General features: G+C 32.9%; 8 protein-coding genes, 1 long non-coding RNA gene, 1 other non-coding gene and 7 pseudogenes across 12 annotated transcripts; 10 read left to right on the forward strand and 7 right to left on the reverse strand.

The window, feature by feature from the left end:
• Positions 1-6,788: 6,788 nt before the first annotated feature.
• LOC120149558 (LAG1 longevity assurance homolog 2-like) lies at positions 6,789-11,802 on the forward strand. Its single transcript, XM_039162297.1, has 6 exons — positions 6,789-7,132; positions 8,282-8,490; positions 9,538-9,693; positions 10,401-10,586; positions 10,676-10,854; positions 11,474-11,802. Exons 1-6 carry the CDS (start codon positions 7,013-7,015, stop codon positions 11,491-11,493), a joined length of 870 nt encoding a protein of 289 aa, XP_039018228.1. The 5' UTR covers positions 6,789-7,012; the 3' UTR covers positions 11,494-11,802.
• A 2,703-nt stretch (positions 11,803-14,505) lies between these two features.
• On the forward strand, positions 14,506-18,264 carry LOC120149573 (the record flags this gene model as incomplete). The annotated part of the gene is made up of 6 exons (XM_039162308.1): positions 14,506-14,850; positions 14,987-15,192; positions 15,861-16,149; positions 17,084-17,191; positions 17,424-17,668; positions 18,064-18,264. Coding segments are annotated over 6 exons (1,311 nt in total), but the record flags the coding sequence as incomplete, so codon positions are not given.
• A 2,316-nt stretch (positions 18,265-20,580) lies between these two features.
• LOC120149700 lies at positions 20,581-22,054 on the reverse strand (annotated as a pseudogene).
• A 1,513-nt stretch (positions 22,055-23,567) lies between these two features.
• Positions 23,568-25,161, reverse strand: LOC120149561 (annotated as a pseudogene).
• A 4,200-nt stretch (positions 25,162-29,361) lies between these two features.
• LOC120149560 (uncharacterized protein At2g23090-like) lies at positions 29,362-32,145 on the forward strand. Its single transcript, XM_039162298.1, has 3 exons — positions 29,362-29,503; positions 29,642-29,682; positions 31,811-32,145. The coding sequence occupies exons 1-3, from the start codon at positions 29,458-29,460 to the stop codon at positions 32,003-32,005; spliced, it is 282 nt and encodes a 93-aa protein (XP_039018229.1). The 5' UTR covers positions 29,362-29,457; the 3' UTR covers positions 32,006-32,145.
• A 2,084-nt stretch (positions 32,146-34,229) lies between these two features.
• LOC120149701 lies at positions 34,230-35,518 on the forward strand (annotated as a pseudogene).
• A 478-nt stretch (positions 35,519-35,996) lies between these two features.
• LOC120149702 lies at positions 35,997-38,033 on the forward strand (annotated as a pseudogene).
• Positions 38,034-41,971: 3,938 nt separating this feature from the next.
• LOC120149801 lies at positions 41,972-47,279 on the forward strand (annotated as a pseudogene).
• Positions 47,280-47,842: 563 nt separating this feature from the next.
• Positions 47,843-52,325, reverse strand: LOC120149802 (BTB/POZ domain-containing protein NPY2-like). The gene is given in 6 exon segments (XM_039162508.1): positions 47,843-48,570; positions 48,694-49,382; positions 49,385-49,865; positions 50,003-50,072; positions 50,894-51,584; positions 51,944-52,325. Coding segments are annotated over 5 exon segments (1,872 nt in total). The 5' UTR covers positions 50,956-51,584; positions 51,944-52,325; the 3' UTR covers positions 47,843-48,000.
• Positions 52,326-59,053: 6,728 nt separating this feature from the next.
• Positions 59,054-59,818, reverse strand: LOC120149647 (zinc finger protein ZAT10-like). Its single transcript, XM_039162379.1, has one exon. The coding sequence runs from the start codon at positions 59,797-59,799 to the stop codon at positions 59,065-59,067; it is 735 nt and encodes a 244-aa protein (XP_039018310.1). The 5' UTR covers positions 59,800-59,818; the 3' UTR covers positions 59,054-59,064.
• A 3,875-nt stretch (positions 59,819-63,693) lies between these two features.
• On the forward strand, positions 63,694-65,555 carry LOC120149638 (annotated as a pseudogene).
• A 967-nt stretch (positions 65,556-66,522) lies between these two features.
• Positions 66,523-69,279, reverse strand: LOC120149797 (mitotic checkpoint protein BUB3.2-like). Its single transcript, XM_039162503.1, has 9 exons — positions 69,044-69,279; positions 68,833-68,963; positions 68,639-68,721; positions 68,057-68,323; positions 67,866-67,941; positions 67,636-67,716; positions 67,139-67,217; positions 66,951-67,051; positions 66,523-66,849 (listed from the first exon to the last, which is right to left on the reverse strand). Exons 1-9 carry the CDS (start codon positions 69,164-69,166, stop codon positions 66,762-66,764), a joined length of 1,029 nt encoding a protein of 342 aa, XP_039018434.1. The 5' UTR covers positions 69,167-69,279; the 3' UTR covers positions 66,523-66,761.
• Positions 69,280-70,820: 1,541 nt separating this feature from the next.
• LOC120149796 lies at positions 70,821-74,892 on the reverse strand (annotated as a pseudogene).
• A 19,082-nt stretch (positions 74,893-93,974) lies between these two features.
• Positions 93,975-94,520, forward strand: LOC120149594 (stearoyl-[acyl-carrier-protein] 9-desaturase, chloroplastic-like). The gene has a single exon (XM_039162325.1). The coding sequence runs from the start codon at positions 93,990-93,992 to the stop codon at positions 94,491-94,493; it is 504 nt and encodes a 167-aa protein (XP_039018256.1). The 5' UTR covers positions 93,975-93,989; the 3' UTR covers positions 94,494-94,520.
• A 2,614-nt stretch (positions 94,521-97,134) lies between these two features.
• LOC120149597 lies at positions 97,135-122,878 on the forward strand. 2 transcript variants are annotated; one of them, XR_005518481.1, is made up of 5 exons: positions 97,135-97,435; positions 112,415-114,211; positions 114,833-115,002; positions 121,450-121,527; positions 122,273-122,878. It is a non-coding gene; the product is annotated as an uncharacterized LOC120149597 (long non-coding RNA). The 2 variants fall into 2 exon arrangements; XR_005518482.1 differs by having other exon boundaries at positions 114,967-115,002.
• Positions 111,894-111,965, reverse strand: TRNAP-AGG. Its single transcript has one exon. It is a non-coding gene; the product is annotated as a tRNA-Pro (tRNA).
• A 6,875-nt stretch (positions 122,879-129,753) lies between the features above and the next one.
• On the forward strand, positions 129,754-131,624 carry LOC120149692 (cyclin-D4-1-like). 2 transcript variants are annotated; one of them, XM_039162425.1, is made up of 6 exons: positions 129,754-130,211; positions 130,316-130,402; positions 130,487-130,799; positions 130,911-131,029; positions 131,221-131,496; positions 131,535-131,577. In XM_039162425.1, exons 1-5 carry the CDS (start codon positions 129,912-129,914, stop codon positions 131,458-131,460), a joined length of 1,059 nt encoding a protein of 352 aa, XP_039018356.1. In that variant the 5' UTR covers positions 129,754-129,911; the 3' UTR covers positions 131,461-131,496; positions 131,535-131,577. The 2 variants fall into 2 exon arrangements, with proteins under 2 accessions (XP_039018356.1, XP_039018355.1); XM_039162424.1 differs by having other exon boundaries at positions 131,221-131,624.
• Positions 131,625-144,179: the final 12,555 nt, after the last annotated feature.

Here is a 144,179-nt window from a genome sequence, read left to right on the forward strand (position 1 = left end):
TTTGTTTTTAACGTCTGCAGACTGCTAAAATAAATTGAAATATAAATAAACTGATTTTTTTAAACTTAAAAGAGTTTTGCAATACTGAGATTTAAATAATTTTAGTTTTACAATACTGAAATTTAAATAATTCATACAACTATAATAATTAAATTTTAGAAAAATAAACACCACCTTATTAATTCTATTATAAGTCTCACATAATCACATGTATTATTAGTTTTATAAGTTTTATAGAATAAAATTTATAAATTATCATTAAATTATATGATTTTTTTTAAATATGCAATTATGTAACACTTTTAATTTTTTTAAATATATATTCATAATTTATTTTTCTAATTATATGATATTTTATAAAGTATTTTTTAATTTATCAAATTATTTTATGATTATTTTTTATTTAATTGTGATTATATTTTAAAATTTTAAAAACATAATTTATAATTTTTTATATTTTAAAATCTTAATTATCAAACAATGAAATCATTTTTTATTAAGCAATGTGGTTTAAATACTTACATTTTGTATAAAAGTTTAAATATAATTTAAAAATAACAAATCCAAAAAATATTATATTTAAACTTAAATCAAAATAATTAAAATAAATATAAAATTTTAATATATATAAAATAATTTATATGATATAAAATTAAATATCTATAATATAATATTAAAAAATTAATATTTAATTTATTTAAAAAATTAATATTAAAATTAATATCTATAATATAATATTAAAAAATTAAAATTAAAATTAAAATCAAATATAATATAAAATTAAATATAAAACCTCTTTGAAGAGGTTAGAAGAAGTCTGTAGATATAAGGTCACGTCTGCAATGTGCAGACCACCCGCAGACGTTAGAAGAACTTTTGTCTTCTAAAAAACAAACGGTTTGCGAAGCCCAATGTCTGCGCGGCGCAGACATAAGAGCTTTGTAGACCTTACACAGTAAAAACAAACACCACCTTAGTCTTTTAGATAGATTCAATTCAAAGAGGAAATTCGCTTCCTAAAATCAACTTGTTTCATTATCTCAGAAATAAATTGTTATCAAACGAGTCTGCCAATCTGAAGTATAAAACTCGTGATATAATGGCAATCCGCTTAGAAGAAAAATCTCTTTCTATGTTCCATGTCCTACAAGTCTGGTTGGTTCTCTAGATACCTCGAGACGATCGATCAAATAAAAGAAATCAATCTTCATTTTTAGTCATTACCATGAAACGATGACATAAAATATCAGCATAAATTTTCCTGGAATCATATGAAATTAGAAGAAAATTGAAAGTGTAAATACAGTTCATAAAATCGAACTTTCTTCGTTATCTCTTCAGCAAACATGTACCAAACAGATCTGCCATTCTGAAGTTACAAATCACATCAAAATGAAAATCTCACCCAGCATTGTCTATCAGATTTCTCACATCACCAATCATAATTCCTTTTTTCTTTTCCTATCCATGTCTCAAATCCAGTTCAGACGCGTCATGGAAAACACTCATAAGAACCGCATTTTCTTTTTAGTCTTTAACAAATTCATTAAACAATGACAAGCATAAATTTCGACTTCGTATCTAGAGATTCACCTACATTATTTTAGCTGTCGATCTACTAAAAGAAGTAAATAAAAAAATGCTTCAAATAAAGAAATTACAGTGGATCTTTTAAACAACGGAAACGAACACAAACTACCAATAAAGTAGAAGAATCATACCAGAAATTATTCGTAGGAATTACTAAATTAATCCTAGTGGATTTCAAAACAATAATAAAAAGGCAGTATGAAAATATATAAGTATATAAAATTAGAACACTTACAGCATTGAAACTCGTTGGTAGATGCAAATCCATGAAGCCTAATTCTATAAGAGAAGCACAGGAATCATTCGACGTTGTTAACAGTCTGCAGCTTACAACTACTAGTATTTTAGTCAAACGCCAAGTCTCCGATTCCTTTCCTTTTTTCCCCCCGATATTGTTCTAGTTTTTGGACCTTAGAATATTGGGCTTTGTAGCCCAAGAATAAGTATCATTCTTTTTTCTTTTAAACTTTTCTTTTTAAATTGGGTTTTTTCTTTTTTTTTAAAAAAATCCTTAAATATTTATATAGAAATGAGAATGTACACTGGAATTGAAAAAAATATTAAAATATATATGACGAATAAGAAAACCATGGTGGTGGCTAGAAAATGAGTGGATAGGATATTAAAAATTTTAATATTTTTTTTAATTTTAATAATTTTTGTGGTTTTGTAATTTTATTTTAGACAAAATTTATAAATGGTGACTAAATTATTAAAATAATTGAATTTTATTTTAGATAAAATATTACTTTGATTTCTGAATTTTGTGGTTATGTTAATTTTTGTTATTTTATTGACGTGACATGTTACTAAAAAAAATTAAATTTTACTTTGACCCCTAAATTCTAGATAAGATATTAATTTGACCAATGAATTCAGTCAAAGTTCACGTTGTTGGTTATCACTCATAATAGTCGGTCGTTGTCCCTGACGGTCGGTGGACCTCAAAAATTTCAATCTATCACTTTTGACCTCCTGAACACGAATCAATATTCATTTCACCGAAAAATAAGAATAAAAATTTTTTTTTAAAATTAAATTAATATAAAAATCGAAAATCAAATTAATTTCTTTTGTAAACACATTAACTTTATTTATTTTTTAATATGTATGTGATATATATATAATCGAATTTTTTTTTATTAAGAACCATATTACTGTAATATTATAACCAAAAGGCACAGTTTTTGTTGTTGTTGTTGAGAATCTGAGAAAGTGCCATGGACGCAGGAGGAAGATCACAAGTTGTTTGATTATATTAAAAAACATGGGTCTGGAAATTGGAGGACACTGTCAAAGAATGCCGGTAAGTATTACCTACTGTTTTGGTTTCTGTTTTCTTTAATGTAATGGTCTTTGTGCTAATTGGTTTCTGTTTTTCTCATAGTACAATAGATCTTCAAAGATGTGGAAAGAGTTGTCGTCTTCGATGGACCAATTACTTAAGGCATGATATCAAGAGAGGGAAATTTTCTTCATGATACTTTTCCTTACTAAGAACAAGAGGGGAAAGCTGTTCTTTTTAATATGTTTCCTCCTGTAGATAGCTTTGTCCATTCATCCTCGGAATTGCAACAGATAATTGCTTCCAACGGGCAGCCCGAGACTTGTCCTGGTGATCATTTATGTCTTTTACGATGCCTCGGTTATCTGAGGCCTGATAGGACCTCAAAGAAGCTTTGGCGATCTTGGCTACTACTCTACCATAAACTGGTTCTTCTTAGTTAGGGCCATAGATCCTGTCCTTTTTTGGCTTGCATCTAAGGCCTTTCAAAACAAGTCATGGATAAAAGTTATTACTTTTCCTGTGCCGTCAACTACACCAGTTGGGTTCTTATTGCTTTTGCCTGTGGTCTTATTGCTTATAGATATTATCGTAGCGGGTGGAGTCGCCATAACTATGTGCTCTCTGGTGCACTTGATGTTGGATTGGCCTTAGTTGGTGGGGAGGCGGTTCGGATCATTCTCTGTTGGTTTCTTGCCCAACCGCCCAATGGATCATAGTTAAAGGCTGCCCAATGGATCATAATTTAAAATTTATTGAAAATAAAAAACTCAAATTTCAAAATAGGCATAATTAAAATTTTAAATGAGTATAATCAATAAAACAGATGACCAATAAAAAAAGTTCTCATAAATAATTTTTTTAACGTATGGTTGCAAATTAAACAGGAGATGAATCCATGTGGGATTATTAATTATTAGAATTAGCTAATCACAGCAACGTGAACAGAATGACTAACAAACCATCACCATTCACAGCTCATGAATATCAATTCCCATCAAATTTCTCAGACTTAAAGATTACGTGCCGCTGCCGCCGAACTTTGACTATTATGGCTATGATCAACATCATCGAACCCTCATGGATCCTTCATTACCTGATACCTCAAATTTTCAATCCAACAAGTAACTCGAGTTTCAATTTAATTTTTTTATTTATTATATTAATTTTAAATTTTATTTTTCAAAAGGTTTGATATTTTATCTTTATTTTTCAGTGTAACTAACATTGGATTTGTGTTCGAAAAGCCAAAAAGGGGTGAATTGGAAATTTTGGGATCTAACAGTCATATATGATGACCGGTGACAACAATCGACTATGATATACAATGATGATGAGCGGTAGCCAATGACAAGAACTTTGACTGGATTTGAAGTTAAATTGATATTTTATATAAAGTGTAAGTGTTGAACGTAAAGTTTAAGGTCAAATAGTATTATGTCTAAAATTCATGGGTCAAGTTAAAACTTAACCATTTTTACTAACGAACGTGATACGACAGATAAAAAACAAAAGGCTTAAAAAATTAGCAACCCAATTATATATTTTTTATTTAACTGCCTAAACTATTTTTCAGTCAATCTAAATGCCTAACATTACAAACGTTACCATTTTAAATATCCGACTATAATGGATGTTAAAAAATCTCGTCCCCTCCCCTCCTCCCTCCCCTCCTCATCATATGACATCGATATCTTAGTTGCATTTGACGCCATTCGGGTGGCTGTATCAACAGTGGAGATTCAATCGAAGACAACGACGACAAACAATAATGACCGACGTGGGTATAAGAATTTAAATAACATTTTTTAAAGTTTTAGGGTTTTTTTAAGATTTTAAAAAAAATTAATTTTTTTAAAAATAAATTATATTTTTAAGTTTTTTATTTTAAATAAAAAATTTATAAATTATCATAACGTGACACATGTCACTTAAAGAAATTTTTTATAGCCGTTACGGTCGGGACACTTATATTGATAATATTTATAACGTTATGCATCAGAATTTATCGAAAAATAATTTAGACACTTAAATGGAAAAAACAATATAGTTTAAGTATTTATTTTACATTAAGCTAAAATAAAAGTGACTAAAACTAAACTTTTTCAGAATCGATAATTAAAATTGAATGTGCCAAAAAACATAAGAACCATAGGTATTGTTTTCTCAATAGATTAAAACGTAGTATGTATGTCCGGATTCTCTTTCTTACTATTTCAATAAAGTTGGTGAAAAATAGTTATCTTTATGCCTTTTCACTAACTTTTCTTCTACACTAAACAAACTCAAAATCTCATTTCTTCTTACTTTTCCATCTTTCTATATTTATTCTACCTACCAAAAACTCCACATCATTGACAAATAAAAGAATATATTTAAAGATAGAATAGGAAAAAAACAAGATTGTATTTTTATTTCCATTGTTTTTATTGGTAGAAAACAGAACAGAAAAGAAAAAATAAGATTAAAGAAAATGGAAATCATATTTTATTATTACACCTTTTATAAATTAAAATAAATAAAATATAAAAGGCTATACATAGTAAAAACATTTAACTATATAATGTTATCATTTTAATTTAGAATAAATTTCCTATCAAATAATAAAAAATTCACTTTTTTCTAAGAAAGTTTCACCAAACTCTTCCCTAGTTTCATTTTAACGCTCATGGTTAAAAAAATGGTAAATATATATTTTAGTATCTGAATCTAATTTTAAGGTATAACTTGTTATGAATTTATTTTTCAATTAGATGCCTAAATTTAATTTTAAGATTCAATTTGGTATCTATTTTTTTTTCTGATTTGATGTCTAAATTTTTTTTTTAAAATCTAACTGATACATGAACTTAACTTCTTAATCCAAATTATTTATTATAGATACCAATTGGATAAAAGTAAAAAGACATAAAATTAAATCAATAAATTCAGTTCGAATATACTATTAAATTAAAAGCTAATATCTTAAAATTAAATTTAAATACCAAAATATATATTTAACCTTAAAAAAAATTCTCTACATCTAGTCATACAATAATATTTTTCAATTTAATTAAAGAAATAATTTAACTTTAATTAGTGTCCAGTTAAAGCTCAAAAAAACGACTAAACATTGAAAACTAAAACCAAAAATTATTGGCCGGATAAATCTCAACCATACAAAACCTTTCATATGCCACGTGTCACGCCAAGTGAAATGGAGACACTCGTTGTGGGCAAACTGATTGGCAGCTGCTGGGATGCTGCTCTACCAAATATACAAAAGAATTGGAAGAATTGGAAGAAGTGAAAGAAAATGTCAAATTTTGGTTTTGGTCCTTATGATATTTTTAAATAAACTTTAGTTTTTTTTTCTTTAACATAGTAGTATAATTTAGTATTCGATTTAAATAGTATCATTCATCAATTCAAATAATTTACTATTTTAAAATAGTAATGTTATATTCAAAATACATCATCCAACTCATTATAATGCCATTAGTATTAAATAGTTTTAGCCGAAATAAAAAAACAGACTCATGTTATTATCTTTGTCCCACTAAATTTATTTTTATTAATTTTTTTAAAATCAAAATTTTTAACTTTAATTATAATTATTTTAATAAATTAAATTTTATAAAATATACATTTCAAAATTACTTAATTAAAGTTTTTAAAATATATTTTCATTTTTTATCAATAATAAATCAAAGTTAAAAAAATTAGAAAAAATTAATAGGGGATAATTTAAATGACATGATTGTAAAAGTTGAACACTGAATTAAGTAAAATTTAAACATAGTAAAAGGATTAAAATCATAATTTGACATAAAAAGGAAAGAATACGAAATGTATCAAATTCCAGCTAGAGAGTAGCGCCTCACAAGAAAAACATTCTGTTGTTTGTTAAATAAAAAAACACGAGATCTTAGCCAGATCTCTCTCAATCGTATTAGGGCATTTTCCCTTTCCTTCCTCGTACGTCTTTAGCTGGAAAAAGAAGAAGAAGGAAAAAAACAAATTAGGGCTAGAAAACCAGATCTCTCCCAAGCATTCGATGGAAGCTCAATGAAATGCATTGATGCACTGAGAATATGATTTTTGGACGGATTTTGGAGCCTTTTTGATTGATTCTTTTTTCTTCGAAACGGGTGTCCTATGGAGTCATCTATTTGGAGTCGCAATGCCAATCCAGATGTGTTTCACTTCCTTGTGGCTGTTCACTTCGCTCTCGGTTTCGTTGTCGCCAGGTTCTTCCTTGACAAATTCATTTTTCGTGTAAGATTTGTCTTGCCTCTTTCTTTGTGTCTTTTTTTTTCATTTGATGTGGATTCCTGATTTTTTTTTTCTTTAACTCTCCATTGTTTTTTTAATTTTATAATATTTCGTTTTTTTTTGGGCATAAGCTATACGAAATTCTCTAATTCGATTGAGATTCATTGTATCCTAACATAGTGTTTCCAGTTTTGGTTGATTAGCGAGTTTTTTTATTTATTGATATATCAGTAAAGTAAGTTAACTTTAGTGGTTTAGCTTAATTAATGGTGGGGTGACTCTAGTCTGCGTCTAAATTTTTTAAAGAAGTTGATGTCACATCTGAAAGAACAACAATAGATAAGAACGAAAGAATTGTAAGAATAAAGAAGGTAAAGGAAAATAAGAGATGATTAATAGTAACCAATTAGGCTTGGAAATTGAATGTTTTAAGGATAATATGGTCACATCTAAGGTGAACTTCAAGGATCTGTTCATATGGGAGAATTAACTTTTTATTGAATTGTTTGATTAGAGAATTTGTCCTCAACTGTTGAAAGTTTGTGGAAGAAGCATATGCTTGTTAATTGAAGTGGTGATAAGGTTGTTTTTGATGCATTGGATTATGAATAGTATAGGATGTCACAGGATGGGATGGGATATGAGTTATATTTCATTGCATAACTTTTGAATATGCATGGTTGAAATGTTAACAGCTTATGATGCAACATCCTGTTCGTGTTGAATTACTCAAACCTATGGAGAGAAAGGTAGGAGGGAGTGTACAATTCTACATGGATAGGATTATGTTGGATGAGATGAGAAGTGAGAACATTTTGGTCATAAAGAAAATATGGATGAAGATTATTTACTTTTGTCTTATCCTATCGTAGTCTTAATCTGTTGTACCTCAATGCAACCAAAAATATAATTTCTTCTGCTATAGGGCTATTGCAGTTGTTGTGCAGTGTAAATGCTTCTTCTTTTCTCCCTTTTTTTGCTTATCGTGAGAAATGTGTGGGGACGAGTGCGGATGCCATATGTTACTTTTCTAAAGTTTTAAGAAAACCTATTGCCATATTTGTGGCATTGGTGGTAACAAACAGTGGGTACTGGGTACATGAAGCACGTCATTTTTGTTGATACATTTTAATTTTTCTTCATTCCTTTTAGAGGTTGGCCACCTGGATGTTGTGTAATGGATCCGCTCCTTTGAAGATGAATGATGCCACAAGAGCAAAAGTTGCGAAATGCTCAGAATCTTTGTGGAAGTTGGCATACTATGCTACTGTTGAAACATTTGTTCTGAAAATAACCTACAGTGAGCCATGGTTCATAGATACAAAAGAGTATTTCAGGGGCTGGCCAGATCAAGAGTTGAAGTGAGTAACCTTGTTTGTAAACTTATACCCAATTGTTGTATTTTTCAATCTCATATTTGGCTAGTGTGCAGTTACATGTACCTCTTTACGAATTACGAGGTGAATTGTCTTTTTTTTATTAACCGACAGAAAGTTATTGTTCATCTTGGATGTCAAGGATGTATGTTTCTGATCTCTAAAATTACATTGCATAAAGGCTCTTTTCCTGTTTGTGATTATTCCTTGAGAGATGGGACGAATCATCTCTTGTTCTTGTCTTTAGCTGTTGGAAAGACATGTATACTGAAAGGAAAAGGAAAAGGAAAAGGAAAAAAAATTCCCGTCATATTTTCCTTTTGCTTAATTGAGACCATTAATTATTTTAATATACATGTGAACTCTGAATTTTACTTCTCGAAAGCTTACCTTTTTCTTACTTTGAAATTAATTGCAGACATGTTTGTAAAGAAAAGATGATACTCGTTCACGTGTACTGTTTTGTCAAGCTATGGTGAATGCTTAGTAGTTCTTGTATTGATGTAGTTGTAAGAATCTGCATCCAATATCTGATTGTTATTGTTGACTTCTTGTTGTTGTGGCCATTCTTGTCTAGACTTTAGCTCATTTGTCCTCCTCGATGATACTAATCTTAACCTTTTCTCTTCACTATTAGAAGGTAAACTATACTCAACTTGTTCTTATTATATGCAGACAAGTCCATTGTCTTGTTTTATTGTGCTTTTACTTGATCGTTTAGTTCTCATTGGTGTTGGGGCTAAATGTTCCCATTTTTTCTTTCAAGTGCATGTATCAGTCTTGACTATGGAGTATCATGCTGGTCACCATCTTAAGAGAAAACAATATCTCATGGCATGTTATTCTACTTTCAAGGAAAATATCTGCATTATCGGTGTTTTAGTTGAAACGTGTGGCTTTCCTTATACATTCCCCAACACATGTTCTTTCTCTTTAAATTTCCTTCTTTAATTGCTGTCTTGAATCTTGGAAGGATTAAGCTTTGTTATACCTTCTGGCAACCTTTTTGAAAGCTAACATCTTTTTGTTCAGGCTTTCCCTAAGCCTTTTCTACATGTGCCAATGTGGGTTCTACATCTATAGCATTGCTGCACTACTTACTTGGGAGACTCGAAGGAAGGATTTTTCTGTGATGATGTCTCATCATGTAATTACTGTAATGCTGATAGGATACTCATACATTGGAAGGTAATTTGCCCATTTCTGTGGAAGTGCACCAAATTGCAAGTCATTACCACATGGCAGACTGGCAAATATTCATTTGGTAGTCATTGTTGCTTACCTCTTTGGTATTTTCTGGAATCTCATTGGATCTTTTATCTCCAAATTGCATAATACATATACTCTAAAGTATGTTTGCTTTGTTTATGCATATACTGTGCGTACAGTAGCTGATCACATGGTCAAATTGTTACATGCCACTGTTGACTGGTATGGTTTCAAATATTGTGGTGTATTCCCATCTTTTGGATAATTAGTAGTTTTTACAGAAGACATCCTGGAAGCTTTGCTATTTCATATAAGAAGAAAGCTTATGCATCTTTTAAATATTGTGCGACATGTCAACTTTTTCATCAACTCTGGTGAAAATGCAGTTGTTTTTCACTCTGTTCTTCACTGCTTTGATGATGTCATATCCTCTCAGCATTTTTTTACTGTTGCTAGTTAGCGAGATGTCATTATCTTATTGTTGACTGAAGTCAAAGAGAGGTATTTCTATCAAGTTGTTTAGGAATAGATGCTAACACCAAAATATAGGAGTATAATAGAGTTCTTCGAGGGAGAACATAGCCATCGAGTATTTTAAAGCTTTCTTTGTACAAGTTAGTTTCATCAGTTAAATTTACTTGTGGATATCCAAGTTGGAAGATGATGATAGCTTACCTTGTTTACAGCTTTTTCCGCATCGGTTCAATTATCCTTGCCCTACATGATGCAAGTGATGTGTTTTTGGAAGCAGCTAAAGTTTTCAAGTATTCCGAGAAGGAGCTTGGAGCAAGTGTGTGCTTCGGATTATTTGCCATCTCTTGGCTCTTGCTACGTTTGATCCTCTTTCCATTTTGGGTCATTAAAAGCTCAAGGTTTGGTCTTTATAGTTCATAGTTTGATTTTACTACATTACTATACACTGGCTGATCATGTATCTACTCTTGTGGTTTATCTCTCTCAGCTACGAGGTTCGGGAGTTTTTAGATCTTTCAAAGTCATATCCCACATCCCTGTACTATGTTTTCAATACCATGTTACTGATGCTACTTGTGTTCCATGTCTACTGGTGGTTTCTCATTTGCTCAATGATCACGAGACAATTGAAAAATAGAGGAAAAGTTGGGGAAGACATTAGATCTGGTAAGTCCTTTTCTATCCATCACCCCCAAATAACACTAATAAAAGGGGGGGGGGTCAATTTGCCTCTCGTTCTATGATATTTGGAGATTGTCTGAACTTTTATCATTTTATTCTTTGGAAATTGTAGAACTTCTCTTTTCTGTTGTTATTTGTTACAAGGAACTGTTAAAACTTCTCTCTCTTCCTGAAAAATAAGTCGTAGAAGAAAAGAGGTCAGAACATGAAAGCATTGGAATTTTAAAATTTCTTGATAGCAAGATGGTACTAAAGCACCTTAGATAAATACTAATTATTTGTTACAAAATAAAAGAACAGCATTCGAATATTAAATGCATCCAGTGACATCATTTAAGTTCAACTTGAAGGGAAAGTAAAAGGATAAAGTACAATAGTTTGACTTGAATTAATAGGAAGAAGACCTGCAGCTTGACTTTGTATTCCATGTTGCCAGCTTAACTTGAAATGTTTAGACTTGTAAAACAAGTACAATATTAACTGAAATGTTCTCTCTTTTGAGGCATTTGTCCCGAAATAGTGATTAAAACACTTGCTCTCTCATTACCATAGAATTGTTTTTTTATTTATTTCGACTTGTTTGCTTTTCTTTGTTGAAATGCAGACTCCGAGGATGATGATTAGACAGAAGATTTCACAATCCTTTTTTATTTTTACCTGAGGAGATCACCTGTTTTAGGTTCGTCTCTGCACTGTAATGGTCATTACATTGGGTAGAAATTCTCTATTGGTTTCAATTTTTCTAATTGATTCTTCTCTGGGTCGGAGGGTGGACGATGAATCCACTTCTTGATTTCTTTTTGATGTATAAGTAATAGGCAAATCACTGTAAAAGTTTTATCTGGATAAATTAATGTTGTGAGATTCTCAGTCATCATAAGGGGAAATGAATACAGGGGCTAAAGTGAAGCAAATGCCCATATTTTTGTTGAATTGTCAGTTTCTCTTTGCTAGCATTAATACTGGACGCAATACCAACTTGAAGTCAGATTTGAAATAGTATTAACACGAGAAACCTTATAGCATGGAATCAATTCATTTCTTCTCATAATTCCTCAAATCTCTTCTTATTCTGTACATGGTAACAATTGTTATCAACAAAGCATTGATTAACCTAATGATTGTGGACTTTGGTGAAGTACTATGAAGCATTGAGATTGTGCTGATTGAAATCAGTAAGTGTCGAAAGAAGATTTCACCGGAAATATTGTTGTCACTTATGTCCATCTTCGACAGCGACTTGATGTTAAAGATTTTTCTTATAAGTTTCACTAGAAAATTTGTTCAATGTACTGCCTGCTCATGCTAGCGATGTACCTGCAAGTATTTTGAAAAAAATATCAAATTTTAATTTTGGTCCCTCTTATCATACTAAGTTTGACATTAAATATTTTTACTTTAAATTGATAGAGATCAATTCATTTGTTACAATCTTACTAGTTAGTCTAAATTGTTAATACTGTTCATTATTCTTGTTAATATGTCAAATTTAAATTGATATAATTTATTTTAGAATTTCAAATAATAAACTGTTCTATATAGTCATTACTTGTGATCCATGTTTCATGTGTTGAAGAAGTGTTTATAATTTAATTTATGCACCAATTATTGTTTTCTTCTTACTCGAAACAATTTCTATTATGTTTGAAATATTATATATCTTTATGATATTTTTTATTCGTTTAATATCTAACCATCACAAACCCTAAACTTATATATCTTTATATGGTTTTATATAAATTATAATATTAAACTATGTATTCTTATATTTTTACCATAACTAAAAGATAATTATAACCTTAAACTCTAATATATTAATAAATCAAAAAAATATTCAAAATAAAATTAATAAAAATATATAATAACTTAAGGACTTATTTTAATAAAAAAATATTTAAGGAGCAAATTTAAAAAATGGTCATCTTTCGAGACCTTTTTTTTACAGTTAAATCTTAAATTTAATACCTAAACCACTAATTCGATTGTAAAATCATAGTGGTTTTAGGGTTCATAAAACAATTCCTATAGGATCGGGTCCTTCAAAGATTATGTCATCTCAACAAAAAGCATATTTCATAGAAAGTGTATCGTATATACATTAAATGATTTTTATAAAAAGTATTTTCGTCGGAAGGATGCAATCAAGTTTTTTTATCACCTAGAATGGGGTAATATATAGTTATGTTAGAATTTTTTTGATTATTTAACAATAAATACTAATATCTCTTTATATTCTTATATTTAAACTTGAGACTCCAAATTATAATAAGGGTAAAATATAGTAATGGTCACTGAATATTTTTGAAGCTTGCATTTGGTCCCCCAACTTTTAAAACTTGCAATATAGTCCCCCAACATTTATTCCGTTTGCAATATGGTCCCTCAACTTAAACCACTGTTAGAAAATTAGGGTAACGGTCATTGAACTTTTCAGACACTTGAATTTAGGTCTCCCAACTTTTAAAACTTGTAAACAATCCTCAATTTCATTCTAAACCCTAATTTCCAAAGTAATTCAATTTCATTCTAAACCCTAAATTCCAAAATAATTCAATTAAAATTTAAACCCCAAATTCTAAAATACTTCAATTTAAGGTTTAGAATGTAATTGAATTATTTTAGAATTTAGGGTTTAGAATGAAATTAAGGTGTTTTGAAATTTTGAACATGAATTTACTATTTGACAATATTTATTTCAATATAAATTTGAGGTTTGTTTAACTATTTATATCAATTTTGAATAACAATATGCATTGATTAAACATCCCGAATAGCAAAATGGAAGCACTCTATTCGGTATTTCATCTTCCCATAAACTCTGCTCATTTCTTCAACTTTTGACTATATGAAATTCGGAACACTCATTTGGAGCATTATGATTTAAGTACCAATATGTTCTTGCATGCTATTTTTTTATCAGATTTGAGTACCTAACCCTTCAGTGCTTTACAGTGCGATCATTTATGATTCACCTGAATTTGCTCATACAGTGATCATTTATGATTTAGTAGAATCAATGGTTTAGAATGAAATTAAATTACTTTGGAAATTGGGGTTTATAATGAAATTAAGGATTGTTTACAAGTTTTAAAAGTTGGTAGACCTAAATTCAAGTGTCTGAAAAGTTTAATGACCGATTATATAATTTACCCTAATTTTCTAACAGTGGTTTAAGTTGGGGGACCATATTGCAAACGGAATAAATGTTAGGGGACTGTATTGCAAGTTTTAAAAGTTAGGGACCTAAATGAAAACTTTAGAAATGTTTAGTGACCATTTATACTTTACCCTAATAATAATAATAATAATAATAATAGTAATAATAATAATAATCTTTCCATCACTAAAATTATTTGATTCTTCTATTAATAATTAATTTTAAATAAGTATCGTAACTATATTTTTTTAAAATTTGAAGTATATTTGAATAAAAAAATCTCTAATATGACAACGAATTTGATTATTTTAAAAAGAAAAAAGAAACTTGAAAGGATCCCACGAATTGAAAAATGAAAAATACTTTTTAAATATATAAAGAAAAAAAATAAACGAGAGAAATAAGCCACGTCATGTCTAAAATAAGCTATGTTGACACCGTACCTTGAACATTTCCCAGATCTATTTTCCGTCCTCTAAATAACTGGTGGCTGCCGTCGCTGCTCGAGGGAAAGGAAAAAAGATAAGTATCCCAATTTGCGGAGAAAGAACGAAGGAGAGGAAGAGCCGCGGTGGCAGAATTTTGATCTATATGGCCGCCCCTCTTTCCTCTTATTCCCTTTCCCTTACTTTTCTTTCCAAACACGTCCCATTATTCCAAAGCCCAACCTCTTTCTTCCCTCTCCTTTCATCTCTCCTTTCCGCTCTCTCTCCCATACCAACCCTACAAAATCCCGCAAAACTCCTCTCCTCGCTTCCTCTTCCTCTAATTCCGATGCTTCTCCTTTCCACGATGAGCTCGGTTCCAATCCCACTCCTTCTAAGGTAAGCTTTTCCGTAAACAAGTTTCAATTCTGGAGAGTTGCCTTTTTTTTGGATTTCGGGATTTGGATTGAATTTGATCATTTTAGGTTTATGATTTAGAAATTGATTAATTGAGTTTTAGCGATTTTTCTTTCAGAAATCTGCCCTTACCAATCTGATACATGAGATAGAACCATTGGACGTTAGCCTTATCCAAAAAGATGTCTCCCCTACAACCGTGGATGCCATGAAAAGGACTATTTCAGGCATGTTAGGTTTACTTCCTTCTGATAGGTTTCAAGTCCTTATCGAGGCACTATGGGAACCTCTCTCAAAATTGTTGGTTTCTTCTATGATGACTGGGTATGTTCATATTCCATTTGATGTGATGTGCTTCATTATATTAAACGTTTCTATACTCTGGTAGTCTGGTTAGTTGCGAAAAAAGAAGAAACCTTGTTTAGGGGCTTTATATATCTCCCTGCTTGTTGCGATAGTTTCAATTCTTGTTGGCGAGTGTCGGATATGGGTATATGTTGGACACTGATATATTTAACTTTTTAATAAGTTTTTCTCTGTATTTGGAGGGGTCCTTGGGGTCATATGCGGTGTACTTTTTACTATAAAAGTTAAGAATCGGAACAAGATAACTTGGTGGACATGCCTTTGCAGCTCGACTTATTAACTACACCATGACTTCGTTCACCTCACTTTTAGGAAGAAAAAAGTTGATATTCATATTAACGTTTGTTTTGCTGAAAAGTCAAAACTTAAGCTCATCTGTATCATGCCAAACTTGACTCAATGTATATTCGTTTGCCACTAGAATTTAAAAGCTGAATCTTGATGGTGAATTTATCCCCTCCATGCATGTATTTCACATTTACATCTATGTTTTCGTAATGTGGGATCATCACTTTAGCATTTATCTTCTATAGTTGTACTATGAAACACGCAGAGTAGCATTTATCTTCGATAGTGTCTGTTAGATATTGGGGTTATCATGAATAATAGTTCTTCTTGAACTACAGTTATACTTTGAGGAATGCTGAATATAGGCTTTGCCTTGAACGGAACCTTGGTTGTGAAGGAGATTTGGAAAATCAATCCTCAGAAAAGTCTAACTACGATTTACAAGAGATGTTACTAGACAGTACAAAAATAAATGAACTTTTTGAGAAAAATGATTTGTCATCTGAATCAGAAGAAACCAATAAAGAGCAATTTGAAGATATAGACATTCAAGCCCTGGGTGAAATGTCCCTGGAAGCAAGGAAATACATTCTTCACTTGAAGTCCCGTCTAACTGCAGCGAAAAAGGTATGCTTCAGCATATCGAGGAGCCTCACATGGTTTGTTTTTCCAGTTAGATTATGAAGTATGAATTATTTGCTTGATGCATTGTCTGGATAAAGTCACCTTTACTTTTTGTGTGAGTTTGTAATTAGAAACGCATCATAGCTTGCATCAAAAGATGCTAGAAAGGCCTAAAATATGCCATTATCTCTATTTGACTGTGCCCTGAACAAATCTGAACCTTTCTTTGACCCTTTTTAATTCCTCTTTTGGCAGATATGATATGATATCCATATTTTTGAAACTTAGTAGACATTCTCCCTTGATAGACTTTATTTTTCATTTGGGATAGGATATTAGGCCAACTTGTTCTGTCACGCATTCCAAATTGTTGGTAATCTCTCTATGAAAGAATTTAGATGTGCTGGAAAACAGAAGTATTAATTGTACTTATATGTTAGACGTGTCAACCAGATTAACTGAAAAGATCAGTCAATGGAAAAATATGAGGGAACAAAAAGCTAAATTTAAGATGCCACTTGTGTCTTTCTTCATAGTTTTATATTTTGAGAGTTAATCCCCATGAAAGTATTGGTGAGTGGTGAATTTCTGGCTTTGCAAAATCTACATTGCGTGAGATGTATGTTCCATGGTTTATTAGGTTCAAATGTTAACATATTTTGGGAGTTAATCCCCATGAAAGTATTGGTGAGTGGTGAATTTCTAGCTTTGCAAAATCTTAATTGCATGAGATGTATGTTCCATGGTTTATCAGGTTCAAATGTTAACAGTTGCTTCATACATTCATACTATTTTAGAAGATCGAACCTTCTCAAAATCTCATTTTCTTTTTCATCCATCTGTATGTATCATGTGTTTTTTCTTTACAATTTCTTCAAATCCTTATCTGTAGTTTGGTGGGATACATGCTCATATTTCTGTTTTTGCTCTATTGAAGGAACTTCATGAAGTAAAGAGGAAGAATGCTGCTCTGCACATGCAACAGTTTGTCGGGGAAGAAAAGAATGATTTACTGGACTACTTAAGATCACTAGAACCAGAAAAGGTTTCCCATGGTCTCAAAACCTTCTAAAGCAAATTGATTTACTGGTTTTCCATAAACATGATGATATGAAAGTAATATCTCCAAAACGTCCTTTGCTTCTATATCCATTCATATGAAGAGAAGATTGGACTAATTGAAAAGAGCAATGTGACAATATTGTGCCTCACATTGTATAGTGATGAGGATTGGCTTATATGTTGTTATGGCTAATAAAATTGTAACATAATTTCAGGTCACTGAGCTTTCTGAACCAACCTCTCCTGAAGTGAAAGACACAATCCACTTGGTAGTCCACGGTCTCCTTGCCACTCTTTCTCCAAGGATGCATTCCAAGATTCCTCCTTTGTCTGAGAACACTGCAACTGGAACTGTAAATATTGGGAGTGAAGATTGCGCCGGACTTATTGAGAATACTTATCTTCAATTCCAGCCCTTCATTTCATTAACACGGGACTATCTGGCTCGTCTTCTCTTCTGGTTAGTCCATCCCTACTGCTGCATTCCATCTGTCTCTGTCTGTCTCATTTATTTTAACACACTTTCAACTCAACAAGTTTTTCTATAAACTTTTAATTCATATATTTTAAAAGGGAAATCTGTTTTTTTTACCCAAAAGTTTTAACTGGAAATGTGCCTTCCACTGCACTTATTGCTCATTATAGAATGGAATCCTGTTTACATTTCAACTTAATGTGTTTGATCAGTAGACTTTGGGAGAATGAAAGAAGATCTGAGATTTTTTCATGTTTGAACTCTGAATAAGCTTCAGTCAGTTTAACATTCAACAATTCTTTTTGTCCAAGCCCGTATTATTATTATTGTTTAGACATGGTAGTATAGCAAGCTCTGATATTCTCATATCTTTCCTGAAGGTGTATGCTGTTGGGGCACTACCTTAGAGGCCTCGAGTATCGGTTGGAGCTAATGGAAATTTTGATGTTGACAAGCAGTCCCCACAATAATGGCTGTGGTGATGAGCAGGTTGTTTAGAGTTGCTGTGATTCCAGTGCTTCCATCTGTATATATATAGTGTAAATCGGGATGAGACTGAATATTTTTTGGGGGAAGAGGTATGATTTGGACAATGATTAGGAGAATCTTTTTTGTATAAAAAGGGATGCATTGTTTTTGTTTGTATGGCATTAATGTTTTGAGAAAACTATACGGATGATCTCTTTTTCTATCTGATCAATTTTGGTAACCGGTTCAAAAAAAGAGTGGTTTTGATTCTTTACGTTATCGGTTCATTTGATTTTAATCTTTCAGCCGTTAACTCCTTAACAGAAGTCTGAATTGACAATTAGACACTAAAAAATTCACGTGTTTTATTTTGGCAATTAAAAAGTAATCCACGAAACCGAGTATTTTATTAGCTGTCTGGCAACCGAAAGACAGTGTCTGGAGTGTAAGTGCCATGTTCAATGCATCAGCACCGGGCCACCGGCTATCATTGATGAAAATAAGTTAAATGGCTACCCGGATATTAGCTCGGTAGTGATCCCTACGCTGATGATCCCCGTGTCGGTGGGAACCTCAAAGTCAGTTTTGTTGACACGATGAACAAACTTTTCACTCAGTTTATAATTGGGGAGACATGTTTCAGTTCCTTAAAGGGATCGGTACACATCAATACAATGTTGATGCTTACAATCCAACTGTTCCAATTACTGCGTTTGACAGTGCAAATGCAGGAACTGTATCGCTTCTGAAAACCCTTCTTGCAACCAACATTGATGATATTGTATTGGCTAAATCATTCAAAACTGATGTTTCTACGGTTTAAGTGCAAATCCAGTTATGGTTCCTTGTTTTATCCCCCCCCCAGTAAATTGGAAGAAAGAATTATTACAAGGAACTAAGGAGGGGAGGGGGTGTATATTAGGTATTTTCTTTGTATTTTATATGAATTATTTGATTTCGCATTCCTTGAGATTTTATAATCTTACACCCCTAAATTTTTTATATTCGTACCCCTGACATAAATTCTTGCGCCCGTTCTTGGGAAGGGAGAATTAAGAGGTTGAAGAAGAGATGGAGATTTAACACTGATATAGAAATAAATAAGTAATTAAAAATTAAGCATAAATTTAATGATGATTAAGAAAATAATGCTTACATGTTTTAATTTTATTGGTTTGGTTCATATCCTACGTGATGAGGATGATTCATAAAATAATTTCTCCCATTCTATTATTGAAGGTGACATGCTTATGGGGTTTGAGGAAGAAGATAATCCAATTACTCAGTCGGATGGATGGAATATTAACTAAACGTTAGATATACATTTTTGAAAGAAAATAAAGTTTGGATATTAAAATAAAACAAAAGTAATAGTTTAGGGACTACATGTGTAGTTTATTATTTTATTTTATAGGATAAACTACATGTTTAGTACCCAAGTATCACTTTTGTTCCATTTTGGCCATCCAACTATTATTTGTTTTAAAATCATATCTAACATTACGTTTTGATTTTATTTTGGTCACCTAATGTTAAAAAATTAACTGCTGTACTGACTTGTCACCATAAGGTAATTTTCATGCCATCATTGAAGAAATTAAAAAAAAAATGTCATGTAAACAGTTTTGTTAATTTTTTTAAAGATGAATGACTAAAATGAAACCAAAACATAACGTTAGGCATGAATTTGAAAAAAATAATAGTTAGGTGACCAAAACGGAATAAAAGTGATAGTTAAGGTATTATAGGCGTAATTTATCCTATAAAATAAAAGAGTAAACTACATGTTTAGTACCTAAGCTATTACTTTTGTTCCGTTTGGTACCCAAACTTTATTTTTTTCTAAAGCATACCTAACATTTACTTTATGTTTCAATTTGATACTCCACCATTAAAAACTTAACGATGATGTTGACGTGTCACCACAAGATAATATCACGACATCATTAAAAAAAATTAAAAATATCATGTCAACATTTCTATTATTTTTTTAACGATGAGTATCAAATTGAAACTTAAACTAAATGTTAGGTATGGTTCTGAAAAATAAGTTTAAGTACTAAACATGTAGTTTACCCTAAAATAAATAGACGTTCTACATTTTAATGATACTCAATACGTTTTTTTTTATAGATATTTTAAATATATTCCGTATTATACATCCGAACTGGAATTTAATGTTTAAACTGACAAATAGATTTACATAAAACTTTGATGGATACAATTATGATAATTTGATCGATTGAAGAAACAAGAAATATAGACTATGAGCATAGAATTAAAGAGTACAAAAATGTTTTCTGGGATTCATTTACATTTGATATCAACTTCAAAAATGGCAAAAACACAAGAATAAACAGATCAAAAACTCTACATCTTGTCCAACCCCAACTCTCTGTGATTTGGTGTTTACTATACATAAGTTAAGCTTACTTGGAACCCTCATTGTATTGAAGCCGATCCTCATACCCTTCATCTGCATTGAAGGAATAGATTGTCAACAGGTGCCGTCGTGCAACCCGCGGCATTCTGCTTCGTTCTATTATTGCGACAGCCTCGGTGTTTGTCGAGATAAATTACGATCACCGTTATATCGTCATGAAAATGGAGCCATATTCCCTTTTCGATTTTCTTGATGTCGCCGTATCTCATCTCCCTTTTCTTTGCAACTTCTTGAAGTGCAGCTCTTACCAATCTCCTAGCAATGCCCTGAAAGTGTGCAGGCAATCTTATAATCAAATACCGAAGTGCTAAAGAGACGTTGCGTTTCCGTTTTCCACAGGTTTCTTAAGGCCTGTCGATAACGGGACTAGTTTATAACCGATAAGATGAGGGGGGGGGGGGGAAGCACGAATACTCACGGCTTTAGGGGTTTTGAAAACGATGTTTACGGCAGCTTCATCAGTCAACTGCTCCCATAGGCCATCTGATGCAAAGATCAGGAACTGATCCTGTGGCTAAAGCTTTTTGATAAGGATCGAGGGTTCCTCCGTGATAACCGGCCTTTTAACGGGAACGGGGTTCCATACAGATCTCTATAAAACTCGGGTTTCTTCAGGTAAACATCACCAATAGATCTTGACACCTGAAATAGGAACACATAAATGCTTACACAAGCATTATCACTTGCACGCTCAAACATCAAGAATCAATCAACCGTCTCGAACGCTATGGTTCGTTGTAAGATAAACACTAATGTATCATGTTCCCTCGATTCATGAATGGATCGAAGCATCAAGCTAGAGTTGCCTGCTAAAGTTAGGGAAAGACGTTACAGAAAGTCGGACCGGAATTTTCGGGGAAAGACGGGAAGTGTAACCGGTTTTCAGAATGACTTGCATCACAATGCACAATGTATGGGCAGATACCGATCGAATTCATTATCGAGCACCGAAACGGAAAAACAGAAAAATGCACATTGAGTTCATGAACAACTAGTCCTTGAACCAATACATTGATTATTCCTGAAACAGATTGGTTTTAAACTAAACTCTTATGAATCAACTTATCAACAGATTTTTACCTGGATTATGCCCTTAATCCTCCAAGCTCCGCGGGTATACATCACTATAGGAGAATCATCCGGATGAAGTTCCTCGACCTCCTTCTGGACTCCCTCGACTCCGACATTATGATCGGTTGAAAGCCACTCTGCCACAACCATGTTTCCCTTCTCTTCCGAGCTCTCGAGTCACCGAGATTCGCCAGGTATAACACATCATTTGAAATTACACCAACTAGACAGCATGATCCAACTGAAGCTATTTGAGGCCTAAGAGGCAATGATCGCTTCACCAAATGCAGAAACTCTTCTTCAGTGGCATCGAATGCCCTCTTTATCACATCTGCAGATAACCCCCCTTGTTCTGTAGCAAATTCTACAATGAAGAAAAGAACACGAAATTAAGGAAAGAGATTTTCCACCAAATTCTCTTGTTTTCCCCCATCAAAACAGAACAGAAAAAGACTCGGTACTAAAATATCCAATGGATACATATTTGATGATTCAATTGATAGCTTCAGATTTTTCTGCCATGTTCATAAAGGAGTAATATATATATATATTCATTCATGCCATAGCTATACACATACATCATACATGCAAGGACGGATGCCCCATACCCATTGATCCATAAAGCAAAAATAGTGCCATTAAACTTTATATTTTGTCCCAAAAAGGAAGAATTCATCCTTCCATTAATTGAATCAGACGTGCAAACAGATGCAAATTTAGACAAATAGTTCATATTCATTGTATATATACACAAGTGAGAATTTTCAAACATCTAGAACAAAAGTGTATGATAAACACTTGTAAAATTGAGTCAACACACATTCATTGTATATTTTAGGATTTTTCTATTAAATATGCTCATAAACTAATTTCAGTATTTTCTAGTAGGTAGAGGTCTTCAAAAATATTTGATCTGGATGATCTAATCTATCAATTTGTCAATCCGGTTAAAAAATATTAGGTATTTATTATGAAAATATCTGATTTTCCGAATCGGGTATCCGACTCCCTATTTTTCATGGGTTTCTAGGTTAGGCTTGGGTCACAAATGTTGCTTAACCGTATACTCGACCCGATACCCAATTTCTTATATATTTTTTATTTTATTTTATATTAGATTAGATTTTTTATTCATAATTTAGAAATTATTTCACTCTAACATTCTAAGTTTCTAATTTCTTAAATTTTGTCATCATAACATTCTAAATTCTTAATTTCTTAATTATTTCACATTAACATTCTAATTTTTTTAAAATATTTATTTTAACTTCAAAACATTTTAAATTTAGTGTTTCAAAAACATTTTAAATTTAATTATATTTCTTTAGTTGAGTTTTTAATAAATTTTATCTTTCAATTATGTGCTTTGAATTTTTAAACTTGAAGTGTGGATTATGTATTATAAACTTTTAAATTTTAAAAGTTTCCTATATATATATATATATATATATTAATATATATAATTCAAAAGTGTAGCGTGCATTTTGTAATTTTAAAACTTCAATATCTAAAAAATTATTTTAGAATAGTTTAACGAACATTTATAACTTTGGAAAATATCCTTAAAGTGAATTACAATCAAAATTAGAATTTTCTAAAAACATAGTCTAAAATTTAAAACCTACTTAAGTAATATTAACTATTTACCAACTGAATCAATCCTTTAGTAACTATCAACAAAGCTTAACCACCCAACAAAAGTATTTTTTTATAAAAAATAAAATCCAGGTTTTGCTAAAAGCATTTTTAAAAGGAAAAAAAGTGCTATTTCGATAAACAATTAGTTTTACATGTTAATTTCGTTAATAATCTTAAAAAGTTGTTATATTTGAATAAAATGCCGCTTAGATACTAACTTACGTCAACACTACACATTTAAGTGATTCAGTCTCGAAATTATGTTTCTATCAATGACTTCTATAGTACACTTCTTCTACAGTAGGGACAGTCCCCACGTTCGGACCCAAGGATCTAAGCAACCAAAATGAAATCTGTGCCCACACGGCAGCCGTGTCAGCACATCGTCTTCTCTGAAGCTTTCAAGGCATATACCGCAATCCCTTGATGTCTTTCTTTCAACGTCCACCTCTTGGCTGCTGAAAACTTCCGACACCAAACGGTCCACCGCCTCCTGAGTAAGTCCTGGAGGCTTCTTGCTTGTTTCATGTAACAACTGAAACCTTTCTGTTTCAGAGGTTAACCGGGTACTCCTAGCTGTCAACACTGTAGAGATTTCACTTACCGTCCTCAAATCATCATCCGATACATATTCCCAACGGTAAGCATTACGTGGAGTTCTGCTGCTTCGCCTGAAGAAAATAAAGGGAAACCATAACCAAAATGAGAAAAACAAACCATCAATATAGTGTCATCCGACTGAATTGCTGGAACATAGTGCACGGTAAGTTTGGACCAAGCAAAAGTGTCATCCTTAGCCGGCTATAACACCGAGTCATCCCCTAACAGTCCTATCATATGATATGTAATCTCTTTTCTTATTGCTAAACCAAGCCAGACTCCTACTGACCATAATACCAGACCCCATATTTACTTTTTGGGTTCGCTAATAATCATGGAGCACAATCAACAGCAAGGCACTGAATCTTCCTACAGATATTGACACAGTTCATCAAATGATAGTTGCTTCTTTTAATTATTTTACACCCTCAAAAGATCCAAAAAAAAAATCAAAATACAAGAGCAACATAGTATAATTCAGGTATACTTTACACATTTCCACGAGATTCATCTATACAATTCATCAAACTTCACAAACAAACTGTAGGTTTGATGTGTTTTAAAGGAAATTTGCATCAGACCAAGAATAGCCGGGATATGTTTGGTCCAACTAGAGTAGCGAGAACAAATAGAGTGCCAAAGGTAAGTTCACCGTCATGGATAAAAGAGGCTTCCAAATGACGTCAAAGATCATGCAGAATATAAGTATTCAATATAAATTAGAACATAATCCAAAAGCTACTATAATTTACTTGTTCTTGCACTTTGACGAGTAATAATAACTGGCAAAATCCAAGGAAGAGAAATGCGAAATGTATGAGTTTCAAACTTGCAGAGAGCTCTAAGCACCAACCTGTTTGCAGAAACAGACACGCCCCTCAGTCGCTCAAGAAGCCTTGCTCTTGCAAGTAGCACAGCTCCAGGAAGCCTTTCATCTGCACTCAAACTTCGCCCGCTTACATTGCTTACACCATCCACATTTAAACCATTGCTAGATAAAAGCTCGCTGGTACCTTCATCAAACCTTGCTCTTGCAAGCCTCTCATTTGATCTCAAACTTTGTCTTCTTGAACTGCTTACTCTGTCTGCATTTAACCCATTGCTCAATACAAGACTTTGACTTCTTGAACTGCTTACACTGTTTGCATTTAACACATTGCGCGATACAAGACTTTGCCTTCTTGAACTGCTAACACTGTCTACATTTAACCCATTGCTCGACGCAAGCTCACTTATATTCATCAAACTGCAGTGATGATCTCTCCTGAAAAAGTCATATTCAATACAGAATTATCCAGAGACTCAATATTCAATAATGATAGGTAATGATACAATCTCAATACATCCAAATATAAGTGAGTCAGGCGAGGGAAGATAAATTATAAAAAACAGGTAAAAAAACATCAAACTATCACGTCGGTTCTTGTATAGGTTGGTGTCCAAATTTTATTGCAAGTGAGCTAAGGGTTTAGTTAAATTATCAATATTTGTAAAACTATTTTCAGTAATTCCAATGATAAGTTTAACTTAAGACTATTGAATTTCAGAGCAGAGTTCAACATTGAAGCATAAAACATACAACCAATACAACGAAGTAGTTAAATCCAATTTTCAATTTCAAAGTTAAACTTGCAATTTTTTTACATTTCAAAAATACTCAAACTAACATATTTTCTTTTAATATCTCTATTTCTCAGCAACCTATAAATAAATAGTGTCGGGAACAAGGTAAATGGGAAACTGAAAAATAGAGCGTACAGAGAGGGAGCAAGCACGCGAGCTGAAGTGGCGCACGTGGGAAGACCGGCGGAGAGAATCGCCATCGTCCAAATCATGCCTGTTATTATGATGACTGAGATGATTCGGCGATGGTAACTCCGTTCCATCGAGGATCCAATCCCAGAATCCGGATCAGGTCGGCCTACTCTCGACCTTCGAGTGTAGAATACTCCGAAGCGCTTGTCATTCAACTAAAACCCTTTACTTAATCTCAAAAGAAATGAAAACCCAAATTATTTTTGAACTGATTTCCGGATTAAAAATCTCTCTCTTTTTTAACCGAAAAATTAATCAAATATACCTTCCAAATTTCAAATTATATTTTGGATTACGAGAAAGAAAATAGAGAGAAACTACTGAATTCTTCGAGGAAACGCCGGGGAAATTTGCTGCGAAGAAAAATCGATAGCCCTTTGCGTCGAAAGAACGGAATAAAAAAAGAAATAGAATCAGTTTTAATGCTAAATAAACCACCACCTTATAAATAGGGTTAACTCGCAGGACACCCCCATATTATGGTGCATATTTTGAATTAGTCCGAAACTTCAAAATGTTTTAGTCGTGCATTCTCAAAGTATCAATAGTCAATGAGGTTTTTCTATTAATTTAGTCATTAATAGGTGATAAAATGGTAGATTGAAATTAATGTAATCATATTTAAAGCACATCATTCAAGTTTTAAATACATGTAAATATCGTATTTTTTATGCAAATAGTAGGAGTTAATTTTATTTAAAAAAAAGGAAATATCCAAAATTATAATAAAAGTTTACAACCATAAACAAAAATAAATATATAATTAGAATATTTTCTATAATCATTAACACAAGAAACTAGTCACTTGAGATCATACAATGATCATACAAGAAAAAAAGTTAAAACCCCATCTAAAAAACTTGAACAAAAGATAGATACAAATAATGATTGCATTGATAATGAACCATAACATGAGATCAAACTATTAAAAGATCATAGAAAATTGAAAATCAAAGTCAATTATAGTTAGAAAACTATCCCCAAATGCAAATGACATATCCAAATCCAATTTAAGTGTCCAAAGTGTGAAAGATCACCATGATAACAAATAAGCGTCATCTTAATCAGTTGATGTGACGTCAAATCTAATACTGAGAAAAGTAAACGAAAAGAACGACCAAACGATTAATAAAGAAGACTAAAAACTTGTCAGAAGATAAAGAAAGAGTGACATAAAGACAAAAGCATACATAATGTTTAGTTTAGGTTTCAATTTGATATTATGCCATTAAAAATTTAAACGGTGATATTGACGTGTCACCATAAGAAAATGACACATCTTCACTGACAAATAAAAAATGCCACGTTAGCAATTCTGTTAATTTTTTAACGACGAGGTATCAAATTAAAATTTAAACTAACGTTAGGTATGGTTTAAAAAATAAAGTTTAGGTACTAAAAGTGAACAAAAGTAATAGTTTATACTAAATGTGTAGTTTATCCTATTTTATTTGGGCTAAATTTAAATTCAAATGATTCATGTTTAAGTTATTCATGATTAAACTTGAGTATTTTAAGTTGTGTCTTTTAAGTTTGAAATATGTTAAATTCTACTTATTTTGAGATTGAATTATTTCAGTTAGATTTCAATTTTTGTTGCAGCTTTGATAATTTGGGTATATATTCCGGGTTAATATGTTCACGATCTAAATCTATGTTTGATTATTAACATATTAATTAAATTTTATTTAAATATAATACAACTTTAAATATCTTAACATGAGAATAAAATTCATATGTATTATCATTAAAGACCAGCATAGATAATTCAGCTGCTAATGCCAAAATATTTCAATTCATAAACTCTTACTAACTCACTCTTGTTAATGACTAATTTGTTTGGTCATCACATATTTGCATGAAAATAGTGGTCGCCGTGGAATGGTAATTCATCGATCTCCGGTTTATCGACACCGTCTGTTCCTGACCCAAAAACTCCGGCCGAAAGAAGTTGCCTGGTCAGGAACATCGTCCATCACCCATTCATGACCTTTAGGGAAGTATATCCCACTCTTTGGATGTGGAACCCAGCTCGGTGAACCCTTTATACCGTCGTTACTGTTGCACTTGTTAATGATCTCCCGGTCTGCCCCATCATTTTGCTCAAAGGTCGCTTAGTTCGCTTAGCTTCCTGCACCCCAGTTTCATCCATGACTCTCGAATAAAATTATAGGCAAGGAACCGCATGACGTAAAATTTTATGTTAGGGGAAAAACTTATAAAACCCTACAAATGACTTTATAATGATAAAAGAAAACATGACCAACAATAATAATAACTTTGCGTACCTTAGCATTAAAATCTTAGTTTGGTAAAAGCAGCTCTTCCCATGCAAAACAGTTCTTATAAAACCCTACAAAGGACTCAAATTTTAGTGTCTATGGATGATTAAGGAGCTAGGTTATATAATGCTTTGGAAGCGCGGTTTTTGTATTTAAAATTGTATCCCTATCAAGAATAAGTTCGATTTTAAGAAACATAACATTATACTTTATCTGTAAAGAGAAAAGGAAAAGCAAAGAATGTCGACCATAGGTGTTTTCCCATGGGGTGCGTGTGTGCTGTAATATCATTTGCTCATAAAAAAAAATACTACTGATCAATTCAAGTTGTATTTTAGAGATTAAATTTAATAATATTAGAAAAATAATATACATATATACTCATAACTCTGAATTTAAAATCAATTAAATTAAAAAGTATGTATAAGTACTCTCAAATTGACCATCTTTAATTTTGTTTGAACTGATTTATATTTTTTATAAGATAAAATTCTTTAGTTTTATTAAAAATAAAAAATATTCAATTATAATAAAAGTTTATAATTATGACCGTAAATTAAACTCATTATGATATTTTATTATAATAATTAATACAAGAAATTAACCATTTAAGATCACCAATGATCAGCAGGAAAATGTTAAAAATTTAACCAAATAAACTCGAATAAGATGTAGAAACGAAACAATCATAATCGCATCGATAAACAAACCATAAAAGAAATCAAGATATGAAATACTACGATAAATTATAAATCAATAAAACATATTACAAAAAACATCTTAACACTTGGATTTTTTAAGTAGATCGTCAGTCATGAGATTGCATGATCGATTGTCTCAAAATCAATGCTTAAATATTTTTTTATTAATTTGATGCAAGTATAGTAGTATATGTTTAAAGATAACTCTCAACTTCTCAACATTGAAGTTCACACCCCTGACATCAATACTAATAGTTCTTCAAGAAATAATATAATTTCTTTACTACGGAATCACTTGATCCGTGCTTAAATGTAATCTTGATTTAGGTGTATGGTAAGTCGTCACAAGATGTCATGGTAACATAAATATTATGAATTGAAAACAAATTCATGAATTCATTTTGTTAACACCGATGATTTTTTGCAGGTTATGGTGGAAGAAGAACAAGAAAGATTTTTTTTTTAAATTATGAACTCAAACTTTGATTAAGAATTAACGAGAATTAATAGTCGAGGGCTAAGATGCATGTCTTCAAAAATTTAGGTGCCATTTAATGGTTTTGTTTACCCATATTTTTATCTTAACCCTTTTAAACCGCTTCCATTCTCTTTAAGTGTCACTATCCCTCTACTTTCCTCCATTTCCCTTTGCCTTGGAAGAGCTCATCCTTTTCCAAGTTCTTCAAAACCCTCAAAATCCCTTTTGATTCTAATCAAATCAATCCGCCATGGAGGAGGAAATGCCCAAAATCCAAGATGGCTCGTGAGAAGAACTTGGAAAAGCAAAAGGCCGCCGGCAAAGGTTTTGCAAACTTTCTCCTTTTTCCATCTCTTATCTGCCTGTTTATTTCTCTCTCTTTTTTTAAAATAAAATAATTGCCTTTTTGATTAGATATATGTTGATCATAGACCTATCCTTGTTTTACTTTTGTTTTGATAGGAAGCCAGCTCGACTCTAACAAGAAGGCCATGACCATCCAGGTAGTATTTTGGCATACTCTGGTTTCTTTTTTATTTGTTAGATTTAACACTGATTTTTGCTTGATCTTTATTTCCCCCCAATACTTTATGATTTTTTTTTACTTTTTTGCTTCCTTATTCATCTAGACCAGAAATCGGTATTTGGGTTGAATTTCTTTTGGCTATGCTGGCAGGTTTCTTTACTAAATATATTTGAAGCTTGCCTGGGCTAATATCCATGTAGTTGGCTTTTGTATCTGCAGTTGAGTTTTTTTTTTTTGGCTTACAGGTTCTTAGATTAAATTGTTTAGCGTTGGAATTTATTGCCTGGATTCCCTGCTTGAAATTATACTTGCGAATGGACTTTGTTGGCCAAATAATCCAGACATAAAAATTTGGAACTCTTCATATTAACAACGAGTTCCATGAATGATGAATCACTTGACCCGTATAGTTAGTTTTCTCATTGTACCAGACATCTACTCATCCCAATTTATTTTTTGTTTATTTAAATTTATTAAGACTTAATACAAAGATCATTAAGTCACGTTTCAATGTTACTTTTTAACTGCCTAAGTCATAATTTCAATGCTACTCTTTTGGCTATGTTACGTTTATATTTTTTTATTAAAAAATCTAATTTCTAAAATTAACATAATACCAAAAAACCTAAATTCCTCTTGCTACCGTTGTTGTTGGTGCCAATGCACTAAGAGTATAACTCTCTGGTCGTTTCAAGTAGCGTGGGATTAAATGCCAAATGGCCACTCAAATCATTACGGTTTTTATTAATAGTCGTTGCAGTGTAGACACTTAAAAGAGTAAAGTTGTAAGTGTTAGACACTTACTTTGATAAAAAAAAATCTTTAGATACTTAAAATTAATTAGGATAAATTTGGATATTTACTTTTCTATTAAGCCTGTTTGTTTTTGGCTCAGCCGTTGTTGTGTTATATATATATATAACTTTGATTGCATGAAAGTGAGCCAATTTGTAGCGTTCGAATAATCTTTCTTATCTTTGATTTTCCTTCAGTCATCGTATAATTGTTCTATACTATTAAATTGAGTAAGACTCATTTGATTAAGTTCATTGACAAACTGTTACTTGTTTTTTTTTTGTTGTTGGCTTACCCATTGGTTACTCTGATATTGTTTCTGGTCGGTTATGGTGGCCGAATACAGTGCAAGGTTTGCATGCAAACATTCATGTGTACCACAACAGAAGGAAGTGCCGGGAGCATGCCGAGGCAAGGCATCCTAAATCCGATCTATACGCATGTTTTCCTCATCTTAGAAAGTAGCACATCGAACTGGGGAAGTTGATACAGCTTGTAGCATGCGTATATCTTGTACCTTGGTTATGTGTGAATTAGTTCCTTAAAATTTCTTTCACACTGTAAGCTCGATGATTTTAATGTTGCAATTGTCATGATGTTTGGTCACGGTGTCGGTTGAATCGACTCGAACTGCTACTTGTTTATTAAGACTTAATACAAAGATCATTAAGTCACGTTTTCAATGTTACTTTTTAACTGCCTAAGTCATATTTCAATGCTACTCTTTGGCTATGTTACGTTTATATTTTTTTATTAAAAAATCTAATTTCTAAAATTAACATAATACCAAAAACCTAAATTCCTCTTGCTACCGTTGTTGTGTTGGTGCCAATGCACTAAATAGAGTATAACTCTTCTGTCGTTTCAAGTAGCGTTGGGATTAAATGCCAAATGGCCACTCAAATCATTACGGTTTTTATTAATAGTCGTTGCAGTGTAGACACTTAAAAGAGTAAAGTTGGAAGTGTTAGACACTTGATAAAAAAAAAATCTTTAGATACTTAAAATTAATTTAGGATAAAATTTGGATATTTACTTTTCTATTTAAGCCTTTGTTTTTGGCTCAGCCGTTGTTGTGTTATATATATATAACTTTGATGCATGAAAGTGAAGCCAATTTGTAGCGTTCGAATAATCTTTCTTATCTTTGATTTTCTTCAGTCATCGTATAATTAGTTCTATACATTAAATTGAGTTAAGACTCATTCGATTAAGTTCATTGACAGAACGTTACTTGTTTTTTTTGGTTGTTGGCTTACCCATTGGTTACTCTGATATTGTTTTCTGGTCGGTTATGGTGGCCGATACAGTGCAAGGTTTGCATGCAAACATTCATGTGTACCACAACAGAAGTGAAGTGCCGGGAGCATGCGAGGCAAGGCATCCTAAATCCGATCTATACGCATGTTTTCCTCATCTTAGAAAGTAGCACATCGAACTGGGAAGTTGATACAGCTTGTAGCATGCGTATATCTTGTCCTTGGTTATGTGAATTAGTTCCTTAAAATTTCTTTCACAAGCCTGTAAGCTCGATGATTTAATGTTGCAATTGTCATGATGTTTGGTCACGGATGTCGGTTGAATCGACTCGAACTTGCTACTTGATTGGGGTTATAATTAATGTGGTGAGTCTGAGTCTTGCTTTCGTGTGTACCTTTTCTTTCTCTTCTTTTTTACTTGCTTTTACTTGCATCTGTCTTTGCAACTGTGAATGAACGTATGTGGAAATGCTTAAACCTAATGTGATGTGTGGGACTTGCATGAAACTCCCATCGTTTGGTGAAAAGATATATGTTTACTTCCATTGAACTTGACTCAACTTTTAATTGAAAGCATGCAATTGTTATTGGGTTATTGCATTCTGTCCAAAAGAAATGTTCGTTAGTACTTGTAATGTTGGTTTTATACTCTAGGATCTCATTTTCTTATCGGTATGGGATCAATGTCTTCACCTCCCTTTGATGTGTAACACAATGCATCACCTTCAAACATCAATTTTTCTTAAATGCTCTTGTATAGTTAAGTTGAAATTAGAACCCGATGAATTAAATTATTTTATCATCCTTGAATTCGAGATTAAAGTATATGAACACTAAGCTGGAAGGCACAAGCATATATGGACTATGTCGAAACTCAACATATTTTGATTATTTGATCAGCACTCAATCTGGCAAAGGATCCAAACACCAAACCGGAAGAAGCAAAAATCCAAGGGACAGTTACTTCAAATAAACAAAAGTGGAGGCACGTAACTGTAAAGGTCAACTCTGAAGGCCGACTGGTTACGTGTAATTAGAAAAAAAAACGTGGCGTTAAAAGAAAGGGAGAAGCAGTCGTGTCAATAAATAATTAACTAATTAAGAAGCCAAACTCATGGAGAGCATTCGAATATGTTCTAACACGACAACCCCAACTACGCGCTGCACCTTCACTATTTCATTTCACTCGCAAATATATCCATCCATTCATTAAATCAAATCAAAACTAAGGTAAACTTACACATTTATTGCTCCAACTATCATTTTTGTTTTGTTTTAGCCTCTTAACTATTTTAAAAAAACATACCTAATGTTATTTGATTTCATTTTGGTTACCAATTGTTAAAAAATTAATAAAACTATTGATATAATTTTTTTAAAAATTTTCAATGATTATGTGGTATAATCTTACGATGACTAAAATAAAATCAAAATGTAATGTTAGTTATGCTTTTGAAACAAAAAATAATTGAGTGACCAAAATAGAATAAAAATGATATTTGGGATACTAAATGTATTGTTTATCCATAAAACTATGGTGCATTCACTAAATTTTGGATAAATTTCTGTTTTAACCATGGAACATTTAAAATTACACTACGATCACTAATATTATTGATTTTTAATAAAATCGTTACTCAACTGTTAACATTTTATCTGAATAACGACAGCTGGCGTGGAATTTTTTCAATAAATTAATATCATCTTATTGGATTAGTAATTAAAAGGTAAATGAATTAAATTCATGGGAGTATGGAATTAAAAGAGTAGAGGACCTAGAAAAATAATTAAACCTATTTGTCACAGCTACCTGTTCCTTCATAATCATATGTAAAGAAGCGAGTACGACGGAATTGACTACTCGCGGAAACATTCTTGAAAAAAAAAGACCCTCTCAAAGACCAAATACCAGCAGCCAAAATTATAATAAAAAATTAGAGTAAATTATACAAATGGTCCTCTAATTATTAAATATTACAAAATGTTCCTTTAATTATAAGAAGTTATTTTGATGAGTCCATCAATTATTAAAAGTTGTAAAACAGTTACTCAACTATTCATTAAGTTATATACTCGTCTTTTTTCTTTAAAAAAATTAACAGTAATTTAAACTGGACGTTAACATGTTGATTGAGATATGATAATCGTTGGAGATTATGATATCATATTTTATCATATATCAGTCAGTAGGTTAATTTTCAGCTTAAATTGTCGTTAATTTTTTAACAAAAAAGAACGAATTTGGAACATAATGAATAGTCGAGTAATTATTTTGTAACTTTAATAGTTAAGGGATTCAACAAAGCAACTCCATGTAGTCAAAGGATTATTTTATAATTTTTAATAATTAAGAGACTCAATATATAGTATTTATAATTCGGGGACCATTTATGTATTTTATAAAAAAACTAAGACAAAAGCACTTTTTTTTCTTTTACTATTAAAACCACCGCTAAACCCTGTCAAAGATCAAAACTCTAAAAGCTTCAAAGAAAAGAAAACGGTAACCCGACGCCATTGAAAAAGAAAAACAAAAGACGCCCCAGAAGAGAAAGGAAACACATGAGCGGTTCTTTGCGTAGATTTGGTAGCCTCACCCGCTTCTTACGGAAGCAACCCGACTTAGCTGGCTCGGTGAACATCCGTCCGTTTCTTAGGAACCAAACGCAGACCCAAACCAGAGAGTATTTTCGGTTCCCGAACGTGTTACGGAAAGTGAGAGAATATGAGATCCCCCCTTCGCTTTCACTTCTTCTCGTCGTCGTCTTCCACGACGTCGTTTGGTAAGGTTGGGTTTGTTGGATGGTATTTAGGTATGGTGAAGTCGTGGCCCGTTTTAACGAAAAGCGTTACTTCCTCGCTTATTTATACAGCTGCTGATTTGTCTGCTCAGGTAATCCTTTTTTCTTTAAAGGATTTAAACATGGGGTTTGTTTAATTGAAAGGTGAAAACTTTGTATTTGACTTCTGTTTGGCTGATGAGAAAGGGGAGGAAAACAAAAGAAAATCCTCTGGGTTGGCTGGAAACTTCACTTTTTCCCTGGAAAAGGATGCATTTCAAACCATGTTGAGTTTTTGACAAGTAAAATATGACTGTCTTATACTGAAAATAAGCATTTAGAACATAAAGGCATTACAATTTCTTTACTTTATGCTTAAACAATACCATGTAGTAATTCATTACAAAAACGATATATTAATTTATCGGGTATTTTGTTGTCTAATTATCATTCGAACTTTGTTCTCTGGTGTAAAGTATAATTCAGTTTAGTTTCATTGTCGGCATTTCTTACACATTATAATTTCCTTATGTGGTGTATGCATATAAGTATAACACTATGGACTATAGTTTGCCTGCATTTGATTATGAACTATACATTTAGCCTTTGTAATTACTTGCATCAGGAGTCAGGACCTGCATCTTTTTTATGTTTTTAATATGGAATTCTATGGTCAGACAATTTCGAAGTCGTCTGCGGATCCTTATGATTTGGTGAGGACGTCGCGAATGGCTGGATATGGTTGTTGATATTAGGACCGTCACTGCATTTCTGGTTCACTTGTGTCGAAACTCTTTCCAAAGAGGATTTGATCACTACTTTCAAGAAAATGGCCATGGGGCTACTTTTTGGACCATTGACCGTTGTTTTCTTCTCGTTGAATGCTCGTCTACAAGGTATGTTCCTTACATTCCTTGCATGTCATGAGATAAACACGTTTGCTTTCATTAACTACTGCTATTATGCTGCCTTACCTTGAATGTCGTTGCGATCCTCTAGTTACTCTATTATGCTGATTATTTGTCACTACTTATTTGCTCCACCAATTTTATATTTGAAAAACACGAATTGCATCGGTGTATGAAGTTTATTACTCGTGCATAACCTTTTTATAGCCATATTTGTGATTCAACTAGGAGTCATATGCATTTACCATGCACGTTCAAGAAATAATCGATGTAAGTACTTTGTTAAGCTGTTGCGGATTGTTGTGTAGGTGAAAGCGGTGAAGAAATCGTTTCAGGTTAAAGCGACGCTTCCTACAATGTTAAATGGTGTGATGTACTGGCCCTTTTGCGACTTCATCACTTTCAGGTTCATCCCAGTTCATTTGCAGTATGGTTGATCCTTCTTTCCTCTTTCTCCTCTATGTGGCTTAAATTCATGAAATTATTCCTGAGGGCATTCATTTTGACAGCCGCTGGTGAGCAATTCGTTTTCGTATTTATGGACTGTCTATGACATACATGGCAAGTTACCTGCCGATTGATCTCTACTGTTGATTCCCTTGGCTTTCTGAGACGGACTAAAGATCCGATAAGACTATTTTATCACTGGAATCTGGTCTTTATAATCTCAGTGCAAAGATGCTTCGAAGGATGAATCAATTAGGAATCATTTGTTAGTTGTGAAATTTCGCTTCCTGCCTTTTCTTATTCTTACAGGTTAGCTGTTGTAAACTTAAATTTGATGAAAATCTAGTAACCTATAGGAAGTATTTGGGCATTTGTAAGTGCTCCATTTGTTGTTCTAAACTCTTGAGGGTATTATTCTAAAATAATAATCTTTTTCATTCAGTTTGATTGGATCGAATCTGTTAACTTTATTTCTTTTCCCAGTATCCCAAAACCCAACAAGCCAAAGAGCTAGTATGTTACCTCAGTCACCTTTGTTAAAATATTACTATATTATTGGGTAAACATATGTTAGTACCCACTACCATTTTTTGTTCTGTTTTTATTCAATTATTTTTTTAAATTATGCATAACTAGTTTTGTTTCATTTTGTCACCTATTTTTAAAAAATTAACAAAATTGTTATATTATGGGAAATAATGATGATGTGTGGCATTATTTAAAAAAAAAAAATATGATGATATGGCAATACCTTATGTGACACGTTATTACATTACCATTGTTAATTTTTAATGGTGAGTGATCAAAATAATATCAGGTATACTTTGAAACAAAAAAATATTGAGCAATTAAACAAATAAAACAAATAGTTAAACAATTAAATGTGTAGTTTACCTAAATTCTTTTACCTTACTCTTTCCATCTTGTGAATTTGTATGGTTGACTGAAAATTATTAAGTTCAAGGATGTTCGAGAGAGTGCGGAATATAAAATAGTATATTTAAAGATTTTTAATCATTTGTTAATTAATACTCATATTTATATATACAATGCTTAGATCCGGAATGAATAATAAATTTTTTAATCATTAAAATTACTTAATTAGTATAATTTATTTTAAATGCTTATTATATCAACTTTGATTGTTAGTTTACTTACATAAATCGCTAGAAAAATTTTGTAAGTTAATATATACTTATTTTAAAATAATTAAATTTAAATTTTATATCATCAAAGGTGAATTATAGTTATCAAAATGATTATTTTTTGATAGATGTTAAAAGGTATTTATTTATTTTATTAATATTAATTAATCAAATGTAAAAACGTGAATCGTTAAATCCTTTATCTAATGTTAGTAGTTCGAATAATATATTATGAATAAAGTAATTATACTGAAGGATTAATCTACAATAACTTTGTGATATTTAATCTTAATTAGTCGACCAATAATTGATACGAGTTATATACAGAAGAGAATAGTTACTTTTTTACTAATTATCATTTAAAAAACTACCTTGAAATTGAGTAGTAGAAGATGACAATGCAAATTTGACCCCAAAAATTGTCGAAACTAGGTTTTGGAATCCGTCTATAAATATCCTCGTTTCCCCTTTGTCCGAAATCCTCCGATTCTAGGTTTTTCATAAGCTCGCGAGCCTATTTCGCCTTTCAGAGCTTTTGATCATCATGGCCACTCTAATGTCTGGAATTCTCACCCCAAAACTACGGACCTGGCTCTCGCGCCTGGTAACTTAATCTTCTCTCTTTTCTTTCTTAGATTGCTTCGGAATTCAATTAGGTGACTACTATTGTTAACTCTAAATCATGTTTGACTTCATTTTCTCCTAAATTTTATTTTTTAGCATTTATTGCGTTTAAGATTAGCGAGCTGAAATAATGTTTTAGGTTTTTCTCTTATGTTGTTATGTATTGTGCTTTAAGTTGCATAGAGAAATTTTCTGTCCAAGTTTTTGTCAATATGGTTAGTCTTGGTTAATTGATTATTTTTTGGCTTTTAATACTATGTTTTTCCTTTTAGTCGTGTGTGCGGAAACCCCATGCCATCAAGGAAGTATGGACTCATGTTGCAGACAGTGCTTCCGTAGCAATGCAAAGGAATTGGGTTCATTAAGGTAACACAGTGACTCTTCGGATTTTAATCCAATGATATCTTAATCTTGATATTTCTCTTCAGCATTTTTAACCCATGGTTTCTCTGTTTCCTTTGGCAGTACCGCTGAAGGTTATATGGGGCGAAACAGGAAGGAGTTCGTTCAAATATGAGCGATTTGGTATGGTTTTTGAATTAGAAGAAACATTAAGATAGTGTTTTTGTTGAGTTTATTGCGGGGCCTTGAGTATTTTATGAGGAGTACCTTATTGTTTCTTAATGGAAGTTTATTGTTGGTTTACCATTAATTGTCTATTCAATGTGATGATCCTGTTGATTACTGGCATTTCATGTGTTAGTAATGGAACTAAAGGTTTTAAGGTGAAGTTTTTTAGTCTATGTGCATATGATCCTTGTTATTACAGTGTCATGTCTTGATTATGCTACAAGGAATTGTTTATATGGATTCATTGCATCAAAATCTTGAATATGGTTATGGTGTTCGAAACCGGCTTTGTTCATTACATATGTTTGACTGATCCGAAAGTTCACATTTTTGACCTTTGGCTAAACCTGGAAACCTCCTTTGTTTGAAGATCAAAGCCATCAACTTTGCCTGCCAAATTGCAGTTAAATGAGTTTATGTTTCAAAGTTGAAAGTTTTAAGGGAGTTGTTCAACAGCAAAAGTGTGGTGCAATGATCTATTCACCATTTGCTCGGCTAATTTTATTCTTGAAGCTTTTTTCTCTGATGTCCTTCCAGTTCTTGTTACGATTGACTTCAAAATGGAAGTCACCTCATTCTTTAATTAATCTCATAAATTTTACTAAGCCTGGAAATTTAAATAGCTCAAGAATTCTTCCGCTTTTCTTATGAGTGGAAATATCATTCTTTCTAAAAAATTCATGTCAAAATAAATCAAAATGAATTTTAAGTTTCAAGTTAAATCTTGACATCCCATTTGTTGATGGGAGAAATAGATTGTAGTAATATTTAACTGTTCATTTTTTCATGTGAGTGGAGAGGCAAATAATTGTTCTGTAAAAGGAAGAGAATAGGAAAGATTAAGAGAGGATGATGAATAGTCGAGATATTTTTTTCAACTTAAACTAATATACAACCTCTTAATGTTGATGTTAGGTTTAAGTGATGTTGACTATTTGTAAGTTCATAGGATAAATAGAACTGTTAGATAATAAATTTAATCAATCATGCTAGTTTGTCGTTGGTATGTCATAGATTATAGTTGAACGAAAGATGTTTTTTATAGAGATTTTACAATCCGATAGATGAGAAATGACAATATTACAGCTTGCGAAAGAGGTCTGAAGAAAGTAACGCTTATACAACTCTTCCTTATCTCTCAGTAACATTCTATTTACAAAATTTAAAACGAGTCTAAAAGTTAAATCTCAATATCTGTATTTATGTCGTGCCTTGTTTGTAAAAAGAAATCGGTGGAAAGGAGAAGCAGTGATGGAAAGGTATGGGTGCAGACAAAAGCAATCTCTTTTTTGAAGTTTTAATCACTTGGAAAGTGGGTTAACTGATGCCTACACTAACAAAAGCATCACTTAATGGGGTTTCTCCTTTTACACCAATTATTCTATGGAGTATGTTTCAAGTCACATGGGTACAAAGTTCTCATCTAGGCATCATTCCATCATCCATACCTTAACATGAGCTTCCTTCTATTAATTAGGTCATTATAATGTCTGCTATTACTCATCTTTCTACGTGACACACTTATATTGAAAAATCAAATGGAAACAAGTAAAACGAAGCGATGTACAATAGAAAGAAAGGGGCATTGATGTAAGCCTTGCAACCAAATGCAGGGAACAAGGAGAAAAAAAAAAGAATTTATATGATTGGAACTGGTTTGTGGATCACACAAGACAATTATTTATTTTTAAAAAGAACAATTCCATTAGGAGGTTTGGCAAGATTGCACCACGACTATTGGAATCGGTAAGATCACATGGTGATTTTCATACATGCGACTTCCACTTAATAATATAGTAGAGTCCTAATTCAGAAAATGAGTTTACTGCACTTATGTAGCAATTGTTTTTACTCATATTCAAGCATTTTGCCAATAAACATGCTTTTGGTTCATTTCATATGAAACGACCCACCACCTCTATCATCACTGTGTTTTATAGTTAACTATATCATTGTTTTCGCCTTCTTAGCAAGTTTTCACACAAATAATCTACTTAATTTTGGTTTTGAAGACATCTTCATACTTTTTCTTTCCAATTTAAAACTGCAAGCTGTTTAAATATTGTATCCTTCCCATGCGTTGGAAACAAGGAATTGTTATTTTAAGAGAAAAAGAGACATTGCATCTTTATATAACTCTAATAAACAAATGCTTATTCTGTAACTTCGCTTCCAATAATCACTAATGATATTAGTTTGGACTTACTACTGATATTATAAAATAGAATGATCAAATTGTGTCATGTTAAATTAGAGTGATTGAATTAAAATTTTAAACATATAGAAGGACTATAACTAGACCTATATTCTTGTATGTTTAAAATTTGAAGTAAGTGCGGTATAATTCTCATTTGATACCATAATCTAGAGACTAGAACTTAAGAAAGTTATGAAACTCAAATCTAATGTCAATTAGCAATTGGTTAATGTTTTGCTAATCATTGATTTGATTCATGGAAGCTCAATTAAAGTGATGTTAGATCTAAAGATTGTGATTATAACAAAGGGTCTTAATCTTAGTTGTAAACAATTTACTCCTAATTAATTACCTTTTTTTTCCTTTTATTTCACATTAATTGCTGTGATATTGATATACAATCTCATGCTTGTAATTGAAGTTGAAGGAGATTGGTACGTGATTGAAAAGTACTCATTTCAATCCCATGATTTATATGTAATCGTGGATGTACAACGAATACAGTGATTAACTATATGAAAATAAACTCACAAAATATTTCTTTTCTTAATAGTATGAGGTGATTATAGAATAATATGTTTAGAATCTTTTTTAATCATTGATAAATCATACACAAACCTTGCCGAGCAACCGCTCGAATTTAAGGCCTCTACGGAACAACACTCCTTTTACAGTTGAAAGGAATATTATAATATATAGATTTATATTTTGGCGTATTTTTAAAGAAATATATGATAATTTTTTTTGGTTTAATTTAAGGAATTTGAAAGGTTTTAAGTTAGATTGTTGAGTTTGAGATATTTTTGATGAAACATACATTAACATTCAAAAGGTTAAAATTGAGTGAATTAAAAAATTTGGATCTAATAGTTGACGACCAATGTCGACCGATGGTGATCGAGGAAAACTGTTGTGTGTGGACGAGAGATGGTCAATTTAATGGGAATTAAAGGTCAAATTGATTTTTATAGATTAAAGGATGTCATCTAAAGGTTAGAGTTAAAATAGTATTATAAATTAAACTCTTTTTTAACATGTCATGTCACCAAACTAATATACGAGAATGATTTAGTGATGAATATAATAATCGATAACATAAGTGACCAAAATTTAATAAATAGATAACATAAATAACCAAAACGTAATATTTTTAAATTTAGTAGACAAAAGTATAAAAATATGAAGTAAGTGATCAATCTAATAATTTATGAAAATTAAAGTTTTAAGAAAATTTATAAAAGGAAATTATCTAAAATCTGGTAATTTAATTAACTAACCTAACGTCTACAAGATTCATAAAACCAAAGCCAAAAGCCCAGCTGAATATCTGAAAACTCACCTTATCGACTCTTCTCTGTATACCTGAAAACGCAGGAAAAGTGTGTGAATTTCACTGTTGTTGAAGTAAAAATGGAAGATCTTTCAAAACCCTTTATGGGTTCTCCTCCACACTCCTCTAAATCACCTAAAAATCCTTTCTCCCTAGATTGAGCCATGGAAATGAAGACACATCACTAATTAATAGACAGAAGTTTCTTGCAAGCAATGTGGAAAAGAACGTAGATTCCTTTGCAGTCTCAGATGATGGTGGCTGCATTGTCTCGTCCACCAACTCCTTCACAATCCCCCGTTGAAGAACACAACAAGAAACAAACCCATCAAAGAGAAAACCCAACTGTTGCAATAGCTAAAAGGCCTCCTCTTGAAGTTAATGGCTCAACTGTTACGAGGAAACCCAGAGGTAGACAAGTTTCTTCGAGATATTTGTCTCCATCTCCTTCTCTTCTCCTTCGGCAGCTAAAACGCCGGCGAGATTTCCTTCACCGCTTATCTCTCGTTCCACTAATCGATGTCGACGGGTAACAAAACGGCTACGAGATTTCATTCTCCCTTGTTTCTCGTTCAACAAACGCTAGTTCTACTTCAACGCCAACTTCTACGACGTCATCTTCGCTTCCCAAACGGTCTCAATCTATCGACCGGAGGGCCGGTGAGTCAATTTACGCAAGGAAATGTTAATGGCACCACGGAAATGTCAACTGCTAACAAATTGTTGATTACTTCAACGAAAAGTTTGTCGGTTTCTTTTCAAGGTGAGGCATATTCCCTTCCGATCAGTAAGACAAAGGCTCAAGTGGGTTCTACTTTGATAAGGAAAGCAACTCCCGATAGGCGCCGAGCTACTCCGGTGAGATATCACATGGAGAACTCGAAGCCAGCGGATCAGCAACTCTGGCCGGGGAGAACGCGGCCGGGGACTCCGGGTTCGGGTCCGAATCCATTGTATAGGAGTTTTGATTGTAGTGGTGAAAGGAAGGTTTTCGGATCTGGGGCAGTGTTGGCTAAGCCATTGCAACAATCAATGATGCTTGACGATAGTAGGAGGGTTTCCTTCGATGCTGGTTGTAGATTGAGTTTGGATTTGGGAAGTTCTGAGTTATTAAAAGAAGCTAATAAACAAAACCCAGATTCCAATTCTTTAAATGAGGGTCATAGTGAACTTGCTGCATATGATACAGATAGTATATCTTCTGGGAGCACCAATGCTGGAACTGGAAGAAGTAGGGATTTGAAAGGAAAGAACGGACCCCGTAATATTAATGTGTCTGCAAGGTTTTGGCAGGAAACTAATAGTCGGTTAAGGCGGTTGCAGGACCCGGGTTCGCCTTTGCTTCAAGCCCAGGGTCTAGAATTGGTTCTCCAGCTAAGTTTAGTCAATCAAAAAGGATTTCTTGTCATGGTGCAGTGGCTTCTCCTATGGGGGGTACTATAAGACCTGCTTCTCCTGGTAAGCTTTGGACATCTTTGAATTTGTTTCCATCAAGGGGGCTAAGTCCTGGTCGGGTTAGAAATGCAGTCGGTGGTAAAGAGACGATTGGTAATGCTGTTAATACCCTTTCAATTCTTAGCTTTTCTGTTGATATTCGGAGAGGAAAGAAGGGAGAGGATCGAATTGTTGATGCTCACATGTTGAGGCTTTTTTATAATGGTTATTTGCAATGGAGATTTGCAAATACAAGGGCAGATGCTACTTTCATCATGCAGAAACGGAGTGCTGAGGTATGGTTACCCTCCCTGTCCATCTCATAATTCTCAACATGTTCATACCTACTGGATTTTTGTTAGTCTGTTTGATTAATGCTTCAATTTATTTCACCAATGTTGGTTTGGCAAGTAATTGCCTATGATGCAAGTGTCGCCATAGTTCTTGCATTATGATATCCCTTGGAGAGTGTCATGTAGTCTTGTCCAATATGTTATTATATATATTTGGGTGCTAAATTGCTGAATTCATGCATAGTTCCTAAGAAAGTGTTCCTTGCTCAGATGTCCTTTTTATATATGCTAAAAGACTAGATTTAGTGACAGAAGGATCTTAAGGCAGTATATTGCTTTTGAAGAGTAAAAATTCTTTGATGTGGTCAATGATCTGTGAGTTGGCTCCATGTTGAAGATAAGCACTAGAACTCTAGGCAGCTTTGGCATGATACATATCCACTCAAGATGTTGTAAATCATTGAGAAACATATAATTATGAATGTTATTGAGCAGCCTCTTCTTCTCTCTTTCATTCTCTCACTGTTAGAGAGAGGCTGAAGATGTATACATTTTATCACATTGGGAAGATAAGCTTGCTCTTTGGAAAGCCTCTGTTGTTCAATTCAATGACATTGTACAGTTAGTCATTGGGCCAGATTCCGATAAATGTTTTACTCTGGCCTTATTATCATTCTGTTGTCCTTTATTTTTTCTTTCTGAGTTTGAGGCAAAGAAAGGTTAATTATCAAAAAAAGAAAAATCCTATTCTGATGATTTGAGTTGTTATATGGAGTCAATGTGGAGTGACTGTTCATTGTAAAACTGTATGAATTCGATCTGTGAGATTAAAGTATTTCAATTCAGGCTGATTTTCTGTGTCGTTCTAGTCATAATTCTGAACTTATGAAGAGATTTTCAAGCTGTTTCAGTCTCTCTCTCTCTCTCTCTCTCTCTTACGCACTATTTACTGTTGTAGATTTGCTTAATGGAATGTCCAATGGACATACATACTGGGAAAAAATGAGGCAGAAAATAAAGATACACCCGGCGAGGAATTATTTAAATGGTAGATTGGATTCCATTAATATCTGTTGTCAATTGGCCATGATACTCTTATTCTGTTCTTTGCAAGAGATAACTGAATGATGCTGACTGTATATCAGTTAAAAGGGCTTATTCAAGGATTACATTAACCGGTAGAATCAGAAAAATTGCTCTGCTTCTATTCTTTAGGATGTCAGCACTTCTTTGGTAACTGCGATTAATAATAATCGTGAGTTGAGGTTTAACACGATCTATACTAAGTCTGGTATGTTCATCTCCAATGTGTTCTTATTTTGTATCAGAAAAATCTGTGGAATGCATGGGTAACAACATCCGAACTGCGGCATTCTGTCACCCTCAAGAGAATAAAGTTGCTATTGCTGAGGCAAAAGTTGAAATTGACTTCCATCCTTAAAGGACAAGTATGTTTCAAAACTTTAAGTTTCTCAAAGTATTGAACCAAATCCTTGCAGACTTTTTCGTAGACAACTGTTTCAACTATCTGATTATGGATTTACCTTCGTCATATTTGTCATATCACTTCCATTTTTTTAAAAAATACAACATTTTCAGGGATACTATGATGAGAATGAAATCATCAACTTAGGACATGATCTTATAATGAGGATTTTTTTTTTTAGTTTCCTGAAATGGTTAAAGGCAGCTGCCTGGCCTTTAATATTTAATCCACGATGATACCTGCTTAGAAGCAGTAATAATTCACTTTCATCTTAAAATGAGTAAGTACTCAGCATTGATACTTTAACACATAAAACATGGCAAAAAATGGAAAATTAGAGTTTTTGTTCTTGTATGCCGTAGAGAACGGACCAGTGTTTGATTTATATGACTATCGTGCTTCGTGCATCTTCAGATCTTCTAGAGGTAGAGGAAGTAAGAAAGCAAAAAGCAAATAAAAATAAGGAAAGTCAAGAAGAGAAAATTTTGTACTGTTATATTTCTTTCCCAAAAGGAGAAAGGTTGTTGATGGTTCCTTAGATCCTCCATTGCCGTCCCTCACTTCTTAGTGCATGCTAGTTAGAACAGGCTTAATCGTTTCCACTCTCTGTCACGAGATGTTGGCTTTATTGCATGAATCCTCTTCATGACAAACTTCTTATAATTGGTGAATGTAGTAGATAGCTCGTTTAGAAGCATGGGCCCTCCTTGAAAGAGACCACTCTGGCTCTTTGCTAGGAGCAACTGAGGCTTTAAAGGCTAGTACTCTCCGACTTCCAATTGTTGGAAAAGCCACAGTAAGTTTCATCCTTTTTTTTCCTTCAACTTTTCAATGTGTAATGTGTTAATGATTCAGTTCATGACAATCAGTGTGGTTTAAAATGTTGCTCTTGTTCCTCCTTGTCTTCTCTGTTTTCTCTTATAATAGGTCGATATCCAAAATCTGAAGGATTCTGTCAGTTCAGCAGTTGAGATGATGCAGGGAATGGCATCTTCTATATGTTCACTATCATCAAAGGTAAATTCATTAATTCAATTTTATGGAATATTAGTCTTACAAAATAAAAATCATAAAGTTATTTTATGTATTGTGGTAATTGTTTGTAATCATTGAGTTCTTTACAAGCCAGTTGTAATGTTATGGTCTCCACATATGACTTAAGTCACTTGGCAACTAACGAGAACGTCGGAAGCGATCACCTTAACTATATTCTTAGAACAACCTATGATGTTAGATAGATCAGCTCATCGAAGGGAGATTGAAACCTAGGTACTCGTTAAAAGAGACCGAGATCTTTTTTTTGTCATTCTAACTTGTTTTATTCAAGTATCAATTCGCCTCTTAAATACAGATGTTACACAGTTCAATTGAAAGACTTACTAACCAAGTAATCCTACTAAGGAAATACTTCTAAAAAAGTAGGAATACTCATAATTAAAATCTCAATATTTTCCCAGTGATAAAACTGACATCTAAAATAGTAATATTCTTTTTACTAGAAAGAAATAATCTTTCCCTGATAAGTAGCTTAACATGTAACTTGTAAAGTTCTTAATTGACATTAGATAAAAATACTGATTGTGGCCGCGGGAAATGGAAATTGCTCTGAAATGAGAGACTAAAGCACTCAACCATAAATAACTGTGGTGAAACTAGATAGACGGTTGAAGTATACATGTTACCATCCGTAACGGGCTGTAAAAGCAGAGATTCAGTATTCCAATTCAGTTGCTCACTGGAAAGGTAATACTCAAAAGAAACAAAAGTTAATAAAAAGATCGTTTGCAGCTGATTGGAATCTTTACCTTGCTTTTACGATCTGAAAATCAGATCAGAGTTTCTGTCAACAGGAACTACTATTATTCCTTATCAAGAGAGTAAATTCCTGTTTGAAACAGATTATTTGTGGCACTTTGAAAAAGGAAAATCTATTTAATTATCTAAAGTCTCATTTGTCCTTTGCAGGTGGAGGAAATGAATTCTTTGGTGGCCGAACTTGTGAGCTTGGCTTCAAACGAAAAGGCTTTGCTTGAACGATGTAAAGACCTTTTGTCTGCGTTAGCAGCCGTTCAGGTAAATACTGTGTTTTGTTTTATGTTCCAAGCTTTGTTTGTCTTCATCTGCTCATGTGCTTCATTATGAATCTTTTCAACAGGTTAAGGACTGTAGCATGAGGTCACATATAATACAACTAAATCGTGTACCCACATGACCAGCAACCTGACGACACGTGTGTAGAACTGATGTTATTTGACAACTCACCCTAAACTCTAACATTGCACTCCGAGCTCATGTTTTCTTGCAATAGATGTAGGCAGCAACCTCGCAAAGTCACAGCGGACTGTATATCTAGGTTTGTCTTCTCATTTTAGCAGTTTTAGAACCAGTTGTCTTCTTTCATGATCAAGTGGTTTTCCTCTCAACTGATTTATGTATACAAGAACTCCTGATTTTGGGTTATTTTAGGTACAAGAAAGCATTGTATGTATAAATATGTAAGTTCATCCATTATCATGTATTTCTTGGCCTACATAGATCAATCTTAGCATGATTTCGTTGATGCTTGTTAAATCACATTCCATCTTTTTCCTCTCCAAATGCATGAGCTGAGTGCACGAAAATGAATTCTGCTTCCTCTCCGAATCGAATAAGCCTTGTTGATCAAACAGCAATTAACTGTAATGGGAGCTGATAATAGATGGATTTTGTTTTCCATGTAAGATAAATTGAGAAGGAAACTTGAAAACCATGAAGAGAATTCAAGTCATTTTCATTTCATTTTAGTTAAGAACAGCTAACATGAATGGCTGCCTGCTCTGTACGTGTCTTCAATATGAGCACCCCTCAAGTTCATTATACGGTAACCACATTTTTCCTTACAGCATTGTGAAGTGTCAGCAAGGTTTGGTTCATGAATATATATCCTTTCATTTAGCTAAATTAACATTAAACTAATTCTTGAATTTAGTAAAAGCTCCATAAAACCAAACACCAAAAGCCTGCTACCATGTTTTCCTTACACTTACTTTAAGAAACCGAATGTCTTCTATTTCTGGATGGTGTTGATTTGGCTTCTTCAGGATTGACAGAACCGAGACTCTCCGATGAATCCGAACCACTGTTTTCACCTTGCATTCCTTTGCTTGACCATATCTTTGAAAATATCCTCTTGGACTTTAGTAAACCTTTCATTTTACTAATAGCGGCTCTGTCGATGCTATTTCTACTATCTCCACCATTTCTTTCACGCCCTCCTATACAGTTGCCCATCCTCAAGGCAGCTATTTCCCCTTTCAGGGCCTTGAGTTCCTCGGCTGTGGCCACTGCGTCCCAATCTTCCTCCGGGTTGGTTGCTGCTGACCTTGAGCTCCCGTGAGATCTTATATTGAGATCCTTCAGGCCTCTAGGCAAGTCAGGAGTGCTACTCCCCGATGAAGTAGTAGCCCTTACCTGCTCGAAAAACAGAACCTGCACAACTACACGCAACGGGAGCCTCTCGTTTTGCACAGCGTGCATACATGCATCAACCGATAGTTTCTTGCAGTCCATTAACTTGCATATTCTTTTCCTCTCACTCTTACTGATCCCGGGGTGCTCCTGCATTGAAGCCGAGTCGAGTTAAAGAGGTATATAGAAAAAGGTTAACGTTATCTGTTCAAGTTTAATAATATAACTATTTGATGTGAATTGAAAAAAAAAATACTTATGCAAGATTCTCACCTTAAGAAACATGTCAATGGCTCGGTAAAGACCATCGTGAGAAGGTCGAGAGATGCAAGACACCATTTCAGCTAGGTCTACAAACTTTGACAAGGGTAACTTGGGATCCTTGGCGATTTCAGCAAGGTAAGCATCTATCAATTTTGCCACCATCAGCTTGGAAGCATCGGTTAAAATTCCGGGTCTTCGTATCTCCTGGACCTCATTTTCTTCGGATTCGAATTCAGCATTCTGATCTTGCATCAGAAACTCTTTCACCATTTTCTTTACCGTATCAACATCGTACATCACATCTTCTCCTTCACCTGCTCGTATCAAAAGATCGTTTACAGAAGCCTCCTCCAGTTGCTGTCCTATTTGCCTTACCAGTTGTTCCTGAGCCATTTCTCCCGAGTCAACAATGATGGCTGCTTCCAATAACTTCAACAAGAAACTGCAAGATACACTTCCTTTCTCCGCAGGCAACAACCAAACAATTGTATCAACCATTGACCTATACTTAAAGACATCCCAAGAATGGATCACACCCTTACTAAAACCGGGCAACCTTCTGTAAGAATAAACTTTCAAAGCTTCTCCGATCACTTCATGAGACAGTATTCCTTTTGTTTTAATATTCATTATGACACGCTTATACAAATCTATTTCGAGTTCACACAAATCCTTGACCCACCAGTCCTTTGGCACAGTCGGCTTCTGAAACCATTAGAGTTCGGATCGTTCCCGTTTTCCTCTGGGAGCTTCTTCCGGTTATAAGTGTAGGACCAATCAACCTTGGAAACATCACTGCAAGCCTTGGTAGCTATAGCATCGATGCAAAGACCATCCACCTTCAATTCCTCGGATAATGGTAACATAGATTTCGTGGTCTGAAGAACAATGATCGAATCTTTCCAGCTGTGGAAGATGCTGGAGTTGAGGAAGACGTCAATCTTGTAAATTAGGTTCCCTTTTTCAATGGTCTCATGCATTCCTAAGTACTCGGCTGCACATCGCGCAGTGACAACATTGTAACCATTAAGGGTGACAGTCATGCCATAACAAAATTTGGCACATATCTCAAAGGCAGTTGGACCTCCGGGAATGTCGGAAATCTGAACTTCATCATTGTTTTCCTCATTACCACTTGCAACCAACTTTTGCAAGCATGCACTTTTTGACAGAAGAGGAAACTGCATATATGTTCATTAAGTTATAAGTTCAGATTTCATGTATGGTATATTGTAATGCATTCTAGCAAGGACGTGACGCTCAAAGACAATGCTCAACCATAGACGGAAATTTACGTTAACAAGAAGAAAATGCATACCTTGTGCAGATAAAACTTAACATCCCCTACAGTGACAGTGACATCGGTTGCGAGCTCATTTGCCACGTACCTGACATGGAGATATAAGTCAATGCATTACCACATCGAATAATACAGCAAGAAATAGAATTCAGATTTCGTCGTGGCACAATAAGCGTCCTAAGAGGGGCAATCTCATCAAACTTTAACCGGATGTTGTTATGATTCAATTTAATTTTGAACCTCAACCACCATTCCTGAGGTTGCTATTGCTTTAACAAATTCAGGGTCGAACACATCAATGTCCTCAACGAGATCGAATATGATAATAAGGAACCGAAAGTGGAAGATTCTCTGTATCTTCATAAGCAGAAGTTAAACTACCTATTACTAGATCTCAAGGATCATGAATCTGAAATCATAACTATTTGTGTCATGCACAATCAGAGTTGGTATAACCCGATGTGCAGAAGGCCAGAAAGTATAACATAAACAGAAGGAACCATAGGGATTTAAGTGAAGAAAAGAAAGATCAAAAGTCAAAACCAAAGAATATTAGTTAGATTTTCAAGGATGTACACCACTTCAGATAGAAAACACTTGAATGAAGATACGAGAGGAGCATAACAGATCTGTGGCCTACAAAAGCTGCAAATCACATCAAACATTCTAAGGTATACCAATAAATCACAGAGTCCCAAGACGATTCCTAATTTAAGCATAATCGAAAGAGGCATCGCTACCACAATCGTATGATTTCCAAGTACGCACTTGAAAATGAACAAAAATAATCGACTGAGGCAAGAGATTATCACTTAATATTCTTATGCAAGAGTCAAAGGATTGAACGTAGTGGACAATTCTTTTTCTTATTCAATGATAGATAGCAAATAAGGGTCCAAGAGATCTTACCTCACATTGTTCCCATCGCTCTGAAATGTATCCGGCTTCGATCCAAGCTTCATAAACTTCATATTGGCAAACAAAAGAACCCCTTCACTCTCTAAAACCTCAAACGGTTACTAAGATCCTATTACAAATGAATCAAACACCAGGCACTCAGCTAGCTACTTGCATAACGAATGAAACATAACACCAACTCAACGAAAAGTTACCAGAAGTGGTAACCAATGCCCCAGCTGTGGGGACCAAGCTTTCCTAATTCAATCAGCTTTCGGTGATTCTAAAGACCGAAGACTGATCCAGAAGAAGGGAAGGGATATATGCTAGGAAAGCAATCGAGGCAGGGGAGGGTCTGAATAAGAGAGAGAGAGAGAGATAACTGGAGAAATGGGGGATTTTGAGTGATAATTTAGGAAAAGGTTCTCTTGAATGGCAAGAGAGCCATGGAAGAGGTTGTTTCCTTTGTTGACTGCAAAGCCCACCGAGTCCGGGCGCACTCGGTCGGCTTAGGAGACATAAACAACAGACTCTTTTCACTGATTACTCCCGTTCCTTTGCTTCCCCCTCTTAAAAAAGTACATAAAAGATTCACATCACCAAGACCTTTTAAGGCCCTTTAAAGCTTCAAGTTCCAAACTTGACATATACTAATAATATATACATATATAATATGTATATATTACCGTTGAAGTCTGAAATCCTGCAATGGAAAACAGCATCTTGGTATCAGTTGAAGAAACCACCAGAACGGTAGATAACAAGCATATACCTTTATTATTATTATTATATTTTCATTCAGAGTATGGGAATCAATGAAAAAGGATAACAAAAATTATAAAGGTGCTATAGTAATGAAATCTGAGGAAACTACCAGAATATATCACGGAAATCTAAATTAAATAACGAAAGTCCTACACTAAAGATCCGATTTTTTTTTTTGCAGTAAAAAAATCACAAATGCCCCACCACACCACATGAATGGAAAACTGGGAAAGTGGCCACAATCAACTTGGAATGGAAAAAGCGAAGAAGAAAAACAATGGCAAAACCATAAATTACACAGGAATTTTACACCACCATTGCAACAAATTTGTGTCAAATGGAGGAAGTAATGAAATTTACACACGAAAACCCACAAAAAAGAACCAGAAACTATAAAAAGAACAACATTCAAACAAGATTCAGTGTTGGAGAAAAAGCCAAAGATGTTGGCAAATGTTTTTTTTTTAATCAGGGTTTTATTTGTACTGGCAATACTATGACTTTCCTTTGAACACAAACCCAAAAACTTCAACTTTGTTGCTTTGGGTATTTCTGTTTATCAATATTGGTGAAGAAAGTAGTCTAGTTTCATTGGGTTTTTGGGAGAAAGGGGTAAGCATTAACACACTCAACATCAAGCTCAGTAATGCACGCCAAAATGCTGACACTCGGCTTTCTCGTTGCCTTGTCCTGCCCTGCCCTGCCCTCTTTTTTACTAAATGCCTTTCTCTATACTTGCATCCTAATTAACCTATCATTCTCTTCTTTACTCTATTCCAGACCTGCCTGCAGCTGTTCTTACAAAATGATAATAATATGTTTTTGAGTTGTCACATAATAATTTTATAATAATAATTCATATTAATTCAATGAAGCTTATTATGAATGACATTAACAATGTGAATAGAACAAGTGATTTGGATTAAAGGTAGCATAATTTGTATGGAGACTTTAAGCTAAAAGCCAATGATAAATTAGTGTGTTCCAATTCGTAATTATTATTTTTAATAAAATTATTCCATAAAATTATATATGTATATCTCCTAACTTAAAAACCATTGTACGTCCCGTTTAAAAGATGATAAATTTTGTTTTAGGGTTTGATTCAGAAGTTTGTGAATGACAAGTGCATGAGCTTAGCAGCTTATATAAAAAGAGAAGCCTGACTTTCTTTGACAGTTAATTAACCAATCACTGGTTAAGTCAACGACTTGCCAGCCAGCTAAGATGCCAAAGAATATATACTTTGATCATGTGATTGGTAAATTCTTAAATTTATATTAAAATTATCACATATATAATGTTTTGTAAGTTGTTATTATTTTCAATTATCATATTAAAATCATATCATGATTTTCCCGACCAAAATCAACAAAGAAGGTAGCATGGGTCAGTTTAGAACATTTCATATTCCCCATTTGAACAGTTCCCTATAAAAGTGCTATATTTCTTTATTATCACCTCATTCACATCTCACACCACATTTTGATGCTCTCCTTTTCCCCTTTTACTTCCTCATAAAGTATTAATAAACCATCAAACATTTAGATCAATTTAATCAAAGTTTCTAATTTAAATCTTTTAGAATGTAACAACATTAAATATTTGATAAGAAAATTTTGATATCATTGGGTGTAGTAAGTTTTCTCTTGACTTACACTGTCGTCTATCCTTACTATCCTCTTTTCGTCTTTATTGACAGACGAGAGGAGCATCTTTGGCATTGATCATTTATCGATAGTATCTTTTTTTCTTATATTACATCTTTGTTTTTCTTTTTTCTTCGATTTCTACTGTTTTATGACATGTTTTTCTATATCTTTTGGCACGCTTTTGGTCTTCTTATTGCCATTTGCTCGTTCTTCTCGTTTATTTTTCTCATTGTTGGATTTAACGTCGCCTTGACTGGTCAAAATGTTACTTATTTGTTATCATGTTGATATTCCTTGCTTTGGACCCTCGAATTGGATTTAGATACGCAATTTGCGCTCGTAGATAGTTTTCTTACAACACTCTATTTGATCTTCTGTTATGATTTATTTGCTGATGCATTCAGATATACTCATATTTATGTTTTGTTCGAATTTTTTAGATGAGTTTTTAACAATTTCCTTGTATAGTCCTTATAATATAATCTGACTAGTTTCTTACGTCAATGGTCATAGGAAAATGTTATAATTATATGTTTAGTGTATGTTTATAATTATAAACATTTATTGTAATTTTGAATATTTTCTCTTTTAATAAACTAGAGTCTTCTGTTGTAAATATAAAAAAAAACTTTAAAACTCTTATGATTTCACCTAATACGACATGATTAATCTTTATTTAAACTATTAAACGAATAAACGAAAAATGATCCTAATTCATAAAAAATAAAATACTAATAAAGACTTGGAAGAGGTATCTATATGAAAATCCCACACATGTTGCTGACTGTATCGCATATTTTAACACTAGAGATCGATCATCTCAAATATTAAAAAATGGGTTTAAGAGTTTCTTCACAAACACTTGATTCCTTGTCTACCTCTTTTCTTTTTTTTATTTAAACAAAACTTCATAGGCAGAATTGTTACCAAAAGTCATTGTTTGATTGGGGGATTCCGAGGAGATCTGCCTAATTTTAAACATAAAAGGCTTAATTCAACCCACATCTTCAACTTTGATCCAGATTTTAAATTAATGCTTAATTTTTAAATTTGTTTAATTGGATTTTTAAGATAATAAAGATTAGTTGTATCATTTTAAATTATCAATATGATAAATACAAAAGTTTTTAAAAATTGGTTCACACGTTTTAAATATATTATATATTAGATCTAAATTAATATTCAATGTTTAAATTAACTGTTAAAGAAATAGAATGGTCAATTCAATGTTAATATTTTAAATATTTAATTAAAATACTACGATATTTTAAATTAATTTAATATTTAAACCATTATTTTAACTACATATGATTCAATTAATCCAACATAAATTATCTCAGAGTGAATAAAATGGCGTAGCGTATGACCATATGCTAGCCTGCTAGGTGTAGAAACATAGCTCCCCAATCTCTCTTTGACCCACCACATGCTTTTAGAGGTTTGTTTGATTTGCTTGCCCATATTTGCCCAACACCACCTTTACTTCTAGGTTATCCATTGCTCCCTCTTCAATTTATATATTTCTTAAATTTTCAACATTAAATAAAGATGAAATCCCAAAGCACAAATTAATTTTCTCGGTGGTTAAATGGATTGTTGTTATTCTTAGAGATATTAAGTTTGAAGATTAGAGACCATAAAAATGTTTGAATTTTAATTATCAAATAATTAAAAATATTTATAATAAATATTATATTGTAATCGCCCTCATTACTGTACTATACGTGAAGGGGGGGGAAATAATAATAGTAAATAAAGGGATTACTTGGTGGACGACTAACGCAAATGCACGTCACGTGCTCTTCTTAAAAGTTTAAAATCAAATTTGCTTAATTTTCCCATTTCAAGACTGATTTCATCATGCCAACCATTTGATCTCTCTTCTGTGTTTCTTTGACATGCATCATGCCATACGTCACATGCATCATTGGCTTGTTTATATATAGAGACGGAGAGTAAAAAGAAAAAAAAGTTTATGATTATAAATATTAATTATAATTTTGAATATTCTTTTTTTAATAAAATTGATGACTTCCATTTACATAAAAATAGATGATTTTATTTTAAAAAATCGAGGCTTAAATAATTCATTGTCCCCTAAATTATATCGTTTGTACCGAGTTGTCCTTTGAAGTATTTTTCAGGACGTTTTGCCCCTAAAACTTAAATTCTTACCTCATTTGCCCTAAACCGTTAACTCCATTAAAAAATATGTGGGTAAATTACATATTTAGTCATTTAACTATTTATGCAGTTCTGTTTGAGTTACCCAACTATTTGTTTTTCAAAATCATCACTAAACTTAAGTTTTTGTTACATTTTGGTCACCCAATTTAATTCAATTTATTTTTAAAATTTTTAATGCATAAGCATTCATTTATATTATATTTTTACTCGATACATAAATTTAATTTACAATAAGAAGTAATATCATAAGATAAATAATAACAACATATTAATTTGTATGTAATTAAAATTCTACTAAAAGAAATATTGATTATTTAATTTTAATAAAAAAATATCATGTTTCGTATACATGTATGTTTGTTTTAAATGCACCCTTCACTATTGTAAATTTATTTGAAAATCATACATATTATCATGTATATTTCATTTCATGTTTTGCACTCTAGCTGCCACAAGTGCATATTTAGATGCAACATATATTTGTAAAATCGCATAGTTCTTTACGTACCATTTCGTAAATCATATAAGTTACTTTAAAACAATGATCAAATTATATTTATTACGTTGAAAAATCAGTTGGAATACATAAACAACTCTTGTACATGTATATTGGGAATGAAATCAAGGTAAGGAGAAGGAATCACTTACTAGGGAACTTAGAAAAAGGGTTTACCCTAATCCTAATTAAGTTCATAAATAGCACTATAAGTTGTGCAAACATGCAGCAAACTGAAGTACTCATTGAATCAACTTCCGCTCAATGCTAGAAGCTTAACCAGTTTTCTCTTTATCCTTCGACTTGCTTGTAAAAGTCACCACTAGATTCAGTACTTAAAAAATACGAGAGAAATCACATAAAAATATCAACATTTAGTGGAAATCAACTCAAACATTGTTAACTCTTGAAAATGATTAATATTCACACTATTATGGTACATATTGTAAATTTTTATTATATATTATTAACATTTACTAGATTAAGTGCTTAATATATTATTTATTATTCATTGTATAATATTATTTATTATTGTAAAAATTTATATGTGGAGTAAAAAATATATTATAAATGAATTATTGTACATTAAAAATTTTAAAAATAAATTGAATTGAATTGGATGACTATAAACATAACAAAAACTTAAGTTTAGTGATGATTTTGAAAAAAAAATAACTAGGTAACTCAAACAGAACCGCATAAATAGTTAAGTGACTAAATATGTAATTTATCCGCATGTCTTTTAACCGAGTTAACGGTAATAATGATTAATTTAAAACATTGAAAATAATTTACTCAAAAACTGTAGGTCCACACACACATAAATATTCCCCATTCTTACTGAATTGTACTAGTCAAAATAAAGGTGATAAAACATGCTAGAATTTGTCCAAAACTGAACCAATATATATTAGTGTATCCCTACAGATTACAAATGCCACTTGCAAATAAATTAGGCCAATTTGCAGACAACAAGAAGCATCATTCAACTTCATTGCTTACCCTTTGCCACTTATCTATAGCCTGGAAAACTAGAACAACGTCCCTAACAGTCTCCTACTGAGTTTTGGGAAACATTAATATATGTATATTACATGCTTTTTGTCATATGGAGGCTGCTAATTCTTTAATTATTCATTCTTAACGATAAGTATCTATATTTCTTGTATCTATTTCGTAAATTATATTTTCGTAGTCTCATCTTTCGTCTATCGAAAGTTTTAAAATTTTTTAGAAACTTATGAAAATTCATATCTCTTAATCTGATTGATGTCAAGTGTATCACCGATAAAATTTATTATGTGTGTGACGGCCAAATTCACTCACCTTCCAACTTACAAGTAGTCATCGTTACTTTAGGTATGACACTAACCCTCAAGGCCCATGTATAAATCCATTAGTTTTATATAATTTAACGGTTGATGTATATCTTTTGGGCTTTGGCATATATTAGAGCAAAAAAAAAGTGAAATTTATGGGGTTAATTCTGGAAAATTCGGAATCAATCATCAACCATTAAACCCTGGGAATTTATGGGGTGGGAGTGTTGGATAATTCAATTTTTTTCTCTCTTTTTCTCAATAAACAAATTAATGAAATGGGGTAGGGAATAAAAGAAGATATTATTTAATTATAAAGAGTTAAAGTTAAATTATTCAAGAAAAAACCATGTGAAACAAATTAAGCAATCATCTGAAAAAAATTTAAGATAATTAAAATATGATATAATATAAAAATCGAATGATTACACAAATATGATAAAATTTATATACAATAAATTATTAACATGTAAAATTTATAAAAAGATTATGATTTTTTTTTTATAAATCTAAGGTTAATATAAGGTATTATCTACTCAAAGACTTTCAACTATTTGACAATAAACGCTCATACTCCTTATATATACGGTGCTCGAATCCAAGGCCTCAATGGATAGTAATAATAAATCATTTAACCACTAAGATCGTTTAGTTAGTTCAAGATAACGATACTATAAATACATATTTATTAATTAAATTGAATAAAAATTTAAAATAGGAGATAAATCAAGACACAATATAATTCAAACATAAAATTTTAAAATTGATTTCTATGTAATGTACGATATATGACGTTCATTAGAATTAGAATTGAATGTCAGATTGGGCAAAGTTGGTATGAGATTGGAGTAGGAAGTTTTTTGAAGTTACCATGAAAGCATTGTTAAATTATATTACGTAGCTTGAATAGTTGAATGTTTCCGTGTTGGCCATTTCACAGCCGCGTTTTATGGAAAATCAGGAGGAAAGTAGTCGGTAAAAGGGTATGTGATACACTTTCACCTTTTCCTTTTCATTTCTCAAGCCAATGGAAACAAACCATAAATTTTCCATCTTATTATAGTTTTTGCTATTGTTTCAGAAAATAATTTCCGGAAATGATCAACTCTTAAAACTTCTAAAGAATATTACTCCTCCAAGTAGAAAGGCCAAGGCTATGAGCCGGTTACATTGTACGGATCAGACTTTTAGACAAAATCTATAACAAGTACAATATAAATAGATTGACCAACTATTATTTTCTCACGATTATAACTCTCCACTCAAATAAAAAAGAAACAAACCATTATCAATAAAATCTAATTTTTTTATTAACAATTTTAATTAGTCATAGTTAATTAATAAATTATAATGATCCCATCATTATGATCCGGTTATGGTGCCAACATGTGCATTAAATCACATGGGTGGAATCACACCCCCTCTCTCAACCCTCAACCCTCAACCCTCAACCGGTAATCATATGTCCCTCAACTTGGGCTGGTTCTCCTTTTCATAACACCACCGCCTACCTTCTACTATTTGCCTGCTGTCCTTTCCCTGTGTTCACGCGGCTAACCTATATATAATAACACAAAAACATTAACTTTTACTTTGATGGAAAAAAGATTCATTTATATCTACAATCATTAATGTTTGTTTCTCAAATATTTTTCTTTTATAAATCAACCAATGAATCGGCAGCGCCGTCTGACTACAAACATCATAAACAATGAACAAATCCCAGGATAAACTGAATAAATTAAGATTAATGTTTTTGTGAATTCAATTTGATTCTGAATCCAGATTCTCTTTTCTGGAAATGAAAAAACGTGGTTTCTTTGTTGGCAATGGGCTTTCAACCTCTTCTTCTCCGTACATTTGACTGAATCTTCCATCTTTGTTCTCCCCGCAGAACTCCGGCGAAGCGGGTAGGTTGAGGTCAAAGTCAAAGTCGGGGACACGGTGGTTCTGACTCAAAGCGGCGCCGTCTGATGACGTCACACAGCTGACGCTGACGCTGGGGCTACTACCGGACTTGTTGTTGCCGCCTTCGTAGTGGCAACGTTTGTGGCCTCCCAAGGCTTGACCTGTAGGGAAACTCTTGTGGCAGATGGAACACTCATGAAGCCTACCGCTACCGTTAGTGGTGGCGCCGGTTGTTGATGGATTATCGACGTTGGTGGTGGTAGCCGCGGCATCGGTGGAGGGCTTGCGGTGGCTGGTCTTATGCCCGCCCAAAGCTTGATAAGAAGGGAAAGCCTTGTTGCAAACGCTGCACTTGTAGGACAAGTTCAAAGGCAGAGGCGGAGCAGCAGCAGCGGGTGGAGGCGGTGACGAAGAGGGGGAGCGGCCACGAGCGAGCATGATGAGACAGAGAGCGATGTACTCTTCTTCAGTGGTGGGTTGAATAGGAGAGTCATTGCGTTGGCGTTTAGAAAGTTTGCCTTTCTTCCAAGTGTCGATGTCGTCATATTTGTTGGTGAAAGGGGTAGGAGAACTGAGAGCTTCAAGAGCCATGGATGTGTTGCAGAAAGTAGAATTTTGTAATTGCTGGAGAGAGAGTGAAAATGGTGGGGATATATATAGGGGGAAGTGGTAGCTAAGGAGTAAGGAGGAAGCGAGGTGGGTCAACTACGACTCTACGATGAAATGGGTGGCGCCAGAGACTGCTTCCAACTCAATGCAATGCTGCTACTATTTACTCTTATTTAACAAATGATTAAACCAAAGGGATGTGCAAGGAGTGAAAACATATTTTAAAGTTAAAAATGGTAATTTTAAGATGTAACTGAAAATAAAATAAAAATTATAATTTTTCAAATTGAATATAATAGAAAATATTATTTTTATTATATTCTCAGTTATACTTTAAAATTATCATTTTTATTTTTAAATTAGACTGTTGCGAAGAATTACTCGTAAAACCAAGCCACTTAGTTTTTCTTTTTCTTGTCTTAGGCCGTGTCCAGTCCACCACCACTCATTTGGTACAATTTTGGCATATAAGTTAAAAAGAGTTAATTGTATGGGATATCCTTAGATTACGACTTTATTTTAAATTGATCTCTAAATTTCAAAATTATATATCAGTCTCTGAATTATAATTTTATTCTAAATTGAATAATAAACTTAAAAATATTTTATATCAGTCATCAAATTATCAATATCATCCTATTTTGATTATTTCGTTAATGGAACATCAATTCTACTGATTTATTTGAAATTCCTAAGAATTGAACATGTGATCTAATAAAATTTAATGTTTTGAATGTATTGAAGTTGAACACATGATATTCTAAAAAAATTACTTGAAGATTTGAATTTTTTGGAAGATCATGAATTCAATTGTTATAAATTTTAAAAACATACTATATTTAACCAAAAGAGTTAATACAAGTACAAAATGGTATTGATAATTTAAAGTTTAGTATAGATTATTTTAAAGTTTAAGAGCTAATTTAAAATGGGAATTATAATTTGAAAATTAAGATAAAATATTTTAAAACTTAAAAATTAATTTAAAATAATAATCACAATTTAATGATACAATGTACACTTATCTCAAGTGAAAAATCAAACTCTTCTAAATAAACCATTGGTTAATTTCACAATGATTCTCCATCTTGGAGAGTTACTGCAATTACTGCCCAAACAAAAATGCTGTAAAAGGAAAGTAAATAATAAAAAATCGATGACGTGTTGATAAATGATTGGTTGAGAGAATCTGTTGTAACTTTTTTTTGTCGTGAAAATGTGCTAGTTTTTTATACTTCATCGCGGGTTGGCCTCTAGAAGGAAAGAAAGACAGCTTATTCCCGAGAAACATCCATTATTCGCCACATGTGCAACTGATACGATACCAGCTCCTATGATTATCTTCCTTGTTTTCTAGAATAATCTTCTCTTTACTCTTCCAGCCTTTTTACAGTATTACTCCTTTTTAAATTTCAATGATATTCCCCACCCTAAATTGGTTAATGTACTTTTCGATCCCTGACTATGACTTTTATATGCAATCTATTCCCTGATTTTTTTGGTGTAATTTAGCCATGACTCTAGATTTGAGTTACAAGTTGGCCCCTGGCTTTAACATTGAATTGCAATTTGGCTCATGTCTATTTTTTTATATAATTTTAAAATTAAGACTAAATTTTTTATTTATTAATTAAAAACTATAACAAGGTTAATAATTATATTTAAAATCTTAATTTAATCAAAAAATAAAAAAATAGCTAAGGATAAATTTATATTAAAAAGGTCAGTAGCCAAATTACATTATTAAACCCAAAATTAGAGGCTAAATTGTAGATCAAAATAAAAGTCGTAGATATAATTGCATCCAACAAAAATTGAGGGGGAAATTATATTGCAATGTCAACGTTAGGAGTCAAATTACACAAAGGGAGAAAAAAGTATTTAAAAAAAATTCTAAAGCCATTCGTCAGCTTTTTCATTGGACTGAATTACATTATCTAATAAAACCAATTTGATTTTTCTTTAAACTTTAGTTAAGTTTAAAATTTAATTTATTACTTGAAAATAAAAAAATGTTTTACTCGAAATTTGTAGCTCAATCATTAACATTGTTAATATCATAAACCAAAAAATGTCTATTAAATTATTTTTGTAAAAATAACATTTTTAATTCACTAAATGTTATATTTTCCTTTTTAAATAACTACAAAATGGAGGGATTGTTTTGTTAAAGATTAAAGTATTAAGGGGTACTTACGCAAAACCATGGAGGAGTTGAGCTCTACGCAAGAAGAGTGCAGTAGTAAAAGAAAGCTTAAACAGATCCCGAAACCGACAAGCAATACGGCACGCAGCGCGCTCTGATTCGGGGTGTCTTACACGTGGAAAAAATTTCGGGGGCTCTCCTTTTGAACTACCCTCACGTGTTGAATACGATCATATCATCTTTCGTGATGAATAAGATCCCGCATCGAAGCCGTCCATTTATTGGGAGTCGCCGCCATCTCGCCACGTGGAATACGAAATTGAACACGTGGATGCAGCAAAAAGGAGTAGTCGATAATTCTAATGGGTACGAAGTGTGTTGGTACGGTTTTAGGTTAACGTACGAGTTTGGCCGTGATTAGGGTGCGTGACAGAGATAAGACTCGTAACAAAAGTTGGTTTAATACTATAAACGTATCAAGTTTTGAATTTTTGAATTATTATATGATTGGTAAGAGCCTAAGACAACGTATTTGACTTTAATTATGAAAATGGGGTATCAAAGGGGAAAATATAGTAAATTTTGAGTTACTTACAATATTTAATATTATTACGTTCTAAGCTTAATTAATCTGGCAATAAAATACATAAATAATCCATTATATAATATTACTTTATTATATTTTTTAATTATTAAAAATTATAAAATAGTATATCTCGAGAATAAAACAAGACTAAGGGCAACAGAAAATACACGGATTTCATACTTTTAGTGTAATTGACGGAATTAGCCTGAGTCATGAATAGAAAGATGTAGTCAGCATGGGAAATGTGTTAAAAGTAAAAAGGCGATGAGATCATTCCTCACATAATCACTTAAATGTGAAAGCTCACAAGAATGGTTTGCTCAATTTGATTTCCTATGGGGGAGTTTCGTGGCAATGGGATCCCAAGACTAGACTCGTAACTAGTTTTTTTTTAATCTGGTTTTAAGGAGTATTAATTTGACTTATCCCTTCGCATCTTGAATATTTGATGTTCAGGAATTTGTTTGAACAAGGACCGCATGAAGGAAGTTTCATCTTAAATGTCCTTTTTAAATCATATTTTTTTAACCCATCAAGCAATCTTAGACCCGTTTGGTTCAAGGTATAATTTATTCTTGAGAGAAATATTTTTTTCTGGATGAATATACCCACATTTGGATGGGTAAACATTACCAAGTGCCGGTTAAAAGCCAAAACCAACAGTGATTTTTTTTTACTGTTTTCCCATTAGGTATTTCATTATTCCCGTCCGTTATCTAAAAATAGCCTTCTCTCCACTTCGTTTTGGCTGCAATCTTCTTCTTCTTCTACTTGATTACGGGTTTGTGTTCTCAAAATTAGAATTCCCAAAATTGAAATCCCTTTGCAAAGCCACTCGTTCCTTCCTCACGCTTCACCGCTCTAGCCTCCACCTGTTCACTCTCGGTTTACAGTCGTCAACGGTTGCCGGCTCATCACAGCGGAATGAGGACATGAAGAAAAATTTAGCTCTCGCTCCCTTTGCAAAGCCACTCAATGGAAAAAAAACCTATGTAAGAAAACCAAACTCATCCACAAAGATATCTTTTTTTCCAATTTGTTCTTTTAATCAAAATCATTATATGCAAATTTTTTGATATCGAGATTTACAAAAAAAAATTAGAATTTTTTTCGATATCAAGATTTACAAAAAAAAAAATTGCGCAGATTGGGTGAATAATGGCGACGTTTGAGCTTTACTGGAGGTCAACAATCGGGATGTGTTTGACAGAGACATTAGATGAGATGGTTTCAAGCAGTACTCTGAGTCAGGTTCTCGTCCAGTTCGATAAGGTATTGTTACAACATTGTTTTGATTCTCTCTCTTCCCCCTTCCTCCCTGATAATTTTTTCATTTTGTTCTCATATTTGTTAGTCTATGACTGAAGCCCTGGAAAGTCGAGTGAAACGCAAGGTTTCCATTAAGGTACATTCTTTTTACTTGAGTAGAAAATGAAGATCTTTGTGTTCTATGTTTGCGGTGATCTGTTGTTTCTATAATCAACTGCAGTGAAATATTTTGTTTTAGATATGTTAGTTAAGTGCAATGTTAACCTTATCTTTTAATGTGGTACCTTGATCTTCCCATCCTCGAAGAAAGATAATTTTCACCCTCCGTGAATGGTGAAATACCCCTGTATTTATTTTACAAGTATTTGCAGGGATCAAAATCTAGCTTGGGTATTAATTGTAATGGTAGTAGAGTTGCATATATGGTACCTGATTGTGGTAGTAATCGGTTATTGTTTATCTTCAACATGCTTGCTTTGCATTTATGGGAGTACTGGCTTGCAGCACACATGATTGCTTCTTCTTTTGCCCTATCGTATGGCATATATTTCTTCATGTTGGAATCGTGTTCATCTGAGATACATCTTCAACACTTGGACACTCACACTCCCTTGATGGAAATGTCCATGTTTCATGGCTCTCTTATTTCTAAAATGTTTTCGAGGATCAGTGTTGATGATTTGAAGTGCAGGGTGAATACATCTTAATTATATTTTCGAACCTTCAGGCTTCAATCATGCCAAAAAAAATTGGGTTATTTTAGTATATATGCTAGATGAACATTTTCAGGACCTGAAATGATAGACTTGTGTAGTGCTGCTTATTTGTTTGAAAAAGTCCCTTTCTATCATACCTGTTAATGTATCTTTGTTTTGTTCCTTACTTTTCAAGAACAGTCAAAACAGATAGTTGGCAACATGGCTCCTCTGATTGCTCATCAGTATTTTTCTAAATCGTGTTTCTTTTCTTATGTATCTAAACTTTTAGCTTTTTCTACTTGGTTGCTTTGACTTTATTTTCTTTTTAAGTATCGATGTTTGAAGTATATTCGTATATGGATATAAGGATATGTTCCTCAAAGGACTCTAACTACATGGAAACTTGAAAAAATTAAGCATGTTCACCTTGGATATGTACTTATATCTAGGATTCTCACTCGAGTCTGAGTAATATATTTGTTATTACTTATTTTGAACAGTCACCATTCATAAATACATTATTTGTGGGCTTCTATATTCTTTAGTAACGGACCTTTAAATCAACATACGACCAAGCATTGTCAGGCAAAAAGCCTGTGCTGTTATTTGCATTTGAATGTTGATCTTGTCTTGTATGTTATGCTACAGGGACATCTGCACACCTATAGATTCTGCGACAATGTTTGGACCTTCATCTTATAGGATGCTTGTTTAAGAACGAGGATTCTCAGGAAAATGTTGGTCGAGTCAAAATAGTAGCATGCGACTCAAAACTGCTCTCACAATGAAATTTCAATCAGTGTGGCGTCTGATGATGATGTAAGGGGATGGTTGATTGAAGATTGGACGAGATATATATTACATATATATAATTGTTAGCCATCGACCTTTATGGATGAGTTTTGTCTTGTTCATTTTATTTTTCTTTCTGATAACATTATGGAGGTGAAAATTTTCAGAACAAAAAGATGAAACCTATTTATTTATGACAAGAATGATTTATCTATGTTATTCAAACTCAGTGTCATTTTTTATGTGTGTTTGTCGATAATGGTACATTCAATTTTTAAAGTTTTCTCATGTTCAAATATGATGCGAGTCCTTGTGATCTTATATCAAAGTTAGGTCCTTGTGATTTATATCAAAGTTGTGCATGTGTTGGCTTGTGAACTACGTGGTAGGGGAGGGTTGATTGGTGTTATCTCACGTAGGGGTGTTTATAGCGAGTCGTTAGTTAGTTGAATTGTGCTTGAGTCGTTAGTTAGTTGAGTCGTGCTTAACTTGTTCAGTGAATGTAAATTTGGGATGAGTAGTAGAAGAAACAAATATATTACGTGAGATTTATTTCACTTGTTCATTGAATCTAATTTTTATATAAATAATTTTTATTTAAATAATTAGAATCTAACTTTTATATAAAAATTTTTTATTTATTCCATGACTTGTTCATTGAATCTAATTTTTATATAAATATTTTTTTAAATAATTAGAATTTCACTTGTTAAAAAATATAGAAAAATGTCAATTTGGTAAAATATACATTCCAGTAATTTGTAACTTCATCAACTAAACACTGTAATCTTACATTACTGTCAAACAAACCAAACACAGTAATGTAACATTCCCAGTAATGTGTTAGGTAATGTTACATTCCGGTAATCCTATTCCCATTGGTAATCTTATATTCCGTGAACCAAACGCACTCTTAATGATTAAAAGAATTATTGTTCTTCCTTTAAGTCTTATTTTCAAGTAGTTGTGTCTATGGGTGTGTGCATTGTTAATGACTAAAAAAATACTTCAACACAAATCAACAAGTAATATATTTCAGCTTTATTTTGAAAATTTAATATCAATTACTTAGAAAAGAGATTGCACGGATACTGATTTGGAAAAAAAATGTATGGTACAAATCAACAAGTAATATATTTCAACACAAAGTGGCTATCCAAAGAAATCGGGAATAAAATCCTGTGCACTTGGAAGCTATTTCTAATATTGCATGCTTAACTTGTACCACTCATTCACTCTTCTCTTATCACTCCAGTTTGGAACGATTTGTTTTTAAGCATTATGATTTTCTTTCATACGAATAACACTCGAAATGGATTTTCTTTCCATATTACTACTTTTCCTCTCAACCAAACACACCCTAAAGCACTCTAAGTTTAGAACATCCACTGAAGACTTTTTAACATATTACATGTCTCAAATTACCATAAATTATAAAAAGATCCTTACTCGGCTATGCTGGAGGGTTAGGGTACACTTTTGGTTTCGGCTTGACTTCAATTTCATTTACACTTCGTACAAAGATGGCATCCGGTTCATGTCTGCACACAAGAAACGGATCAGAATTATAAGTCGATATGTCTGATATACATGGTTTACTTTGAGGTTTTTGAGTTCACTTGAGACATTGTAGGAGTCTTACGGTTTATCCCCCTCTTCGAATGTGTAACTTGATGCCACAGCCAACAATCGTCCATCTCTACTGAATGAAAGAGCTGCAATGCTTGTTGGGTACTTTGAATACTGCATAAGATAATTTGATAGTAATGGTATATTATCTGCTTTTTTTTGCACTGTAAAATAAAAGTGCAGTTCAATCCAGTAACTAACCTGATACAGCCTCTTCTTATTGTTTCCATCCCACACATTAACGAAACCATCACATCCTCCGGTTGCAAATGTACCATAGCTGCAGGTTGAAATTCAAAGCAGATATTAATTATTTGCAAGCTACCAGAAAGAATCTATTGAGCCTAACTGAAAAGCATTACCAAAAAAATGTGTAACCTCATGTCTTAAATGCTAAAATGTAGGATATTACTAGCAACACAGATTTTGCAATTTATTTATTTCTCGGCGGTATACAAATCAAATAAGAGAGAAAAATACCAATGTATCTTGCAGACTCCCAATTTCCCATCACTACGTGTGCATCTAGTTTTCATTACTAATTGTCATCTCTACATATCAGCTACTCGTACAAACGCCAAAATACTCAAGGCAATATGCCTTCATTATAATTAAGGACAATGCCTACATGCTACATCATAAAGGTAATATGCTATCTTAGCATGTATAAGAAGTTAAAGACTTGTACATAAACTTACACGGGATGGAATGCAATGGCATTTACTGGATATACAATGTCCCGGCCAGCCTCAGATTTCCGATGGCACTTAAAGGCATATCTACAGATTATCCAGAATAGCCATTAATTGATGCAAAAGAAAATGAAAAAACAGGTAGGATCAGCTGAAGAACAGTTCGAAAGTTTAAGTTATACACATAGGCAGCATAACCTCAAGGTATACTGCTAAAGGAAAAGAATGATACATACTTTTTGGCTTGACTGGCCTCTGAAAGATCAAAGAACTCCATTGCCACCCGACCTTCAACTGAACTAAGAGCATATCCTACATAAACTTGTCTAATGAGAATAAATTTTACCAAGTAGAATGAATGGATCAAACCTCTAAAAATCTAACCATTCATCTAAATATTATTACTTTTAGAGGTTATGACTAGTACCTGTTCCGTTTGGATAACATATCACACACCTAGTTTGATATTTCAATGAAGATTCCCTTCGTTGCTCAGGCTGCGACATATTTCGCAAATCATAAACATTTACATGCCTTCCTGCAGTTGCCACAACTAAGCGATTTCCAACTAGAGATAATGAGTAAACTCGCTCAGGCTGTGGGTACGTGCCAACAAGAGTTTTCTCCTGGCCACTTGCTCCTCTTGGGTCCCAACATTTCAAGGTCTTGTCCCAACTGCCTGTGATAACTTGTCCTGTAACAGACAGAATGAAACATTAAGAAACCAGATATCTTCTTAAATAAAACAAAATGCTCCCAATACCATTTTCCAAGATAATCCATAGCACTGGCATGACACTATTCTAACCGTCAAAACGTTTTTATTCATAAACAATGAGATTGATGTTAAATTTGTGGCTAAAAATCATTGAATTATGATTCAGCTAGAGTCAATGCTTCCAGAAACATTCAGGAAACAATGTTGAACTTTGGTAAAAACACTTGAAATCCGCACTAAATGAAACCCAAGGAATTAAATGAGAGAAGAAGATTTGTTATTTCAACCAACCTGCTGCATAAGAGTACTCTATACAACGCACAGGAGCATCATGTCTACCTAAAATATCCTCCTTTCCATGGCTGAACACTATCCTGCAAAGCTAAGAGCTCAATTTTAAGCTTGATTCCAAAATTCATTTTACTAAACATTCTCGAGAACCAAACAGAAAAAACAAAGGCAATTCCAAAGTTTAATTAACTAACCTCCTAACGGTATTATCAGCACTGGCACTAAACCCAGAGGAATCATCATGGAAGCAACAATCGAGCACGGGCCCACCGTGCATGAACTCTCCTCGCAATGAGTCGGCGCTTGCATCATACAATCTCACAGTCTATTATAGAAGAAATATCTGTCAGTTGGAAATTAAAGAAAACTTGAAAGTTTTAAAGGTAATTGATGGTGAGGGAGCACCTTATCCCATGAGGAGACGAGTAGGTGATCGCTGTGGTTGGAGAATCGAAGGTTCGAGATCCCTTCCGTCGGAGGGTTGGAGAGCTCGCGTCCCGGTGCCGGAGGCGGGTGTACAGGTGTCATTGCTTGATTGGGCCGTTGGAGAGATGAAGGGACTGACGAGTGAGAGATTTTAGGGTTTTCAGAGTGTAGAGTGTGAAAGCGAGAGGGAATGAGATTTGAAAATAAACAAGAAATAAAATATTTGTATATTTCTTCTTCTTCTTTTTAAAGATTGAGACAGTGCTTTCTAAACCCAAAAAAGCCCACTTGTTTGCCATGTAATTACACCAATGCCATTTTATTCCCCAAAACTGAAGGACCAATGAAATAATTTCAGTTAAACAAGTATTTGATAAAATAATTAAATAATATTTTTGATTTAAATTGAGCCTAAAAAATAAAATAACAACTTCTTTAAATATAATATAAAATTTTAGGCAAAATACCAAATAATCTCCCAATTATAAGATAATGTTTTGTTTAATCCCCAACTATCATAAGTTACAAAATGATCTTTTCAACTATAGAATGTTATTTTGTTGAGTCCATATTAAAAGTACAAAATGGTTACCCCTATTCATATGTTCTAAATTTGTTATTTTCCGTTAAAAAAGTTACCACAAAAGTTAGACTATTAAAAGTTACAAAATAGTCACACAGTCAAAAGATTAATATCCAATTCAGACTGTTATCAATTTTGTAACAGAAAATGACGAATTTGAAACATATAAATAATCAGATGATCATTTTATAACTTTTAGTAATCCGGTTTTCGTTTTAACCAACCATAGCCCCATGCCAAAGGATTTTTGTATGGAAGATGCAACTATCACAAGCTCGTTTCTCGTCGAAGCTGCTCTCTCCGGTAAGCTTCTGGAAATCAAGAGGGAAACCAACAGATTGTAGATAAAAGAGTAACAGCGTATAAGAGAATTTTGAAGAAGGTCAGGATATGAGTATAAAGAAAAATGCATTGTTCCTTTGGTAGGGATTATCTTTATGCTGAATGCTCTGTTCATAATTCAATGGTACAAAAGAACCAGAGAAATTAGAGGTCAAAGAAGAATCAAAACGTCTCGGTCGCAAAGGCTAAAGCCGGACTAATTGAGACGAGCATGCAAATGCTTCTCAAGAGTTAAAAGGGCAAACCAAGTGCCTCCTCGAGAGCAGTCGTTGATCCCCGAAGCCTTTATGCAAGGATAACTATACATAATATCTTGAAGCTGTATATCAAGAGATTGTGGTGAAGCATGGATTAAAATGAATGTAAATGTAAAACCTATTATTAATCATTCTTTCTTATTCACTTTGCAGAAAAGAAGGGAAAGGATTAATGACTCAATTCTTCAGAATCTTGTCCCCAATGGAACAAAGGTAAACTACTCAACAATATGTTAATAGAAAGCTTGAAACCAAAAACACCAACGGTGTGTGCAAATCTCGAGGTTTCAATAGTCAAAAGAAAACAATGCTCGCCTTTCATGTTTCAACTCTCCTTAAGTTCAAGATAAAATACAATAAAGAAACAAAAAAACTCAGTTAAATGGCATGAATGCAGTACACAACTTGCCACAAATTATGAGACATCCTGGGGATTTAGAATTTGTAAATCAATTTCTTAGACGTCACAGTTGAGTAGTACATTTGTATCCCTTATGGTTTTAAGCTATCAAGGAACAAAGACCAGCTTCTAATCTGAATCTCTTTATTGTCCGACGTATTTTACATACCAATAACATCCATGCTTGAAATCCAAATGAATCAAGGGTATAAAAACAACCGCATCGACCACCCTCCCTTGGAAAATATTCAAGTTTCTTGTTCATGCACGATCTTCACTTACGTGGTTTGGAACTTCGCTTTGACTATCCAGAGGCATGTATTGTGCCATTATAGCTCGGATTTCAGAGTCCATGTATGACTGCAAAAGTAACAAAACAAGTAAAACATTACAAGAAGAAACACAACATATTCAAGCCAAGCCTCCCTACCAAAAGGATTCAATGCAGTCCAAAGGTCAAAACCCTATATAGGTTTATTTTATAATACAATGCACTGACTTACCCTTAGTCTATATTTGTAAACAAGATATGCACCACCACCAGCCATAGCCAAGCCGATTAAAATGATCCAAACAGCAGCCCATGCTGATCTTACTTCAGTACCAGTCTTACCTGTGATAGAAAAAGGACTCGACATCAAAACACTAGATGTATATTATAGACTCGAAAGAAAATAGGTTCTGAGTAAATCCTAGGTCCACCAACTCACTTATGCAGGTATCATGGTCCCTCATATACAAAAGATCACCGCTGCAAGTACACTCGTAACTTCCCCATGTATTTTGCAGCTACATTCAGGGCACTGGCAGGCTTTCTTCTCTTTGCATTCATCAACATCTGCAAGATGACAAATGGAAGAAATATTAATCTCCGTTTGCTTGAATTTGAATGTATAAGTTTGAGTTCCTAATAAGATCTCGAAACATAATATTTAATCGTTCGGGAATTCACCTTCACAACTTTTGACACCATCACCTTTAAACCCTGAAGGACACTGGCATTTAGCATCTCCAATATCCTGTTCAAAGCATCCTTTAGAATTTGAATTATTTTCAAAAGGACAGGAAAGAACATAATAGGAGGAGCTTAGAAATTAACCAAACAAGCAGAGTATGAATGTCCATCCTGCGATTTATGCCAACAACCTCCGTTGTTAATATTGCATCTTCCAGGCCCACTAGCTGAATGGCAAAAAGAAAATAGCATGTTAGATAATATCAAGCAGAGATAAGATTGATTGAAGACAAAAGCAGGTAAAAAGCCCCTTTTCAATGAACTTGTCTTGCCTCTACGAGACATATGCAAACATTCATGAAGGGGCTTCAAACCGAGACACAAGTACAAACAACAAATCCAGTTTGTCACAATATGGAGTTATCAACAATGAATCTCAATCCTCACCTTCACAGTGAGTATAACCATCTCCTTTGAATTGCACAGCATCAACCAAGGGACATTCACAGACCCTACCTCTAAAAGTATCCTGGGCATATCAACATATAGTAAGAGTTAATGCTGTCATAAGCAAGTAGAGAACCTCCATCGACAAAGTTTTAATTCATACCTTGCAAGCTGTGAGATTGGCTGCTTTATCTTGCCAACAACCACCGTTGTTATCCAAGCATTCATTCGTCTCCACATCTGAAAAAGAACCCACCATAACTCTTGTTTCAAATAACCAGATGTAAGTTGAACCACTAGATTTTGTCACATCTTCCCAGAGCAGGCTCTGGAATTCTATGAGACTAGCCCTTGCCCCTCAGTAATTTGTCACTCAATTTTCATTTCGAAGCTGAAGGCTACATTCTATGCCCCCCCCTTTTTAGAGGCAACTGACAAACATATTTCACTTGCAAGAAAATATAGGAAAAACGTACCACCGCCCAAACAAACAGAAGGTTCAGTAGTCTCTTCAAAACCAGAACAGATGGCCTTTAGAACAGCACCTTTGGCCAGCTTCCCTGTACACAGATATGTAAGAAGGAAAGCACCAAAAATGTATCTTTGAAATATGCGTGAATACAAACCTCTATATTGTCGATTGTTGACAACAAGAGTCGGCAATATGGTAACATCACCCCTGGATCCTTTCCCTACCTACAGAAAATGTTTACTTCTATTAAACAGACTTCCCATGGTTAAGAGCTCCAGAAAGGTCAAGGATGACAAGAAATACATAAAAAATAAAGTATAAAAACATGAATATCTAAGCATAAGAGACTTACTTGAGCATCTTGTTCTTCTTTCAGAACAGGATTATCGGCATCAACATTAGGGTCTCCCATACAGTTTTCAATCTTTTTACTATCAAGCCCTGAACAGATTGTATGAGAATGTCATGAATCAGTCATAACTAATTTCAAGTAATACTTTGTTTCTTGAAGGTGCTATTAGAAGAAGTTATAAGTGAAATATAGGATCCTTTCAATCAACTATATACCAAGAGATCTGATAACTTCATCAGCACATTCCTTGTTATATTTTTTCTCCTTCATGGGGCATCTTATTTGAAAATCCGTCACATAGTCCCACCACAACCAAGCCTTATTGGACTCATTTGCCACTCTGAAAACACATAGCTGCCTTAAGTTTTCAATCACAACGTCTTTCCCATCATAACCTGAGCTAAAATCTTGTTCAGGATCAGGTGCACAATATCTTCCATGGTTGATGCATTGAGATTTGCACTGTTTGCTTATGGTGAAAGCCTGAGGGCAGTACCACGTTATATAATGAGGTGTGAATTGAGTATAGCCACCTTTCTCGAGTATCTGAGCGGCACCCTTGAAATCCTTCAAAAATTCCATCAGCATATCACATTTAACTCCACATTCGTCATTGCTGTTGGACCATAACTCATACTCCACACGATCATCAGGGTGCGGAACAGACTCGCGCCAGTCGAGATTAACATTGACCATATCCCCACCACTGGCTGCTTTCTTTAGAGCTTCACCGAAAGTTTTCTGAATAAGGGCAGACGGAATCGTTATATTTTCAATGTATCTGGCAGATGCACTATCCTTTTCAGGAGTGTCCATGGTTATTAAAGGTTCTTCAATATCATCTGCAACAAGCACAGCAGAAGCACCAGCCTTCTGCACATTCCAGACCTTTAAAGAAAAGAAGCAATCTGGGAAAATAATAAGAATATGAGGACATTAAACACTGAAGTGCATCAAAATATCATGAAATAAAGAAAGTTAATTGTTACTTTGAAAGACCATAGCTTAAGTTGTAAAGTTCGGGGACAATAAACAAATTTTACAACATTAATTGATTTGCTTAACACCATACGAGCAACTAATATATGTGCATAGGCAACGGTAAACTGACACATGCTCTTGAACATACACTAAATTATCTCACATCATGGTAGATAATTATCTATTAAAGCCTCCGCCATGATGCGCTTATATCATCGGCCATCGCCATGAACCGGGGTCACTTGAAAGTGAATTCTATATTCATACATCTATTAGAAAATGTATTAGTTCAATATACTCCGGTATCTATTCAAGCCGCTTATTACAAAAGAGCAAATATATGCATGCCATTCCAAATCAAACGAAGGGTAACCTCCATTATTAATCATAATGCCAATCAAAAGTAAACTATATACTCTCGAACACTTATGTGGAAACTTTTAAAGATGATCCCTTTGAAATTAGGGGGGGAAGAGCTAAAAAGTCAACCCCAAATTTCAGAAAACAACTAGCATAGAAAGAGAATATATATATAATTTGAATCCTACAAAATTAAATCACATAGTACTTTTGTTTAAAAAAATGCAAATTTAGGAAAAGGGTACCTCCACGATCGACCAAAACAAAAGTAGGAAGGGCACCAGGCTTGGATTGAAAGGAAATCCCGAACTCATCGAAAGCCTTGCAAGCCTTTTGGTTATCCTTAGGGTAAACCACGGTACCAGCCATGCTTCCCCCATATTGAGGTATCCCGAAGTTCCCAATCGCACTGCCGTAGGTTCCCTTTATCTTCTCCGGTGAAGTCAACCTCAAGCTGTTCTTTTCAACCACAAATCTAGCTCCGCAGCTCCCAATAGCAGATAACAATACAAGACTTAGAACAAAATCATGTAATAATCTTCTTAGCTTCATCTCTTCCTTCCCTTGTGGTTTCTGGACACTTTGAGGGGCTTATGGGTATCTATTTAAGGAGAGAGTCGAAAACTCGAAGATCGTGTAAGAAAAACATGGAAAAAGAAGAGACTTGGGGCAGCTCTGTTTTTTTTTTCTTTTTAATATTAGTAACGGGGAATAGGAAAATATGGTAAAGAAATGGAAACAGACCGTTTTTTTTCATAAATATCGCTATTAAAAAATAATTTTTAAATGATATATATATATATATATATTGATCCATTAAAGTTTGGTTCTCCTAATTCACAACATATTTAGACTCAATTTAAATTTAATCTTACAGCTTGAGATCTGATTTGAATGATTTAACTCTTATCGAGGACATGACCTCTGATAGGAAAGTATGAAGACTTAAGACCAGGGTAGCCGAGTAGTGATGGTCACACCAATAGGGTGTATCATCTCTGTCTTCTTTTAATACCTTTGTAGTAATTTACACGACTTTTACTTTTTATATGTTTCTGTCATTGAATTTTAAGAAGGCTTAGAACTAGGGTAGCGGAGTAATGTTGCCTTAATTTAGGTTTTAACACATTAGACTTTATTTCCTTCTCGTAGCTAACTATCATTGACTTCTGTGTATCATTTCTCTTCAGGTTTCCTCTTTTTAATTTTAGTCGAGTCTTACTTTTCTGTCTATATGCATAGATTTTTACGCAGCGATTTATTTACAGGGATTTCTTCCCACTACAGACGTGCATATGAAGACTGTTCAACTATGTATTTATTTATTTAATTATACATGCATTGTATTTTATCTTTATTTTTATTTTTTGACTACCGGAGGTCTTCCACGAAAGATGCTCTCAACCTGGCGTTGGGGACATCCTACTACACTACCTCCCCCTTACCCCATTGCATATGGGAATATGGATTTTTTGTTGTTGTTGTTGTTGTTGTTAAATTTAGTCTTACAAGTCCAAATTCCTGAATCTCAACCACTTGTGCCAACACTTGTTGGTTTTATATGTGTTTAATTACAATTATAATTATATTTATTTCTAATTAATTTTTGAAATGATATCTGTTTCTAAACTATGTCAAAGCATGCTTCATGCACGAAATATTCTAGATCATTTTTACATCCTCAATAAAGATTACATTTTTTTCACCTTTTGAAAAACTACGAAAAGTGAAACAACAGTTTTTGAAAATGTTTGCTATGTATTTATATCTTATCATTTACGTGGTAAAATGGATAAAAAATTATTATGTGTATTTTGTAAGGTACGACAGTCAGATAAAAGGTTGAGATGTTGTGATTCTACAACTATAAAATGCAAAATGTCTCGCAATGCGGTGTTTGAGGAAGTATCTTCATGGTGGTCCTAAGAAAAATAGTTATTGTTAGACTCAGATATTCTCAGAAGAGATTTATAATCTTCCAAAGTTCAATTAAGTTTAGATGAAACTAAAATTATTGATGATGATGGAGAAGAATGTGTAACTCAAAGTCCATGACAAATCGGTGTTCACTAACAACAGATCGAAGATAGTGAGCCTAATGAAATAAAAGAACCAATACCACTTAAAAGATCAACAATGATAAAAAAAAGTCAAATCTAAAATACGTTAGTGCTACCATAGTAGAGATATATGATGCAAAAGACCAAGATTTTTTAAAGAAGCTTTTCAGAAGAGATAATGGATTGAAATAATGAGAGATGAGATTGATGCATTAGATCGGAACCAGACTTGGTAGCCAAGAGATGTGAAATCTATTTATGGTAAATCGATATACAAGATAAAATGTCGTACATATGGATCGATTGAAAGACATAAAGTTCAATTGGTAGCTCGAGGATTCTCTCAACAATATGGACTAAACTATGATGAAACATTTAGTCCATTGGAAAATCTTACAGCTGTCTGAGTCCTACGAACACTAACAACTAGTAATAATTGAAATTCATGGCAAATGGATGTGAAGAATGCATTTTTGTATGGGGAGCTAGATCATGAGATTTATATGGACCATCCGATGGATTTTTGAGGTCAAGATCATCATGATTATGTTTGCAAGCTTCAAAATGCGTTTTATGGATTGAAGCAAGCACCCAAGGCCTGTTATGAGAAAATAGTTGAATTTCTAACTTACAGTGGTTATTATGTGGCTCTTTAGATTCTAGTTTGATTGTGAAAGTAGATAATGAAAATTTTGTTGTTGTGCTAGTATATGTGGATGATTTAATCATCATTGGATATTATAAAGAATAAATTCTTCAAATTAGGGAGAACTTATCAGTTCGCTTCCAAATAAAATAACTTGGACAAGTTAAACATTTTCTTGGTCTAGAGGTTGATCACACTAAGGAAGGAATTTTTCTCCATCAAAAAAAGTATTCCAATGATTTAGTGAAAAAGTTCAGAATGCTCAATTACAAGATAATTTTTATGTCGATAGAACCAAATTCTAAAAACTGTGCTAATAAAAAGAAAATTTTAGAGAATGTTACAATGTACCGATAATAGTTGGTAGTCTTATCTATTTAACTTTAACAATACCAAATATTTCTTTTACAATTGACATTTTGAGTTGCTACATGCAAAATCCAACGAAACCTCATTTGAAAACAATTCGACAACTTTTGAGATACGAGAAGAGTATGATTGATCAAGGTATTTAGTACAAAAATATGGATATTGCAAGGTAGTTGCCTATTGTGATGCTGACTATGTAAGTGACCAAGATACTCGATGCTCGACTATAGGCTATGTGTTTTTACTTGGATCTGGAGCAATTCCCTGATGGAGCAAATGGCAACCTACACTATCTTTGTCAACTATTGAAGCAGAGTATCGTGCAATGACAATGGCAGCTCAATAGAGCACTTGACTTTTGCAATTGTTGAAGGATTTATATTAGCAAGTGGAGTTTCCAATCACCATGTATTGTGACAACTTGTTAGCCATACATTTAACAGAGAATCCGATTTTTCATGCAATAACTAAATATGTGGAGGTGTACTACCACTTTATTAGAGAAAATTTTTGCAAGAAAACTTCTGTCATCAACTCGATATAAAAGTTGGTGTTAAGGGGGAGTATTGAAATATCAATACCAACGTATACATATTTAATTTAGTTTATGTTTTAGTTCAATTAATATTAAGTAAGTTTAATTTATAAGCTTCAGTTGTTTTGAAAATTTTGTATTTTAAGTATTTATATAAGAAAGCTTTATATTAGCTTTCTAAAACACATTTTAATAAATCAAGTATTATCTTTCATTTATTTATTTCTTTCTCTAATTGTTTTGAGCCTTTATTTGACATGTGGGGTGTTCAACACTATCAATTGCTAACTTTCTCTCTTTTTGTTTTATTGTTCTAACATATTGGCTCACATTAAAGAAATATAATAATCATAGGTTTAATTTTAGGTTTGTGTGTTGTGGTCTATACGAAGATATCAATATTATCTCTCAATGCTCTTATCAAAGCTCTCCACTTGACTCTTAGAAGGTTCATTGTCAGTATATTATTTTCTTTATCTCTCTAAAATAGAGAGAAATTAATAGTTAGTTCTATAGATTCAATTTTCCTCATATTGAAATATTGTCTCACATCAAGACGTTCTAGATTCATAATTGTTGTTGATTATATATATAATATTGTAAATAAATATAATTAATTTTATTTGAATTTTAAATTAATTCAAATTCAATGGTTGAGGTTATGGGAGGAGTTAAGATTTTTTGCTGATTTTCTCTTTATATTTTACTTAAATACCCTTAATTTTTAACTATAAAAGGAGGCAATCTCCTTCATTTTCAACTCACTCATCTCTTCATTCTCCTCTCTTCTTTTATATTTCTCTCTTTATGAGCATAATGAAGTTTTTCCTTTTCGGTGACCTTTGATATTTTTTATTCTGGTAGTATTTACTCCAGATAAAATATTTTCCTTTCCTCCAAAAAGAGCAACACTATTCAGAGTTCCACTTCCTTATTTCGGGTGTACGAAATTCGGAAGATTGTGTTAACCTTGGGGGCAACGTCTATTTTAGGGATTACATCAGTCCATACAAAATTGCTTCTAAGGTAGTGACTACACAACATAGTAAAATTACTTGGTCTTTATTTATTTTTTCAGTCAGTACTAATCTTTCATTTTGTAGTAAGTTATATTTCCAACAATTTAGAAGCAAATTTCACTTACTGCAAAGCATGACTTTCACAAACTTGATTGAGAATCCAAATGAGGTGATTGTTGCTATTGTAACACCCCCAACCCGTATCCGACCCGGATCCGAGTCCGAAGTGTCACATCGACTTTTCAAACTCTGACTCTTGACAAAATTCAAAGAAAATTTAAAACTTCTATTAAAATAAAAGCGGTTTATTTTCATAAATATACCAAAATAACCAAAATCGATCAGAGCATATTCAACTCAATCACTTAGTACATGCCAACTGTATTCCAATTAACCAACACATTTAAATCATCTATTTTCTGATCTAAAATTTTGGTAAGAGATATACTAACCTGTCTCGCTCTTCATCGCTTCTCTTCTCGCTTCTGTAACCTACGTGTGAAACCATCACACGCTAAGTCTATGACTTAGTGAGGCACTAAACTTATAAAGGAAATGCTAAATGCTTAAACATGTATGAACATATCGTCTTATCATGCCACATCAAAACAATATAACATTATATATAACATACTATACATATACATATTATGCATTATTTTAAATCTCCAATCTTATTTCACTATCAATATTCTTATAATTTATATCTTATAATTTTATCCTCTTATATCTATTCTTTTACTCAACATATTATTCAATTAACCAAGCAATACAAACATCATATAAATCATATACTCTACCAATACCTCCTCATGTCCTTGCTATAGAATTTATTATATCACAATATATATATTTGTTATTATCTCTTGATTAGCCCATGTACATATGTGAGAACTACTGATATGTGAGTCTCTAGAGGTTGTGCACTAATGCTGTCACCACAGCTCGTATAAATGCACCGAAGTGCTACGTAGAATTGCACCGAAGTGCCGCGTAGAATTGCACCGAATTGCCATATAAAATGTCCCTAAGGACCACATAGAAAATTCCTTAAGAATCATATACCTATACAAAGGATCAAGTATGTGTCTCAAAAGACATCACAAATGTTCTAAAGAATACGTATATGTCCCGAAGGACCGCGTAGACCCTCGACTCTTGGCATGCCAACTATACCCATAGCTCTCAAGACACATAACATGGGCATTTTCTTTTATACTTATCATTTCACACATTCATAACACTTATCTCTTATCGCATGTCTGATCTCTTATAATCATGTAATCACATAGCTCATGTCATTTCTTGTGAAATCATACATATCATGTAAGTTCACACAAATCACTTCCATGTAATTCACATGATTTATTATCTCGTAGCTCATATCACATTTTCATACAATTCCACAAATCATTGTCATATATGGATATCACATTTGTACTTAATCACATAGATAATGTTATATAGCACTAAAATCTCACAATTCTGATTTTGTAGCTTATATATTATTCTTATATCTTTTTATAGACATATAAACACCTAGATCATAATTCCCTAATTTATTGTACATAATCATATCACCATTTATATTCATAATACCTAGCTCATATTTTGTTCTCTTATGCTTACATAGATCCTATAACATGTATTGTAGCATACTAACATATATCACTTAAATAAATTCATTTACATATAAATTTATTATATTCTCTTAATTCTAGTTTACATTACTCTTATAACCTTTTCCTATGACTTTATAGATCTTTACCATGAAATTTCTATATCATAGCTCATCTAAGCACATTAATCTTTCTCATACAGCTTATCTCTCATATGATTATCTTTATTTATGTACAGATCTTCTAATTGATATCCTATTTTCATATTGTCCTATAAATCAATGCTAGTTAGTTTATCTCACTTTTTATTGAATACTATAAATAAATTATCATAGTTTCCATAAACTTGACTCGTATAATTTATATTTTGCTATTATACCTTCATCTAAACATATATTTACATGTTCATAATCACTTAACTTAATTTCTTTCTACGGTTATCACATACATCATTTACTATTATACATGATTCGTGCCCTTATAAGTTATTTCACATATTCACACAGCTCATAAGGTTCACATATAATTACCTATTTTGTTCCCATATAACCCATATCATATAAATTTACACCTCATAACATATAATATGAACAAAGCATATACACATAATACAAACTTAATCATGCTTCTATTCATGCAAACATAAATATTGGAAACATACTTATCACAAGTCTAATTTCCATATAATAATATGCACAATCTAATGATATGTACTCACCTTGGCCTCACTAAGTTCCAATCCACTTTTATGATTCCTCTCTTTCGATCGAATCTTAAATTGATAATCGTTCTGGAACTTATTCATGTTCGATATCTACATAATTATACATTTTCAAGACAATTATTAGATACCTATATCTTGTAATTAGATACTAACAACTTAAACGAACTTAATAAACCAATATTCATTTCTTCCTTTAGGGGGGAATCGGTTCCCTCCTGTGGGGGTATTGGTTCCCCCTTGACATTCTGTAAATTCTGGTTCGTTTGAGGGGGTATCGGTTCCCCTTGAATGGGTACCGATTCCCCTTGCCCAGAAATCACATTTTGAGCTCGAAAATCACTTCATTTTCAGCTCAACACTTCATACTTCACTCCCTTTAATATTCCTAACTTTCATACACATACTTAAACCAATAAATTTTCATTCAATATCTCTTCAACTTAAAAATTCACTCTTCCACATAGCATTCAAGAATCATACCAATTTTTCCATGTTATCCAAAATTAATTATAACACTTATAACTTCTTACTCTTCCATATGACAAGTCAAATTCAACTTCAAAATCTATTAACTCCTTCTATTTCACTAATTCACTTAAAAACTCTTCATATTTAATCCTTCATAACTCATCCATTTTGAAGTTCAACCTACTTTAATCTTTAAATAATCTTTCTTAGCACCCCAAGAATCAAAACTAAGCTTAAAACTCAAGAATTAACCAACTGAAATTAAACTTACCTTTGCCATGGAGCTTACGGGAAGAGAGGAGGAATGAGATAACCCAAGCTCCAGATCTTTCTTTTCTTCTCACCCTTTCCACATTTTTATAACCTTAAAAGAAAGATAAAAATCTTTCTGGTCAAATGACTATTTTACCCTTTATTTCCTTTAATAATTACTAAATAACCTTCATCATATATTTTCAATAATCATTGAATTATTTCATTCTTATACTTTAGTCACCAAATTCTGAAACTTTTCAATTTAGTCACTAACCTGATATTGCGGATGTTACAAATCTCCCCTCTTTTTTAAGAAAATTCGTCCTCGAATTTTCACTGAACATCTTGATAAAACATATCTTCTAATGTTCTCATGTTGCTTCATTTACTTACTCTTTCTTGTCATCATCAGGAAACTTACTTTTCAATCCTTTAACTTTTCAATTACCTTTTTCCTTTATACATTCATATCATGTCACTTATCACTTAAACACCAATCAGTAACTTCAATCCATTTTCATCAATCAACATCATAAATCCATCTCTAACTACCTTATAATAATAACCAAATTCGTTTTCCATCATCATTTAACCAAGAACACGACCTTAAATCTTCTTTAAATATGATTCAACATACACTTTATAAAATCTTTTCACCTCACCAATCACTCTTTTCTCACTTGTATATCCAAAATTATCACATACACTTCCATATAACCTTTATTGTGTCTGATCCTTTAACTCAATCCCATTTCATTTCTTTATTCCATTCTTCCTTTATTTATTCCTTATACACAAATCATATATTTCCTTTCATGTTCACATACTCTTATCTTATCACCTATATTCATCGCTATATACCAATCTTCATTGCATCCTCATAACTTTGATAACCCATTTCTTATACAGAACTTTGTTCTTTATCATTTCTTATACTTGTATTTTCATTTCTTAAAATTCCATTCAAATACTTATCTCATTTTCTACATCATAGCTATCTGATCAGAATACCCAACTATATTCAGATTCACATCATAATTGATTAACTCAACTTTACCTTTTCTTCCAATCTTATAACTCTATCACTTTTACTCTGACAGTTAATCAATAACATCTGTCCAATCTAGAACACAAACCATAATTAACCAATCACATACATCCTTTCCAATTGAAATTATCTCAAAATTCGTTTACTTAACTTGTCAATTTCACCTCCATTCTCATACATCCTATAATTTCCGTTGTTCAACTAAATATTCTGACTTACTTTGTCTTATAAACTGATCATCGATATACCCATTCCTAAACTCTTCTTATCAATCCTCAGCTTTACTCAAATCTACAAATCCTTATTCCCTTTACTATACCATAGTACTATGATCCAAATATACAATTGTATCCAGATCCATTTCATATTTGGTTGTCTTATCCTGATAACATCTCAAAATATTAAATTTTATACCTTTTCCATCACATAATCTGGTTAGCCAACGCTAACTCTTTCCATCCAAAATGCAAACCCTTATTCTATCCACATTCTTGCTAATACACATTACTATTTCTTTATTTCAAACTCATCAACTCTGACTGTATATATCTTATACGCTTGTCACTGATGCACTTATTCTCGAACTCTCCACAAATTCTAACCACATCCTTAGATCTTTTAACGTCCTTATAGTGACACTTGCTCGCCATATTCTATCTTATTCACTTTATAACAAAACTTCTCTGTATCACTTTTTCGATTCGAAACATTGAGAACCTTTTATCATTATTCGAATATGATTTCAATTTCTGAAATCAACCTTTAATCTTATAAGACACTTTCTAAGGTTTCTGCTCTTCATCTTGCCTGGCCATGGTAGGTGAATTGCTATCACCATCAGATTTGTCAGCTATCGATTCACTTTGTCATTTCTTATAATCACATTTCTATTGTATTCTATTAAACTTATTCTATCAGCAAGACAACATATTCCTTAAAATTTCAGATCAATTTTTTTTTCTATTTTGTTGGCATGTATACATTATACGACACTCTAGACTCCGGTTTATGCCGAGAATCGACTAAACCGTAGCTCTGATGCCATTAAATGTAACACCCCTAACCCGTATCCGACCCAAATTCGAGTCCGAAGTGTCACATCGACTTTTCAAACACTGACTCTTGACAAAATTCAAAGAAAATTTAAAACTTCTATTAAAATAAAAGCGGTTTATTTTCATAAATAGAACAAAATAACCAAAATCGACCAGATCATATTCAACTCAATCACTTAGTACATGCCAACTATATTCCAATTAACCAAACACATTTAAATCATCTATTTTCTGATCTGAAATTTTGGTAAGAGATATGTTAACCTATTTCGCTCTTCATCGCTTATCTTCTCGCTTCTGTAACCTACGTGTGAAACCATCACACGCTAAGTCTATGACTTAGTGAGGCACTAAACTTATAAAGGAAATGCTTAAACATGTATGAACATATCGTCTTATCATGCCACATCAAAACAATATAACATTATATATAACATACTATACACATATACATATTATGCATTATTTTAAATCTCCAATCTTATTTCACTATCAATATGCTTATCATTTATATCTTATAATTTTATCCTCTTATATATATTCTTTTACTCAACATATTATTCAATTAACCAAGCAATACAAACATCATATAAATCATATACTCTACCAATACCTCCTCATGTCATTGCTATAGAATTTATCATATCACAATATATATATTTGTTATTATCTCTTGATTAGCCCATGTACATATGTGAGAACTACTGATATGTGAGTCTCTAGAGGCTGTGCACTAATCCTGTCACCACAGCTCATATAAATGCATCGAAGTGCCACGTAGAATTGCACCGAAGTGCTATATAAAATGTCCCTAAGGACCACGTAGAAAATTCCTTAAGAATCATATACCTATACAAAGGATCAAGTATGTGTCTCAAAAGACATCACAAATGTTCCAAAGAATACGTATATGTCCCGAAGGACCGCGAGACCCTCGACTCTTGGCATGCCAACTATACCCCTAGCTCTCAAGACACATAACATGGGCATTTTCTTTTATACTTATCATTTCACACATTCATAAAACTTATCTCTTATCGCATGTCTGATCTCTTATAATCATGTAATCACATAGCTCATGTCATTTCTTGTGAAATCACATACATCATTTATTATTATACATGATTCTTGCCCTTATAACTTATTTCACATATTCACACAGCTCATAAGGTTCACATATAATTACCTATTTTGTTCCCATATAACCCATACCATATAAATTTGCACCTCATAACACATAATATGAACAAAGCATATACACATAATACAAACTTAATCATGCTTCTATTCATGCAAACATAAAATATTGGAAACAGACTTATCACAAGTCTAATTTCCATATAATAATATGCACAATATAATGATATGTACTCACCTTGGCCTCACTAAGTTCCAATTCACTTTTATGATTCCTCTCTTTCGATCGAATCTTAAATTGATAATCATTCTGAAACTTGTTCATGTTTGATATCTACATAATTATACATTTTCAAGACAGTTATTAGATACCTACATCTTGTAATTCGATACTAACAACTTAAATGAACTTAATAAACCAATATTCATTTCTTCCTTTAGGGGGGGAATCGGTTCCCTCCTGTGGGGGTATTGGTTCCCCCTTGACATTCTGTAAATTCTGGTTCGTTTGAGGGGATATCTGTTCCCCTTGAATGGGTACCGATTCCCCTTGCCCAGAAATCACATTTTGAGCTCGAAAATCACTTCATTTTCAGCTCAACACTTCATACTTCACTCCCTTTAATATTCCTAACTTTCATACACATACTTAAACCAATAAATTTTCATTCAATATCTCTTCAACTTAAAAATTCACTCTTCCACATAGCATTCAAGAATCATACCAACTTTTCCATGTTATCCAAAATTAATTCTAACACTTATAACTTCTTACTCTTCCATATGACAAGTCAAATTCAACTTCAAAATCTATTAACTCCTTCTATTTCACTAATTCACTTAAAAACTCTTCATATTTAATCCTTCATAACTCATCCATTTTGAAGTTTCAACCTACTTTAATCTCTAAATAATCTTTCTTAGCACCCCAAGAATCAAAACTAAGCTTAAAACTCAAGAATTAACCAACTGAAATTAAACTTACCTTTGCCATGGAGCTTACGGGAAGAGAGGAGGAATGAGATAACCCAAGCTTCAGATCTTTATTTTCTTCTCACCCTTTCCATGTTTTTATAACCTTAAAAGAAAGATAAAAATCTTTCTGGTCAAATGACCATTTTACCCTTTATTTCCTTTAATAATTACTAAATAACCTTCATCATATATTTCCAATAATCATTGAATTATTTCATTCTTCTACTTTAGTCACCAAATTCTGAAACTTTTCAATTTAGTCACTAACCCGGTATTGTGGATGTTACAGCTATGGTCTTTGAGGTCAATTTGGTGGAGAATCACACTCAGTGGGTAGTAGACATTGGAGCTTCCAAACACTTTTGTGCTTAGAGAAATGTTCACCGAGTTTGAAGATGTAGATAAAGGTGAACAAGTCTACATGGGAAACTTCAACAGTTTAGAAATACTCGGTAAAGGAAAGATCTTACTTAAACTTACTTCTGGAAAAACTCTAGCTCTGCATAATGTTTTGTATGTTCATACACTACGTAGAAATCTTATTAGTAGTCTAGCATGTTTTGCTTCAATACATATTTATGTGGGGGGCTATTTGTTATTGAAACTGTGACTAATATTATGAATAAGACATCTACTTCTGCTTATACCGTTGAAATTTATGACATGTGGTATGCTATATTAGGTCATGTGAACCTTCAGTCTTTAAAAGGTTAAAATAAATGAACATGTTTCCTAATCTATATGAAACCAACTTTAATAAGTGTGAAATATGTGTCGAAGCAAAACATGCTAGACCTCTCTTCAAATTTGTTACTTCTAGACAAATTAAACTTTTAGAGTTGGTTCATACATATTTATCAGACTTTAAAAATATAGAAAGTAAAGGTGGAAAATCATTTTTATTGATGATTACTCTAGATTTTCTAAATTTTATTCTTTATGTCCAAAGATAAATCAGAAAAATTCTTTTTAGTGTATAAAACAGAAGTAAAAACCCAACTTGGTAAAAGAATTAGATATGATAAGGGAGGATAATATATGGTTAATCTTTTTAAAGAAATTTGTGAGAAATATGACATTATTCATGAGCTTTCTGCCCCTTACACTCCACAACAAAATGACATAGCTGAAAGAAAGAATAGAACTTTAAAAGATATGATGAACGTTCTTTTGCTTGGTTTTGGTTTATCTGATAATATGTGGGGGGAAGTCGTACTTTCTGCTAATCATATCCTTAATAGAGTGCCTCATAAAATATTAGATTGTACCCCATATGAATTGTAGAAAGGTTATGCTTCTAATTTGAATTATCTAAAAGATTTGGGTTGCCTAGCAAAAGTAGGGTTGCCTTCTTTTAAAAAGAACACTATTGGATCTAAAACGTTTGATGTTGTGTTTATTGGTTATGCTTTAAATAACGTTGCTTATATATTTATGCTTTTTCATGATTATTCGATATGTGAATCTAGAGATGCAATATTCTTTGGAAAAAAATTCCTCTTAAAAAGTACAATAATCATAACATGAAATTAGATTAGAATGTTTCTTCTTATAGGAAAACTTCTGGGTATGTTCAAAATGACGATGAACCTAGGAGAAGTAAAAGACAAAATGTAGCAACTAGTTTCAGACCTGACTTTTTTTTATCTCTTTCATAATTGATATTTAATATTTAGACTCAATTAGTGATTCTATAACTAATTCATTTTTAATAGATGAAGATCCAAAAACATATGATGAAGTTATTAGTTCTATTGATACTAATTTTTAGAGAGATGCTATTAAAGATGAATTAGAATCCATTTTATCTCATCATACTTGGGAGTTAGTAGACTTACCTAAAGGTTGTAAACCTATCAGTATTAAATGGGTCTTTATAAAGAAGTTTAGACCGGATGGATCTATACAAAGGTATAAGGCAAGACTAGTTGTAAAAGGTTTTTCCTAAAAGTTTGGGATTGACTTATTTTATACATATTCACATGTTACTAAAATCTCCACTATTCATGTTTTATTTGCTTTACCTTCAATTCACAACTTGTTGATACATCAAATAGATGTGAAACAAACTTTTTTTAATGTTGATTTGGATGAGGAGATTTACATGGAATAATCTCCAAGATTCATGGCACCTAGAAAGGAAAATAAAGTTTGCAGACTCAAAAAATCTTTATATAGTCTCAAACAAACTCCAAAACAATGGTATGAGAAATTTCATAAAACCATTCTCAGTTATGATTTTATAGTTAATGGTGTTGATGCATGTGTGTATTCTAAAATGTTTGGATTTGATTTTGTTATCATAAGTCTGTATGTAAACGACTTATTGATTTTCAATACACACATAAAAGTCATTAAAGAGACTAAAGATTTTTTACCCACTAAATTTGAAATGACTGATTTGGGAGAAGTTGATGTAATTTTAGGGATAAACGTGACTAAATTAAATAAAGGATACTCGTTAAACCAATCTCATTATATAGATAAAGTTTTGAAAAAGTTTAACAATTTTGATGTAATCCCTGTGAGTACCCCCTATGATCTTAGTATTCAACTAAAAAAGAATAAAGGGAATAATGTCTCACAATCCGAATATGTAAAGATTATTGAAAGCCTAATGTTCTTAATGAACTATACCTGACCTGATATTGTCTATGTTGTTAGTAGGTTAAATATATATACTTATAATCTTAGTAGTGAGCATTGGAATGCTCTTAATCATTTACTTAAATACCTTAAAGGTACAATAAATTGGAAACTTAAATTCGTTTGATACACTGCAGTCTTTGAAGGATATTGTGATGCAGATTGGGTAATTGAAAATGACAATGATGAAGTAAGTTCTACTAGTAGGTGTATTTTTACTTTAGGTATATCATCTATTTCTTGGAAGTCTGCAAAACAGATGTGTATTGCCTTTTCCACCATGGAATCAAAATTCATTGCTCTTGATTTAGCCGAACAAAAGGCTGAGTGGCTTAGGAATCTACTTGCAGATATTACTTTATAGGGGAGACCTACACCTCCAGTGTCATTATTATGTGACTCACAAACTACAATTTGCGTTGCTAATAATCAAGCATACAATGTTAAGAAGAGACACATCAGGATAAGACACGAATTTGTGAGACATCTTATAAAGAATGTAGTACTCGCATTGGAGTACGTGAAATCATAAAGGAACCTTGTTGATCCCTTAACTAAAGGGTTACATAGGAAAATGGTTCTTGATTCATCGAGGGGGTGAGACTTAAGTCCATAGGATGAGTTTTATACTCTTAAGAGGTTGAGTTTTATACTCTTAATGAATCCATAGCCCAAGATTTGGGTGCTCTTAGTAATACAAACTTGATGGATACACCAGTTTTTAAGGTTGAGTTTTATACTCTTAATGAATTCATAACCCTAGTTTGTGGGTGACCTTAATGAGATAGGCTCGATGAATTCATCGAATTTATAAATGAGAGGTTGAGCTTAGTAAAAGCTCTTAATGATTTTATAGCCCTAATTCGGGTGGTCTATATTGAGATAGACTTGATGAAATTACCTTCGTAAGTGTGAATGATTAGCCACCTTCTATGAAAAACTTTGGGTCGTCTTTCTAGAGCACTTACGAGCATCTCGAGGTATTATTTGGCAAAATTTTGAACTATCGCATAACTCATATAGATTTGAGATTAGTCGTGTGTTATGAGTTAACCCTAATCTTAACAAGTTCAAGATTCATTCACTTGTTAAAGAGAATAATTACCTATTTCTCTATGTACTAGTTCAAATCTAACAAATACTAGTATTTAAACGACTAATTTCGTCATTACTCTTTTGTTTTAATTCTTTTGTGGGTCTCTATTTTTTTGCATTAGTAAGGATTGTTGGTTATATATATAATAATGCAAAGAAATATAATTAATTTTATTTAAATTTTAAATTTTAAATTAATTGAAATTCAATGGTTGAGATTATGAGAGGAGTTAAGATTTTTTTGTTGATTTTTCTATTTATATTTTTACCTAAATACCCTTAATTGTTTAGCTATAAAAGGAGGTCATCTCATTCATTTTCAATTCACTATCTCTTCATTCTTCTCTCTTCTTCTATATTTATCTCTTCACAAGCATAGTAAAGTTTTTCTTTTTCGGTGGCCTTCGATATTTTTTATTCCGGTAGTATTTACTCCGGATAAAATATTTTCCTTTCATCCAAAGAGAGCAATACTATTTAGAGTTTCACTTCCTTATTTCGGGTGTACGAAATTCGGAAGACTGTGTTAACTTTGGGGGCAACTTCTATTTTAGAGATTACACTAGTCCGAACTAAATTGCTTATAAGGCAGTGACTACACGACACAATAAGATTACTTGCTTTTTATTTATTTTATTTATTTTTCCAGTCAGTGCTAATATTTCATTTTGCAATAAGCTATATTTCCAACAACTGTAACACCTTAAATTTCAAATTCAATTCTGATCAATCGAATATGATTTCTCGAGTAATTATTATTTTAAATTTATATTAAATAATTCTCAAGTTTTAAAATATTCAATTGACTTTCTAAAAATTCTGACTTCATGAGCTCAGTATCGAATATTTTTTGTGAATTATTTATATAATTTTTACTTATAATCTTTGATTAATTTTTTAATTCATATTCAGATAATAATATTAAAATATATATAATAATAAGTATATTAAAATTTATAAGGGATTTTACCCGATTAAATTTAAAATATATATATCGATAGTTTTTTTATAATCATCGATACTCGATTTATTAATTGATTAATCCAAATCGAGTACTGTAAAGGCAAGAATGACATTTCTAATTTGTTTCATTCGCAAACGTTAGGATTTAAACTTTTGACATTGCTTAAAGGATATAGTGCTTGTGATAAAAAAAATATAGATAGATATTTGAGCAGTTGTGATCCATGAATGGCTGGACTTTCCAATTGCATTGACCTTAGTGGAGCCATCCATGGTTTTCAGAACCGGACCGGTTAGCGAACCGGTCATGCTACCGGTTCACTGGTTTAACTGGTCGAACCGGTTCGACCGGTCGGAAAAACCAGACGATGTCATAATTATTTAAAAAATTAAATAAAAATATAAAAATATTTAATAAAAAATAATTTTTTATATCACAAGTCATATTCAAAGCAAGTCATAACATATATAAGTTAAAAACCATAAAATCAAGTGAAACAAAATGATTCAAATTAACTACAATATAATATTTAAGGTAAAACATATTAAATAATAAATATAATTATATAACTATAATTAAAAAAATAAATTTGGGGTTAAAAAATCATAACAAAATGATATTGTTTGGTTTAATTTTTTTTTAAAAAATAATCCCACATGGCTAAGAAACATAGAAGAGCATCCCAAAAGTCTAAAGAGTAAAAATATGATAACAAAACAATCTCACATTGATAAGAAACATATAAGCGCATCACAACTAACTTCTATAAATAATAGAGGTAATTTGGCATTCAAAATCATGGAGCCTTTTGGTGAGCTTTGAGTAAACTATTCTTTCACTTCAATCAAGCTCGAATTTTAGGCTTCAATCGAGCTTCTAATTTTTTTTTGAGTTCAAGTTTCAATATTATATTTCGAGTTTGAGTTGAACTTGATAATTTTTAGCCTGTGAGTTTGAGTTGAGTTGAGCTTACTTTTAAAGTTTTCAAGTTCGAGTCGAGCTCAGCAATACTCGAGTTCGACTTGGCTCGTTTAACAAACGACGTTGTTTGGTTTAATTTTTTTTAAAAAAAACAAAAATCTCGGTTTTTCCCGGTTTTTTTCAGTTTTCAGCCGGTCCGGTTCGAATGGTTCAGCGGTTCTGACCGGTTCACTAATAGCAGTTTAACCGGTTTAGATTGAACCGGACTAAACAATGATTTCCGGTTGAACCGGCCGGTCCGATTTTCAAAACAGAGGAGCCATCACCGGAGGATCCCTCCACTTTACTACTATTGCTGACATGCAAACAAATACAAAATTCTTCTCATTCATATCATAGCAATATCCACCCACTACTGTTACCTCCAAGGCCTTAAAGCTTAGATTTAACTTCTCCCTTGGAAAGTGCAGTTGGTACATCTTTATCAACACAAATAGTAATCATTTATAACAATCCTACGAGAAGAATATGTATCAAAACTAAATTTCAAAGTTAGAACAAATAATTGCACTCTAGTCAAGGATGAACCAACCGATAATATGTGCTGCTTACTTCATCTCCTTGGGAGAACAGTCAAGATAGTCCGTAAACTCGGACCTTGAATGTTGTAGTCTGAGTTCGACTTATATTTTAAATACATTTTGATTCTTTATTCAAATTCATTTTTGGGATCGAATATTTTTATTTAAATTCTTTCAAAATTCGGACGAACCTTCAAGCATAAACGAGATTAATCCGATGCTTGAGCATGTCTACTTTGAAACAATAGGAACGAGCTGGTGTTTAATGCAGAGAATCATAATTCAGAAGACATTGTTGCCTCGAGTATAGCTTGAACAGATAGCAGCTATGCAAGAGGCCATGAACGGTGACATTCAACCATGTATTTACAGAAGCAACCGGAGAACAGTGCAGCAGATTTGATGGCGAGGCTTGGAACAACATTGGATCAAGGTCTGCACTTGTACTCAACGATTCAACAATCTGGCCCAAAACAAAATATGCAGCAAGATTTTGAAGGAATGATTATAAAGGATAGCTCTGGTTTCACCACCGAACGCTTATGTGCTTTGTAATTAAGCTTTGGGTAACCTGTTAAGTGTCTAATCACGTCACTAAAACGATATATTTTGGTACCTTTTATTTCTGAACTTTTTGTAAAATTTTAATCTTTTCTTCCCGACAATCGAAGTCATTTTCTATTGCCGTTTGATCGTCGTGAACAATCATTTACGGTACAATTGATATCAAGACGTGTCATTCTTTTTTTTTTTCAATTTGGTTTTATTTGAAATTCCCCTCAATATTAACAAAATTCAAATTAAAACTTCGAATTATCTTACTTCGATTTGTAATCTCTATTGTCTGATTAACGTGAAATTAAGATATATTATTATTTTTCTTATCTATCTCTATTAGGAAGTAGTTGAAGAGAAAGCAGTAAAACGTTTATTGAAGTAAAACATTTATTGATACTCTGATTACAATACAAGGGCTGCTGTGTTTATATACTGCACAGGTAGCTTAACAGAATAACCTCTCTTAACAACCAGCTTAACAGCTTCCTAACTGCCTAATATTCTTCTAAACATACTCATTCTTCTAACATTCTCCCTACTTTCTCAACCTTCTTGACAAAAAGATGAACAATTGAGTCGAAAGTGCTGATGCTTCCTTCCGTTCACTTTGAATCGAAAGTGTCGATGCTTTCGATGCTTCCTTTCATTCTTCTTGAACCGAAAGTGCCGATGCTTCCTTCCGTTCACTTTGAATCGAAAGTGCTTATGCTTCCTTTCGTACTTCTGATTCACCTTCATTTCTTTGTTCTTCACCCTCTTTTACCAGATTCCTTGAAATTTTTTTTATGAACTTTTAGCTGAGAAGCTTTCAAGTCCCATAACACTTTTGAGATATAAGCAATAAAAGCAACAAAATGAATGCAAAATTAAACTTCTGTTTACTTACACAAAAAAATTATACTACTATGCAGAAATAACATCATGTCTCCAGTGTACCCATAAACGGAATCTCTGTTATAAGTTCCCATTGGCAGAATTATTAACCTGAAGAGTGTGGTGATCATAAGCCTCAATCCATTTCCCGCCTATTAGACCCAGCGTTCGGAATATGGGGGAATTTTTAAGCGCAGAAGCGACACTACCCATCTGGCGAGCGCGAAAATGGCTCTGAATCTCAGTCTCATTGCCTCGATTTCTCAGAAACTCCCTTGCCATGCTCTTCCTCCCAAATCCACTCTCAGATCTCCCAAGTTTTCCATGATCTCCACCATTCCTTATGGCTCCAAAGATGTTGGGAATCTGAAAAAGCCTTTTGCGCCTCCACGGGAGGTGCCTGCTCAGATCACCCACTCCATGCCGCCTCGTAAGGTTGAGATCTTCAAATCTCTGGAAGGATGGGCCGAGAACAACATCCTGACTCACTTGAAACCAGTCGAGAAATGTTGGCAGCCCGCCTACTTTCTCCCGGATCCTAATTCCAATGGTTTTTATGACCAAGTCAACGAGCTCCGGGAAAGGGCAAAGGAGATTCCCGATGATTACTTTGTCGTTCTGGTGGGTGATATGATCACGGAGGAAGCCCTTTCCACTTATCAAACAATGCTTAATACCTTGGATGGAACTCGCGATGAAACTGGTGCTAGCCTTACCCCTTGGGCCATTTAGACCAAGGCATGGACTGCCGAAGAAAACCGGCACGGCGATCTGCTTAATAAGTATCTCTATCTCTCTGGAAGAGTGGACATGATGCAAATGTGATGAGAAGATCATATAAACCGCCATAATTCGTTGCAATCTCATGTTTCCTGATGCAGTAAACGACGCCGGTTTAGCAGCCGTTGCCGCTGCCGAAGACGCCGATGACATTTTCTCCTCCTCTTCCATGCAGCGAAAGAACAAATGAAGTCAGGACCGTTTGGCGAATGATACCATATTAGGAAGTAGTTGAAGAGAAAGCAGTAAAACGTTTATTGAAGTAAAACATTTATTGATACTCTGATTACAATACAAGGGCTGCTGTGTTTATATACTGCACAGGTAGCTTAACAGAATAACCTCTCTTAACAACCAGCTTAACAGCTTCCTAACTGCCTAATATTCTTCTAAACATACTCATTCTTCTAACAATCTCTACACAAGTCGAATTTGGAAGATTATACTCAAGCGTAGGTGAATCAAAAAGAGACTTTAAATTTGGGTCGAGAGAAAATGTTTAGGGTTTATTTGCATAAATTTACCACAGAAACTCAAACAATGTTAAGTACTTGATGACCGGTGAGTAAGAAAGGAGTAATTCGAAAATTAGATGATTAAATTAAAAACATTTAAAGTTGAATGGTTAAAACATGATCAAAATTGAGTGATGAAAAGCTTAATTAACCTTGAAGCTCTATAGATTAGTTTTTTATTTAAAAGGTTCAAAGAATTAGGTAATTTAGATATTAATTTAAAGAGAATATAAGGTAATATTTGTTTGAAAGAATCTCATTGAAAAATTCATAAATCTTTAGATCCCATAGATATAATATTTGAACTCGAATTCTTAAAAATAACAACAATCTTTTAATTACTAATGTTAATAGATTCATACAACAATTTATATATTTTATTAAAACAGTTGCACTTTTAATTGGTTTCATAATAAATTGTGAAGTTATGCCTTCGGATCCTTCCATTTGACCTTCCATTTGACTCCATAATCATGATACACATAAATACTACCGATAATATATCTATTGATTTGATAAATGGTTGTCCTTATTTCACCAGGTTGAGAGCAACTTCCGTAGAAGACCTACGAATTATGAAATGTCCTTCGTGGGACTCGATCCCACGACCTCAAAGTTAAGAACCTTGTGCTCTATCAACTGAGCTGGATGGTCATCCCATATCTATTGATTTGATAAATTTAAAAATTTAATTAATTCAATTTACGTTCAAATTTGTTTTGATTTAATTTAATCATAGAATATTTGTGTATTAAATTCATAAATAATTTAAATTTAAAATGAATTTAAATAAAGTAATTTTAAATTTACATAACCTTATTTATCTGAACTTTAAAATCCTATACTCTTAATTATTAAAATTTTAAATGTTAATCCTGACAAGTAACAAAATAAATTAAATTTTATAAACTAATTTTACACAAATTATATATCAAACATTTTTTATATAAATAAATATCTTAAAATAATCAAATTTAAATATTTTTTTTAATATTTTGAGGTGATTATAAGAAATGTAATATATGTTCAAAATTCTCTTTATTTATTGACAACACACATACATCTTACAGACATAACTACTCAAACCTAAAATCTCTAAGAAAAACAAATTTTGTTTTACCATCGGTCCACTTGATGGGTTGGAATTTAAATGTTTAAAGTTAACATAACTTTAAGGCTTAATACAAAAATAAGTGCCTAAAGTAAACCAAAGTTAACTTTAAGTGTCTAAAGATTTTTTTCATTAAATTTCGGTGTCTAACGTTTCTAATGTTATACTTTTAGGTGCATATACCGTAATGTCCATAAACTCGACTATTAAGTGACACGTGTCACGTTTATATTTTTTTTTGAAATTTTTATTTAAACAAAAAGCTTAAAAATATTATTTGTTTCCTCCACTGTTGATAAGTCATCTTCGATCTATGGTATTCATCGTTGATGCCATTTGAATCGCCTCACTGTTGCGACCAAAATTCGGTCCTTATCAATTGTGAAACTGCGTCAATCGTCGTGAAAAGCGTCGCGAATGGTCGTCGAAATTCAAGGTTTTCCTTTATTATTTTTCAGTGATTTCGACAGCTCCTGATGTCCATGCGTTATACAGTCGTCACCATTGAGTTATTTACCCTACTCCGAATAAAATACAGTTAGTTGTGACTTTAATAATTTATACAAATTAAACCTTTCGCCGCCGTTTTCATCTCTACCGCCACATTCATTTATGTTGTTATTTTTATGGTTTGTGGATTGGGAAGATTTGAGTTTAGGGTTTGAGATGTAATTTTGAGATTTAATATTTAGGTTTATGGGCATTATTTTTCTTTAATTTTTCGGTAATAACATTAATGGCTGCTCTCGACAATGATTCTAATAATGGCGAATTAAAAGGTTAGTTATTATAATATAAGTTTTAAAAGTTTGGTTACTAAATGTAAGCTTCCTAAAAATTCAAGATTACCAATATAGTTTACCCCAAAGTAATTTTATATTACGAAGAGAGATTTTTTTTTTTGACAATTAATTCAACTGCTAAAAAGGAATGTTTGTGAATAATTAAGTTATTGTGATCCCAAAAGCCCAAACGAAAACCTGATTGATTTCTGTTGTCGACTCCATTTTGAGGATCGAGTACTGACCATAATGGCCTAGTCTTACTTCTTTCCACTTGACCGGTTGACCCCTTTTCTTGTCGGCGAAAGGCCATGGAAATTAACCGCTAAAATCTTTCCTCTCCTTTTCCCTCCATTTTCCAGTCATTTAAATGGACCGCCAACTCCTCAGAAGCTAATCAGTAACCGCTTATAAGCGGCTGCTATGGAGCTTGACGACTTCTCGTGTTATTTGTTGTTTGCTAATGTCTGGTGATTTTTGTTCGAGGTAAGTGTTTTCGACTGATGATCTCTCAATTTATATATATATATCTTGAGTTTCACGAGAATTCTTTGATTTTTAACCGGTTCGAGCCTAGGGTTAGGCTTACTCTTGGAATTTGTATATTATGATAGAAAAAGAGTCCCACCATCCGCATATAAATTTCTTTATCAGTATACTCTTAATTCAAAGTTGACTTGAAGCTGGATTAGGATGATCGATTATTTCCAGTTGCAAATTTTGGAAATGGAAAAAGAAGAAGAAATGGTTTGGGGCATTCAGAGAATTGAACTTAGGACCTCTTGTATACGACGTAGGAATTATACAACTAGATTACATGTTCGATTATTGTTGTTTAATATAATTTGTTGTTAGTTCTCTTTTTCTTCAATACCCTGTGATTTTGGATTTCTCTCTGCTAACTTGGTCGCAAGTTGAATGCCAGTAGAATTATACTACAAGATGAAATGCTCAATGTTTGATGTTTAACATAAATTATTTTCGTCATTAGCTTTTTCCAGTAAAATAAAGAAAGAAGAGGTTTTGTATTGATCTAAAACTGGATATTTGGCTTTCTCATTCACTAGTTTGTCATTCCATGAACATTTTGGTCAACAAGTGTTTAAACTTGCTCCTCAAATGTAGGTTCATTGCATGAAAATTGATCCCCTTTTTGGCAGGGACGACCAATATCTAATATCTGAGGGCTTTGATATGTATTTTAGGTTACTCACTATTAAAAAAGTTACATATTATTTTATTTATTTTTGCAACTCTTTTTGAAAAATCTTGTCAGTAAACAATTAATATTTTATTCTAAAGTTAGAAGATAGTGAAAAAAAGCAGTTGGGCATTCCAAAAATTTAATCGATACCTTTCATACCCACAGTTAGAATCATACCACAAGACCAAATACTCATTTGTTGTTATCACATTTACTGCTAGTAGTTTTCGAGAACTGGTGGATGTCTTTATTTATTGATGAAATCTTTGACTTTCTGTTCAGAACCAGATTGCTTGTGATCTTTTTTGCTATTGGGATTAACAGTTATGCAAGACTACTAAAGTCGTCTATTTTCACAAAGTAAAGTCATTTTTTTAAAATTCTGTTGACCTGGTCACCTGGGTCCGAATCCTAATTTAACCTTTGGTTGAAGGCATATGGTGCAAAAGGAGAAAGCTGATGGAAGAGGTTCATAGCATGGTTATCGGTCAGAATGACATATGGACTTTGTAACACCCCAAACCGATGAGGGTAGCCCGATCCGATTCGGGAAGTCACATTAGGGTCACCGGAGCGACCCACCGTAAAAATAGCGGAAATTTTAAAACTTTTTATCAGAACATGTAAACTTATAAAATCATTTATCACTATTTAAAAATAAAACAGATTTCCAAACTCGTATATAAATCAAAATACAATTACATGCCCCCTAATCACAAATACCATACTCTGCAACCACGCCGGAAGAACTCCCTTACTGAAGTCGATAGATGCACTGGTACAATTGTTTTAACCTGAAAAGGTGAGTAATAGAGTGAGCTTTGGAAAGCTCAGTAATACAGAACTACCAGATGATGCTACATGACATGTAGATAAATAAAAAGCCATATAATTTCCTTATTGAATCATATGTATACCAGCTTGTAGAATAATTTGGGGTTCCCTTAGAAGTTCATCGAGTAGAAGCCATGAATCTCAGTTCATAAGAAACCTTTCATACAATCACGTTTTCATGAGGTCAAATAGGATGTCTAGTGTGTTTCATCAATACGATAAAATCATAATAGGTACACTAATCAAATGATAGTTCAGTAAAATCCCATAAACCATATTGTAGTGGAGCTTTTTAAACTCGTATTTTAAAACCATCTTACAAAGAATTAACCTAAGGGAACATCTTAGGGCCTGAGAGCCTACCCAAGATAGATTTCGGGGCCGTGGGGCCTACCTAAGAACATCTTAGGGCCGCAGGGCCTACCCGAGAATGATCTCAGGGCCGCAGAGCCTACCTAAGTGTCACATTAGGTCCATAAAAATTTTCCAGCTTGATCAGAGCTGTACTTTACAAATCTGTATCTCCAAGATACAGTTTATACAATGATACAAATCCATAAGCCATCACCGTTAAGTCGGTGCATCCATAAAATAGAAACCATAGATTTCAGTGTACCACGTGTTAAAACAATAAAACAATTTTTTTCAAAATATAAGGAACACACTAGAGAATCCATATATTTTTCAGACGCATTTTGTAGTTATCAATATAGATAACACGAACTTGTGCAATTTGATCAGATTCCAGGAATAAGATCTCATTGAAGAGAATCGATTTCTAACCAATATAATCAGACATTTCTGATTGATACTTTAGAATTCCACTAAGTTTCCATGTGCATCAGGAAAACGTTCAGGAACCTTTTTACATAATAATTCTAAATTCAGATTTACTGCGAGTGATTCCATTACCCAAACAATCAGGGGTATTCCGGAATATACTTTGAATTCATAGGATTTCAGCCCAATTGTACCAAATGAGGTATTCAGAATCTTTTCCTTCTGCGTTACTTGCATTTTCAAACATGACCGAATTGATTTTAGATCAAAATATGTAATCGAAGATTCAAGTCATTTACGATCTATGACTATCGATAGTATTATTAAACAACTCAAGTTACACAACTCACAGACTGATGCATGTCAACAAATCAATTCATTATCCCTCCAATGCATTCACTCTTTAATACCATAGTGCAGATCCATAGATCATCCCCATAATCATCACTGAATAAATCTTCCAACGGTCTTTATTTCATTTCCACGTTTCAACAATATCAGGAAATACTGACGTACTGGATCCATGGCTCATAACCCATAATGACAATTCATCATGTAAGTTCAACAGTGTTTCCAAACTCATCAAATCACCTATTTAATCCATACTCATTGATGTTACTTAGTTCATTTGTTAAGCAAGTCTATCTCGATTACTTTAAAGTTTTCCAGAATAATTCAGACGTTTCTGAATTTTCAAATACACGTTGTACTACATTTCATTTCAATTTATTCATATAATAAAGTTATTATGGTATTCGTGGTTGATTTGACTAACGACTACCCACTTATTAGTACTGTATGCGCTCTAAAGTTGAGCTGCGCCAAGTACTTCCAGAATTATCATCGATCCAAATTTGAGCAGATGAACAAACATTCAAGTGATACTTATATCATTCAGGTAATGATATAGTACTAACGTTGGTTAATCACTTAAGTTGCGTTTCACAACTTTTACTGGTAGCACAACATCCATGTTTATTTGAATTTCTTAATTAATCCAAGACATTTACTTATTCTAGGTCATAAGGGCATTTTGGTCATTTTGGTGCTTAACATTTTTTCTATTCATTTCAAAGCTTGAGTATATCCATTCATTCCTGAGCTTGGTGACATTCTTGAGTTATTTCCATTCCAGGGGTAATTTGGTCATTTTATAATTCTAGAATATTTCAATCATTTCCTTCCATCCGGTCTTATTATTTAATTCAATCTTATCATTTACTTCAGTCCTTTCGAACAATTCTATCAGCAGAATACCTCCAATAAATTACTCTTCAAGTATTTACTCCTTATTCGAATATTTTCGGGTCAAGTGTCTTCTCAGATTTTACAAACGAAATATTATAAATTTTTCTGTACAAAGACAGGATCTTAACAATTAAATTCGTACTTAATCGAGTTAAGTACAAATCCTCAAAGTACTCTCTCATTCAGGGTCAATTCAGACTATTTTATCTCTCAAGGGCATTTTCGTAATTTCTTAACCAAATAATTTCAATATTAGCACTTAACGAAAATAATTATAATTTAGAGATCCTATGATCAATTGCTTTCCCGAACATTCTTTGATTTTGAAATGATTCCTTCACAAACTCTCATAGGATTAAAACCGATTATCCAAAATTTCCAAATAAAACTAACATTTCTTATGCACATCAGTAGTTATATCGGATCAATATGTATTTTCAGAGTTATTAACCAACTTCCAGGGGCAATTCTTGTCATTTTCCAACATAAGGTAATTTCGTAATTTTACCATATCGGAGTATTCTCATAATTTTTCATCCAAGTATCTTTAACATTTAACCCTTGATGATATAAAATATAAGTTACAAATCCAGAGCTGATTTCTTTATCACCAATCACAAACTTGTAATTTAATTCTAACAATTATCAATCTCTTATCTTAGTCATTCGATCCGTATTCAGTTACAGAATTTCTACCACATTCATATCGAGTGAATAAATTATTCAACTCTACAAAAGTGACCAACATTATCTTATTCATGCATTTACCAATATCAACATGCTCCATAAAGCATAAAGAGGTAGTAAAGTATTACCTCGATTTTTGTGCAATACTGATCGACCATAAAAATTCCATTCGAACGCCTTTGATCTTCAATTCAACTTCTAATAATTCCTCAGATACATATCAACATAAATTATATCAGAAACGGAGCTTAATTGCGATAAACGGATCGAATCGGGTGATAAATCAGTCAAAAACAGCTTACCGAGTTTGAATTTGGCGAAACCGACTTCGGATTCGGATTCAGGACGTCGAAAGCATAAAGTATGACTTTTTGAAAATTTGGAATTTTCGGTCAAAATCAAAGTCAACGGGTTTGACCGGAAATATCGAGGCCTTCGGGTCCGAATTTCGGAAAATGGATTGCGGAATCGGATTTGGAACGTCGAAAACTATCAAGATAGGTATACTCGGTCGAAGTCAAAGGTCGTTTAATGCCCGGTCAAAGCTGGTCAAAGTTTTGGTTAACTATAGTCAACGTCAGTCAACGGTGGTCAACAGTAAACGGCTCGGTCTAGGCGGCTCGGCTCGGCTCAGCTCAAACGGCTTGGCTCAGCTCAAACGGCTCGGCTCAGCTCAAACGGCTCGGCTCAAACGGCTCGGCTCAAACGGCTCCTCATGCTTCCAGACGAAGCCCATTCTCAGGTGGTGGCGTGCGGCGCGTGAACAGTAACCCAATGTCGGAAAATTCTCGGAAAAATTCCTAAAAATTATTTTGAGCGATATCGAGATACTTACAAAGCTCGGTTCACAATTTGAACGGCGGAGAGCTCGATTTCAACAAATCGGGAAGTTTGATCGATTCACCTCCCAACGCGCCGCCGCCGCCGGAGAAAAAGGAGAACACCGGTGGACTCGGAACGACACAAGGAACACGATGGTGCGGGAGGTGTCGTAAACGGATGACCCGATCGTCGTGAATCGATGAAAAACCAACTAAAACCGAGTTATTACCGACGATACTTTCGACTGAAATTCACGACGAACGGCGATGATTCACGACGAAAGGTTTGAGGGGTTTTGTTCCTCGGTTGACAACGAACACGATGGTTGTTTCGGCTCGTCGTTTGGAGGTCGGACGGCGAGTAGATCGGAGTTGGAAGTTGGGTTGATGGAGAAGGGAAATCTGGAAAATTTCTGCTGCCTGCGCACGAGAATCAGATTTATAATTCAACATATTAAAAAAATGGTTAAATCATAGGTTTAGCCACTGAACTTTCTGCACTTCTGAAAACGGTTTGCCAACTTTAGAACTTTACAATTTAATCCCCTGTTTCTTTCAAAATACCAAATTAAATCCACCAATTTATATTTTCTTAAATTTAGCCCCTAAATTGGGGTGTTACAATTCTCCCCTCCTTAAAAAAAATTTCGTCCTCGAAATTCCTTCATTTCACATAATTGCATAAATGAAACTTCCATCAGTTCTTTCAAATCTATCAATAGCTTTTATAAAAGTACGATTCCTCCACTTATCCTTAACCAGCTGAGCATACATTCTTATCATAAATTTTTCCTTATTTCAATAAAAGAATTTAAAATTTTCTCGAGTAATCAATCTCTTCAGAATTCTCCCTCAGTCCAAGTAAATAATCAGAACAACTTTATTCTTGTGAAATCAATTCAGCATTGGATACGTGAATAGGCTCGTAGAGCAGCAACATATCTCAATTTCATTTCCGGAGTCGAGTCAGAAATTCTCAGATGAATAACTCTCACATGGCTCATGAGATACTTTACAGCGTTTAGACATATGTTACTGGTATTCCTTTTGTACAAGTATAGCCTTAGCAGATAGAAACTTTGGTTTACTCAATACAGATAGGGACTCAGCCCTGGAGTTCCGGCTCAGAGAGGTACGATTGCAGTCTAGGGGCATGTACTGATCAGACATATTTTGACATTTGACCGGCCGGTCTATCTTGAAAAATTTTGACTCAAACCATAGCTCTGATACCACTAAATGTAACCCCCCAAACCGATGAGGGTAGCCCGATCCGATTCGGGAAGTCACATTAGGGTCACCGGAGCGACCCACCGTAAAAATAGCGGAAATTTTAAAACTTTTTATCAGAACATGTAAACTTATAAAATCATTTATCACTATTTAAAAAAAACAGATTTCCAAACTCGTATATAAATCAAAATACAATTACATGCCCCCTAATCACAAATACCATACTCTGCAACCACGCCGGAAGAACTCCCTTACTGAAGTCGATAGATGCACTGGTACAATTGTTTTAACCTGAAAAGGTGAGTAATAGAGTGAGCTTTGGAAAGCTCAGTAATACAGAACTACCAGATGATGCTACATGACATGTAGATAAATAAAAAGCCATATAATTTCCTTATTGAATCATATGTATACCAGCTTGTAGAATAATTTGGGGTTCCCTTAGAAGTTCATCGAGTAGAAGCCATGAATCTCAGTTCATAAGAAACCTTTCATACAATCACGTTTTCATGAGGTCAAATAGGATGTCTAGTGTGTTTCATCAATACGATAAAATCATAATAGGTACACTAATCAAATGATAGTTCAGTAAAATCCCATAAACCATATTGTAGTGGAGCTTTTTAAACTCGTATTTTAAAACCATCTTACAAAGAATTAACCTAAGGGAACATCTTAGGGCCTGAGAGCCTACCCAAGATAGATTTCGGGGCCGTGGGCCTACCTAAGAACACATCTTAGGGCCGCAGGGCCTACCCGAGAATGATCTCAGGGCCGCAGAGCCTACCTAAGTGTCACATTAGGTCCATAAAAATTTTCCAGCTTGATCAGAGCTGTACTTTACAAATCTGTATCTCCAAGATACAGTTTATACAATGATACAAATCCATAAGCCATCACCGTTAAGTCGGTGCATCCATAAAATAGAAACCATAGATTTCAGTGTACCACGTGTTAAAACAATAAAACAATTTTTTCAAAATATAAGGAACACACTAGAGAATCCATATATTTTTCAGACGCATTTTGTAGTTATCAATATAGATAACACGAACTTGTGCAATTTGATCAGATTCCAGGAATAAGATCTCATTGAAGAGAATCGATTTCTAACCAATATAATCAGACATTTCTGATTGATACTTTAGAATTCCACTAAGTTTCCATGTGCATCAGGAAAACGTTCAGGAACCTTTTTACATAATAATTCTAAATTCAGATTTACTGCGAGTGATTCCATTACCCAAACAATCAGGGGTATTCCGGAATATACTTTGAATTCATAGGATTTCAGCCCAATTGTACCAAATGAGGTATTCAGAATCTTTTCCTTCTGCGTTACTTGCATTTTCAAACATGACCGAATTGATTTTAGATCAAAATATGTAATCGAAGATTCAAGTCATTTACGATCTATGACTATCGATAGTATTATTAAACAACTCAAGTTACACAACTCACAGACTGATGCATGTCAACAAATCAATTCATTATCCCTCCAATGCATTCACTCTTTAATACCATAGTGCAGATCCATAGATCATCCCCATAATCATCACTGAATAAATCTTCCAACGGTCTTTATTTCATTTCCACGTTTCAACAATATCAGGAAATACTGACGTACTGGATCCATGGCTCATAACCCATAATGACAATTCATCATGTAAGTTCAACAGTGTTTCCAAACTCATCAAATCACCTATTTAATCCATACTCATTGATGTTACTTAGTTCATTTGTTAAGCAAGTCTATCTCGATTACTTTAAAGTTTTCCAGAATAATTCAGACGTTTCTGAATTTTCAAATACACGTTGTACTACATTTCATTTCAATTTATTCATATAATAAAGTTATTATGGTATTCGTGGTTGATTTGACTAACGACTACCCACTTATTAGTACTGTATGCGCTCTAAAGTTGAGCTGCGCCAAGTACTTCCAGAATTATCATCGATCCAAATTTGAGCAGATGAACAAACATTCAAGTGATACTTATATCATTCAGGTAATGATATAGTACTAACGTTGGTTAATCACTTAAGTTGCGTTTCACAACTTTTACTGGTAGCACAACATCCATGTTTATTTGAATTTCTTAATTAATCCAAGACATTTACTTATTCTAGGTCATAAGGGCATTTTGGTCATTTTGGTGCTTAACATTTTTTCTATTCATTTCAAAGCTTGAGTATATCCATTCATTCCTGAGCTTGGTGACATTCTTGAGTTATTTCCATTCCAGGGGTAATTTGGTCATTTTATAATTCTAGAATATTTCAATCATTTCCTTCCATCCGGTCTTATTATTTAATTCAATCTTATCATTTACTTCAGTCCTTTCGAACAATTCTATCAGCAGAATACCTCCAATAAATTACTCTTCAAGTATTTACTCCTTATTCGAATATTTTCGGGTCAAGTGTCTTCTCAGATTTACAAACGAAATATTATAAATTTTTCTGTACAAAGACAGGATCTTAACAATTAAATTCGTACTTAATCGAGTTAAGTACAAATCCTCAAAGTACTCTCTCATTCAGGGTCAATTCAGACTATTTTATCTCTCAAGGGCATTTTCGTAATTTCTTAACCAAATAATTTCAATATTAGCACTTAACGAAAATAATTATAATTTAGAGATCCTATGATCAATTGCTTTCCCGAACATTCTTTGATTTTGAAATGATTCCTTCACAAACTCTCATAGGATTAAAACCGATTATCCAAAATTTCCAAATAAAACTAACATTTCTTATGCACATCAGTAGTTATATCGGATCAATATGTATTTTCAGAGTTATTAACCAACTTCCAGGGGCAATTCTTGTCATTTTCCAACATAAGGGTAATTTCGTAATTTTACCATATCGGAGTATTCTCATAATTTTTCATCCAAGTATCTTTAACATTTAACCCTTGATGATATAAAATATAAGTTACAAATCCAGAGCTGATTTCTTTATCACCAATCACAAACTTGTAATTTAATTCTAACAATTATCAATCTCTTATCTTAGTCATTCGATCCGTATTCAGTTACAGAATTTCTACCACATTCATATCGAGTGAATAAATTATTCAACTCTACAAAAGTGACCAACATTATCTTATTCATGCATTTACCAATATCAACATGCTCCATAAAGCATAAAGAGGTAGTAAAGTATTACCTCGATTTTTGTGCAATACTGATCGACCATAAAAATTCCATTCGAACGCCTTTGATCTTCAATTCAACTTCTAATAATTCCTCAGATACATATCAACATAAATTATATCAGAAACGGAGCTTAATTGCGATAAACGGATCGAATCGGGTGATAAATCAGTCAAAAACAGCTTACCGAGTTTGAATTTGGCGAAACCGACTTCGGATTCGGATTCAGGACGTCGAAAGCATAAAGTATGACTTTTTGAAAATTTGGAATTTTCGGTCAAAATCAAAGTCAACGGGTTTGACCGGAAATATCGAGGCCTTCGGGTCCGAATTTCGGAAAATGGATTGCGGAATCGGATTTGGAACGTCGAAAACTATCAAGATAGGTATACTCGGTCGAAGTCAAAGGTCGTTTAATGCCCGGTCAAAGCTGGTCAAAGTTTTGGTTAACTATAGTCAACGTCAGTCAACGGTGGTCAACAGTAAACGGCTCGGTCTAGGCGGCTCGGCTCGGCTCAGCTCAAACGGCTTGGCTCAGCTCAAACGGCTCGGCTCAGCTCAAACGGCTCGGCTCAAACGGCTCGGCTCAAACGGCTCCTCATGCTTCCAGACGAAGCCCATTCTCAGGTGGTGGCGCGTGCGGCGCGTGAACAGTAACCCAATGTCGGAAAATTCTCGGAAAAATTCCTAAAAATTATTTTGAGCGATATCGAGATACTTACAAAGCTCGGTTCACAATTTTGAACGGCGGAGAGCTCGATTTCAACAAATCGGGAAGTTTGATCGATTCACCTCCCAACGCGCCGCCGCCGCCGGAGAAAAAGGAGAACACCGGTGGACTCGGAACGACACAAGGAACACGATGGTGCGGGAGGTGTCGTAAACGGATGACCCGATCGTCGTGAATCGATGAAAAACCAACTAAAACCGAGTTATTACCGACGATACTTTCGACTGAAATTCACGACGAACGGCGATGATTCACGACGAAAGGTTTGAGGGGTTTTGTTCCTCGGTTGACAACGAACACGATGGTTGTTTCGGCTCGTCGTTTGGAGGTCGGACGGCGAGTAGATCGGAGTTGGAAGTTGGGTTGATGGAGAAGGGAAATCTGGAAAATTTCTGCTGCCTGCGCACGAGAATCAGATTTATAATTCAACATATTAAAAAAATGGTTAAATCATAGGTTTAGCCACTGAACTTTCTGCACTTCTGAAAACGGTTTGCCAACTTTAGAACTTTACAATTTAATCCCCTGTTTCTTTCAAAATACCAAATTAAATCCACCAATTTATATTTTCTTAAATTTAGCCCCTAAATTGGGGTGTTACAATTCTCCCCTCCTTAAAAAAAATTTCGTCCTCGAAATTCCTTCATTTCACATAATTGCATAAATGAAACTTCCATCAGTTCTTTCAAATCTATCAATAGCTTTTATAAAAGTACGATTCCTCCACTTATCCTTAACCAGCTGAGCATACATTCTTATCATAAATTTTTCCTTATTTCAATAAAAGAATTTAAAATTTTCTCGAGTAATCAATCTCTTCAGAATTCTCCCTCAGTCCAAGTAAATAATCAGAACAACTTTATTCTTGTGAAATCAATTCAGCATTGGATACGTGAATAGGCTCGTAGAGCAGCAACATATCTCAATTTCATTTCCGGAGTCGAGTCAGAAATTCTCAGATGAATAACTCTCACATGGCTCATGAGATACTTTACAGCGTTTAGACATATGTTACTGGTATTCCTTTTTGTACAAGTATAGCCTTAGCAGATAGAAACTTTGGTTTACTCAATACAGATAGGGACTCAGCCCTGGAGTTCCGGCTCAGAGAGGTACGATTGCAGTCTAGGGGCATGTACTGATCAGACATATTTTGACATTTGACCGGCCGGTCTATCTTGAAAAATTTTGACTCAAACCATAGCTCTGATACCACTAAATGTAACCCCCCAAACCGATGAGGGTAGCCCGATCCGATTCGGGAAGTCACATTAGGGTCACCGGAGCGACCCACCGTAAAAATAGCGGAAATTTTAAAACTTTTTATCAGAACATGTAAACTTATAAAATCATTTATCACTATTTAAAAATAAAACAGATTTCCAAACTCGTATATAAATCAAAATACAATTACATGCCCCCTAATCACAAATACCATTAGCTAATGGAAGAGGTCCCTTTTTTTGGGATGAATTGGTTATCGTCAATTAACTGCTTTATTCCATTAGCTAATGGAAGAGGTCCATAGCATGGTTATTTTCATAGGGTTATACTTATAGCATTCCATTCTCTGACTGTTATTCCGGGTAGGAGACTGGAAAGGAAAAAAAAGTAATCAGGGCATTACGAGAATCAAACTCTAGACCTCTTGCACCCAAAGCAAGAATCATACCACTAGACCAAATGCCCAATTTTGTTATCCATTGTGTCTGATTTATACTTATTAGATCTTCTCCCCTAGAACTCCTTTTAACTTTCAGTGTACACCAAAATTTATCAATCTCTCACTTTTTATGTGGTTCAATTAATTATTGACCTTCTACAATTTGATGCTTAGGGATTTTGGAATAGCATTAGCACCAATTTTCAACTTTCATCTATATTTTAATTCATCTTTATTGTTTTTAATTGGGAATATGAATTCCTTGGAAGCCGAAACATCAATAGGTTATGAATCTCCCAAATTCTATATGTTTCTTTTAACCATGAAGAGTCGTAACGCTAAACCAATAGTTTGCTAGTTGTTGTGCTTAGAAATTAGAACATTTTGATTTATACTTCAAAATAATTTTAAAAATGAAATCATAGAACAACTACGCAGCTAATAGAAACCTAATAACCAGTGTCCTAATACAATTTTCAAGCCGGTTATGAAAGTTTTTAGATGTTAATTAAAAGCTGCCTCAGTAGATAGAGAAGATGGAAATTCACTTCGAAAGTAGGGAAAATACTTTGCCTTTTTAGTTCCATGCTTTTTTGCTGGAATATAAGTAGGGTACATATCTTCAGTAAAATATTTTATTCTGGCTTATCAAATGTATATTTATTCTTTTTGTTTTGTTGCCCACCTCTAGCACCCTAAGCAAGAATCATACCACTAGACCAAATGCCCAACTTTAATGTAGATAATGTTTCAGTATTTTGTTCAGTTCTTAGGGTCCTGTTATCTCTCAATAGGTAATTCCACATGAGCTGCCTATTGTTTTTTCTCTTGCTTTTGATGTATTCCTAATATAATTTGCTTGGCATAGTGATTCTAGTCTCTTGCTTTTATTGTAATTCTGTTGTAGTTTCCCTGTTAGAGTTTGATGCCACCATTCCTTACTAAAACTTGGACCTTGGATTTTGCTTGGATATTTTTGTAGTATAGAAATGATTTTAGTTTTTACTTCTTAATTCCACATTTGGGTCAACTAAATACAAGATTTATGGACAATGAATATATAAGATGAGCTTACCGGACAATCAAGCCATTATGCTGAAAGTTTATCACAAAATGATGTTTTGTTTGTTGGCCCTGCAGGCAAATGCAAGAGAAACTTCCCTTGTATTTTAACCAACGCCTCAAATGTGCTTTCATTCCATGTGTATGAGATGTCTTTTCTTTTAGAGGATATGGAAAAGATAAAAGAAATTGGGGCATTCCTGGAATAGAATATGGAACCTCTCACAAGTCACACCCAAATCTAGAACCATACCATTAGACGAAATGCTCAATCTTTGATGTTTTACTGAATTTGTTTTTAGTTATTATCTCCTTTCTTCAAGATTGTGCTAGGTTTTTAACTGTACCTGCCGACTTGTTAGAAACTTGTTCTGCGGTTTGACTACCACCTTGTTATTTAAACGAGTAGTTCAAGGATGAGCTTATTGGGCAATTAGGTAGCTTTCAACTGATTATTAATGTTGTGCCCTCATAATCTTTTGGTTGTTGGACTTTCAAACTGAACTCCAAAATCTGTTGATGTAATAGGTGGAGGCTCTATCTACTTTGGCCTTTAAAGCCATTTGATAATTTTACTAAGATTCCAGGAATGAATCCCACCTTGATCTGTTTTGCTCCTTTGCAGAATTTTGCCACCCTGTTCGGTATAGCAATTGCACAAATAGATTAAAAAAATGAGACCATGTGTTGATTAAAAATTGTACATTTGAATTTTTTATTCACTAGGATTTCTTGCCTTGAACATTTTGTTCATTAAGGGAATTCTCATATGTTGTCCTTTTCTGCAGGGTAAGGCAGATTCTTTTATCTGAAGATTTTAATTCCTTTTGCAACTCTTATTTGGGAAAATATTGTGAGAAACTACCTGTATTGAACTTTGGAAGATGACTTTGGCCACATTCCTCTAGCTAAATATTTACATGGAAATACAAGTTCCTAAAAAACAGAGGCTGGGGCATTCCGAGAATCAAACTTGGAACCTCTCTCACCCAAAGCAAGAATCATACCACTAGACCAAATGCCCTATCTTGTTGACTATAATGCATGCTCATTATTACATGTATAGGTAGTAAATCTTCAAGAAATGACTCAAACCTGTAATTGTTGACGAAGTCTCTGGTTAAAACTAGATTGTTTGTGAGCTTTTCTGCTAGTGGAAATGTGGAATACATAGTAAAGTGCAAAGTAGTTGTTTTTAGTGGAGCATACAACCCAATTTTATCAGTGTTTAAGGAATTGTTAGCCTTTTCTCTGCAAGGCTATATGCGCATGGGATGGCTAACTACTTTAGCTGTAAATTTTTTCTTTTATTTACTGCAAAGGAATCTTGTCAGAAAACAAACAGATCTCAAGTTAAGATTCTAAACTGTTATACTTTTGGATTTTGACTAAATGGTCATTTCTCATATAACATAGGACCTCTCGCATCCTATGTGAGAATCTTACCACTGGATCAAATGCTGCAAATTGATTTTATTCACTTTTAGTTCTTTAACTAGCAAATAAGGGGGAAGCAACAAAGGAGCATTCCGAGAATTGAACTCGGGACCTCTTGCACCCTAAGCAATAATCATACCACTAGACCAAATGCCCAATATTGTTGTCATTAATGTTAGTTTTTTTATCAGTTTCTAGTGTCCTATTAATTCTCGAAGGGTAAATACCACATGAACTGCCAATTGTTTGCTTTTGATGTGCTCCTTGTATAATTTCATTGCTACAGTGATTTTAGTCTCTTGCTTTTATTAATTCTGTTATAGTTTGCCTGTTAAGAGTTCAATGCCTCCATTGCCTCTTAAAACTTAGATTTGATTTGGATCATTTTGTTTCATATAAATGATGTTAGTTTATACTTAATTTCAGATTTGGATCAACTAAAAGGCAAGATTTATGGACAATGAAATTCAATATTTTAGTCGTACATTCTTTAGTTGGTGAATACCTGATTGATAGTTAGATGGCTAGCGCGCTCTGTCACAAATTTATGGTACCTACAAAGTGGTATAAAGATGAGCTTACCAGACAATTTTCTCATTATGCAGAAAGTTCATCACAAAATGCTGTTTTGTTTGCCAGACCTGCACGCCAAATGCAAGAGAGGCTTCCCTTGTATTTTGATCTGAAGTTCCCTGATATTATGGAAGAGAAACAATGAGGTTCTTTCTTCCCTTTCCTTATATTTAGCTAGTCAGTGTTGACTGAAGGTGAAGTCGATAAATTTTATATTGTTCTGTATTTGTTCTTAAAAGTTGACTTCAGTACATATTCCTCTAATAAAGATAATAATATAGGGAACCAAAAGGAAAAGGAAAAGAAATTGGGGCATTTTGAGAATTGAACTCGAGACCTCTCACACCCAAAGCAAGAATCATACCACTAGACCAAATGCCCATTTTTTTCGCTTTCTACATGTCTAGCATACAATTATTAGATTTTCTCTCCTAGAACTCAAGGTTTGATTTTCCAACCTCTCATTTCTGATGTGGTTCAATGTATCATTCCCCTAGAGGCCAAAACATTTATCATAACATGTTATGAATCTCCAAAATTTTATAAATTCCCTGTAACCATGAAGAGTTTGACTGCTGAATCAGTAAATTGCTAGTTAATTTACATGGGCACCAGAATTGTTTGATTTATACTTCTAATTAATTTAAAAATTAAATTACTGAACAACTGGGCAGCTAAAAGTCTGTAGATCTTAATTTAGCTGGTAAAGTGGTTTGGTTATTGAACAAGGATGTAGGTCTGAAAGCGTAAGGAAAAAAAGAAAGAAATAAAAGCAGTCTTGGCAGATGGAGAATATGGAAACGCAGTCAAAATACTGACTTTAGCTCTCTGTTTTTTTCTGTGTCTGCAGTAAAACATTTATTCTGTTTATTTGTTAGTAATTTTTTTATTATTTTCTGGATGGGTATAAGATTAAGTGAAAAACAATACACTGTATTTATTTTTTACTCGCTGTAAAAGAAAATAAGGAAAAATGACAGGGGCATTCCGAGAATTGAATTCAGGACCTCTTGCACTGTTAAAAACCCCTATCACTGAAGTGGGCCAAAAAACAACCCAAAAAGACATAAACCCAATTATTATTTCTCCTAGTCTGATACCATGTTAATGTGACAACTTTCTCATTTATTTCATCTATCAACTATTTGTTTATATACATCAACAAGAACTAACAATGTAACTGCCTAACTAACTAACTGCACTACCCTACTCCTCAATGTGCACCCTAAGTGAGAATCATTCCATTAGACCAAATTCCTAGCTTTGATGTTGATTTTCCTATTATTATTATTATATAATCCATAGGTGGTATGTTTTCAAGAAATGATGCATTTGTTAATGAAATCTCTGATCAGAAATGGATTGTTTGTGAGCTTTTTTCTGCTTGTGGAATACATAGTAAATTGCTTCATAATTGTTTATAGTGATGCATGGAGGAGAATTATCAGTTTTTTCAGGAATTGTTCACAAAATTACATGTCCTAATAGCCCTTTTCTCTGCAAGGTTCTCAAGGATAAATACTTATAGTCTTGCAAGGGATGCTAACTTCTTTGGCTGTCAGCTGTAAAGCCTTTGTGTAAATTGGATGAACTAGGCTTGAATCCCGTTTTGACCTTTTGTTGAAGGGTTATCGGTGCAAGGGAAGGGACTAAATGGAGGAGGCCTGTTCTCCTTTCTGTTTGCCTTTTGTGTTGTCTTTTTAGCTGAATTGATTGTTGTTGATTTGACTGTTTTCTGCCTTTATTTTGCAGGTTTATGTCAGATTTCCATTTTGTAGGACCAATATTTAAAGCCTATTAACTTTGCAATTTGATGGGTTCTTTGACAGGTTAATGCTGATCCATTTATGTCACATATAATAACATGCAAACAACACTGTTATATGCATTTAGCAACTTATTAACCATTGATTTCATAAAACAAATATACAATTTGATGCTTAAACATAGAAAATAAAAGCAACCAACTGAACTTATTGAGTGGTATCAGTGGTAAAAAGGAGTGTTGTTCTCTCGAATGGACTCCTGTTCTCTTTAGAGGACTCGAATTTGTGCAATTGTGTTTGCAGGTTGTGTGTACGTTATAAATGATTAAGAAAAAATTTAAATAAATATTATCTTGTAATCACTCCAAACAACCTCACTTTCCTTTTCATTTTTACTTTAGTCCATGTGATTACTTCAACCGGGAACTTCATTGGCTTATACCATCTTTCAAGACAAGTTTTCACTTTGGTCTGGTACACATTTTGACACTTAATTTCAGATTTGGGTCAACTAAAAGGGCAAGATATATGGACAATGAATTTGGATACTTTAGTCGTACATTCTTTCTTTAGTTGGTAAATACCTGATTGATAGCTAGATGGATAGCGCTCTCTGTCACAAACTTATGGTATCCACAAAGTGATTTAAAGATGAGCTTACCGGACAATTTGCCCAGTATGCAGAAAGTACATCACAAAATGTTGTTTTGTTTGCCGGACCTGCACGCCAAATACTAGAGAGGCTTCCCTTGTATTTTAACCTGCTGCTCCCCAGATGCGCTTTAATTCCTTCCTTTTTTTTGGCGAGGTTATTGCAGATCTGAAGTTTCCTGATATGGCAGAGAAGCAATGAGGTTCTTTCTTACTTTTCCTTATATTTTAGTAACTCATTGTTGATTGAAGGTGAAGTCGATAAATTTTATATTGTTCTGTATTTGTTATCAAAAGTTGACTTCAAGTACACATTACTCTAATAAAATACTTTGGGATAGGGAACCAAACCAAAAGGAAAGGACCTTGGGGCATTCCGAGAATCAAACTAGGGACCTCTCGCACCCAAAGCGTGAATCATACCACTAGACCAAATGCCCATTTTTTGATATTCGGCATGTCTTGTTTATAGTTATTAGATCTTTCCTTCTAGAACTCTTATTGACTTTCAATGGACTCATTCTTGGAAGACCAAAAATTTCCAATCTCTCACTTTTGATATGGTTCAATGTATCAGTCGCCTACTATAATTGGATGCTAAGGGCATTAGAAATCGCATTTCCAGCAGGTTACAGCTTTTATCCACATTTTAATCCCTGTCTACTGTCATCAATCCAGAGTATGGAAGCCCTAGAGGCCAAAACATGTATATGTTATAATCTCCCAAATTTTATGAATTTATTTTAACCGTGAGGAGTCTTAACTTCTAAATCAATAGGCTTTTAGTTATTTTTTGTTCATAAAAATTAGAATATTTTGATTTATATTTCAAAATAATTTAGAAAATGAAATTGTTGAACAACTGGCCGCTAGTAGAAACCTAATCACTATTTATTGTCCTAATAAACTTTTCAATCTGGTTATCATAGTCTTAGATCTTAATTTAGCTGGTTATCAGGTCTTATTAACTCTCGATGGGTAATAACTCATGAGCTGCCCGTTGTTTCTTCTCTTGCTTTTGATGTGCTCCTAGCATAATTTCCTTGCTATTGTGATTTTAGTCTCTTGCTTTTGCCGTGATACTGTTATTGTTTCCCTGTCAGAGTTCAATGTCACCATTGCATCTTAAAACTTGGACCCTGTTTTTGGTAAATGCTTGGTTAATAGCTAGATGGCTAGCAAGCTCTGTTACTAACTTATAATACATAGAATAATACCATAAAGTGAGCTGCCCGGACAATTTGGCTATTATGCAGAAAGTTCATCTCGAAATGTGCTGTTTGTTTGTTGGCTTACCAAATGCAAGAGAGGCTTCTCTTGTATTTTAACCTGCTCCTTAAATGTGGGTTCATTCCATGTGTAAGAGGTGCCTTTTCTTTGAGAGGTTATAGCAGATCCTGCTTTTCCTGATATTATGGCAGATTAACAATGTGGCTTTTCCTTATATTTGAGCAAGTAATCGCTGACTGAAGTTAGAAAACATATCAAGTTGTGAGGTCAATAAAGTTTTTATTGTGCTCTGAAATTTGATTTCTGGCAAGATTTCTATTGGTCAATATTTCAAGTAAAATATAACTAAAAAGAAACTTGGATCTGGGGCATTCTTTGAATCAAACTCGAGACCTCTCGCATCACAAGCGAGAATCACATTACTAGGCCAAATCCCTATGTAGTTGTAAGCTTTTCTGCTAGTGGAGTACCTGGTAAGGCGCTTCTGAGTTGTTATAGAGGAGCATTGATAGGGAAGCGGTGGCGGATTGATGAACGTTGTTTTATTGAAGAATCAAACCTAGAAAAGATCTAAGACTCGATGAAGAACAACAAGGTATGAATGGGGAAGGTGGCGGCAATAGATAGGGTTTTTTAGGGTTTCTTTTGGTGCTGGAAACAAGATAAGAAATAAGATTAAAACAAGATAAATAAAAGAAAGGAATTGCAAATAAAATAAGATAACCAAGAAATCAAAAGATCTCCCTTATGAAGGTGAACAATAAAGATGATTGATGACGTGGATGGATATGTGGAAAATCGATGGATATGTCCTATCGAGCCCTCCTAGTCGCAATGAAAGGCAAACACGATAATATGGCTCTAACCAACCCCTAGTCGCGATGAAAAGGCAAATTGGAGTGTGAAGATTAATCTCCCTCACAAGAACTTGAAAGAACTCAAGGAGAAGAAGCTTCGAAGGCACAAGGCAATCAGCACTTGCAAAAACGAACTCTCATTGTATTACTAATCAAAGAAATCTTGAATCACAAAGTTTAATGAAGCCTCCTTTATATAGGGGCTGAGTTCTAAAGGTCCTAAATAACTAATGAATAAAATAATAATAAACTAAACATATCTTAACTCTAATTCATAATAAAATAATAATAACTAAATATAATATTTTTAACCCAACCTTAAATCCTAATAAATAATAAATCTAATCCTAAAAGATATGCATCATCCTATTTTAAGTTATATTACAAATAATCAATAAAAATATTGAAAATTCGTAATATTTACAAAATCCCGTATTAATCCCGTATAGGATTTTCTGCATGCACTATCTTCAGTAAAATAGCCATATCTTGAGTTCCCGATATCGGATTGATACGATTCAAGAACCGTTGGAAAGATAAGAGACAGACGGTCGTATCTCCAGAAGACATTTTGACTAAATAAGATCAGGATCCATTCAAAAAGTCGTCGTAAGTATGCTTCTGTTCTGATCTTCTGTTCCAATGCTTGGACGAGTGGATCATTTGGAAGAGTTATTACTTCTTCCTTTGATGTGAGCCTTGTGATGCATGAATCATCCTCCCTTTCTTCAAAAAGATTCGACCTCGAATCAGGATCAATGTGATGTGTCTTATGCGTTTCAGTCGAGGTTTCTTCTTTGTAGGAACTGATTTCTTGTAGTCTTAAAATCCTCTTTTGCATACAAGTCTTGTAATCTGATGTTTAGGTTGAAATTCAACATGGTGTCGACCACTGTTTGCTTTCTGTATGATTTCTTTAGATAATTTCTCCATGGTTTCAGTGGTAGTTCGTTAGGTAGATCACCTAACACTTCTCGAAAATCCTGTAAAAGAGATGAAAACACTAGGCAAATCCTTGTTAATGTTAGAAATCGAAACAATTGATTCCCTAAAGCGAACAAGGATGAAAGGTTGTTTGTAAAGAAGGTTATCTCTCAATTCTTTTGTGCTCACACATAGATTTTGAGTCACTCTTTTCTTCTCACATTTAGGTTCACTCACCTCCCATGGGTCATTATTCTTTTGGCTTTTATAACTAGTGACCTCTTTTGCTTTTGCCTCTTTCTCAACTTTTCTTTTTTTGCTTTCTCTACCTCCTCACAAATTATCATTTGATCTTTAGGGACTGGAAGTGTGTCATTCTTTGCTGGTCGTTCTTCGCCTTGTCAGGTTTGTCATCTCTTGGCTTTTTCAGAGAAGATGGAGTAGAAGATGAGGAAGGATTTGAAGGATTACCTTGGTAAGAGGTTGAAGTACCTTGGTAATGTTCACTGAATCGAGATCTCCTTTGGATTTGTGCTTCGATTGTCATTGTTTTCTTAGTGTATCTTCAAGGTTTTCGTACCCTTGTAGATCAAGAAGATCAGTGATGTTTGAGTTTAAGCCGACGATGAATCTTGACACGGTGACTTCTTCTTTTTCGGTTATGTTAGTCTATTGAGTAAGAACTGCATCTCCTTGTAGTAATCTTCAACTGAACTTCTACCTTGTCGAAGTCGGTGTAGTCGTTGTTTAACTTCTCGTGTATAATGTGTCGGTAGGAATCGGTTCCTCATGGTTTGTTTGAGGTCGGTCCAAGAAGTGATTGTTGGAATTTGGAAGTTCTGGATCTTTTTCCTTGTTTGCATCCACCAAGTTCGAGCATATCCTTCGAATTGTGTGGTGATGATGTGAACTTGTTTAGCTTGGGGGCAGTCATGGTATGCGAACATGAGATCAACTTTTCCTTCACATTCGATGTACCTGTCTGGATCATTGTCTCCTTTGAAAGACGGGATCGTGAACTTTGGTTTTGCAAAGAGTTTGAGTGCTTGAAAACGTGGTTGTTCTCGCCCGGGTACCAAAAGTTCAGCATTGTTAGGTCTTGGATTCTGGTTTGGTAGATCCAATTGTGGTTTTTGTCGTTCTCTCACGATTTCATCAAATCTTTCAACTTGAGTCGTGAGTCGGGTAGTGTGGCTAAGATAGCCGTAAGTGTCTTGTTGTTATTGTCACCCATCCTGAAATCATAACACTCAAAAGAAAATTTTAAAGTAAAATAAAATAAAAGGAAGAAAATTCAACAAAGCAAGAAACCTCACAAGTCACTCCAAGAAAGTAACACAACGAGAGGCAAGTAAGCCGATCTTGTATTCTTTAAAACTCACTTTATCAAGTAGTCTTCCACAGTTCGTATCGGAGTTTGATTACTAGCAAAGGCGATAAGAAAAAAAAACTTAAAAGTTCTAGAGGCCAAACAAGGGTTAGACTCCAAGAGAACGAGAATGCAAAGAAGGAAGAAGTATGCAAACTCTTTAGTCCTACTAACACAAGAAAGATAATGTGTTAGATAATGCACAAGAACAATAAAAAGAAAAAACAAAAGAACTTAAGGCACTAAGAGTCAAAGAAAAAAAAAGAACCAACCCAGAAACCTGGAAAATGCTGGATCAACTTGAGCAACGTTTTTGAGGGGGTTACCGGTGTACAAAAATTTTGGAAAATTCTTGAATGTCTTTCGATGCGTCAATAAACCACCTGTAAAATTTCAGAACCAAATACCTTCAGTAGTATCCAGTGGACTCTGTTGAACGGTGAGTCCTCAAACAATCTGTTTTTCTTGATCACTTTGTTCGAAGGTGTTCTTGATCTCCAAATATTGCTTTTTTGTGTAATGATCTTCAATATATGAAGTTGCAATCTGGAAATTTTCACCATGAAATTCCTCCTGTAGAATTTTCAAGAAATTCGACAAGATCCTAGACCAAATCTGCCGATGAAACTGAAGAACGTATTTGAAGGCTCTAATGAACTCCGATTTGGGTGAATTTCGGACTGGAGATTTATATTAGGATGAATATGATATCTGGATAAAATCAGCCCTAAATACCTTCTTTTGCAATTTTTTTTGAAATTTTGGCTTTTTTGTTTTTGTTTTGTTTTTGCTCTTTTTTTTTTTTTTTTTTTGTTTTTTGTTTTTGAAAAAAATAGCAAACTAATAAGAAGGATTTGAATCTAAATTAAAATTAAATAAAAAGAACCTGAAACGATGAATCTTTTCTAGACTAGCTCCGTTGGGATACCTTGACGGTTTTGTGTGCAAGAACAAGCAAGATTGCTTGCTTCTTTCCAAGAATCGGTCCAGCTCTGATACCAATTGATAGGGAAGCGATGGCGGATTGATGAACGTTGCTCTTGTTGAAGAATCAAACCTAGAAAAGATCTAAGACTCGATGAAGAACAACAAGGGATGAATGGGGAAGGTGGCGGCAATAGATAGGGTTTTTTAGGGTTTCTTTTTGGTGCTGGAAACAAGATAAGAAATAAGATTAAAACAAGATAAAGAAAAGATAAAGGAATTGCAAATAAAATAAGATAACCAAGAAATCAAAAGATCTCCCTTATGAAGGTGAACGGTAAAGATGATTGATGACGTGGATGGATATGTGGAAAATCTATGGATAATGTCCTATCGAGCCCTCCTAGTCGCAATGAAAAGGCAAACACGATAATATGGCTCTAACCAACCCTCCTAGTCGTGATGAAAAGGAAAATTGGAGTGTGAAGATTAATCTCCCTCACAAGAACTTGAAAGAACTCAAGGAGAAGAAGCTTCGAAAGCACAAGGCAATCAGCACTTGCAAAAACGAACTCTCATTGTATTATTAATCAAATAAATCTTAAATCACAAAGTTTAATGAAGTCTCCTTTATATAGGGGCTGAGTTCTAAAGGTCCTAAATAACTAATGAATAAAATAATAATAAACTAAACATATCTTAACTCTAATTCATAATAAAATAATAATAACTAAATATAATATTTTTAACCCAACCTTAAATCCTAATAAAATAAATCTAATCCTAAAAGATAATGCATCATCCTATATTAAGTTATATTACAAATAATCAATAAAAATATTGAAAATTCGTAATATTTACAAAATCCCGTTTTAATTCCGTATAGGATTTTCTGCATGCACTGTCTTCAGTAAAATAGCCATATCTTTAGTTCCCGATATCGGATTGATACGATTCAAGAACCGTTGGAAAGATAAGAGACAGACGGTCGTATCTCCAGAAGACATCTTGACTAAATAAGATCAGGATCACATTCAAAAAGTCGTCGTAAGTATGCTTCTGTTATGATCTTCTTTTCCAATGCTTGGACGAGTGGATCATTTGGAAGAGTTATTACTTCTTCCTTTGATGTGAGCCTTGTGATGCATGTATCAAGCATACAGCACATTTCGCAGTTTTGGTTGTTCACAAAATTACATGTCCTGATAGCCTTTTCTGACACCCTAAGCAAGAATCATACCACTAGACCAAATGCCAAATATCACTTTTATCAAATTAATGTTTTAACTAGCAGTTTTGTGAAAATTGTATTAACTTCTAATGGGCTAATACCTTTTCTTTCACAGGTTATGACAGATCTATTGTTTCCTGGGGCTTCAAAGATAACGCTGCATTTCATTTCCCAATGACCATTATTATTCCAGGTATGGCTCAGAGGCTAGCTTGCCCACATGTAAAGATAATTCATGCAGCCTAATTTAGCTGGTAAAGTTGTTTGGTTATTGAACAAGAATGTTGGTCTGAATCCCACCTTCACCAAAGGGCAAGGAAGTGGGGATGTAGGGAATGTGGAGACGTAGTCCACTTATTATAACCTGGTAGTTGGATCAGGAAAAAAGAAAGAAATAAAAGCAGATGGAGAATATGGAAATGCAGTCAAAGAGGGGAAAAATACTTTGGCTTTAGTTCTATGTTTTTTCCTGCTGTGCCTTCAGTAAAATATTTATTCTGTTTATTTGTTAATCATTGTTTTACTATTTTTCTGGATGGTTATGAAAAGATTAAGGGCAAACAATAATTTACTTTTTACTCGCTATAAAAGAATCTTGTTAGGAAACAAATAGATCTGATGTTTTACTTTTTAAAGTTGACTTAAAAGCTGAAGCAATCATAATATATTTGAAATAGAAGAGCATGAAAGAAGAAAAGGGAAGGGGCATTTCGAGAATTAAACTCGGGACCTCTCGCACCCTAAGCGAGAATCATACCACTAGACCAAAAGCCCGATTTTCATAATAATTGTGTTTTGTTCGTATTATAACATTTATAGGTGGTAAATTTTCATGAACTGGTGCATTTGTTGATGAAGTCTCTGATCAGTAATGGATTGTTTGTGTGCTTTTCTGCTTGTTGAATGCATAGTAAATTGCTTCATGGTTGTTTATACAGATGCATAGAGGAGGATTATCAGATTTTGCAGGAATTGTTCAAAAAACTACATGTCCTAATAACCTTTGCTCACACCCTAAGCAATGATCATACCACTGGACCAGAACTAAATTGTTTGAACTTTCTTCTTGTGTAAACTTTTAAAGGTATAGAAGGTAGTGAAGAAAAAGCAGTTGTGCATTCTGAGAATTGAATCAGGACCACACTCGCCCAACGTTAGGAAACTGCGACTGGAACAAATACTCATCCATTGTCTTTAATTTATTGTTATTACATTTGCAGGTAGAAGTTTTCAATAAATGGTGCATACCACTAGACGAAATGCCTATTTTTATATTTATCATGTCTAGTATATAGTTATTAGATCTTTTCTCTTATAACTCCTATTAACTTTCAATGGCCACATTCTTGGAAAAACTAAATTTTCCAATCTCTCATTTTTTATGTGGTTTAATATCATTTGCGTACTATATTTGGATGCTAAGGGCATTATAAATCATATTTCCACCAGGTTACAGCTTCTATCTGCATTTTAATAACTATATACTGTTATCAGTTCAGAATATGTTAAGAATCTCCCAAATTTTATAAATTTTATGTAACCATGAAGAGCCTGACTGTTGAATCAGTACTTTGCTAGGTATTTTACATGGACATTGGAATTGTTTGATTTATACTTGTAATTAATTTAAAAAATGAAATTATGGAACAACTTGGCAGCTAAAAGTTTGTAGATCTTAATTCAGCTGGTAAAGTTGTTTGGTTATTGAACAAGGATGTCGGTTTGAATCCCACCATCACCAAAGGTAAGCAAGTGGTATAGCCTGGTAGTTGGATCAGGAAAAAAAACAGTCTTAGCAGATGGAAAATATTCTGCTGTCTTCAGTAAAATATTTATTCTGTTTATTTTTGTTAGTCATTTTTTTTAAATTATTTTTGTCTGGATGATTAGAAGTTTAAGGACAAAAAAAACGAACCATTTAACTCTTTACTCTCTCGCACCCTAACCGAGAATCATACCACTAGACCAAATGCCCTATTTTCATAATAATTGTGTCTCATTATAGTATTTATATATGGTAAGTTTTCAAAAAATGGTTGATGAAGTCTCTGATCAGAAATGGATTGTTTGTGAGCTTTTTTCTGCTAGTGGAATACATGGTAAATAGCTTCATATTTGTTTATAGAGATGCGTTGAGGAGAGAATTATCAGTTTTTGCAGGAATTGTTCACAAAATTACATGTCCTAATAACCCTTTTCTACGCAAGGTTCTCAAGGATAAATACTTATAGTCTTTCAAGGGATGCTAACTTCTTTGGCTGTCAACTGTAAAGCCTTGCTGTAAGTTGGATGAGGTAGGCTTGAGTCCCGTTTTGACCTTTTGTTGAAGGGTTATTGGTGTAAGAGAAGGGGCTAAATGGAGAAGGTCTGTTCTCCTTTCTGTTAGCCTTTGTTTTGTCTTTTTAGCTGATGGACTGTTTTCTTCCTTTATTTTGCAGCCTACTAACTTTGCAATTTGATGGGTTTCTTTGACAGGTAATGGTGGTGGATCCAACTATGCCGCGTATGCTAACATGCAAATAACACATTGTTGTATGCATTTAGCGACTTACTATTAAACATTGATTCCATAAAACAAATATGCAAGTATCTCTATTTATTATAAAATTTCTCGTTCAATTTGTTTCACGGTGTAAAAAGAAAATTTCACATATAAACTTTTTTTTTAAATTTATCGATAATCATTTGTTGAATAATTTTTTATGTAAAATGCTTTCGTTTACGGATAAAATAAGCAAAATTTTTGTTTACCGAATAAAATACAGTATCTATTTATAATTATTTTTAATTATTGATAGTGTACAAAAATTTTATAGATGCAGTTACTCGATCTTTGAATTTTAAAGAAAAATAATATTCTTTTATATATTATTTATTGATTGACTTAATTTGTTTCATTCGTAAATTGAGGTGAAGTGGTTTTATATTTAATAAATATGAAAGTTAAAATCGATAAAAAAAAAAGCTAAAAATTACAAAAATATAAACCCTAAGCTCTCAGAGTTAGTAGATTTATTCACTTAAACTCGAAGATTTATAGATTATAGTGATGGATTCGTAGTTATTTAGAAATATTAGAAAAATATTAAAATAAAATTTTAATCATAATTGAAAGACCAAATGAGAATTATTTTTTAATTTAATGTGTAATTTTATACCTTTACATTGCTAATTAATGATGCCATATTTATTTTATAATAAAATTAAAATTTTAGTTTTATAATTTTAAAATATTTAATAACTTTAAAAGTATTTTTAACATAGCTGAATAATCATTCATGTAATTTACTCTAACAAATATTGTTTGGTCTGAGCCTTGATAGTTTATTAATAATTGATATAACCCACAGCCATGGCTGCCGCTTCATTCAAAGCCACCACCTCTAAGACACGTACTCTTAAACACACTAGTTTTTACCATAACCTGTTTTGATTTTATCAAAGTGAGTTGTTCGATACAGGTTGGTACAAAATTTTAGAAAATTAGGAGGTTAAGAAAAAATATTTATTTACTTTAATTTTTAATAAAATATTAATTTTATAATTTAAATACTTATTTAAAAAAATAGAGAATGATTCATAGTGATAGTAGAGGGCTTTATTCTTTATCCCTCATAGTCGAGTGTCGATACCCCGTTATCGGCCCTTTTTTGGTTACGGTTGAACCCCATCGTCGTTTCAGGTTGAATTTTGGCCCTTTAAAGTTGTGTTGACTGTGACCTTAACTCTTTTTCTTAATTGGATTATTAATTTAATTTATTTTTAAAAATTAGATTCAGTCAATCTAATTCGATTTAAATATAAATATATTAATAAAAAATCACTTAATTCAATATTTAAAAATTCAATAAACTCGGTCCATCCTGAACCTGATAGACATAACTCAAATTTAATTTAAATTTAAATATAAAAAAAATAAATGTCCTTCCGCCACATATTTATCATCCTTTAATATTACAATTGCATAAATGTAAGAGAATTTGGATAATTTACTTCAAATAAGGATGTAACTCTTGATGCTGTGATTTGCTTCCCAATTGCCTCTCGGGTCAATCCAATTCCAACTAAATATTTCTTGGAATTCAAGTTGGATAAATCGGTATATTCAATTCAACCCAAATCTCCTGATTGGCAATTCAATTATAAAAGTGAATAAAATTATTAGAAAACATATCATAAATAGTAACAAAAATTCAAAACCATACAAATTGACTAAAAATCAGATTTTTTTTCATTTGTAACAAACAATCAAAAAAGTTAACTTTTTAGGGTAAAAATATAATTTGGTGCTTAAATGGGCTTCAAGATTCAGTTTGGTACATACGTTCTTTTTGATGTCACTAGGTATTTAAAATATGACTTTATTATATTATAGTAAACATGTCAACATTCAACTCAGACGATCATCAATTATTTTAATGAGAAAAAAAGAATGAGTTTAGAACATTTGAATAATCGAATGACTATTTTATAATTTTTAATAGTCGAGGGACTTAATAAAATAATGTCCTATAGTGATTAGTGAGGGATCAGATGAAAGACAAATCAATAATACATCGGATTATATGACTAGTGTATTGTATAATCCATTTTAATTTAAATAAACTTACTTAAAAAAGCTAAAGTACACAAATGATCATTTGATTATATGATATTGTTTTGCTGAGCCATTCGACTATTAAAAGTTATAAAATGTTCCTCCAACTATAATGAGTTATTTTGTTGAGTCCATCGGCTATTAAAAGTTGTAAAATGATCAACCGACTATTCATTATATTTCCTTGTCCTTTCCATTAAAAAAATTAAATGTCGCCTGAATTAGACGTTAACATGATGACTGAGATATGATACTCGTTTGAGATTATGAGATCATACAGTTTAACGTCCAACTCAGATTGTCGTAATTTTTTTAACGAAAAAGGACGAGTTTGAAACATAATGAACAGTCGAGCTACAAATTTTTAACTTTTAATAATCGATGGACTCAACAAAACAACTCTTTATAACTAAAATATCATTTTGTAACTTTTAATAGTCGAAGAGTTCAACAAAACAATATCATATAATCAAGAGACCATTTATATAATTTACCCATAAAAAACTATTTAACTTGCTGTTTCATTTTCTTACAATAATAATACAAACTACAATTCAGAAGGTAACATGCAATGATTGTTTTACATGTTATTTATCGATGTGATTGTAGAAACCGATCTACATTGTCTTGTAATTATTGTAAGGGTAGCGATGAAATTTAAAGTCAGAACCGTAATTAATTTTGTACTAAAATTTCATAAGTGTTCACAAATATAATGTAAAAAAATATTAAAAATATATATTTACATATTTTTCTAATTTAATTTAAGTAAAAATCTTTATTATTGCTTAAATATAATAATTTATATTGTACCAAATCCATCATCAGATGTTTATTTAATTAAGCTGCAATAATGTTTAAATTCAAGTATACTTTATTATACTTGTGTCTAGCAATAAAAGAAGTGTACATTCATTGGATAAACCTAAAAAAATTGACAGCAAATCATTTATGAAATTTTGAGATTAGGGTGTGTTTAGAAATAACTCTTTGCAAGTAATATTATTTTTAGATTGAAATTTAACTTAAGTTAGATATATTATATCCATGGTATTTTCAATTAGTAAGAACAAAAAATGATTAATAATTAAGGTGGGTAAAACTAGATTTGACTAAAAATAATTGAATTTTCGATTTGACTCAACTCGTAATTTCATAAACTCGACCCGATTTTTAAAAAATAAATTTGAGTCAAGTTATAAAATAAAACTAGAATAACCTAAATTTTGTAGTGAATTGTCGATTAGTTTTCAAGTTTCAATCGAGTCTCTCAACTCTACATTAATATATATATGTATATCGCATATGAAGAAATATATATGTGTATCGTATATGATTGTAGAAAATCGTTTAGATTAAAATCAAATAGTACCATAATATTATAAATATTTATAATTAAATTTAAAAAAAAAACTCGAACAATTCCACTCAACTCAAAAAAATCACATAAAATATGAGTCGTAAAATATTACTCATCAAATTTAAGTAGGCCCGGCCCAATACATGTGCCAGATGAATCTTATCTCATGACAATATGTTTGAGGGGAACATCAGTTTTCTAGTGCTTATAGTGTGTATGTATATATATTTGGCCCAAAAAATTAGCCCAAAACTTTCTAGTTTTGAATTTATTTTAAGTTTAGTTATATGACATGAAATTTTGTTTAGAGTTAATTTGGTTAGTAAGACATTACAATCCAAAGATATGCTTCTTGATGTTGCGGTTAAAAACTTAGAGTGGTTAATTAATTATTTTGAAGCATATAGGGAAATTGGGTTTGACAATGCTATTAACGAAGCTAAAGAAATAACATATAATATTAGTGTTGAACCTCAATTTCCTAAAAAAACATATTTCTTATAGAAAAAATAATTTGATGAAATTTCAAATGCCGAAAGAGAACAACAATCTTCTCAAGAAGCATTTCGAAAGGATTACTTGTAGATATGGCTCTTGTTCAATTGAAAAGTAGATTTGAATAAATGCAACATTTCGAGCCTATTTTTAGTTTTTTGTTTGATGGTTCAAAGTTAATTTCATTACTTGATGACGAACTAAAAAAATGTTGTTTAAAATCTTGAGTCCAATTTGACAAATGGTGAAGAATTTGTATTGATAGAAAAGATTTATTTATGGATTTACAAATTTTGCAGAAAATGTTGCCGGATAAAGCACACAAAAGTGAAAGTCCATGGACATCTATTCAGATAATGGAGTTTGCAAGAAGAATAGATATGTTCCCTAATGTGTTGATAGCATATAAAATTTTGTTGAAGATACCGGTTACGGTTGTTTCCGCGGAAAGAAATTTTTCAAAATTGAATCTCTTGAAATCCTATATTCGAAGCACGATGACTAAAGATAGCTTGAACGGATTAGAAATTCTAAGCATCGAAAGTCAATTTTTACAAAGTCTTGATTATCGTAAACTAATAAAGTTTTTTTGTTCAAAAAATGCACGAAGGCATCATTTTAGGTGATATTTGTAGCATTGTAGGTTTTGGTTTGTATTAGTATTATATTGTTTGACTATAATTTCTATTACATTTTTGTTTTAAAAAAATTATTTATGTTTTGTCTATTATACAGTACAATTATAGGGGCATAAAATTATTATCTCGCCCATGATATTAAAACTCATTGGACCGACTCTAAATTTAAGTATGTTTGAAATGCAATGCACACAAGCAAAATAGATAATGGGTAGAAATAATGAAATTATATCAAACATTTATAATCACTCTTACAATGAATGCATTATTTTTTTAGAAGAAAGTGTTAAAATAGTTCATCAATTAATATAATTTTAAACATCAAACAAAAAATTTATAGCCTTAAAGTGATTAATATTTAATATATTGATAGATAACTTCATCGTCCTAATAGTTAAGGAGATTAATTGTCCCTTATTTAGAATTTGAATCGATATATTCTTCGGACTAAAATAATTTTAACTCTTTAAATTATGAGTGTTTAGTGTTTATTTTTAATCTAATTAAAAGACATACTTTAAATTTAGTTCAATTAATGGATCAATTAATTAAATATAAGAATTGGTCACGATATAATTTCACCGAAACATATACAACGTACTTCTACATACATATAATCTAATTATTTCGTAATTTTTAATTCTTTTGAATTAGATTTCGGATTAAATCCACTATGATATGATTGAAAAATTATTATTAAAAATTAAATATTATAATTAATCTGATCGAATAAATAAATAAATAAATAAATATTTTAAGATTTTATTAATTATAAATTTTATCTAAACAAATCCTTTTCTTTTTATCTTTTAGCTATTAATAACCAATTCAACTGATTGAATAAATTGCCTTTACAAATATGACTCCAATCTTCTGTTTACTAAAAACCTTTTATAAATTAACATTATTTGATTTTTTTTAATAAGGTAAGAGAATGTAAATTGCATAGAATTAAATTAATTTTTTTATTTTTATTATTTATATTTGAAATTTATAATTGTTTTGAACTTGAATTATCTCCTTAAAATATACTTTACTTTATTACTCAATATCAATACACCTAATAATATTATCCTCACGGTTTAAATTTAAATACTTTTTTATCAGAATACAATATATTTTATTATTAGATTAATAGTAATTTAAGACTAATTTCAACTGAATATTTAATATTAAACTTGTTTATCACATATCACAGTGATCCAGTCCACTTCGTCATTCGATTTTAAGTGTATATTTAAAAGACCGAATAATATTCATTTTAAAAAGGAAAAAAATGGGAAAAGAACTTTGTTGAACAGAAAAACACTGAACAGGAACAGAAGTCATTGAAACCAAAGCCAATTATAAACCAGATACCACCACCAATATCGATTTACTCCTCCACACCACCGTCTCCGTTATCAATGCCGCCGCCATCGCAAAAGCTGATATCCCTCCACTAAACGCCTTTGCCACAACTGCAACTTTATCGTTACATCAACCAGATGATGCCCCTCTCTCACTCGACTCACTCTAGCAACTCCTCTGCAGCTGCTGATAGTAGTAGCTCCACCACCAGCAGATCCGGTGATGGCGCCGTTGAAGTGGTAACTCCGGAACACTACACGTCTTCCCACCGTCAATCTCAAACTTTACGCAGTTATCCACCGTCCGACGAGGAAACCATTTCCAAACTCATCGACTCGGAATTCCATCACATGCCTTTCTCCGATTACCTCCACCGTTGCCAGCAACGTTCCATCGACGTCATTTCCCGCCAAGATTCCATCAATTGGATCCTAAAGGTACCCCCCCCCCCGCGTTTTCCTATCTTAAGCGTGTGTATATAAACGTATACATAGACATATATTCAATTTTTACTGGTTTTTGATGCGGTGAGGCAATGCAGGTGCATGCATACTATAATTTCAGCCCAGTAACGGCGTTTCTCTCGGTCAACTACTTAGACCGTTTCCTCTCTTCCCATTCTCTTCCGGTAAACACTGGTTTCCTACTGTTATTAAAAATGAACAAAAAATTAGTCTACCATTTTGCTTAATTTCTTTGATTTGGTATGTAGCTAGAAAATGGATGGCCGTTTCAGCTTCTATCTGTGGCTTGTTTATCTTTAGCAGCGAAAATGGAGGAACTGGAGGTGCCATCGTTGCTGGACCTTCAAGTGCTGGAACCCAGATTCGTTTTTGAGCCTAAAACCATCCAGAGAATGGAGCTTCGTGTGATGGCCATTCTCAATTGGAGACTACGTTCCGTTACTCCATTTGATTATCTCCATCACTTCGTTTCCAAGCTCTCTGCGTTCTCCAGCTTATTACCCGATTCATTTGATTCTCTTATCTCTGCTTCTTCCCATCTCATTCTCAGCACCACTCGTGGTATATAATAATTCTGTAGATCTATCAATTAAACTACAAAAAGCTTTTAGTTCAATTTGTTTTATATGTCGTTTGAGTCTTGATGTTGTTTTTCTTTTTGGGTATTTGCAGTTATTGATTTCTTGCAATTCACGCCGTCGACGATGGCGGCAGCCGCCGTGTTTTGCGCTGCCGGGGAGGGTTCACAATTTCCGACTGACGACGCCTTCTTTCACGAGAGTGTAAACAAAGTACGTACTTTGTGTGTGTGTTTTAAGAGGACTTAAGTATATTTTATGTTTCTTTAATGGTCATTTTAAAAATATTCCCTTTTTATGTGCGGGTTTTTCGAAGATTAGGGAAGCATCGAAAGCTGTGTAAAAAATTATAAAATCTCGTTGTGATTTTTATTTTCTTCTTTTTCTTTTTTGCTTGGGGATAGGAAACGGTGAGAAGCTGTCACCAACTAATGGAGAAATACATGATCGACACGTGTCCATCTGATCGGCTCAAGAACCCAAGAGTCGAGCCGTCACCCGCGCCTCCAAGCCCAGTCGGCGTCCTCGATGCAGCTGCTTGTGGCAGCTGTGATACGCGCTCCGATAATCCCGGCTCCAGTAGCCAAGTCGAGCGGCCAGCCAAGAGGTTAAGATCCTCTGATCTGAATGTACAGCAACCGTAGATAAAAGCCCCAACCCTCTCCTTGGTCCTTCCCTCTTTACCTTCCGATTTTTTATTTTGGTCATTTTATGTTATTAATTAGATGATGAACGGTTGGGATTGTATGATAAAAGGGAATAGCGAATTTTGTTATTTAAACAATGTTACCATTCTTACTTTCAAGGCATAAATATATATTATACTAAATTTTTTGTTCTTATGGGCTTTTTGGTCAAATAGCCTAGGCTGTTTCTCATTATGTCTCAATTATTCTCAAGCTATAGCTCAACCATGAGTGCATGTCACAAATATGGTTGGTCCAATCATTTCATACGGACTAAAGTATCCTTTTCATTCTTAGTTCTTGCACCCTTTAATGAAAAAAAATAAAATGGTAAGTTGTATGTTTAGTACCTCAAGTATCATTTTTATTTATTTTGGTCATTTAATTTTTTTTCTTTCAAAATCATAATTAATGATATGTTTTGGTTTTATTTTGATTACTCAATGTTAAAAATTAATCGAACCATTGACATAATATTTTTTTAACTTTTTTTAATGATGACATAATATTACCTTATGATGATATAATTTATCGTTAATTTTTTAACCGTGAGTTGTTCTTAAGATGAAATTAAAATGTAATATTATGTATGATTTTGAAATAAAAAATAGTTAGGTGACTAAAACATAATAGAAATAATAGTTGAGATTCTAAACTTATAGTTTATCCAAAATAAAATAAAATAATTGTTTGTGATTAATTCCATAATTTTCACGTGTTAACATATGAATTTATGTGTTGATTTTTTATTCTATTTTATTAAAAATAGATAAGAATGATTTAACATGATTTTCATGTCGGTATTTATGATTGGGTCTCTCCTATTAATGTTTGACTTAGTTTGTTTCAATTGCACCTGCCATTTATGGGTAATTCGTTATTAAGGGGTTATTTGTTTACTGTAGAATGAAATTATTCAGAGTTAAATGTTGAACCGTTTAACATTTATCGTGTTTGATTTTCACCTTTGAATGAAGACTGTGCTAAATGATTCAACAAAACACTGCTGAATGATTCAGCATTAAAGTATATTTTGAATTATTAAAAATCATTATCAAACAATATGTCATATTCAGAGTTAATTCATACATAGCCTTTGAATCATTCATGCCATTGAATTATTCAACGCTTAATCATTCTGATTTAATTAAACAACCCCTAATTTTGATAACTAACATATTATAACAATTGAAACTTTCAAAGGATAACTAAAGTGTGAATGGCAATAATAATGAAATTTGATTTTGTTTTTTAAAACATATAATCACATGATATATACACTTTAGTACTACAATTAAATAGTATATGAACTTTATTTACAATTTGAGCTAGTGACATAAAGAAAAGTAATCAATAGCGTGTGGGGGAGGGGTGGCCTTTTAAGAGGGTATGAGCTCAGGCGTGACGCGTCGTATGCCACGTAAGATTTGGTGCCAACTGGTAAGCGAGGGAAGAAGGGGTTTTTGGAGGGAAATGTGACGAGAGTGATTGGTGTGGGACGATCAGAACCGTGCAGCTGTCAAGAAAGGACAAGTGTACTGGGATTCTGGAGTCGATTTGATAAGAATTTAAATAAAAAGGTTTTGTGAGTGTCCACCACGCGTCACATCAAACTTGGACGATAACACATTTCCCACTTTACCCTAAAACCCAACTAACAGTCTTTTATTTTGTCGGGAGAAACGGGGTAAAGACAAGTTTGGATTTCCCTTTTATTTTCTATAATGTTTTTGTGATTTAATAATCATAAGCTACATACGTGTATTAGTAAAATATTGTTTAATTATAAGAATAATATTTATTATTACAATAACATTTTCTTTAGGTTAAACAATATTTAGTATGACAATATTATAAAAATAAACAACATTTAGGCTCAAAAGATTTTTTTCTTAAAAAAAATCAAGGCTTTTTGCACCCTTAAAACCTATTTTTAATAATTATATTTGATCAAATATACATAAAACAGAAATATAACAGTATACACCCAAAAGATTAATAATTTTCTTCGCCTTAATAGAGCAATAAATTTGTCTTTACCCTTTGCTTTTAATTTGAAGTCAAGATTCAATCATGTATATTTTGTTTTCTAGTTATTCTAATTTACAACCTTGAAGAAAACTTTTAACGTTGTTAAAATGCCGAATTGATGACATTTCGATGTAAATGTGTGTGGGTTTGTTCCTCTTCTCTTCATGGGATGTATCCAAAATGTTTATGTGTATTTTCAACCCTAATATTAGCATGCATGCATACTGTGGTAGATTCTAATGTATTTAAAAGTGAGCATTTGAAATTTAAATTTTATTCGATTACTTACTTATTTTATTAATAATGTTCATTCTAAAATTTTATTTGTGTCTATCAACTTAAATTTTTTTTGATATTAATATATATATATATGTATACTTTCAATAATATTTTTGAATTACCATTATTATTATGCTTATTATATACATATATATATATATATATATATAGGTGTGTGCATATATAGATATATGCATGCACGCCTGCGAACATTGCCATAATTATTTAGAGTTCTTGAAATGGGATCCTTCCCTACCACGATACTCTATATATTTCAAACAAATAATTTAGCTGAAAAAAAACAATATATAAAGTTGAATCATGCTCACCAATAATTGAATTCAAAGTTAGTTCATCCCTAATTGTGCAAAATAGTTCGGATTTTGTCATCCCCTCCAACTCGAAACTGTTTTCTCTGATACGGTGTACTCCCATCCTTCTCCCATGTTTTCTTAATGTATAGCCATGGCCTTTGCTAAAAAAAGTAAAAGAATAATTGTGTTGATGGCATTCCCAATAATATATGGCTGGGATTTTCCCAGAAAAGAAAAGAAGAGGGATACGTTTAAAGATGACGAGTTTCAATACATGTCCAGGCTGTTAGCAAAAGGAGGGATGTAGGACCCCATCTCATCATCTTCCACCAAATTTCCTGCACTGCAGGCGCAGCAGCAGCATATGGATAGAGTATTATGAGGGGTGTAAATGAATCGGGATCGATTGTGTTTGTTTATTTATTTTGAAGTTATTCATTTTGGTTAGTTCTCGTATAAACTTTTAATATTGTATTCATTTGTTTAATTTTGAAGAATTTATGTTTGATTTGTTTAGCGTTCATTTAATGTTTGTGAACATGTAAATAACATGTTCACCAACATGTTCGTTTATCATTCACAAACATGTTTATTTATATTATCAGAAAATAGTAAAATATGCCACTAGTCTTTAAACTCCTTAAGCTTCATAGTTTGAACTCTAAAGTTTATCTTGGGTTCAATTTTGTCCCTACCTTTACCAATATTTAAAATGTAAAAAGAAGAAGAAAAGTTGAATCAAATAAACGAGCTTATAAACTAGTTAATAAATTAATCAATAAACGAAATTGTTCATGAACATAAACGAACCAAACACACTTTTATTCATGTTTATTCATTTATTAAATTAATATAAAAATTTTCCTCATCCTTATTTTAGTTTAATAAACAAATATAAAAAAAAGTATCATACAAATAATTTAAAAGTAATTTATCAAACGATTTATTTATTTATACCCTCAACTTAAACTATATTACACAAGGTAGGCATCCGTGTACATGTGAAGCCTGGGGTGAGGCAACGAATGGGACCTACGAAATGCAGTGATGGGTAGTAAAAGCCCTTTCAGGCTTTTTAGAGGAAAAGGGTCTGACTCCACCCTTCTTTACCACAATGTCTCATTGGAACCTTTGGAATGGCGCCAATGCATGAGACAAACCAGCATTAACAACCCCCCCCCCCCCTGCATTGCCATCTAGAAATGTCCGTGACCGGACCAGTTCAAACTCGGGTTCAGTGCATGTATGACCCAAACCTCATATAATGAATATCAACTTTTATCTAAATATATTTTTAAATTTCCACACATAACTTGTTATCCAGTGGATAGGTGCATTGAAAAACCAGCCAAGGAGGGTGAAAATGAAAAGGACAACAACAAAATAATAAATTTGAAAATAAGTAAACATAGCTCACAAGTGTATGGAACCAGCGAGGCATGCAAGGGGATATATGGCTCTAAAGATTGCAACTGAATGGCCAGTATCATTTGGAAGCTTCCTATGTTTTTAATAATGTCGGCCATCTGTCATGAACTCACAGCCTTAAAATATGACTTTACAATAAAGTCCCATAGACATGGGAAATATCGAAGCAGTTGAATTCAAACGACCGATGTCCTGTCATAACACAGCTGGGAGTGCCCCTCGTAGCTTGAAGTTAATCATGATTGAAAATTAGGGTTTGATGTAGGGCATAAGTTATGTAAATGTGTCGATATAAGTATATGTCTTAGTTGACTAATGACATTTTGTATGAGATGTGGGTTGTGTGATAGGTTTCAAGGGTGCAAAATTAGCAAGAGTATTCTGCAGAGAATGGAAATCTGAAGTTTCTTTAGCTTATTGTTTCTATCTTCAAACAACACAAAGTCTACACGTCTCTTCGAATATTAAACTATACTACACCACCAGAAGTTTTGTGTAAACATCACAAAGAGTCACTGAACGGTATATATCTATCAGAAAGGCAAAATTGGTAAGAACATTTTAATGAGAATGAAAACCTGAAATTTCTCTGCCTCATCGTTTCTATCTTCTAAAGAGTTACTGAAATGTGCAAAATTAAAATCCTTACAATAAATAATTTTACACTTATACAAATGAATCTCTCTCAATATATATATATATATATATATGACATAGCGTGACAGTTTCTAATGAATAATTGATGAACATGGATTTCTGCATCAATAGGGGTTGAAAACACAAGAAATGTTGACACAAAAATTATGGTATATTACAGAATATTTTGCACATAGGATGTCTTGTTCAGCAAGACATACGTATTCTTACTCTTTTGTTAGTAAGAAAGTTCAACCGCATGCCAAGTATGGTTACTGGTAAGGTTTTAAATTTACGTATTGTTTTTATTTGTTAGTTTAAAAGTAAGAATACAAGTTTTCCATGGGAGAAAATAGGCCGGACCATTTAAAATATGGTGTTGGACCACCCAGCCTAGGCCCAGAAGCCTGGTTCTTTTGGTACATACTCCATATCTTGTTGATAAGCACCTGAATTAAAGTTTACCTCCTTATATAATATATTTTTTGGGTAAAGTATAGTAATGGTCACTGAACATTTCTAAAGCTTGCATTTAGGTCCCCCAACTTTTAAAACTTGCAATACAGTCCCCCAACATTTATTCCGTTTGCAATATGGTCCCCCAACTTAAACCACCGTTAGAAATTAGGGTAAATTATATAAAAGGTTATTGAACTTTTTAGACACTTGAATTTAGGTCCCCCAACTTTTAAAACTTGCAAAACAGTCCTCAATTTCATTCTAAACCCCAATTTCCAAAGTAATTCAATTTCATTCTCAACCCTAAATTCCAAAATAATTCAATTAAATTCAATTATGTCAGATTTATTATTATTTAATTTCATCTTATTTCATGTGATACATATTTTTTATATAAATATAATAGTATAATTTTTATCTGTTGAAAAAAATTTAATTAAAAAAAGTAGTTAGGATATAGAAGAGGTTGAAAATAATTCGAATTTTAAATTTATAAATGTTATTTTGACGTATAAATAAAAGTGTAAACTACTAGGTTGACAACTTAACTATCTAGCCCTTTTTACTTTTGTTATCGATCTTTTAAATTTATCAATCATACAACATAATTATTTAACTATTTCAACTAAGCCACTAGTCGTTACCAATTGATACAAATGATGAAGTGGCAGTTAAAAGGAATTGACATTATTATACATTCAATCTTTATTATTTATATAATCAATTTGGTCCTAAATTAAATAGAATTTAATAAATTAATCATTTAATTAGGATCTGACATGTGTTAGCACATGATCATGACACGTGTCATTGGTGACACATGTCACCACCTAATTATTTATATATGCTATCAATTTGGTCCTAAATTAAATAAAATTTAATAAATTAATCATTTAACCAGGATCTGACATATGTTAACACATGATCATGATATATGTTATTGGTGACACATGTCACCACCTAATTAGAAGAAAATTAAGTTACAAAGAAGTAAATTTGGGTCTTGGGCAAACTCAAACCTGAGTCACGCAAATGAAAGATACAGGGTGGAGCCACTAAGCTAACACCATCGTTTGTGTTAAGAGATATACAATAATACATATTTATATATTTTTAAACTAAATTTAATATTTATATTTTTCATATTTATAATTCATGATTATATATATAATCTTAAGTTGAGTATTTCTAATATAATTAATAATTTTAATTTCTTATTAAAAATAAAATATTCAAAAAATATAAATGATTCATACATTAATATATGAATATATTTTTTATTTATACATCTAAATATAATATACATTTATATAAATATATTTTTTTCGTATATGGAAATATTTTGATTAAAATATAAACATATTTTAAATACTAGTTTATACAAGAAAAATAAAATATATCAAAAATATAAATGATTCATACATTTAAATATAAATTGAATCATTTATATTTTCTATACATCTATATTTAATAAGAAAATAAAATTATTGGGGACTGTTTTGAAAATTTTAAAAGTTGGGGACCTAAATTCAAGTGCCTAAGAAGTTCAATGACCGTTTATATAATTTACCCTAATTTTCTAACAGTTATTTAAGTTGGGGGACCATATTGCAAACGGAATAAATGTTAGGGGACTGTATTGCAAGTTTTAAAAGTTGGGGGACCTAAATGCAAACTTCAGAAATGTTCAGTGACCATTACTATACTTTACCCATATTTTTTTTATATAACCACATGTTTTTAAATTTATTGATTAACTAATCTAGATCGTATATTGTAAATGACAATTATGATGATGACCTTCTTAGTTTAGTTTTCTCCATTCATAATGTCAGGACTCGAACCTCTGACTTCACTTAAGAGGATATAGTACATGCTTAAGTAGCTGTTTGAGCACAAATATTTGAAGTATCTAAAGTTAATATAAGCCATATTTGAGGGGACTAATTTTGAATTAAACGTAAATTTACATATGAGAATGAGAATAAAGAGAGAGAAGGGGTGACGCAATGAAGCATAGGGGTTGGTGGGGGGAGGCGAAAAGATGGTCTGCGTCCGCATAGTCTGTGGCGGTGTGTCTCCACGTGTACGCTATTCGTACGACGTACTTTGACTCCTCTACAACATTTCTTATTGCTATTTTGACCTCGCAGTCTGCCTTCTCATGCACCACCATCCCACACCTCCACGCGTCTCTCCATAAAATGCAACCCTTATGTCCCAAATCATATTATTATTGCAATTATTTCAATTTTCAATGTATTATATATTTTTTATATACAAATAATATCGTATTATATGTATATAATGACTTCAACATGCTGTTTGTATGCGCGTCATCTGATACTAATGCAATTCGAATGCAAAGAACCTGATAGACAATGTAAAGAAATAAAAATTCACCATATAATTGACGCGCTTTCTTAAAATCGTTGTAAATTCTAGATAAAATTATTAAATTATTATAATAATTATCCTAAATTATAAAATAATTTTTTATACATCTTATATAAATAATTCTATACATCTTATTTTAATAATTATTTTTACCATAATATTCAAGTAATTTGGCCAAAATAATACTATGATTGAAGTTATATATAACTATTGGACTCTGAAACAATAATTGGAGACTGGAGAGGGAGTGATTGGAGACGGATTTAAAATTTTATGTAAAAAGATAAATAGATTAAATTTAAAAAAAAATGTATAAAATTTTAAAAAATAAAAATAAATAATCAACAAAAATTAAAAAATATATAGAAAATTTTAAAAAACAATAAAATTTCAGAAAAATATTACCCTTAACCGTTCCTCTATCTATCCCTGTCCAGGTGAACCATGTGGTCTTTTGGGGATTGTCTCAGGAAAGGCGGGTTAATATACGGCTAATATATGGCAGTACCGGATACATTAAAATGTATTTAATAAATTCGGTTTAGCGGTACCTATTATGTTGACAACTAATAATGTTTTAGGTAGAAAATATGAAAAACTATTAAAAAATTTGGTAATCGGTAAACTTTGGTTATCGGTAAGTATCTATCATTTTTATAAAAGTGTCCATACTTTTAACATATCAAGTAAATTTGATCGGTTTTGTCATAATGAATCTGGTTTTGTCATATTTTTACCTGTTATATTGTAAAGTATCTATCCTTTTTATAAAAGTGTACATACTTATTTCACTGTGAAAATATTATTATTATCTTTGGTTAATATTGTTAAATTTAAATTCTAAATAATATTTTATAAAATATCAAATAATCAAATAATTTTGTGTGTAAATGAAATTATTAAATTAATATTATAGGTGGAAAACATGAAACACTATTAAAAAAATTGAAACATAAATTACATAACTTTAAAAAAAATATATATTATTTTTATAAAAGTGTCCATACTTATTTCACTGTGGAAAACATATTTATTATTATCTTTGGTTAATATTGTTAAATTTAAATTTTAAATAATATTTTATAAAATATAAAAAAATCAAATAATTTTTTGTGTAAATGAAATTATTAAATTAATATTGTAGGTGGAAAACATGAAACACTATTAAAAAAATTGAAACATAAATTACATAACTTAAAAAATATATATATATCATTTTTATAAAAGTGTCCATACTTATTTCACTGTGGAAAACATATTTATTATTATCTTTGGTTAATATTGGTAAATTTAAATTCTAAATAATATTTTATAAAATATCAAAAAATCAAATAATTTTTTGTGTAAATGAAATTATTAAATTAATATTGTAGGTGGAAAACATGAAACACTATTTAAAAAAATTGAAACATAAATTACATAACTTTTAAAAAAGTGTATATCATTTTTATAAAAGTGTCCATACGTATAAAAGTAGGTCTAAGTCATGAAGAAATATTAAAATGATATACCAGGTAAAAATATGATAAAACCGGTAACAAAATGATAAAACCGGTAAACGTTACCGGATATATTGAAAGTGTCGATACTTTATATAAGGATCGACACTTTGTGAATTTAAAAGAAGCAGTTTTAGAGCTTATAATGTGTCGATACTTTAAAAAAATATATCGATCCACAACGATATAACAGGTAAAATATGAAAACCGGTATCAAAATGATAAAACCGGTAAAATGATACCGGATATATTGAAAGTGTCGATACTTCGTAAGTACGTATAATAAATTATCGACACTTTCAAAGAAATAGGTAATTATCCTTTCGAAAGTATCGACACCTGACATAAAAGTATCGACACTTTTGTATTGTATCGATTAAATATAAAACATATCCGATCAAAATATAAGCTAAATCTCCTCTGAAAATAGATAGAACGGACGAGTTTTTGAAAGCGAAGCGTAATTGTTGCTGCATTTCAGAAGGCGTTTCTAAAGCGAAGTTTGTTTGTTTGTTGCTGCAGTCTAATCGAAAAGTATGTTGTCGAAACCCTAATTTTTTATTATTACAGTAATCGCGATAGGGTTTTATGTGTTGTTTGGGGTTTTGGAGTAAAGAAGCATTTGGGAACGATTGCAGGTAGAAAGTGATATTCAAGGAAAAATATAAATGTCGATACTTTTATTAAATATTATAGGTAGAAAATGATATTATAGGTTGTATAAATGTGCCGACACATTTTGGTATGGCCATTCAAATTCTTTTGAAGAAAACCGTTTTACCACAAGAGTAGTTATCTATATTTGTATATTGAATAAAGTGTATGTAACAAAATAATTTGATTTGCGTAAACTAATATATGAAGGAAAAATGGAGTCAATGGGTTGGAAAATTGTTGGTGGAGCAGATGACTTTGAAATTGAGGCCGAGACTCGAAAGCAACCCAAGGGTGGATATATGTACTTCTAGTAAGTATCAATGTCTTTTTGTTATTATTGTTGAAATGGTAATTGGATTAAAGTATCGATAAACTTTAAATTGATTACAAATTTTAAATGTTGACAGTATGGCCGAATGCAAAAGGATGAAGGAAGATGGCACACAGAGCGGTTCGGTATGTAAAATGAAATTGACATTGAGTAGTATTTAGTGTTAATGTATTGATTAAGAAACGTTTATGTTTTATATTAGGTGACAAAAGATGTGAGGTCCAAATGGAATTCAATGAGTGATGCTGAAAAGGAACCTTACATCACACAGTCAAGGAATGATAGTAAAGAATACAAAGACGGAGGAAAGCACATGAAAATAAGGTATTCATTAAACTTGTAAATACGTTGATACAAAATATAAGAACTATAACATTATATATTGTTAAAAAATGTAGGAAGTGTCGACAAGATGCAGCATTAAAAGGGTGAATTTATTAATTAAACACCTTAAGGAGAAGGGTCAGTTGAATGTGCTGGGAGAAATAGGTTTTGGATCGTTGGTAGGAGTAAGGGATCGACCTATTCGGAGGGAATTGTGTCGATCCTTGATGGCGCAATTTGATGTCAGGCAATGTGTTGCTAAATATGGTGATTTTTCATTTCCTCTTGGGATCCCATGTGCTGCAGCCGTATTGGGGGTAGAAAATGAAGGCAAAAGTGTTGTAGAAGTCTGTCAGAGTAAGGACTGGAAAGCACTTGCCTCCAAATATGGTTTGAAGCATAAGGTGACATATGCTGAAATTGAAGAGGAAATAAAAAGTGGATCTTACGTTGGGGATGAGCTGAAGGCCAGAGTTCTATTATACCTTGTCGGTATATTTCTTTGTCCAACGGGTAATACGTCAACGAACAAAGAACATATGAAGCTCATTTGTGATGAAGGCTTGAAGGGTGAATTCAATTGGGCTGAATATATCCATTCGAGATTGATTGAATCAATAATCAACTTTAAAAAGGGCAGCCAAAGATACCTCAAATGGTGCATAGCAATCTTAGAGGTAAATGAGTTGAAGAACTTTTTTGTGTTTTTATATAAAAATATAAATTTTATTATAAATGCAGGTTGCACTGTTCGATTTTTGGTCGGGCTGTGAGGCAGTGCCAGCTTATGAAAGAACCGGAGTGGCACGCATCCGTGCATGGGGGAAGGAAGAGGTGGTTAGAGTGATGGTGAAGTTGAAGTTGGATAGAACGAAGAAGCAAGAAAGGGTAATAAATGTAATTAAATAATATTAAGAATATAATCAATGTCTTAATATTGTAATTTAATTTTGAAGGTTATTGGCAAGGATGTAGAGGAGGCAGTGGAGGCAGAGGAGAAGAAAGGAGGGATGGTTGTATTGGGGGATGACGGTGAGTGGGACGACGGTGAGGGAAAACGTAGTAACTTCGACATTTTGATGTCTGAATTGGCTGATATCAAAAAAATCCAATTTGAAATCATGCAAAGACAATCAAGTGTCGAAGAGAAACTTGAGAGAGTCGAAGATACACTTGAGAGGCATAAGGGGTAGTGGAAGGAAAAATAGATGGAGTGGTGAAAGAAGTAGAGGTGTTGAGGGTGAAGTGGTGAAAGAAGTTGGGGTGTTAAGGGGTGATATTAAGATGGTGACGGGTGAAAAATTTGAGGGAGTGGTGAAGGAGGTTGTGGAATTGAGGAGTGAACTTACGGGGGTGAAGGGGGTGGTTGATAAATACTTGGATGAAGGAGATCAATTGAAGGGTGAAATAAACGAGATGAAGCTATGTAAAAAAAATACGATGAACTGAAAAAATATGAAGAAGAAAAGAGGGAGGAGGAAGAATAAGAGATGGAAGAAGTGAGGAGGAATGAAGTCAATGTTATTTATACACCGGAGAGTGTTATAGCAGCAGATTTGGATTCGGAATGTCTTGCACCCCAGAAGAAGAAGCATAAGGTAAGTTGAATAAAAGAAAACTTAATTTGATTTTTATTATGTTGTTGTGACAAAAATTTGTATGCAAAATTGTAGGTTGAAAAAGCGGATATTCCAAGCGGAATTGATGACATCGAAGCTGCAATTTGTGATTATTTATGGAATAGCGAGTTAGAATCGGAGTAAGTGAAATATATTGTTTTGTGAGTGATATTTAAATATTTCATGACAACATATTAATCCTAATGATTCATACAGATATTCTGTAATCTCAATGGGAAATCAATTCGCTACTGTATACGACGTTGCAACGTTGAAGCCTACGGAATGGGTTGGCGGTGTGTAAGTAGAAAGTAGAAAATGTTAAAACTTATTGAATATGTTCTGATTGTGTAATTAATTTTGTTAGGTTATCGATTTGCTCGCCTGGACCATATGCTACGATTCTCAAAAGTCACTCCGGAGGATTGGCTACCTTCCATACCTCTTAGCGGTGAGTTAAATTAATAAATATTGAAAAGTAGTGTTATAGACGGTAAATTAATAATGTTTGTTGCGTAATTACAGCAACAGGCGTTGGATGCCAACAACAAAGAAAGTGTTGAGAGTATTTCTACCTTTTGGGGTCTCATATTGGATAACTATGTGAAATTCACCGACTGTGAGAAGGTAAGACACCATACCAATTGCAAATGATGTTTTCGGATATAGAATGTTGAATTTTGTCAAATTGGGTGTGAAATTT

This window comes from Hibiscus syriacus, unplaced genomic scaffold (assembly GCF_006381635.1).
Source record: "Hibiscus syriacus cultivar Baekdansim isolate YM2019G1 unplaced genomic scaffold, ASM638163v2 tig00111008_pilon, whole genome shotgun sequence".
Classification (NCBI taxonomy): domain Eukaryota; kingdom Viridiplantae; phylum Streptophyta; class Magnoliopsida; order Malvales; family Malvaceae; genus Hibiscus; species Hibiscus syriacus.

Bases quoted from the DNA above. Each gene is read 5' to 3' on its own strand.
- LOC120149558 (XM_039162297.1), top strand. From the start codon at position 7,013: ATGGAGTCATCTATTTGGAGTCGCAATGCCAATCCAGATGTGTTTCAC. The intron at 7,133-8,281 runs GTAAGATTTGTC...CATTCCTTTTAG, and splicing joins TTGACAAATTCATTTTTCGT to AGGTTGGCCACCTGGATGTT. The intron at 9,694-10,400 runs GTAATTTGCCCA...CCTTGTTTACAG, and splicing joins GGATACTCATACATTGGAAG to CTTTTTCCGCATCGGTTCAA.
- LOC120149560 (XM_039162298.1), top strand. From the start codon at position 29,458: ATGGCTCGTGAGAAGAACTTGGAAAAGCAAAAGGCCGCCGGCAAAG. The intron at 29,504-29,641 runs GTTTTGCAAACT...TTGTTTTGATAG, and splicing joins GCAAAAGGCCGCCGGCAAAG to GAAGCCAGCTCGACTCTAAC. The intron at 29,683-31,810 runs GTAGTATTTTGG...TGGCCGATACAG, and splicing joins AGAAGGCCATGACCATCCAG to TGCAAGGTTTGCATGCAAAC.
- LOC120149647 (XM_039162379.1), bottom strand. From the start codon at position 59,799: ATGGCTCTTGAAGCTCTCAGTTCTCCTACCCCTTTCACCAACAAATAT.
- LOC120149797 (XM_039162503.1), bottom strand. From the start codon at position 69,166: ATGACACCTGTACACCCGCCTCCGGCACCGGGACGCGAGCTCTCCAAC. The intron at 67,942-68,056 runs GTACTAGTCATA...AAGTTTATGTAG, and splicing joins ATGTTATCCAAACGGAACAG to GATATGCTCTTAGTTCAGTT. The intron at 67,052-67,138 runs GTTAGTTACTGG...TATCTTATGCAG, and splicing joins ATAAGAAGAGGCTGTATCAG to TATTCAAAGTACCCAACAAG.
- LOC120149594 (XM_039162325.1), top strand. From the start codon at position 93,990: ATGGCTCTGAATCTCAGTCTCATTGCCTCGATTTCTCAGAAACTCCCT.
- LOC120149692 (XM_039162424.1), top strand. From the start codon at position 129,912: ATGATGCCCCTCTCTCACTCGACTCACTCTAGCAACTCCTCTGCAGCT. The intron at 130,212-130,315 runs GTACCCCCCCCC...GAGGCAATGCAG, and splicing joins CCATCAATTGGATCCTAAAG to GTGCATGCATACTATAATTT. The intron at 131,030-131,220 runs GTACGTACTTTG...GCTTGGGGATAG, and splicing joins TTCACGAGAGTGTAAACAAA to GAAACGGTGAGAAGCTGTCA.